The sequence below is a fragment of the Ictalurus punctatus genome, chromosome 11 (genome assembly GCF_001660625.3).
Source record: "Ictalurus punctatus breed USDA103 chromosome 11, Coco_2.0, whole genome shotgun sequence".
Classification (NCBI taxonomy): domain Eukaryota; kingdom Metazoa; phylum Chordata; class Actinopteri; order Siluriformes; family Ictaluridae; genus Ictalurus; species Ictalurus punctatus.
The window spans coordinates 7,620,309-7,742,204 of NC_030426.2; the positions used below are offsets into that span (position 1 = coordinate 7,620,309).

Here is a 121,896-nt window from a genome sequence, read left to right on the forward strand (position 1 = left end):
ATTTCAGAACAAATTTCAACACAGCTCCATAGTGCTCGTTTCCCCATGGATGGGAATCGTTATTATTTACAGTGTGCATTAGTGAATCAGTCTGCTATTCAGCGTCCAGCCAGCAGCCATTCAAAACCGAGGCCCCTGCTCACAAGGGCTCCGATTCTGTCTTTCTGCCAAGGCCAATTAGCGCAACGCCGGGCTAGCGCTCCCACTGCTTCTCACAAGCCTTTACAAAACAGCAGCTACATGAACTAGATTACAAAACATACAGTATATCTGTGATTTCATCTCTTCAAATATTGTAAATTCTCTCTTGTAGCACCTGGGATAAATGGTCTAGCAGGGCCGGCGTGTTTATCAGAGATGACAAGACATCTCGGATAAGGTTTCGTTTCTGGCATGCGCGTCAGATTACTTGCTACTAACAAATCTCTTAAGGTGAATCATGTTGGACTTTTGTGAGACCAAGCACAACAGCAGCACCGATGTTCTTTCGGAATATACGGAATTGTATGAAGAAACGAGGCTGGGACCGATTTCTTCCTAGCCCAGACTGCGGATTAATGCAGTGAGGTTAATCAGTCTCATCAGTGACAGCCGTGTCAGGTGATTACATAGACTGAAACGCCACGTAGCCTGCTTCGCTTACGCATGCATAACACGTCATCAGCCGTGATTGAGGAGGTGCTTGCGAAGTATAGTCATGGGGGTAATGAATGTGAACGAAGTGGTCATTACCATCCTTTATTCACAAATGCCTTTTTAAAAATAGACTAAGCACGTACGGTCTAGTCAAAGTACAAATCACACCAAAGATCAGATGACAAAACAGTAACTTTTTTATTTATTTAACGGTTACAACTTTTCTGTATACCATGTTTGGTATTTGGAGGAAACTCCGCATGAAGCCAGTAGGGGATTACAGACTTGCAAGAGTTAAAACAAAATTAGAAATCACGAATGCAGCTGCTTATCTTTCTCCAAGTGTGTGTGTGTGTGATAGCTTGCCTCACATCATTCTCATTATGCCACTGATGAGACCTTGTGATATAATGCGTTACTCAACCCTAATTTCATTGCTGAGCTAGTGATAGATAGTTCAGCCCTCCCCATTTTTAGGGATTTTTACCAATTATTCAAATTTTTCAAAGTATTATAAGATTTAAATATTTAGACTGCACCTACACACATACAGTATATGCCACAAAACATTAAAGTGCACCTATTATGGTTCTGAAACGTCTCTAGTTTTGTTTTAAAGGTCTCATCCAATAGATTTACATGCACCCAAGGTCAAATAACACTTTAACGTGCTCATCATTTAAACTGCAGCATTACCGTTTTCCCCCCCAGTGTCAGTGATCCGTTCTAAACACCTCCTTTCAGAGAGCATACTCTGCTCTGATTGGTCAGAAGTACAGCTGTCAGCATGTTTCAAAAAGGAAACGCCCACTACTATAACGAGTTCCGTCTGTTCTCGGGCAGCTGATGAAGAACAGAGGCGGGGCTTTTTATAACAGACCTACGTAGGTTAGTACAGGAAGTAAAGTCTGGAATCACTAACGACTCGTTTCAGCTGTTCAGAATCGCTTCCTTCGTTCGGGAGTCAATAACTCCGTTCGTCGTGCGCTTTGATTTGGTTTGAAAAACCATAATAGCTGCACTTTACGCCTTCATCCACTGAAAATTTCATTTCGCATCCTTATTTGGAGGTGAGTTCATTCAGAGCATGTCTAACTACACAAATTAACAGTATTCATACTGTACTGCCATACAGTTAGTTATGAGCTACATATTGGCTTCACAACGGTTAAACTGCTGCTTTCTACTGGAATGAGAGAGAGAGAGAGAGAGAGAGAGAGAGAACAGGAGAACAGTCCTGGCTTGGATTTTTACACCTTGCAGCTGTGATTAAAGTTTAATCAAACTTTAAACTTGACCCCATTTGCATCTCTTCTTTCAAAGTTCACCCACTGACACGTGCTGCTGTTTGTCTCAGTGTGTACAGGCATGGTGGAAAAAATCCTCTTGTTTTTGCAGCATTGAATCATTTACACATTTACTTTGAAACCGCGACATGTGTTCTTGTCTCAAACTGAGATATGTTCTTACAAGACTGCATCTGGGAAACAAACTGTGCTGCTGGAAAACTCTCAAACACAATTCTTCAGGATTACTATTAAATAATACTGATTGGCAATTTTAAACTTTCATTTAATATGGAATAGTCAAATTTGAGTGCATTTCTGATATTACAATACTATTTATTGGAAATATTTTGGTCTTTATCGCCTTTTCTCTTTCAGCCATAACATTAAAACCAAGTGGGAGGCCAAGTCAACACCTTTTTTTTTTAATTTTGCTGTGTGGCAGGGCGGATTATCCCGCTGAAAGAGGCCTCTGCCATTAGGCAATACCGTTGCCATGAAGGTGTGTACTTGGTCTGCAACAATGTTTAGGTTGTTGGTTCGTATCAAATTAACATCCACATGAATGCCAGTACCCAGGGTTTCCCAGCAGAACATCACACTGCCTCTGCCGACTTCCCATAGTGCATTCTGGTGCCATCTCTTCCCCAGGTAAGTGACACACATGCATCAGGCCGTCCACATGATGTAAAAGAAAATGTGATTCATCAGATCAGGCCACCTTCTTCCACTGCAGCTACGCAGCCCCATATGCAGCAAGTTGAGATGCACTGTGTTCTGACGCCTTTCTATCATAGTCAGCATGAACTTTTTCAACAGATGCGCTACTGTAGCTCTTCTATGGGATCGGACCAAACGGGCTAGCCTTCGCTCACCACACGCATCAGTGAGCCTTGATCGCCCATGACCCTGTCGCCAGTTCACCGGTTGTCCTTCCACAGACCACTTTTCGTAGGTTCTATCCACTACATACCAAGAACACCCCACAAGACCTGCCGTTTTGGAGACGCTCTGACCCAGTCGTCTAGACATCACAATCTGGCCCTCGTCAAAGTCGCTCAGATCCTTACGCTTGCCCATTTTCCCTGCTTCCGACACGTCAACTACGAGAACTGACTGTTCACTTGCTGCCTAATATATCCTACCGCTTAACAGGTGCCACTGTAACGAGATAATCAATGCTGTTCACTTCACCTGCCAGTGGTTGTAATTTTATGGCTGATCGATGTATACAGTACTGTTAAACTATTTTCTTTTCACTGTTAAGGCAATTATTTTTCCGAGCATTTCCTTTAACAGACATGGTCATCGCTTGCTTTGAAATAACAACAGAAAAAATGATTTTTGCTTACACTAAAAACACTAAAAGTATTATTTCATTTGCTACAGTACTTGGATACGCTTGTGCAATTTAATCGCATATTTTTGTACATATTTTCAACTTTATTTAAAAAGTAGCTTTAAAGACTTTTAAAAAAAAAAGAAAAAGAAACATTTATTCAGCTTTTCAAGTTTCAGGTGTGGTGAAGCGCACTATATCGAATTTCTTCGAAAGAGAAAATAAAACATGTTCCTCATCTTAAATGGATCATATATATCCACACTTCAAGGCGTACAGTACGTCTACTCTATAATGCTTAAGTGGCTGACAAGGTGAACAATAACGGCATAGATTTCAGGCAGCAGGTCAGCAATTAGATTACCAGCAACTGTTTCCACGCTGGCATAATGTCTGAACGTGGAATTCTTAAACTAAAACATTTCGAAAAGGTTTGTTTTAATGACTTCCAACATATTTTATGCTGACAGGGTGGAAATGTTAAGCTTGGACAGATCGATTAAGCAACTCTATACGTCTGTCAAAAGGAAACTCAGCTACACGTCTACCTCGGCAGTCGATTTCGGAGGAAAGAAGCCACATGACGGAGGGAAAACTCATGCTGCTATGATGTCACTAGAGAAGGCAGCAATTTCTTTAATACCCCTACATGGCAGGGTGGATGACCGTTTTAAAGGACGCGCACAAACTCTTCCGAAGATGTGATTTATAGAAAGAAATGATCCGAGCACTTGACATGAGTAATATCTGATTTAAATAATGATTTGAGAATAAAACTGAAAAATGAATATCACTACTAACGGTATCTTAGAAAATGAGCCAAATACAACTGTATTAAATAATCTACAGGCCCAGGTGATGTTTTTTTGTTTGTTTTTTTGTTTTGTTTTTTAAAATAAAATTCAAATGAAAAATCAATGTTGCATAAATATAAACTGTATGTTTTGACGTGTTTTGCCATTTGGGGCAACCAACAAGTTGACTGCACGCAAGTGCTGGAATATTCAGAACGTCATTAATCACACTTTGTTAGTTTAAGCCCTTCGTTTTAGGGAGAGAAAAAAAGTCGGCCGGGAATTGATGTATTAGTCAGCTGGCTGCATCAAATCGAGAAGGATCAATGATGTGGACACTTTTAGTTTCCGGGAACCATAAGGTCGGCTCATGCCCCCGCATCTCTCAGCCGAGCGGAGTAGCACACACGTACGCTCACACACTAGTGCACGGCTCTGACTCATGTAGAATGAAGGGTTCGCACCATGGGAAAAGTGTCACCAGGCGTAGGGTACGCATCGTAACATTTCACTTTTCCCCTTAACTGCACACTATGTGGTTTACTACTCCTTTCGAAGCAAAAACACCTTTATGATTTCGAGTTTTTTTATATATATATATATATACATAAGTATGAAAGGTGTAATTTGCTCAGTGCAAAATAAGTGACAACATGTAATTTGGCTTAGAGACAGAGATTTTTACAAGTATTTTTGACGTTTTATCTAACGTTCTTGAGGGCAACCAAATCATTTTCACATGCTAAGAGGACTTTGATGACTGTTATTTCAAACTCATAAATATTCCTAACAGAGCTGATCCTTTTGTTGCCCGTCTCTACCGGGTTTTTTTCTTTACCCAGTAGTGCATTCCTTGCTTTATAATATGAGTGGTTTAGCTCTTTGCATGGTGAGCATAGCAAGCTTCTCTCCAGTCAGAATGAATGAGCAACCCAAAGCAGCCTAAAATACAGTCAGTTAGTTTGTCTCTCAGTCATTTAGATGGCTTCTTTCTGCCTAATTACCCTTGCCATGTGTAAAACGGAGTGCTGTGGGCCAACACTTCATTTTCTACATGCTTGCACTGTATCTGCGTCGGGAAAAAAAGCATCTGGCAAAAGAATAAATGTAAATGCCATATCTTATATTTCCACAGTGGTTGAGTCATGGGGGGGGAAACATATTGACTGTAAACATGGTTGTAGGGAATCGGTTTAGGAAAAGAGGAACAAGCACTTGCATTGTACATGAACAACAGTTTACTTGCTGATAGCGAGTGCAACCAGCTGGATGTAGAGCAGGATGAGAGAGAGAAAAAAAACAAAAAAACAGAAGCTTGTACCGAGCAAGAACTTAACCGAATTCTGTAGAGTAAGGAAAGAAGAAGGTATCAAAATATAGAAAACTGTTTTGTGTGTGTGTGTGTGTGTGTGTGTGTTAAATCAGTACGATTGTACACCTGGGGCTTATTCCCATCGAATCATATGCTCCATAGATCTTGCCTCAGGGTGTATTATCCATGTGAGCACACACACACACACACACACACACACACACACACACACACACACACACAGAAACACACAGTAGCAGGCATTATTTTTATGATTAGTGGGCAACACAAGGTGCTTGGTACCCTTTTGTTTCCGTGAGAATTTTTCTGCCACTTAAAAAAAAAAAGTAGAAAGTAGAAAGAATCATGCTTGACTAGCCTGATGGTGGCGCTGTCGTGCAGCATCTTACATTTTAGCCCAAATCTCGAGACATGTGAGTTGTAGAAACATTTTGGTTTTAACTCGGCTTAACGGGAACAAACTTACAAGTGGGATCGTTAAGCTCCGCCTACCTCGATGCTTTGCATGAAATGCGAAACCTACTTTGGCAAGCTAGGAAAGCTAGTCCTAGGATTTTTGGTGTATCTTCATAATGTTGGTGTCAAAACACTCATCGCTGTCTGAGACTCGGCGAACAAAAACATCTCCGCAGAGGGTGCTTGGGCCCCACAGATTGCTCCTTCATAGATAGCTATATTTATTATTATTATTGTTATTATTGCTGTTGTTTTCGCTGTCACATGTGATGCGGGTGCTTTGATGTTCTTTATTGATTTTGTTGTCATTAAATTGTGTATTATGTCTTTTATGTATAAGCCCTATATTCACACTCCTAGATTCGGTGCCTTGCTACCCGTCTCCAGTAATTGCACTGCTTTGGAGTTATTTTTAGGTGGCTTAAATGGACAAGTAAAAGCTTGAGAGAAAAAGGAAGAAAAAGAGAGAGAGAGAGAGAGAGAGAGAGAGAGAGAGAGAGAGAGAGAGAGAGAGAGAGAGAGAGAGATAGGCAGAGAGAGAGAGAGAGAGAGAGAGAGGTTTGAACAATGTGCTGAGTTCACTAATGGGGCTTCAAAGTATCCTTTAAATGAATCAAGGTCTTTCACAGTCATCAGGCAGGTAACAGAGAACCTGTCGTTCCCACCCACTCACTGATTAGTGATTCAGACTGAAAATGGGGGAAAAAGAAATATATATCTGTTCTGTCATTTAAAGTTTGGTGTAACTTAATATTGATGGGTGAAACTGGGCCATATGCTTTAAGTTCAGTTTTGACAGTTGGGACACTGGTATGTAATTAAAGAGTGGATTCATAGTTTGCGGCTGTTTAATAACTTCTTCTGGTTATATCCAGCATAACATGAAACAAAAGCACATATTCTTTACATATGGTACTGTTTTCCTACACTTCATAATAGAGTGTACTATATCTCAAAATAGGCTTCAGGTTCTACTGTTTACTGTAAATGTTTGAAGAAAAAAAAAAACAACAACACTTTTTGCACTGCCACTCTGTATTCTGAATATCCTTACTAATGGCCAAAAGTGGTTCAGCATGCTCTAAGCAGCATGTATTGATATTGTTGAACTTGGCAAGGCTGATTACATTCATGCTATGTTGGCCTGATTTGTCTCATTTAATCTGAATGTTTGTATTGTAGTGCATTTCAGTCCTATACAATAAGGTCAGCAGTAGGTTGAAGTGCTTTGGGGGGTTGGAGGGGGGTTGGTCTGGTGTAGGCTGTTATTGGGAGAGGAGGGGGGGGGGGGGGGGGGGGCGCTTCTCATAAACTTTCCAACTTCATATTTTTTCTTTTTTTTTGAGAAGTGAACAAGCCTGAGGCTATACGCACAAATCATAATGCATTCAGCAAATATTCTCTGGACAAAACATGCATTTATGAAGAGATGGCCTTTACTGGAGGAATGCATAGAGAGTATGCTTAACAAACAATACACCCACACACGAGAGCGAGCGAGCGTGCGAGTGAGAGAGAGAGTGAGAGAGAGAGAGAGAGAGAGAGAGTAGATATAAAATGAATTAGTGCATTTGTGAGAGATAATAGCTTTCTATATTACCACTGTACAAAATGGTTGCCACACTGTTATAGCTGCTAGCTAATCACAGTTCCAGAAATACTGAGTTCAACATGAACGCATAGATAAACTGCAACTGAATAGATCAGAAAAAGAGAAGAGAGTGCCAGCAGTTAAACTCCGCCGGTTTAGGCCCCTCTACACAGGAAAACATGTCTTGAATGTGAAATATGTGTCAGCGCTAAAATTCCAGCACAAGTGTTAGAATCTGATGCCGGTTTTCTTCCAACATCTTACCGTTGAAGCTATCTAATGTATATAAGCATGCATATAAGCTATATATAAGCAAGCATATCACAGGATGTATGCCGTAAGTGATCAAATGATCACTTGACTACTTGTTGTCTATTCATCACTTCCTTCGTGACTGCACATTGATGTTTTGTAATGCTAACTGTGCTGGGTCTTCTACGTAACGGATGTTGGCGTGAGCTACACTACCCTCGATATATACAACGCTACAAAGAAGCATTCTGATAAGAGGCAGTTAGAAAGTTTCAGAAATAGAAGTAGGTTTAGCAGCTTGTGTGAATGAAAAAGTTGTTTCCTTATTATTATTATTATTATTATTATTATTATTGTTTTGCTAGGTGAATGCAAACATGTGTAGTGGATTCTTGTCATGGCTTCCAAGCCCGAAGTGTGTAAACCTATATCTGTTCTTTTGTATGATGACAGCAGTCGTGCCACTCCCACCCAAATGCCGCCGTTGACACGTATTTCGAATTTCCAATAGCAACAAGCAACGCATTATTTATTTCTCGACATCCAACACTTTCAGGTGAGCTAGGACAGCATGAGAGGATCCGCGTCCTTACGGTGATTCTCGGGGTTTCAGTGAGAAACCTGCGTGCTTCTTCTAGCGTTGGGTTTCCTCCATGACTGACATTTCCACTGCGAGAGCCAGTGTTCATCTGTAGATGTTACAACACGGCAGCTAGTGCATTAACATGTTAGCAACAGGAAATGAGAGCCACCCATTATGGTTGGCCTAGTTTTGCAGAACCCTTTCCAGTTCAAGGGATGCCACAGAACCCTGGTGCATGTCGCGATGCTCTTATTACGCACATGCGGGCTCCTATAGGATGCACAAACCTCCCAGCCACGTTCGAACATTTGCTTTATTAAAGCAGGCTTGCATAAAGGGACTATTGTGGCCGAGAGAGCAGTTCCCCTTCAAATTTGCTGCATAATGTCCACTTGAAAACGATCATTTCTCAGCATGTGCAGTCGGCATACTGTACCCTCTTTGGCTCGCCGGCTGATCTTTTCCATATGTTCCAACCCACAAGCTAAACTCTGCGACACACTTCTATAAACACACATCACCAAATTATGAGTTACTTACAGGGGAGACGGCGAGTTTTAAGTGCACTACCACAGGGTGAAGCGCAAAGCAATACGAGTCATGCATCAAGGCCTTCCATCCATTTTGTGTCCTATATTTCTCTCATCATGTTTCTGACTTTTATTTATCGCCACCCTTCATCTGCTGAGCTCACATTATATTTGCCGCTTAGCTCAGGGAAGTTTCAATCGCACTGCTTTGGGGCTGTGACTTTTAAGCAAACGTCCAAGTGTACGAATCAGATTCCGACTTGGATGCGACTATAGTAATCGTCTTGCGAATAACCGATTCGCCGCACATGCACCTGGTCACCAGGACGAACCAACGGGATTGGTTTGGTGGCATAGCGATCACAGGATGCCTTTCTGCTTAATGCACTCATAACGTTCTAAGGCGATTTCACCACTGTGGCAACAATTCAAATACGCGGTTGGTCTTAAAACAGTAGTGACTGCAAAACCTTACAAACAGGGCTACGACAACGGTCATGCAACGATATATTCGTTTATATTTTAGAAGACGTGTTAGAAGGCTGGTAAAGCATTCACGCCTTCATTGATACCTGCACGCAAAGAATGCATTTTTTTAAATTATTATATCGAGTTGGAAATATTTTTACAGGATTAGAAGTTATGCCAGCATCCAAAAAAATAAAAAAAAAGACACACAGAGTTCTATTGCAATCCTATCATGCAAAGACAGACAGTGAACCCAAGTGGAAGCAGAGTAAATCTGTAAACGCCAACATCACCTATAAGCGCATTATTATACACTACATACATCCTAGTTGAGCCCAAACTATCGTTCAAGTTAATGTGTTTGGGTTGGAAATGGAAGCTGGATTCACTCGAAGTTAGGTAGCAGGTGCTCAACTCCCCCCAGAACAACACACCAGCTCTGATTCTCCACTTTGCATTCAAAAGAACAACAAACTCTGGATGAGAAAAACAAAAAAAAATGCGCATCCGTGAAGTGTTTAAAAAAAAAAAAAAAAAAAAACATCCGTGGAAGCATCTAACTAACTCCCAGCTGTGTGTCTGCTCGGCTTTAAAGGCCCTGCGGCGATACACACTTCGAACACACATCTATTCTCATCTGATCCTGCTATAACGTGTATTAGCCTACGCCCTGTAACTACTACACATGGCCCTGAGGCACGTGCCAAACGACGAAATATCTATAGCTTCGATGCTGTTTTGAGTTACGCTGTTATTATTATTATTATTATTATTATTATTATTATTATTAGGGCCTTTTATTTCCTACAGGCTACAATGCCATATAAAGGTAGCAGCAGGTTACTAAAATGCAGCGAGCGCGCGCGCGCCTGTTTGCTCATACAGGATAAATATGATGATGGGATCCCGATGGGAAAAGCATGGGGTTTTTGTTTGTTTGTTTGTTTGTTTGTTTTTTATCGCGTCTCGTTTATTTCACATTACCCTCCGCTGACCAATAACAGAATCCGATTAGCAGTGAGCCCGTTAGAAAATAATTAGACTCTGCGCGGTAATTAATTGCCGGACTTCGCGAGCACGTGGAGGCTCGACTACGTCACCGCAGCGCCGTTTGCAGGGTTCGAGTGGCATCAACACCAATCTCAGGATACTGTATCAAAAACCTCAGACAAAAAGAGCACCAAACAGGACAGGTTTAAGACTTAATGTAAACTAAGACATCGAATATGGTAGGCTTTGTCCAAACACTGTAGTCTACCTACCTTGTCCTGAATGGAAAGTGGCGTACTAGTTTTTTTTGTTTTTTTTTAGGAGAGGGGGATTTTTTTTGGACTTGGCAATATTAAGCACGCTAAAACCTGCTGTACATTTCGATTGCAACAAGACTGTCCTTCTAAGCAAACTAAAGTTTCACGTTTCGAGACGTGTGGAGATCCTGTGGCTCATGCATTTCGCCTATATTCTCCTCATTTCCCCCAGAGGCGCGCCGTCAAGTTCAGCCACGCGCCCTTGTTTTTATTGTGCCACCAATTAGCCAATAGTCAGAGAGCAACTAGCGCTCGCCTTTCGCCTCCACAATTCCTCCAAAGAAACTCAAAGTTTGGATATTTAAACGCGCTTTTTTTTCCCCCTTCCCGCATATCTTCTTTTCCTCGTCCCAGACCACGCGTTTTGCTTTTTGTTTGTTTTTGCTTGCTTCTTGTTGTTTGTTTTGGGGTTTTTTTGGTCCCTACTCAGGGACTATTGACACGTCTCGCGCGCGTTTGTGCAATTCTAAAACGCGCACCTAAACAACAATAAGGAAGGACAGGAGAGCTTTCCAACTTCCGTACACAGAGTTGAGCCGCGCGGCATGGACGCACCAGCAACGCGTTTTGGGAAAACCGAGAAAGAAAGTAAGTCGGTGCTCAGGAGGAAGAAGAAGAAGAAGAAGAAGAAGAAGAAGAAGAAGAAGAAGGAGCAGAGCATGGTTGCACTTGGGTTATTACCTTGTTGCAGTGGTAATAGTCCAGAGAGGCGAGGCTGGAGTCGGTGGATAACGTGCAGGAGCCCACGCTCGAAGGGGGTGCAGGATAAAATCTCACATCCATCGCCCGCTCCGCTCCACTGAAGGCATGAAAACAGGTTCAGCGTCTACGAGTCTCTCTCTCTCTCTCTCTCTCTCTCTCTCTCTCTCCTCTCTCTCTCGGGCGCGCTTGCTCTATTGTTAACCCAAACAAAAAAGAAACAGAACGATTGAAAGAAGAAAAAAAGGGGTTGAGTCTCTCTCTCTCTCTCTCTCTCTCTCTCTCTCTCTCTCTCCAGGCGCTCTTTCCCTCACATCCGTTCGCGGTTTTTCACTTCAGCACGAAAAAAAAAACAAAACAACAACAAACAAAAAAAACACGCATCATCCGCTCAGTTCTGCCTGAGGACGGTGTGCTGACTTCTGTTTGGGTTTCACCGGACCGACCGCAAATATATCAATATAAATATAACGCTATATAAAGTTCACTTTCAGCCTACAAGCCAGGAAATAGTGCACCCTGTTATAAAAAAATAAAATAATAAAATTTAAAAAATTGTCTGCAAGAATGTATAGCTAAACTGCGACCTGACGATTCCTGCGCGTGACCTTTTCAAAAACACAGCGTTCACATCCGTTATGGTCGCGCGCCGTGTACGGGTTTGGTATTAAGTGTGTAGTAGTAGTAGGACAACGCGTCCATGCGTTCAGGAGCCATGGGAAATGCCAAGCGACCTCTGCCGTTGGGAAAAGGAACAGAGAGAGAGAAAGAGAGGGGGGGGGGGGGATTTGACAATCATCATTAGCGGAAGGTGAAACCGGAAGTGGACAGTGCACCGGATAAACAAGCTCATGACAATGTAGCTACACTGTGATGTTGTCTAATCAGTGTGATCAAGGTCCAGGATTATTATTGTTGTTGTTGTTGTTGTTATTATTAGTTATTATTTTTTAATGTATTCGTGTTTTGCGCACGTTAAATGAGTACTATAGCTGTCTATTAAGTGAATTATATGCAAGCAAATGTAATTATTTCTGTCCTAATCATAATCATAGCCGACTGGCTACTAGACTGACCCCAGTCCTATAGCCTATCAAACCACGTGCCCTATACACTTCTGAGTGGTACAGGATATTTTATTTTTTGACAATTTAAAAATCATTTGAGAGCATTTTAAGAGCATGTTGAAAGAACAATTTTAAATAAATAAATAACTTAATTAATAAGGATTAATATTTCTTTGAATATCACAGTACATGTGGCAATGATGTAGTTTGAGTTTTGGGCTGGAGTTTGAGCTAATTCATTTGAATACACGTGTATGTTCATGGTTTCAGTTCAGGATGGTAACAGTGACCTGAATAACATACGCCACAATGTCACCGGAAAGGTATTGTCAAAAGATGCCCCCCACACTTGTGCCATGCTTGTAGAATCAGGTAGCAGTAGTACAAACTTCCTGGCGTAGTATGCCTCTAAATAATGCCTGTAAAGAGGAGACAGTTCTGATATGGCATGCCAGGGTAAGGGCCTTGTAGGCACCCAGGCCACCGATAGGTCTCTGTTTTGGCAAGGGTTTGCCTTGATCCTTTCCTTTATGACAGACGAACAGCTGGTCTGAGTATCAGGTGCTCTAAATAGCACCATAGGGCATGCACTGGGCACACCGAAGAATGCTCTGGAGGTTCACTGTCATGGAACGCTTCAAGGTCATTTGATTGGTTTACAGGATTGGTTAATATTACCAGATCTGTTTGAGGCAGTACATGCCATCTACAGACAGGCCCATGTTCTGGAAGCTTTTGAGTTCAAGAGTGATTTTCACATGAACTTTAAAAAGCAAAAGGATTTTACAGTGAGTTCCAGATGGTTAATGGGTTGTGATCTCACAACGCTGGGCCACATGCACAGCAATGGTGACCACATACTGTATACATTAGTGTAGATGGGGACTTGCCAGTGTCTTAACAGTCCTGAGAAGAAAGGTTAGTGTTTTGGGAATCAGGTAGTGCACTTCATCTAGTTGATGAGGTGCCTTAGCGTGGAACAGCTTCCTGTTAAGGCCTGTGTACTAGCCAGTCCGGACAGAATTTCATATGATTTCATACGATTTTCTTGTAATCGTTATGGCCCAAAATGCTTGATTTTTCTGTGGCCTTTTTTTTTTTTTTTCAAATTTGTGAGTTTTTGTGTTTTTTTTGTGGAAAATTACTTGAACTGACGAAAACGCGATTGCACAAAATTGTCTTTTGCAGTGATGTTTGTTGGTAAATGAGACCATGCGAATCGAAGCGGGCTTTGTCTGAATGCGTGTTGTGATAACGTCACCTGACATGTCTTGGCCCTAATTTGCAGAGAATCTATTCTTTATTGTTTAATTTTGCAATTAAAAAAATTGCAAGCTCTTCTGAATATTGCAGAGTTTGCTTGATTTTGCATGAAAGTTTGCGATTGTGAAATCTTGGAGGACTGACTAGGAGCCAGTCATTGGGCTTTAAGAAGTCTTGTTGATGAACATGACCTGAGTTCCAGACTCACCAATTTTTGCTAAGCCATGTCTGCTGTCAGGTCATCCAAAAAAAACCCTTTGCTTTCTCAACTTCTTACTACGCCTATCAGTCATTGCTGGCCATTATGACTGGCAAGTTGTTTGGGTCGGATTTGACTTTGAATCAGGGTCTAAATCCGGTCGCACCGTGTAAGCATCAGCATTGCCGCACAGTCAGCACAGGGGATGTCTGAACTAAACACTGCCTCTTTAAGATGACCAATACCAAGGCCTTGAGGACATGTTGGTGTCTATCTTCAGCATCCAAAGCGTTCACTGACTTCCTGAGTGCGTGTCTTGCAGCATGGCTCGTTTAATCATGCCGTACTTGTTGTGGTGGGGGTAAAGCCACTCAAACACTCTAGCAGTACGTCGCCACAGGTCCACTAGTCAGCCAGACGATGGGGTGTAGAAATCTCTAAGCAGGAAAAAAAAAAAAAAAACTCTAGGGAAGAAACTAACCAGCTGGCAGAATGAGGGATGAAATGGAGGGAAACATGATTTGTGCCCCATGTTGATGTGTTAGCAGTCTGGCTCACATCTCCAGCACATTCGAAATGAACTTGCGTTTCAGTCCGTTTTCTCTGCGTTTGTCATTACATCATAATTATGAGCTAATAAACATCCCCATTTATTACGCAGAGAAAAACCCCTCTGTTTTCTTCTGCAGCTGCCCCGTGTCTGAAATGGTGCACCACTCCCTATACAAATGCATTACGACTATTCGGTATTGAAGATATTCTGGGGCAGAATCAAATATTTCACCTCAAGTAAACGAAGGCAAACCTTCTATTAAACATAGAAAATATCCACAAAGGTAATTTTGTGTGTGTGTGTGTGTGTGTGTGTTTGTGTTTGTGTGTACGCCGGCATGTGTGCGCTGCCATTGTCATCACAGTGGGATGCTTGTGTTCTCTCTAGGATAGTGCTTGTGTATCAAGCTTCTTTTTATGCAGCTTGGAGTGTGTGTGTGTGTGTGTGTGTGTGTGTGTGTGTGTGTGTGTGTGTGTGTGTGTGTGTGTGTGTGTGTAAAAGACAGGGTCCTGGAGTGGGAACCTGCTTAATAAGAGTCACAGATGGAATACTCCATGGGTGTGTGGAGCCAGTCAAAGCCAGAAGCAACAGCTTAGATGTGTGTGTGTGTGTGTGTGTGTGTGTGTGTGTGTGTGTGTGTGTGTGTGTGTGTGTGTGTAAGAGAGAGAGAGAGAGAAACCTTTAGTTACAGAGAGTTAAGGGGTTATGTAGGCATAGCATTATTTAGTTACAGTAATACAGAAGTCCATATAGCTACATTGCATTACAAAGGAAGTGAACTGCTGTATGTGTGTGTGTGTGTGTGTGTGTGTGTTGTCATGCAAGTCTTGCATGATTCACATGGTTTACATGTTGCATGTTTGTTCACGTTAATGGATTTAACAAGCTCTGGGGTGCTTTATCATCAGGGATTGGAATGTATGGTGCCTTCTCTCCCCGCATCCATCTGTGTTAAACCGAACGAATTAAAATCTGGCAACAGGATTCAAAAAATTAGTTTTATTTACTACAATGGATCGGCTGCTATGCAACAGCCAACCGAAACCAATTACAAGCAGGCTTTAGTCTGCCTTAATCACTCCACCACTTAGCCAATTAAAAGAACAAATGAAGCTTCGCCTTTTATAGCTTGAATGAAAGGAAACAGACCACATTAGGGGACGCAAAAATTTTCCAAAATAATGAAAATGGCAGTAATGAACTTTTTTTATTTAGATTAATGCAGTTATTGTCTCCTTCTCTCTCTCTCTCTCTCTCTCTCTCTCTCACACACACACACACACACATTCAAACATATACACACGCACACTCTCTCTCTTTCTATCTCTCTCTGCTCAAACATATAAACACAGTGCTTATTTCTGCAAATTTCTCTGCACCTCTGTGAACAGATCTGTGTCTATATGTATATATGTGTACTCCTCTCCATAGTTGTCCATCAGAAGTAATCACAAATACAAATCCATACGAAGAGGTTACACAAGTGTTATTTAACGTCAGAATGATGAGTGCATCAGGGAAGTCGTGCTTTATCTGAGCTGAGCTTGTCAACTCGAGCTTCCATCACAGCTCGCCTCAGCGAACAAAAGCATCCAGTGTTCACATTACACCCATTGTGCCTCATCATTATCTGTATTCCACTGTGAATGTGTGAATTAAATACAGTATTTGCAAGTATGGCACTGCGCAAATAGTTGAAATAGTGATAATATTTTATTTCATTTCAATATACATCAAGAGAAATGATTTTGTTAGGTAATAGCTATATGCATTAATGCATTAATTAAGCATTTACCATAAACATCAAGACAAAATGTATTTCTTTGTAAACCCAGACATCCCTGTAAAGATATATACATAATTACACACACACACACACACACACACATTGTGTAAATATCCTTACAGGGATGTCTAGGTTTACATATAATTACATACAAATACATACATTTAGATTTACGTATACATTTATTCATTTAGCAGACACTTTTATCCAAAGCGACTTACAAATGAGAAAATATAAGCAAAATGATATATCAAGCAGAGAACAATACAAGTAGTGCTACTATACAAGATTTATAATTGTGTACCAAAAGTAGCAAAGTGCGCAGAGTAGAGGTGTAGGTGCCAGAGTAGATTATTTTTTTATTATTATTATTTTTTAAATAATGGGTTGGTTAGGTGGTAGTGGAAGAGGTGGGTCTTTAGCTGTTTTTTGAAGATGGTGAGAGATTCCGCGGTCCGGAATACATGTGTGTGTATATATGTGCGTGTGTGTGTGTGTATATATATATATATATATATATATATATATATATATATATAAATATATATATATATATATATGTATATATTTTTATATATATATATATATATATATATATATATATATATATATATATACACATACATACATATATATATATGTGTATGTATATATATATATATATATATACGCACACACATTATATATATATATATATATATATATATATATATAATGTGTGTGTGTGTGTATATATAATTGCATGTATGTGTGTGTATATGTATGTATGTGTGTGTATATATATATATACACACACATGCATACATACATACATACAGACACATACATGCAATTATATATACACACACACACATTATATATATATATATATATATATATAATGTGTGTGTGTATATGTATTTATGCGTGTGTGTGTGTGTGTGTATATATATATATATATAATGTGTATATGTATTTATGCGTGTGTATATATATATATATATATATAATTACATGTATGTGTGTGTGTGTGTATATATATATATATATATATATATATACATATACATACATACACACGCATACAATTATTGTGTGTATATAGTTGTTTATGTGTATTTTCACATATATATATATATATATATATATATATATATATATATATATATATATATATATATATATATATATATATATATTTATATATATATATATATATATATATATATATATATAGATAGATAGATAGATAGATAGATAGATATATACCCTTACAGGGAAGGATTTCCTCCATCAGTGTGCAACAACTAGTTAAAAAACTAACCAGGAAAATAATTTGAGAGAAACAAACTCTTGACGATCTCCTTCCAGGAACACAGTTAAATTCAATACAAACGCCTTCGTATCTCTAAACGCTGTGCACACTTTCTTCATACAAACAGTCCGATTTCCCAGCCGTTCCTCAGAGATTCCTTAGAAGTTTGTCGAGCTGCTCTGCTTGGATACACCATGAACCGCTTAACTGTGTGGGTGCATTACAGCACTGCAGTAGATTCTGACAGTAGGGAATAACTGAGGCAGCCAGATAATGGTCTACCTTTAAACCCTTCTCATGCAATGGCGCTTTTCTAGTTCAGTTTTGTGGGTTTCCCCTAAAGTTTCCTGAAAGTTTTGTATTGTGTCAGATCACCAGAAAATGGTAGATATCACATTTCTCAGTGTTTAGGGAAACTAGTGGGTGAGAAGGTGTTTTTTTTATTAATTGTCATTAAAAACGGGTTTCGTGTGCGAGCTTCGTGTGTGTCCCATTATGTGACTCATAAATTAGAAATAGTTAAGTAGTGTCTTTTTCAGATGAAATGCTTCGATTCTGTTATGACATTGCTGGTGGGTTTCTGTTAGTCAAGTCTATAAAATACCTTTGAGTATATTTGTGTTCATTATATCGGTTCATTTTTGAACTGATGACTGGCATCTAGTTTGGAAAGGAAAAAAAAGAAAGAGACACCGCTAATAGACACATGTTCAGTTCTTTCGTCGTGCTTTTAATTATTATTCGATTTTTTTTTTCAGCATAGTAGATTGCTACGTTAAACGTATTTGATAGAGATTTTCATCATAGTGTCTTCTGTAGAATAAGAGATTATATTGTGTAATCATCGCAACACATTTTTTATCATTTGAAACAATATGTGCACAATATGAAGCAAGTGCCGAGTTAGAAATGTAGCCTTCTGCTGTTTTTTTAAATAAAGTCTGGGGTTTGTTTTTTGTTTTGTTTTTTCTATCTGCATGACTTTGATGGTTTTTTAAAAAAAATAATTTTTTTTTGCTTTTTATTTGAAATTACTGATTTGAAGACATTTCTCACTGCTCACATTTCTCAGTCTCGGTCTGTACTCTCATGTCCTCTAAATAACACTCATACTGTTTGCATTATGAATAATAATGCAGGGGCTTGCTTACTTGTAATAACTGTGACATTTAAAAATCAAAATGAGTGCTGAAGAGTCGTATTTTCCCTCAACAAAAGCTTTGACTCACAGCCAGTGAATGACTAAGATCAGCAGTTTGGTTATTGTCAGGCTTTCTGTCATTTTACATTTGCCTTTTATCTGCTCAACTCTGTCAACCTGAGAAAGAGACGGCAGACGGCTGAAAGTGAAAGTCGCCTTTGGGTAAAATGTGCATATTCTCTCTATTTCTCCCCTCTGTCTTCCCTTCCATTTACCTTTCCGTCTCTCATTTCTTCAGACATTCTCATTATTTGTAGACACTTGCCACAGTAACCCACCACCTATAAGCAGTAAGTCCATTTCTCTTAGTTGTGTAACACATAGAATGAGGGAGAATGTGGAAAAAGGAAGGAGTATCAGGTTTGAATGGCGGAGGGTTTTTTTTTTTATTATTTATTTTATTTTATGTTAAAGAATTAAAGACTGAGATATATCATTCCTTCCTTTCACAAGCGTCCTGTAATTGATTCATGTCTGCACTCTGTCGGAAAAATACGTGAGGTCAGATGGTACGCTTTTACATAAGCAGGTGTCTCGTGTCTAAACTAGGGAAGACGAGGATAGACGAGAAGAACGAAGCGTGAGAAGACACACAGTGAGCGAGGTGAATATTAGGCAACCTCGTAATATCAATCTTGCGGATTGAGTAAATGTTAGATTTTAAATTTCTACTTAGAAAGCTCTTATAAAAGAACCAAATAGGTAATTCCATGGATTAAAAAAAATAATAAAATAAAATTGATAAAACTGACAATTAGTCGTTAAATTAGGTTGTTTTTTTTTTTTTTGTAATGTCAGGACTTTTATTTCCACGTATGTATGGATTTTGTATTATTCCATTTGATCTACATGTGCGGTTTACTTTAGTGACCACTATTTTAGTGACTAATCCCATTTTCATTATTTAGAGTACGCTGGGAGATTATTCGAATATAATTGAGTATGTGTCAGTAGAGACAGAGCTTTAAATATAAATGCAACACGAAAGCACTTTTTTTTTACTTTTTCAAGGCTACATATTTTTTACATTCTCATCAAAAGTGCTTTTTCTGCTATTCAGGTGGAGTGTTATCAAAGGCAAATGGATCCTTTCATGCTCTCCTGAGGACATTTGCATTAAAATATGGCATTCAAGTTTCCTTCACATACTTATTTATCATACATTTTAATTTATGCAATTTGGCTATGCGCAATGGTTATAGAAAGTAATTACATTCTATTTAAGGTTAGTTTATTTTTTTATAACTCTATATTATGATTAAGTGTTACTAACAGATGGAACGATGTACTCTTCTCCAATCGATAGCATTGCACCTGTCATTAGAAACACACACACACACACACACACACACACACACACACACACACACACACACACACAAACAGACATCTGTGTAAAATCCTTCAGACTTTGTTGTTATATGGCACATAATATCCTGCATCGTGTAGTAACACATCATATAACAACAGCATCAATGTTAAGAGGGTTTTATAACAGGCAAACATTTTTCTAAGGTAAGAGTGGTGACACGAATGCAAGTTTACGAGTTCAGTATGACTGTAACACACATTCTACAGAGGACGGCCAATGCAAGCCGCACGGACGTTGCATTAAGTAAGCATATGTAAAAAAGTTACACTTATGAACCGACACTGTTATAATTTTAGTGTCAATTTGATGATGATGATAATAATAATAATAATAATAATAATAATAAACTTTTAATATTTTATTATTATATAATATTTTGTATAGCGCATTTAAAAGTAGCTTCTCAAGGCACTTCACATAAAAAAAAAAACAACACAATCATATATAGATACAAATCATCTGATATCAGCTGGAAGTGAATTCTATAGTTTAGGAGCATAAGAAGAGAAAGTCCTATCACCCATGGAGCGTAAAAGAGTTTGAGGGACAACTGAAAGGCCAGACTGAGAAGAGCGAAGGTTACCTTTAAGAGCTCGTATAAGAGCTCAGACCATCTTTATTTTTTAGCATAAGAATTTTAAAAATCGACTCGAAGCCAATGTAGTGATTCCAAAATAGGAGTAATATATTATATATTGATAATATATTGTGCATTTAACTCATGCGTTCATGAAAGAAGAAGCATTGTTAAAATAGGAGAGAAAAACTCCTCTAAAGCACAGTGTTCTTCCACTGCTGTGAGCTACCCTGAAAAACCTGAATTATTAATGCCATAGTTCTTGACACAAATTGTTTGGACTTATATGTCAGACTTCATGATGCACAAATGAAGGTAGTACAATCAGTGACTGTTGTGAAGCCAGCATTATAACACAGTCATTATTAAGATGAGTGAAAATATCAATATAACTTCTTATATTAAATTTACTTCAATTTAGTACATATTGGAATAATAATAATACTTATAAGAATAACAATAATGTCTTTATTATCTAATAAATACTTAAATAGATAATAAGTACTTATATTAGCACTTTGTTTTATCCATCCATCCATCCATCTTCTATACCGCTTATCCTTCCTTCAGGGTCACGGGGAACCTGGAGCCTATGCAAGGGAGCATCGGGCACAAGGCGGGGTACACGCTGGACAGGGTGCCAATGCATCGCAGGGCACAATCACATACACACTCACACACTACGGACGCATGTCTTTGGACTGGGGGAGGAAACCGGAGTACCCGGAGGAAACCCCCGCAACACGGGGAGAACATGCAAACTCCACACACACAGGGCCACGGTGGGAATCGAACCCCCGACGCTGGAGGTGTGAGGAGAACGTGCTAACCTCTATGTGTGTGTGTGTGTGTGTGTGTTGTGTGTATATATATATATATATATATATATATATATATATATATATATATATATATATATATATATATATATATGTGTTGTGTTGTGTTGTGTTGAGTGTTTTTTCATACTATATTACCTCCCCAGCAGGGTTTTTTAGACTGATGGTACTCTTAGTGAGCCATAGTACCTAGTGAACTAGTGTCAGGATGTCTTTATCAATAGAGACTTCAAATCACTTCTGTAAGTCACTCTGGATAAGGGCGTCTGCCAAATGCCATAAATGTAACTGTAAATATTCACTTGGCTGTGTGGGTGTTTGGTGTTTGTGTGTGTGCTGGGGGGGTTGTGCATGTGTTTCCTTTAAGTTCTCCTTCAAACGTCCAAAAACATGCCAGGTGGTTTGGCTATGCTAAATTCCAACTAGATGTGATTGAATGTGTGAATACGGGTGCTTGGTGTCAGTGGACTGGTGTGTATGATGTGGATGACCAGGATATAGCAGTTAAGATGAATGAAGAGATGAATAAACGAATGAGAGTTTCATTACAACAGCTTCATAACTGATGTGTTTTCAAGAATTATGTGAATGTTTTTGTTGTTTTATTGAGCATTATGTGAGACATTTTAGTTGTTTGGTAATTAGCTAGCTATCAAAAGAATTAGCAAGCTAACTTTCCCTTGTTGTGGATTTTATATCTATTGCTACCCAGGGGCGTAACCTGGCCTGGGTATTTGGGGCTGTAGCCCTGAAGATTTTTTCTTTAGTACAGAATAATTCTCCACTTGGAGCGGTTTGTCATTACGTAACTGAATGTCAGTAAAAAAGTGTTGTAATTTTATATCTTCAGTGAACGGAGTGTTGTATTTTATTTTCAGTGAAGGGAGGCGAGTCTAATCGGACATGGTTTATAGGAAAATACGTGGAAAAACTCGGGTCTTATTGGCCGACGGATCTCAATTCTACCAAACGGTAGGTCACACAGTCAGTTAGTGTGAGGGGAAAAATTCATTTTTTTAACCAATAAAGAGGTTTAACATCCTCTGATGCTGAGCAGGAAAACAAGGTGTGTAAATGTATACGAGTTCCAGTTTACGTGAACATGATATGAGCAGAGCACAAGGAAAGATAATGTACTCTGCATGGCTCTGTAGCAGCTAAACCCATACAGCGATAGCTTAGTTGTGCCTCCCCTTGCCTAGCGACACCAAACTAGCCAAGTCTTGTGTTAGATAGTCCAAAAGTTTTATATTTTATCAGTCTGGTAGTCCTGCAAACTGTGATAACACCCGAGGCAAGTTTTATGATAAACCCAACTTCACATTTTTAAACTAATTAACCCTCGCATACAAGAAAAAAAAGAAAATGCATGGAAACATTTATATGCATGGAAACATTATTTACTTCTATTTTAGAAGAACATTTTAAAAAGTTTTTGATGGAGAAGAATCTGGACCCCGCCCCAGATGATTAACAGTCCAGCTAACGCCCCTGCTGCTACCTAGCTGTGAAGTGATGTTAGCTAGTTAGCAAACAGAAAGCTAGTGCTGCTTTGACATTGCAATATTGACCTCATAAAATATTTCCCTGTAAAATATTCTTCTTTGATTCTTCTTCTGATCAGCAGGCAGTAATAACAAATCCCCAAGTCATTACAATGTGCTGTCATAGTTATATGACTTTCTTTGTAAAAGATTAGCCATTAACCATAAATAAAGCATCATAGTATAGCACAGGAAACAATGCATGCAGCAATGGGTGTTTCAACACAATCGTGAGGTTTACAGTTAGGACGAGTTATAAATATTGACCAGGTTTTTTTTTTTTTATCGTGACGCTAAAAGTAGCCTGAGAATTGATGCTTTCCCACCATAAATACAATGCACATCACAGCATAATTGCATGCTAAACATAGCACACGTTAGCATTTCTGAGCTAACCCAAAATAAGTGCAGTGGCAATCAGGTGTGGTATATTATGAGATTTGCTGTAATAAAAAAAATAAAATAAAAAATACTTGAGCATAATAAATTGTCTTGTCTTTTTTTTTTTTTTCAGAACATAGACAAACGCCTATGGATTCCTTTGTGAGAAGGGAATCAGAGATACATTTGTAGAAAGTCATAAATCTCATCATGATTATTTGGCTTTTCTGTGTTTATGACAGAATCAGGGAAATATTTATACACCAGCGTGCTTCTCCTCGCATTTTCAATTGTACATCAAAACCCACAGTGAGGAGCCACAACAAGCTTGACCTTTACCAAACATGGAGTATTAAACAGTAAAGGTCACCGGAGAAAAGAAGCCACCATCCTGCACAAATAATCCTTAAGCTTTCAGTCGTGCAATTTAGAGGCTATTTTGAAGAAAAGGAAATACAGAGGTATAAACATTGAAGGCTTAATAAGTAATCCGCAGTTTCATCAAACTGTAGGGTTTTTATTGCACAGTGTTTTATTAGGTTCCAGTCTTTTAAGTGCTCTACAAATAAAATTTGCTGACAATATACTGTAGTAGTTGAAAAAGCTGGGTGATTCAAGTGTACCTGCCAGCCTTCAGTCAAGGTGCTTTTCTCTTTTTTTTCCCCCCCTTCGAAAAGCACATTTACATCTGATTGTGTTTGTTAAAATACAAACACAGCATTTATAAGGTTTCTTTTTAGTCAACATCTCTACATTTGTCATTTGTGAACCTATTTGGAAAGCCACAGAAAATTGGAATTGTGATATTTGTAATTGTATTATGGACAAAATGGATGGGACTCACTGAAATGCAATCAAATTACCCATAGAGATCTCCGATTGGATTGCTGGTAAATTTGATTTCCAGGTCTGATCTTATTCAATCTTGAAAATGTCTTTTTTTTTAAATAAATAAATAAATACATACATACATACATACATACATACATACATACATTTTAAAAATCTTTCATGATAATATAAAGCATCAATCCTGAAGCCATATTAAAATGTTTAGATTTAAGGCCATTAACGGCACGCCTACAACACGCAGTTATTATGTCTCATAGCTTATAAATTGAATTGTCAAGCTATCATGTGGATATTTTACCTATGAGAGTTCACATTTCTACTAATGTCATTCTCTCCACAGGGGCGCTCCTGGCACGTCACCGAGCTTCAACCCGAAAACATTAAAACAACGTATTTACTCTCAGCACCACACAAACAGCAAAATCCCCAGAGTTGAGTTAACACCGAGAGTGTTGAATGAACTCTTTCAGCGTCCGTTCGTGTCCAATTGGACATGAATAAACGCCGTAGGTGTTAATTCAACACTGTGGCTTTTACTGTGCGCTGTCTAGCAAGCTCCTCTCGCTCTCACTCCCTCCCTCAGCAGTTTAGCTAATAAAAACAGAGATCTCTGGTTGCTCTTCTGTCCATTTGTCCCCAGGGGGAAGCTAAAGCATTTAGTCATGGTAAGGACACACAGAGGCAGGAACACACCACTTATCAGATGGTAGAAGCAGTGAGGCCTAACACTGGACACCTCACTAAAACTAATAAGCTAAATGTAGAGCTCGGCAAAGCATCTGCAGGGCTTGCAGACACTCACGATGATTAGCTTGATCACAAGCGCAAACACAGACACACGTACACACACACAAACATAACAGTTTCAAGAATATTTTTCATTCATGAATATTATAATTGCTTAATTGATTATTTATTCATGATTTTTTATTTATTTATTTATAGTATTTGCTTAGATTGAATTGATGAGAAAAGCTTTTCTTTCATTTGCTGGCAACAGTCACATATACTGATCAATCCTTTATTTACTAAATCCATCCATTCATTTTCTGTGCCACTTATCCTACACCGGGGAGCCTGGAGACTATCTCAGGGAACTCCTTGCACAAGGCGGGGGACACCCAGAACTGAGTTTCAACCCATCGCACAGCACAATCCCAAACACATTCACAAACTACGGACAATTCGGAAATGCCAATCAGCCTACGACGCTTGTCTTTGGACTAGGGAGGAAGCCGGAGTACCCAGAGGAAACCCCCGAAGCAAAGAAAGAACATGCAAACTCCGGGCAGAGGCAGAATTCAAACCCCCAACCCTGGAGGTGCGAGGCAAACGTGCTAACCACTAAACCACCCATTTAAGTCCCTCCAGGGTTTTGCGATCGCAAAAATGAGCACAAAATCAAGGGAACTCTGGTTTGGGGTGTATCCAGAGTCTATCCCAGCGTGAGGCGAACCCCACACAGACATTAAAGAACATGCTCAGAAACTCCACACACAGTAACCTTCAAGCTCTGAGGCAGCAACGATACCTGCTGCACCATCGTGCCACGTAAAGCAACCCTTCAGAATCAGTTATGTTATTCCTGCCCACATTTAGCCATTATTATATTTAATAAATAAATGATAATAACATTATTTTATGAATGCTAATCTGATCATATAACGGTGTGGTTTGTTATGTCACTATAGTTCACCAGGTTACGCTGTAGTAGTTGTTTTAAAAATTTGATCCATGCGAACCTTTTGAACTTTGAGCCTCTGCCCCTCTAAAGGTGTCAGTGATATTTAAGTGCCGCTGGCATCGGACGTGTGGACGTGCGGCGAATATCTAATATGAAATGAACTTTATTTGAAGAAACGTTTTGATCATTTGTCAACTACTGAGGCGCAATGGTAATTTTGTCTTCATCTGGTGAAAATGGACTTCCGCATTAATTTGTCCAGAGACCACATGTTATCACCGTTTACAAAAGGACTTCCAGGTTTAGTAAATCACACCACAGATACTAAATGGATCTATTTGCATTGAAACCACCCTGTGTCTGGCAATTTTAGGCAGAGAGCCCTGAACCTAGTCATTAAAGCAAATGTGGAAAAGCATACAGCACACACATTATTTTGTTTGTTTGAAAGACACAATCCTTAACAGGCCCTGTTAGCACATCAGCTGGAACATTTTTCTACAGGCGCTATCGAACATGCAAGCCTTTAGTACATGGGGGCCTGAGTGTTAAAAACACAGAGCGAGAAACTGACCCAGTGAGGAGAATGATGCATAAACAGAGGTATACTGGCTCTAGTCCTAGTGTGGCTGTGTTAGCAATCTACAGTAGCTAACATAGCAAGCTCAGTAGTGTGCAATGTGTTTAGTTGACCATGTTAGTGAAGTTTAGCCACAAGCCCATTAGTAATTGACGGTAGGGAGAATGGGAATAACTGAGCAGAAAAACGTAGACCCATCCCAGTGGTTGAGAAAGATTGGTGAACAGAGGTGAACAGTGAACCCAGTGTTGTGTGTTAGTGGATGTAGCTAACATAGCAGGCTCATCAGCAGACAGCACAGCAGTACAGCAAGGCAAGCTCACTCAACCATGCAGATGGTGTACATGTGTACAAGGTGAGAAGAAGAAATGAATATATGGCTGTATGACAGCGTTTGCTCATATTGTTCCATAGGTCACTTGATCATAATGAGTCTTTATTGGTCACATATACAGTAGAGCACAGTGAAATTGTTTTCTTCGCATACCCCAGCCCGTCAGGAAGTTGGGGTCAGAGCATAGGGTCAGCCGTGATACGGCGGCCCTGGAGCAGAGAGGGTTAAGGGCCTTGTTCAAGGGCCCAATTGTGGCAGCTTGGCAGTGCTGGGGCTGGAACCCCTGACCTTACAATCAGTAACACAGAGCCTTAACCGCCAATCCACCACTTCCTGACTTTGCTGAAGGTCTTGGCATGGAAGATATCAAGGCGAGTCTAGCCACCTCTGGTCGTTAGGGGGGTGAAATGTGGACACCTGACCTCTACAACCAAATGTGCTTTTTGAACATCTTAGTCCAGATGTAGTTCCACCTTTGCTGTTATAGTAACCTCAACTTCCCACTTCTCTTGAGGCACTAATGCTTCCTAAGAGCTTTAATGAGGTAAGGTAGGTAGTGATGGCAGGCAAGGAAGCCCGGGATGCAGTCAGTGTTCCCATTCATCCCAAATGTTGATCAGTAGGTTTGAAGTCAGGGCTCTGTGCAGGCACCTTGAGTTCTTCCACACCGGCCTTGCTAAACCATGTCTTCATGGACCTCGCTTTGTGCATAGAGGAATTCTAGACAATTGTGTGCCTCAAACTTTGTCGTAACAGTTTGAGGAAGGCTCAAATATGGATGTGATCAGGTGTCCACATACTTTTGGCCATATATTGTAGAACTCAGCACAGACAGTAGCCAAAGCTCAGGACTGACTCAACCCAGCCTGAATACCGCAAACCCTGTTCAATCAAATCAACAATTTTCCAAAACTCGCCTGAATTTTGCCAAAACACACACACCATGAACAAAATAAACAAACAATTGGGTGAAATTAAGGCGACATTTATTAAAATCATTTAAACATTTGACAGATGTAAGAATTGGAGTTGATACATCTTCATACAAATCCCCCTGCCATCTGGGAAGACAGGAGTCCCACTCCTTTCCATTTGAAAACCTGTACAAGAGCAAATAGAGTGTTATCTACAAAATACGGACAAATGCCTTTGGGCTTTAACTGAGAAATTGTGTTCCAGAATCCCAAATTGTGTAATTTTGGAAATGTGACCTCCACTCATCTAGTGAACAAAATGGCGCTGTAGACTCAACAGGAAAAATCTCGCTAACTTGTGAATATTTATTAACCTGCCTTTAGCACCTCACCGCCATTTTTTTTTGCACAACCTAATAAATTTAACCTACATTACAGAGATAGTGGAAAGCATTGGAACCTACTGTAACTCCCAACATCTCTTTTTGTCATGTTAACCTTGTGAAGAACCTTTGTCCTCGACATTACTGCGCTAGCTAAGTTCTGTTAGCCACTGACTGTCTGCACCTGTTACCCAGTATTAACATTCACCGAATACATGAAGAAACACGGCCCTAACCCATCCTCCTAATGCTAATTACTACAGCTTGCCTTGTCCAAAACACCTGCTAAATGTAGTTAACATTAACCCACGCTCTGTATTATATCATGGTGAATAGCTGTAATGCTAGGTCATCATTAACTTTCAAAAAGGAAATGGTAATGTCTAACATTACCGCAAGCTGTATGCTAAACTAATATTAACTCAGGTGAGCGTTTACATTAGCAGCACTCATCCCTACTGTGATTGGTAACAGCATCCAGGTAGCTATCCCTAACTCAGAGCCTCAGATAATATGCAGGTCAAAAGGATTATAAAATAACCTCAGTCCATATACATCAACACATGACACTAGTAGTGTAACACCAACAAGTGAATGATCACTCGCTGAGTTACTGTTTTCCAATGAATACATTTTCAAGAGCTCCCTAGCTAAATATCACAAACTCGGAAAGGTATTTTCAGCAGCATTAACGCTAAATAGTCATGAACGTTAACTTACCTGTGGTCTCCTCTGCTCAGGACTCCTACTCCGCTGGCACAATCAAAAGCTCAAAGCAACGAGCATTCACTTTGAGGCGAGTTCAGAGTTTGATGATGACGTCGGCCGCACAGTCGGCAACGTGATTGGACAATAATCTAGCACATGGTGTGTTGGTCGTTTGTTTGAATTTTTTTAACACATTTATTGGATAATTTAACACAGCGTGTTGAAATAGTAATAACACAAAAAAGGGTATAGGATATTAACACGTTCTTTCTGAGTGTGTACCTACGGTCAAGCATGGTGGTGGAAGTGTGATGGTGTGGGGATGCTTTGCTGCTTCAGGGCAACGTACAATAATTGAGAGAACCATGAATTCTGCTCTCTACCAGAAAATCCTAAAGGAGAATGTCCGGTCTTGAGTTGAAACTCGAGCGCAACTGGATTCTGCAGCAAGACAATGGAGTAAGTCCTAGTCCTAGAAGTAAGTGAAAGACCTCCAAGATCTCCAGTTATGGGAAGCGTTTGGTTGCAGTAATTTCTGCTAAAGGTGGCACAAACAGATTTTAAGTTCATGGGGACAATTAGTTTTTCACATGGGTGATAGGTGTTGGATAACTTTTTTTTTTTTTGCTTCAATGAGAAAAATAAATGAATAATAAATGTGTTGTGTGTTTACTCAGGTCGCCTCAGTTTTATGTTGTATTTCGTTTGAAGATCTAAAACTATTTAGTATGAGATATATACAAAAACGGAAGAAATCAGGATGGGGAAAATATTTTCTTATATAATAATAATAATAATAATAATAATAATAATAATAATAATAATAAACAACTTTAATTTTTAGGGTGCCTTTAAAAGCTTCTCAAAGCGCTGTACACAAAATAAGCAGCACTGTCATGTCACTGCAAACTAGAGACTCCATTTCCCAATGGATTCCCAATGGAACACACAGACACATCACATTCTCCTGAGAACTAATCACACTGGCATTCACCCCCACAGTATATAAGAGACTGATCATTCACAATGTCTTTGCGAAGTATTGTGTGAGTGTTATCACCGTGCCAAACCTTTATTCCTCGTGTTTTGCTTAATGGTTTTTGATCTTGTTTCTTGTGTCATGCCCGTTTGCCGATCGCCTGACCCTTTGCCTGTTCTGACCACGCCTGTGTTTCAAGATTTGGATTTGACTGCATATCCCGTCTATAACAAAGCTCTTATCTGCACTTGCATCCGTCTCAGCCTCCATTATGTGACAAGTACATAGCACAATAAATAAAAAAAATAAAAGTAAACATCACCAAGCAACTGCTAGTTTAAAAAATTAGGTCTTGAGTTGAGCTTTAAAAATGTCATAGAGCTTCCCTACGTTCGAGCGAGAGGAAGAGAGTTCCAGAGGGTAGGAGCAGAGAAAGAAAAAGCTCTATCACCCATAGATCTTAAGCGGGTTTGTGGAACAGTCAACAAATTAGACTGTGAGGAGCGCAGTCTGCGATTTGAGGTGTAAGGGATTAACAATGCAGATAAAATAATGAGGTGCGAAGCCATGTAACGCTTTGTATGTCAGGATCATAATTTTAAAATCGGCACAGAATCTGACCGGGAGCCAGTGCAAGGACTCCAGTACAGGAGAAATATGATTGCACATCCTGGTCCCAGTCTGGATCCTGGCGGCAGAGTTTTTTGTACATATCGGAGCTTATAAAGTGTGGATTTAGAAACTCTGGCCAAAAGCGCGTTATCAGCTTTTCACCTACAGGGAAATTTAGCGCAGGGCGCAATCTTGCTATATTTCTGTGGTGAAAAAAGGATACTTTAACAGTGCTCTGTAGAAAAGAATCAAATGTATGACTCCAAGGTTCCTCAGTTAGTTATAGTCTTCCAGGTTGAAGCTATTTGGAACGCTACACTTATACAGATACAGATAGTGGCACTGTGTTACACCCCTAGTGCGCATACTTATTACTACCGTCATTTAAGCCTCACAAAGCGCCACATTATGTAATTAATTTCTCCGTAATAAAACTGCAATGGTGTGTAAACAATAGTGCTGTCAGATGGACTTGTCATTTGTGTAACACTGGAAGAGCAGTAACTTTCTTTCAGCACCTCTCGAAGAGCCTCCGTTTGAAGGAATGCCATTCTGGGTTATGTAACATGCTGGCAATGTTCCAGCAGTTCATCCAGGAGAATAGAAAACAAACAAGTTTATCATATCATATCACATTGTTCTCTATAGAACATGGCAAGTGTTGGAAAAATCGTAGCCTCGAGCTCCCCTTGCTCACGCCAACCTCTTTTGGCACATTAAAAAGAAAAAAAAAAAAAAGGAGAAAAAAACAAGTATCCAGCTCACCACTCCCATTATACAAACTGTACTCAGTGCAGCTCAGGAGTGAAGTGATCCTTTCCATTTTGCAAATATGAGTGTTTTTTTTTTTTTTTTTTTTTTTTTTTTAAGCTTGTCACTTTGTTTGGCGTAAACTGATTTAAAGGCACTTAATCTGCTTGAGAATTTAGATAAATGAAAATCACAATTATCATAAAAATAAATAAATAAATAAATAAATAAGTGGAAAACCCAGTTAATTTTACATCAAGGCTGTCAGGGTCAGTCTGCCCATGAATTAAATTTTAGATCAAAAGCAATAGGAGCACGCTACTTACTTTTGCCATCTAGTAAAGTTATATAAGCTACTTTAAGCTCCTGACACACTTAAATAACCAAAGGATTACACAAAGCCCTTCACTGCACTTTGCCACTCAATAGCCCAGGCAAATTAAGTAGGTGTACAGGAATTTTTAAGAGCAGCGGAGAGAGAGAAAAAAAAGTCGGAGCCGATTCCTGCTTTTGTTCGGAGCCACACATTAAGACATGTTTTCACATCAAAAATAAGGTACAGCTGCCTGGCATTTCCTCCCTCATGTTTGAGTCACAGGAAGTAAGAGGAGGAAAGAAGTGAGAAAAAAAATAGTCTCAAACAGTCAATGCACTGTGAATAACAACAAAAATGCAAAACATGATGATAAACACTCTACAATCTTTCAGTGTGGCATACTGAGCAGTGAGACAGACAGAGGGACAGAGATAGACATGGGGTTGAGGGTTGTTTTTCAACATAATGTAGAAGGCCCCTGCTTAAGAATTTGGAGAGGATGGGGTTAAAAAGAAGTGTTCAGGGCTTTCATTGATGCATTAATATTTTAAAGGTGACATGGCCTTTTTTATTATAAGTACATTTTCTTTCACTGCTTTTTAGCTGTGTGTCAGCACATTTTACAGGATTTTCCTTTTATCTTGTGTGTTTGTTACCACATCATCTTCCCTGTACTTTTTTCTCTCTCACTATTTTTATACTCAGGTGCTCTGCTGCTGTTTTTCACTCACTCACTCACTCACTCACTCACTCACTCACTCACTCACTCTCTCTCATTTACTATCACTCACTCACTCACTCACTCACTCATTCAATCACTCAATCACTCACTCACTCAATCACTCACTCACTCACTCACTCACTCACTCACTCATTCAATCACTCAATCACTCACTCACTCACTCACTCACTCACTCACTCATTCAATCACTCACTCACTCACTCACTCTCTCTCATTTACTATCACTCACTCACTCACTCATTCAATCACTCACTCACTCACTCACTCACTCAATCACTCACTCACTCACTCACTCATTCAATCACTCACTCACTCAATCACTCACTCATTCAATCACTCACTCAATCACTCACTCACTCACTCATTCAATCACTCACTCACTCACTCATTCAATCACTCACTCACTCACTCATTCAATCACTCACTCACTCACTCACTCATTCAATCACTCACTCAATCACTCACTCACTCACTCACTCATTCAATCACTCACTCACTCACTCACTCACTCATTCAATCACTCACTCACTCACTCACTCATTCAATCACTCACTCAATCACTCACTCACTCACTCACTCATTCAATCACTCACTCACTCACTCACTCACTCATTCAATCACTCAATCACTCACTCACTCACTCACTCACTCTCTCTCATTTACTATCACTCACTCACTCACTCATTCAATCACTCAATCACTCACTCACTCACTCATTCAATCACTCACTCACTCACTCAATCACTCACTCACTCACTCACTCACTCAATCACTCATTCACTCACTCACTCACTCACTCACTCTCTCTCTCATTTACTATCACTCACTCACTCACTCACTCACTCAATCACTCATTCACTCACTCACTCACTCACTCACTCAATCACTCATTCACTCACTCACTCACTCACTCACTCAATCACTCATTCACTCACTCACTCACTCACTCTCTCTCTCATTTACTATCACTCACTCACTCACTCACTCACTCACTCAATCACTCATTCACTCACTCACTCACTCACTCTCTCTCTCATTTACTATCACTCACTCACTCACTCACTCACTCATTTACTATCACTCACTCACTCACTCACTCAATCACTCATTCACTCACTCACTCACTCACTCAATCACTCATTCACTCACTCACTCACTCACTCTCTCTCTCATTTACTATCACTCACTCACTCACTCACTCACTCATTTACTATCACTCACTCACTCACTCACTCACTCATTTACTATCACTCACTCACTCACTCACTCACTCACTCTCTCATTTACTATCATTCAGTCACTCACTTATTTACTCACTCGTTTACTCACTCACTCACTCTCTCATTTACTCTCTCTCACACACGTTCATTTATCCACTCACTTATTTACTCACTCACCCACTTACTCGTTTACTCTCATTGACTCACTTACGCACACTTTTACTCACTTCACTCACTCACTCACTCACTGACCCTCTCACTCATTTACTCACTCACTCACTCGTTCACTCACTGTTCGTTTACTCCCTTTTCCAGTGATTCCATCTGCTTCTTAATAGCATCACAGCAGATAGACAGCAATGTAGACAATTAAGTAAAGTGCAATGACAAGTCAAAGACAATACACAGTCTAAAAAATCCCAATTCATTACTCACTACAGAAAATAATAGGGATTAAAAGTGAACACACGAGTGCAATACACAATAAATATAAAAAGCAATAAGTCTGGTGTCTTTACGTATTTCTAATTCCTTAAACAGATGTCCTGCTATGGCCAGTTAAAAATCATATCTCATAGATGAATGCACTGTAGCCTGATGAAAGCAGAGTTAAGTACCTAGCTGACGGCTGTGAGCTGAATCTCTGATATTCAGTCAGTGGTAATTCAAAATAGTCTGCCCTAATTTTGGCAGCTAATGGTTAGCATGCCCCCCACCCCCGCCCCTCTCTCTCTCTCTCTCTCTCTCTCTCTCTCTTAGCTTGTGCATGCTCTGGTCTGTGCAAAGCCTGAGTCTTCAGAAACAGCTCCTATTAAATATTTATCAGAAATAGCTATATGTATCATAAATATTCATAAGATAGGGCTGTTATTTTTCAGAGCAGAGAACATAACATTCTGCAATTATGCTACAGTCAAGGTAAAGCAGGGTATTCAATCTTTCGCAGGATACAGTGTTTCGGTTCTTCAAGAATAAGACATGAGAAATTTTAGGGACAGTGGGTTATTTTTTCCCATCCACCTTGGGGCCAGTGGTCCCAGATCCACAGCGACCCTGACCAGGATAAAGCGTTTGTTTTTTTTTTGTTGTTGTTGTTCTTTTCTGTAACCCAGCTGCTGGGTTAGTAACTGGTTTAATCTCTGTGACAGTGAAGAGAAGGCAAATTTGGTTGCCCCTCCTCCTCTCCTTCATCGCTATCAGGTATTTCTGCCCAGCAGCTGGGTCACTCTATAAACCAGCTGCTGATTTATCTGTGGGATTGAAGCTCCTATTTTCTAAATGAGCCACTCCGAGTACTTCTTACTGAAATGAAAGTGTCAGGTCCAGTGTCAAAATGTTAAATTCTCCTCAAGAAATAAAGCTTGGTATCGACTAAGGCTGCATCAATCAATTATTTTGTTTTGCTTTTTGAATATTTTTCGAATATAAAAGATAACCAGCAGCAGAATACAAATCATAATAAATTCTCTTCTGTGGGACATAAAGAGCTTAAAACAGATGCTTAATCAAGCCATGAACTTGTTTTACAGCAGACTCTATAAGTAACCAATTACCCACACCAAATGATAAATGTGTCTGAGCAAAACGCTTGTTTAAATAATAAAATGACACAGAAGTAGCGCAAATTGCTTTTCTAAAGACAACCGAGTTTTCAACTACTACAACTCTTGATGCATGATTATAATCATATTTGAATCGCTCAGTACGTTTACATGGACAACAATAATCCGATATTAACCCGATTAAGACGATACCATGTAAACAGCGATTATTGATGACCTTAATCCGGCTAAAGTCATACTCGAAGTAAACACAAATTGAATTAAGACGTGTGGAGTATTCCTGTTTTAGTCGCGTTATTGAGGTGGATTACAGACATGTACACACCTTAATCACATTATTAACGTCGTGTAGGAGTTTTCGCCGCATTTTGCGACAGGACGCGTACACACAGCAGCGCTCAACCGTTTGACGGCAAACGAGCACACGACTGCGTCCGAAACCGCGTACTTACCTACTATATAGTAGGCGAAATACATGTAATTTGGCTACTATATAGATGGTAAGTACGAGGTTTGGGACGCAGCCCATGGCATAAAGCGGTCGTCTATTTGCACGCACAGGATGACAAATAATTAACCGCACTTGAAGCTTTCATGAAATGAAAAATGAAACACCCGAAACTGTATACGGTATCATAACGAAGACCAACTGTATGTCGATACGTGAAATTCTGTAGGGAACGTCGGACGGCATGGCGTGGGGATGTAATGACGTGTGCCGTTAATCGCTCTGTGTTCTATAACATGTGAAACCTGAACATGGAAGGAGTATTCTAAAAGCGACTCATGTAAACACCTTAATCACAATATTGTCTTATTCAGAATAAGGTGAACAATTAGATTACTGCTGTCCATGTAAACGTAGCCACTGTTGTGATGTCGGGTTGGAAAATGGGGCGGGAACTCCTGAGATTGACAGTGTAGAGGAGGGGCTTGCACAGGGAGGCAGACCACAGTGATCCTCCTCGCCTGTACTAGAGCAGACAGAGCGGACCGTCCTCTCTAAAATGTTTCAAAAAGAAAACTATAAATGCTACAAAACTATAAATGATATAAAGCTATAGTAAGCAATTTCTAATAAATAAAATGAATAATGAACTGAAAATATCACTAAAACAGGAATAGGCTAAATGCAATTAGAAAAATATGTGTAGAAGTATATTCCTTTCACTGGAACTAAGAGGTCCATACATATTCCGTGATGACAATGCCCCTGTGCACAAAGTGAGGCCCATGAAGACACGGTATGCCGAGGTTGGAGTGGAAAACCCCAGTGGCCTGCACAGAGCCCTGACCTTAACCCCACTCAACACCTTTGGGATGAACGTGAATGACGGCTACACCCCAGACCTCCTCAGCCGCTATATCAGTGCACAACGTCTACGCACAAAATCCTCACAGACACATTCCAAAATCTAATGGAAAGTCTTCCGGGAAGAGTGGAAGCTGTTATAGCAGTAAACAGGAAACAAACAGGGAACAAACAGGGTGTGAGTCCTAGCTACCCTTCAGGACACACACTTAGTGTCAGATTTACATCAAATCCTGCATCAATTGCTTATCAATTTCTAAAGTCAGACATACATTTTAATTTATAGACTACAGCTAAAATACAAATACAGAAAAATAATGAAATGGTTATGTTTCCAGCCATTCATTTTCTGTTCCGTTTATCCTACACAGGGTCAAGGAAGCCTGGAGCCTTTCTCAGGGAACTCAGGGCACGAGGCGTGGGACACTCTGGACGGGGTGACAACTTATCGCAGGGCACAATCACATACACCCTCACACACTACGGAGAATTAGGAAATGCCGATCTACCTACAACACATGTCTTTGGATTGGAGGAGGAAACCCCTGAAGCACAGGGAGTACATGCAAGCTCCACGCTCACAGCGCAGAGGCGGGACTCAAACCCCAACCCTGGAGGTGCAAGGCAAACGTACTAACCACTAAACCACTGTCCCCCCCCCCATAGTTACATTTATCATTTGAATTATTATCTGTCATTATTTGTCTGTAGTTACTAGAACCACATGTATCTTTTCAAACTGATGTTTATGCATCACAGGGCAGCCTAACATATTTGGAGGAGATGCTAAACTGCCCTCTTCTGTACACATGAGCAGTTGGTAAGAGTTGCCCTAATCAGCACAAGAAAGAGAAATACCAGCCTTCCATCCCTACCAGACAGACAGCAGTGCCACAACGCAAGCATCTTTCTCACATCTGGGCAGCACACCTTAGCAAAGCTTCTGATATCAAGTGATAAAGTACTCAGAAAGGGAGATCCAAATGCATTGTTTTTTTAGTAGGCGTCACAAAATTCCCTCTAATACAAAGAACGATATAAGGAGAGGGAAAACGCGTGAACATACTCATTTTAATTCAACATGCACTAGAGGTTATCCAGATGATGCTCACCACTCTTCATGGGTAGGAGGGGTGAAATAGAACGTACAGTATTTTAGTATTGTAAGTATTCAGGTTTATTTGACTTATTTTGACTACTACCAAATATGTATGCTTTCATCTTTGTGCTCCAGAATTTTAAACTAAAGATCTGTCTATAAAGGGCACGAGAAACAGAAAACAGGAACTGTTTTTTTTTTTTTATTTTTTTTTTTTTGCACATGTATTGTTGATTTGGTTCTCCTCCTTTTTCCTGTACACTTGACAACCACTCTGTTTCACCCCAGCCAGCCCCTCCACCACCGTGCCTTCTCATTTACTACCCCTCCAAAGCCCCCACCTTTTCCCTTCTATCCTCCCTCTTTCTCTTACTCATCTTTCTCCTGTTTTCTTGCTTTAGGCATCAGCATATCTAAATCATTATCATTACCCCTGACATCAAAATTCTGTCCACTTCAACTTCACTTTGCATGATATTAGAAAGATGCACAACCTTGCACCAGTCAGTGTTTCAATCTAAGGCAGAAGCTGAAGGCACACATGCTTTGGCTCATGTGTTATATAAGGAGCAGTCTTTGTCATTAGAACCATACAATGAATGCTCATATCCACTAACAAAATGTCTGACTTGGTGGAAAATAAAAATGGAAATTGAAGTGAGTGCAGACACAGCTGCCTGTCGCAGGACAGGATCACTGCACTCTCTCTCTCTCTCTCTCTCTCTCTCTCTCTCTCTCTCTCTCTCTCTCGCTATAATGTGCACAGGTGCTGCTTAATTCAATTGGAAAACGTTGCCATGGTTTTACATTAATATGTTTCCATGTTACCCGCACAACGGTTGTCATGGAGATGATGGGACTTATTTAAGCTGAAACTTTAGGCTGGTTGGAGGAGAGAGAGAGAGAGAGACAGACAGTGAGAGAGAGGGAGAGTGTGTGTGAGAGAGAGAGAGTGCTTTAGTGTGTGTTTTGATTATCTCTCATTTAATTTAGATTTGTTTTCATGCTCGGTCATGAAAATGGCATAAAACTGATGCACACTGCACAGATCTTTTGTGTTTCATTAGAGAAAGTGAAACAAGCTGGTGCTCTAATTAAATGACTTGCAGTGAGCAGTACTTCCTCTTATAACCGCTGATTGCTCTCTATTTCTCTCTGCTCTCTAAAAGGAAAAAAAAAACAAGCTGCAGGCCATTTCATTTGTTTATTAGGGACCTTCAATTTATTTTGCTGAGTTTTTGAGGCAGGCTCTCTCTCTCTCTCTTTTTTTTTTTTTTTTAACAGACAAATTAATTCCATTTTTTAAGTTGAATGACAGAGAGTGTACTCTGTAAAATGGCCCCAGTCTAGAATTTATCTCCACAAATGTTTCCCATAGATCTCATTCTGACTCTGACCAAAGACTCCATTGTATGAGCTTTTGCATCACTAAGCACTATTAAGCTAAAGAGACTGTACAGAAGCATGCTTTTATTGTAAGGATTCTGCCATATAGTGTTATAGAGTTATTGAGACAGCACATAGGAAACCTTTTAGAGTTATATTTATATCCACCTTTTAATTGAGACCATATACTGTGTCTTTATTCAGGTTGACAAGGAGAATGAAAGGATGGCTGGTACATTTTTCTGTTTGTCCAGCTAAAGATAGATAGATGGATCAATAGATGGTTAAAGACAGCGAATGGGAGCTGCTCTGACTATATAATGGTGTGCACTGGCTAAACGTAAGGAAATATAAATGTTATTCTTGGGCTTATATCATTGTGAAATTGCTAGTTCGAATCCTCACAGTAACACAGCCATCTCCGGCCAGGAATCCAAGATAGCTAAATTCATAACATAAAATGCTCCCCTGTCAATCAGAGCGACACTAACCGATCATCTGTGAGCTCGTACAGCACATCGAACTTTGAGGCAGAAAAAATTAAACCAGAATTAAAAAGAACTCTGGGCAAATATGTGAGTAAGGAAATCCGCTGTTTTTTTTTTCTTTCTGAATGAACCTGCTTCATTCTTGCTGAAAACTTTACACAAGGTTCCCTTTCTATTCATTCACCTGTTCACAATGCTGTTCCCTTGACTAATTGTCAAGATAATATAATGAGCTTCCAGGTTTTTTTCTCTTTCTTTCGTTAACTAACTATCAAACTATCGTTAGATAGTTGGAAGCACATTTACAGTACTGGAATAAAGTAGAAATAGCAAAACAATCTATAGACTGCATTGAATATATATCTAAATATATATCTAAATAGTACATTCATACATGCATACATAGTATATATCGTGATATATGCTATTGCATAAGGCATATTAGAATAGCTATAGATTACAATATTTTACTGTTAGTAGGATATATATTTGTGATGATTCCAGGTGAACTGAAGTGAGACATTTTGTTAAGGGGAACTGTAAAATATTTTTCTATTAATCCAAATGAATGCCTCATAGTCTACTGGCTTCCTCCTCATTTAAACTTTGTTTAAAAAGTGACAGTGTATTATTATGTCTGAGGGGGAAAAAAATACTTTTGTTGAAAACCTATAGTGGGCAGCACACAAAGAGAGATGAGAAAATGGCAGCAGAGTTGGTCACATCTATATGCAAGTCTGTGCTTTGTCATACTTTCCACCATCTTTATTCATTAATGAGAGAGAGAGGGAGAGGGAGAGAGACAGACAGAGAGAGAGAGAGAGAGAGAGAGAGAGAGAGAGAGAGAGAGAGAGAAGGGAGCAGACTTGGTAATCCTTATTTGAACTGAATGTGACAAGATTACTTTCTCTCTCCTCTGTGACAGTTAATTGTAGATGAGGACAAACGTCAAAAATGTTTAGCTGCGCTTGACTGGAGTTAATTACTGACCCAAGGCAGAAGTGACTAATGCATTGATTTACTGATAAAAATCCATTCTGCAAATGTTTTTGCTACTGATTTAATTTTCTTAATATTTATTATTTCAGAAAGATCTATGTTTAGGGCTATGTTTTGTCTTGTGATTCTGTGAGTGGAAATGAGCGCGTTTGTAATGTGAGTTTGTGATGGAAAGAGTACAAAACACACTGACTTGTGTAAAAGTACTCCTACTGTAGTACTGAGTAACTACATTTACTCTTATAAATAATTTTTTTTTTTTTTTCCCATGAACTTTTGCTGAAGTAAACACACTTCAGTTATGTGTATAGGCTAGCTGGCTTAATCAGATGTTGTTCAGGTTTCTTTAGCTTACTAGGTTGTTTAGCTAGCTAGCTCGTGTTAATTCATACATCTTTCTAGCTGTCTAGCAAAGATGTTCTTTACACGTTATCCTGAATGTTACCTGTAAGGGTGTAGCGGCACATAAATATACAATGGATAAAAAAGGTCTACACACCCCTGTTAATATGTCAGGTTTTTGTAAAGTGAAAGAATAACACTAAGATAAATCATATGAGATCTTTGACCAAATTTAATGTGCAAAGTATACAAAGAAAGTGAAAAACAATCAGAAACTTTTATAGAGTAAAAAAAATAAAAATCAAAAAACGTACAGTAACCTGGTTATGTAAGTATGCACACCCCGAAATTAATACCGTGTTGAAGCAGCTTCTGATACTTTTATACACCACATAAGAGTCTATCAGTATAGAAAGGTGAAATTCCTTTTCTTCAGCTTACAAGCAGACACTACATGTTTTTCCACTAAAATCGGCAGGTATTTGTAGCTATTCATGATTCCGTCCACCTTGATAAAAGCTGCAGTTCTTGCTGAAGAAAAGCAGCCCTGAAGCATGATGCTGCCACCACCATGCTTCACCATGGGTATGGAGTTCTTATGGTGTTCTTTTGGTCTCTTGGAAGCCTCCCTGGTTAATTTTTGTCTTCTCTTTTTTTGTGTGTGTAAATTTTGGTCTGACCTGTTGTACTTGGTGATGTCAAAAACAAATGTAGCGAAGTTGAATTGATCATTTTTAATAAACTCGAGTAAATTGTGATTTAATTATACAATGTACTATGTACTCGTGTACTGTAACAAGAGTACATTTAGTTTGTTATTTTCCACCCCATTCAGCCTAATTTTGGAATCTGTGCAGTAGTGTTAACACTTATGCTTTTTAACTGCTTTGCAAAGTACCACACAATTCAAACTACCTGTTTAAGACATCGTGACCAAGCAATCCAGCATAACCAGATGCCAGGTACATTTGTACGTTTGCACTGTTTTGAGGCTGCGAGCAGTAGAGCATGATGTACAGTGAACTTTAATGGTAAAAAGCAGCTCTGTGAGATGCAGTCAAGCTGCTGAGAGCTAGTCCTGCTTCTCATATGTTGTCAGCTTTGAGTGATAAGAGCCTGGCAGCCTATTTATTTCACTGGGTCTTGATCAATACTTGTGCGTTCTGGCTAAATTGCCTCCATTGCTTATAGCTCACACTGTGAATGAGGATAGAACATGCTGCTCAGAGTTTATGGGGAGAACTGAAGCCAGACTCAAATGCTAATGCAAATATAATGGTCAGTAAATCCTGTACTATAGACATGTCATACACTTTCTTATCTTCACAACTCCCGATCATTGATAAAAATATAAAATTCTATCTTTAACTGTGTCTTTCTCTGACAAGGATAAAAGTATTATATGATGTTGCAATGAGTAGCAATGGGTAGCAATGATGCCTCACAGCTCCAGATGAATGTACAAATGACGATGTCCTTATAAATCACAGCATACATTCATTTATTCATTCATTCATTTTCCATAGTGCTTATCCTACACAGGGTCATGGAGGAGCCTGGAGCCTATCCCAGGGATCTGATGGCACAAGGTGGGGGGACACCCTAGATGGAATGCCAACCCATCGTAGGGCACGATCGCACACACACTCACACACCCATTCACACAATATGGACCATTTGGAAAGGTCAGTCAGCCTACAATCCATGTCTTTGGACTGAGGGAGGAAACCGGAGTACCCAGATGAAACACCTGAAGCATTAGGAGAGCATGCAAACTGTGCGGGCACATGGCTGAGGCAGGATTAGAACCCCTGGAGTTGCGAGGCAAACGTGCTAACCACTAAGCCTCTGTGCTCCATAGAACCTGTCCATCAAAGTCGCATTAGAGTTAGTCAAATATAATGCATGGTGGTGCTGTGAGAAGCATTGTCGCCTCACAGCTCCCGGGTCCCCAGTTCAATCCTGAGCTCTGGTTACTATCTGTGTGTAGTTTTGCATGTTCTCCTTGTGTTGTTGTGGGTTTCCTCACATCTCCCAAAACATGATGGTTGTTGGACTAGTATATATAGTATAATTCAATAATTCTGCCCTTTACAGTGGTGCTTGAAAGTTGAAAGTCCTAAAAGTAAACAAAGAAAACCAAGTTAAACAAATGAGACAAATTTTTTTTATACTTGGTCATTTATTTATTGAGGAAAATGATCCGATGTTACATATCTGTAAGTGATAAAAGTATGTGAATCTCTAGGATGAGCAGTTTAATTTGAAGATGAAATTAGAGTCCGGTGTTTTCAGTCAATGGGATGACAATCAGATGTGAGTGAGTGCTCTGTTTTATTTAAAGAACAGGGATCTATCAGAGTCGGATCTTCACAACACGTTTGTGGAAGTGTATCATGACGTGAACAAAGGAGATTTTTGAGGACCTCAGAAAAAGAGTTGTTGATGCTCATCAGGCTGGAAAAGGTTACAAAACCATCTTTAAAGAGTTTGGAGTCGACCAGTCGACAGTCAGACAGATTGTGTACAAATGGAGGAAACTCAAGAGCAGTGTTACCCTCTCCAGGAGTGGTCGACCAACAAAGATCACTCCGAGAGCAAGACGTGTAATAGTCCGCGAGGTCACAAGGGAACCAGGGTAACTTCTATGCAACGAAAGGCCTCTATCACGTTGGCTAATGTGAATGTTCATATAATCATCAGGAGAAACTGAACAACAATGGTGTGCATGGCAGGGTTTTAAGGAGAAAGCCACTTTTCTCCAAAAATAACATTGCTGCCCTTCTGCAGTTTGCTAAAGATAACATGAGCAAGCCAGAAGGCTTTTGGAAAAATGTTTTGTGGATTGATCAGACCAAAATAGAACTTACTGGTTTAAATAAAAAAGCATTATGTTGGAAAAAGGAAACAACTGCATTCCAGCATAAGAACCTTATCCCATCTGTGAAACATGGTGGTGGTAGTATCATGGTTTGTGTCTGTTTTGCTGCATCTGGGCCAGGACGACTTTCCATCATTGATGGAACAATAAATTTTGAATTATACCAGTGAATTCTAAAGGAAAATGTCAGGACATCTGCATATGATCTGAATCTCAAGAGAAAATGGGTCATGCAGCAACACAACAACCCTAAGCACACGAGTCGTTCTACCAAAGAATGGTTAAAGAAGGTTAATGTTTTGGAATGGCCAAGTCAAAGTCCTGACCTTAATCCAATAGAAAGTGGGTCACACCAGACACTGAATACAAAGGTTCACGTATTTCGCCACTCACAGATTTGTAACATTGGATCATTTTCCTCAAAAAATAAATGACCAAGTAGAAAATTTTCATCTCATTTGTTTAACTAGGTTCTCTTGATCTACTTTGAGGACTTGTGTGAAAATCTGATAATGTTTAAGGTCTTATTCATGCAGAAATATAGAAAATTCTAAAGGCTTCACAAACGTTCAAGCACCACTATACGTGTGCTACACTGTGTAAGTGCTGTGGAATTGTTTTTGCTTTTCGATTGAATACATCAACTTTACAAACAAACAAACAAACAACAACAACAAAAAACTGTTCTGAGTAATCACCAGCAGTTGCTTATATGTAGTTCTTCTTAAAGTATTTCATCAATTTTGTCAGATGTTTAGAAAAGGTGCAAGCTTGTCCAACTTGCATGTAGCAGTGTTGCAACATGCTGCTTAAAATAAATGCAGAGTTAACCAGAACACTTTGAAGTGTTTTGACAGTTGCTTCTTCACTCAGTGACATTTCAACCTCTTACCACCTGTACAGAGAAAGGGGAGGGTTCAAACACTTCCTCTGACCTTGCTGTCCCTGTGCCAGAGACGCTGTTGTGGTTGCATCACATCCTCTATGAGAGAGCCCTGACTTCTTGTGCATTTCCACTAAAGCAGCATACTGTCTGATTTAATAGTTAACAGTTAGGTCTAACAATTAAAAGTACCTTAATGACGACTGGAAAACAAAACAAAAAAACAACGGCTTAAAAATAACGTCATATTTATATACACAATCAAATGCAGAATTATACACACGTACTGAATGTCTGTCCTCGGTTTTGCCCATCCTTCCGTTCTCTTCATTCTTACGCCTGCATTAGATTTCTCATTGACTCTACATCTCAGTTAATATGCCAGCAGCTTGGATGAGTATGGCTGTCATGCCCACAGACTTTGCCACATAGAAGCACAGTCATTAGTATTATGCCACAAAATGCCTGGGCTTCCTCTTACCACCATCCTTGACTAATTTTTTTTTTTTTTACTTCTATCGAGAGACGGGGAAAAGAAAAGACAAATCCCCGGCGCACCAACAAGCCTTCACATCTCATTTGACTGCGCTAATTACCTTTCACATTATTAATTGGACCAATTTGGATTAGTCTTGGAAGAAAACGATTCTTGGCAAAGTGCAAGCCATTAGTTAGTCATGAAAACATTATTAATGTAAGGATTTAATCTGGGTAAATATGACAGAATTAAAGAAATAAGGCCAATTATTATATGGCATGCTCAGTCAATCTCCAGTGTAGTGCGAGTAATATGCGTGACTGCTTCAATTAGAAATGCTGACCTGCCAGTCTCACTTTCTCTCTACTCTTTTCCACTCTTTTATACATACAGTGCCGCATTACATAACAATAAATAACTGGTGTGTTGGTGATTGATGAAGTATATCTACAGTGATTCACTATTTAGATTAAACTCATTAGACATGGACTGCAACAGTACAATAGGACACATTCCGGGAAGAGATTAGAACTGCAACTGCAGATGTCTGCTACATAATAATGAAGTTAACCATGTTCGGCACTACTTTGAAAACAGTTTGAACGTTAGATAATGTCTGCATTTAGTTTCATTTATTTTATTAGATTATAACTATTGGTAGACAGTCCATACAGGATTCCGCAGAGTTTTTTGAGATTGTTGAGGCCAAAAATGGCTTCTACTGCTGCTTTTTTTTCTTCTAAATTTGCGAACCAATTTGTAGAGTTTTGTGTGTGTTTTTTTTTTTTTTTTTTTTTTCTGGAAAACTACTTGAATTGGCGAAATCGCAATTGCACTAAATTGTTCTTCACGGTCTTTCACAGTGATGTTTGTCGGTAAAGGAGGCCTTTTAGCTGTACTAAAATTTGACTCACGTGAATCAAAGACAGCTTTAGCTGAATGCGCAATTTTTTTCTCGATGCAAATGGGTGGAAAATCTGCAGTCATTTTGAACAACTGTAAGGTCCTCCATAATATTGTGGCGTATGCTTGATGCTTGAGTAGACAGTGGTGTCTATAATGAGACAATGATGGTGCTTATTGCTGCATGAAATACTTGGTTAGTGAGGATTTTTAATGGAGAAGAACTCATGGAGGAACTTGGTGGTGTTTTTTGTGTACTGTAGGTGGAGCGATTGAGACTTTCATAATAGTCCCTTCAAACTCAGGTATGTAGTACGTGCACTCTTTGGAAGCATGCCAAAACTAAGATGCAACATATAACGGTGAAATACGTCAAAATATTATAAAGCCTCGTATCATGTTAGTGAAGTTAAACTAACATGTTTGCATTTACGTTCATGCCGTTTTTGCAGACGTCCTCATGAGGCATCTCAATTCAGTTAAGTACTATGAATACAGCTAAAGCTGTCATTTATAGTGAAAATTAACATGTCTAAAAGATGTTCTCCAGTATTTTCCCTAGCATCAGCAGATATCAGGAATTCAAATGTTGGCCAATCAGGGACATCTCTTAGCTCATGTATACAGAGGAGTGCAGTTAATGTTTTTCTCCATGTGTGTTCTGTTTTGTGACGTAGCATGAGCAGCAGTTTGAAAGGATGCGGTTGGCAGGCTTCACGTGTCTCAGAGGAAGCATGTGTTAGCCGTCACCCTCTCTGGTTGGTAACTGTTGTGCAGTAGGAGAATTAGAGCGTGGGTGAAGTTTGCCAATGACCACAATGGGAGAAAATAGTGTAAAAATAAAAATAACAGGTCAACACCCTTTTTTTTTTTTTTTTTTTTTTTAGAACTTTCATGAAAAAGGTTCCTCAACCTCACAATTATTTCTGTCTTGTGAGTTGACATATGAGTTGGGAAATAATGAATAAAAAGGCATACGTCTAATGTGATTTAAGGTACAGAATGTGTGAGGAATAAGCTGAAGAAGCCCATCTGGGGTTTCGCTTAAACTGTGTAGCCCACCGTGGGATGACAAAAAAGTGTAATTAGGTAATCTTAGTCGCACCGCCTCCATATAACCATAAACGCCTACATATTACTAAGTTCTGATTACAAGGCTGTGCTTTCCCTTTGAATCCACACGTTGCACATAATCAGATGGATGTTCAAAAACCAAAAACTTTGGTTTCCTTTTTATTTGTCAAGAAAAAAAAAATTACATAAACTTTAACATTTAACCTAACATAAGAGGATATAAATATAAGAATGTATCCCAATTATTATGGATATCTAAGAGCTATTAATGAATCAGCATTAAGGCATTGACAATCTGTAACTTTCATTTAAAATTTAATTTAATCTGAATTAAGTTTTTTTTTTTTTTTTTTTTTTTAACATAGCAAAACTATATTGTGTGTTTACCAGGATTGTTTAATTGTTTGTCACAAAGTCACATGACAAAAAGTAATTTTTAATAGTGGTTGTGGACTTCACGTGTCATAAATACAGATGGTTTAAATTTACCTTCGAGGACAATTTGTTCGTAATATAAGCTTGATAAATGAGGCATCCTGAACACTACCATATGTGAGCAGTGACGTGAAAATGTTTATGTAGCCGATGCTGTAATGACTGGATCTCTGAAAGTTAAAAGTTCAGTGCATCCTATTTTTGCCTGATCAATTTAGTGAAGCAGTTTCTGGAATTGCTAGACCGAGCGAAGGCATGACAAGGCTCATCTAACCAAGTGGAGATTGTAATTCATGTGATCTCTTTCACCTTGGGCAAAGTTAAGTGTTTGCTCCATTGTCTAAAATATTTTACTGATTTAACACAGGGCAACATGGGTAATTGAATATATTGAAGTCTGGCACACATACTCTTGAAAAATATGCAACATGATGGTGATGACAGTGAGCTGAATGCTCAAACACTGGTGTGGAAATATGAATTTTCTCCTCATCTGGCTCACAATCTGTTTCCTTTAGTGTCAAGTGACTTTTATGAAAAATCTCTCAAACAGAAAGTATCTTCAGGAGCAATAATGTCCTGCACTAATTTAATACCTTATTACCATAAGCTTAGTGCGACGCATGCATAATAAATTTGTTGTATCACACCCGACTCAGGCATAGGTTTGGAACAGGATTGTGGATCCTGAAACGCCAGTCCCATTTGCATGATATGATGTGAGAGTTGAATGAATTGGAGGATTATGTAGAACGCTGTCTTCTTTCCCAGGCCCATTGTGCTACAAAGAAGTATCACATACCCACAGATGGGTAAGAATTTGGAACCAACCAATGAGGAATTTATGGAAAAAAGAAATACGAATGGATGTTTTAAAAAAGAGCAGGAATAAGTAGGAAAAAAAAGGTGGTGGTGGTTATCAAACACTTAATTTTCATTTTAAGATTTAAACAGACTCTATATATACTTGTACAAATTTCGTACAGTGTTGGTTTTTTTTTTTTTTTTTTTGGGGGGGGGGGGGGGGGGTGAACTTTAACTTTATAGGTATATCATCACTTTGAGAGTCAAGCTGATGTCATTAGCTCATCATAGGCTTTGTAGTAAGTTCCCTCTGAGAACCAAGTATGCTAAGTTTCACAATACTAAGCACTAAAGGAACAACCCTTTTCCCAACAGTCCTGAACATCAGTTGAAACGTTGGAAGGTTGCCAGTTGAAAGCTCATACTGAAAGCATACATAAACCACACCTTATGCAACTTGTTGTCACTCAGTGGGACTGTGGTATCTCTTGCATTAATCAGTTCGCACCTTTGTAAAAATGTAGCCACACATTTCCACACAAAATATTTTTGACATTCTCAGCTCCTCAGTTGATTTTAATATGCCGATAAAAGGAACATATTGTTCTTCAGTTCTATACTGCCAGAGATAAGCGTTTTTGAAAAATGAGAAATGAGTGTATTGAGTCAGGACCTACTTTGCATTGCATAAGCCTGTAATATTTGCACAGAGTAAGAGATGTGTCTTCAGCTCTATTGGAAAGTTCATGACTAAGCAACTTTTGTCCTTCTTTTTCAATACGTATGCTCACTTAAAAGTTAGTAGGTCATAAAGAATGAGTAGGAGTTCACCAAAAGCTTCAAATTTGTGAGAAAACCCTGCCATTTGTCTATCATACCACTAACGCATAAAGGTGATGAACATACTTGCTTACCAGTGCACACTTCTTCAGAGGTAGAGCAATGCAGCTGGTGTAACAGTTCATCCGAATAGCTGTTTGAGCACTGCTATATGTTAATTCTGTCATCCCCTGGTGTCGTACAGCACAGATGTCCAAATACACTTAAATGCTGTGTTGCCTACTAAAATGCGCAATTGGTGCAGAAATAACATTCATTGATTGTGAAGCACAGGACAGGGCATGTGTTGTTTGAATATGAGCCTGTTACTGAATGTGACATGTTTAAGCGCACTTCTTTCCTTTTTTAAAGGTCACCTTGACTGTTGAAGAACCACCAGTCAAGTTTCAGTCTTACCATTTCTACATTTAACACATCTGCAGACGGGGAGACTGAGCCCTAGATTGAGCCCTAGACTAGCCCTAGAGACTGAGCCCTAGATCATAACATAAGTATTTTTATAATCATGCTCCCTATTCAAGATTCAAGATTCATGTATTTTTTATTAACATGTGCACATAAAGGATAGAAACTATCAGACATAAATAACAGGTGGTAAATGTAACAATGTAACAAAATGTAAAAATGTAAATGTAACAAAAATTATATATATATATATATATATATATATATATATATATATATATATATATATATATATATAAACACACACACACACACACACACACAGTATATGGTGGTATAAAAATATATACAGTTTATGTACAAGGTGTGAGGTAATGTACAAATTAGCTGTTGATGTGATTTGGTATAGTCACATACAGTATGTCCTGTTAAGCGGACACTTTTTTATGCATTCACAGTGTGTAAAGGGAAGACTGAAGTACTAGTATAGAGAGTACTAGCGGTGTTTGAACTAGAATTAACCATGAATGATTTTGGGCACAGAACATCAAACCAGCATGGTGATTACTCTGATGCAGAGCAAATTTGGTAGAAGTATTTGAGGACTTGAACGTAAAACTATATTAATATTTTTTTCGTTTTTGTCTTCACAGTAAGTACCCAATCTTATTTAATAAACATGTACAAATTACCCACATAATTTGTACCAAGACACACACACACACACACACAAATAATGAGCACCACAGATGGAAATGTACTCACCATCATTATGACTGATCCAAATACTGTATATGGAGACTGATGTTACAATCATGTCTCACATGAGGGGTTTTTTTTTTACTGAAAGCATTGTCAGACTAAGTAAGAGAAAGCCTGGAGTCAAAACCTATATCTTCTTCATCTAGCCTCACTTCATCTTCTGTCATATTTTATTTAAATATCTACTTCAAGGCCAATAGAGTGAGGAACAGGCCACTAAAATTAGGCAAGGATGAGTCTTGAAATACTCTAAAGGTTACCTGATTCTAAAGAGCAGTAATTGCACTAGTAAGACTATTATCTCTGATGGCAACTGTGATCACAGCAAATACAAAAGTGGAGCATTCTCATGTTTTATGTGCTTTTAGGTTCAGGGACAATACATATGATTGCTGCCCATGAACCGTTACTTCCAGTGGGGGACAGACATGTTTGTCTGCCTTTTCATGATGTGAATAAAACAATGTGTGTGTGTGTGTGTGTGTGTGTGTGTGTTGTGAAAAAGTATTTGCTGATTTCTTGTCTTTGCATATATCATAATAAATAGATCTTTAAACGAAATACAACATAAAACAAAGACAACCTGAGTAAACACACAATACAGTTTTTTTTTAAGCAAACCTATCACCCATGTAAAAAACTAATTGCCCCCTTAAACTTAAAATCTGGTTGTGCCACGTTTAGCAGCAGCAACTGCAACCAAATGCTTCTCATAACTGGAGATCAGTCTTTCACAGCGCTGTGGTGGAATTTTGGCCCACTCTTTATTGCAGAACTGCTTTAGTTCAGCCACACTGTGCATGAACTGCCTGTTTAAGGTCCTGCCACAGCATCTCACTTTGTCAAGTCTGAACATTGACTAGGCCACTTCAGAACTTTCATTTTGTTATTTTTTTTAGCCATTCAGGTGGATTTACTCCTACGCTTTGGATCATTGTCTTGCTGCAGAATCCAGTTGCGCTTGAGTTTCAACTTACGGACTGAAGACCGGACATTCTCCTTTAGGATTTTCTGATAGAGAGCCGAATTCATGTTTCCCTCTATTACTGCAAGTTGCACAGGCCCTGAAGCAGCAAAGCATCCCCACACCATCACACCTCCACCACCATGCTTGACTGTAGGTATTATGTTCTTTTTGTGGAATTCTGTGTTTGGTTTATGCCAGATGTAACGGGACCCCTGTCTTCCAAACAGTTCCATTTTCGATTCATCAGTCCACAGAACATTCTCCCAAAAGGTTTGAGTATCATCAAGGCGTGTTTTGGCAAAATTCAGATGAGCCTTAATGTTCTTCTGGGTTACTTTTATTGAAGCAAGAGAAGCCTCTAGGTACTTTGATGTTGTCCTTGGGTCTTTTGTGACTTCCTGGATGAGTCATTGCTCTTGGAGGAATATTGGAAGGTCAGCCACTTCAGGGAAGGTTCACTACTGTGCTGAGTTTTTCCATTTGGAGATAATGGCTCTCACTGTGGTTCTTTGAAGTCCCAGAGCCTTCGAAATAGCTTTGCAACCCTTCCCAGACTGATGTATTTCAATCACCTTCACCTCCTCATCATCCCTGGAATTTCCTTTAATTTTGGCATAATGTGTTACTAGGTACGACCTTTTAACCAACTTCATGCTGTTGAAAAAGTTCTATTTAAGTGTTGATTTGATTGAACAGGGTTTGCAGTAATCAGGCCTGGTTGTGTCTAGTCTGGCTGAACCCCATTATGATGCAGATTCATAGATTTGGCCATTTAGTAACTATGGGGGCAAATACATTTTCACACAGGCCCAGCTGGTATTGGATACTTTTTTTGCTTAAATAAATAACATTATCATTTAAAAACTGTATTTTGTGTTTACTCAGGTTGCTTATCTTATATTTTGTTTTAATTTATGAAACAATTTAGTATGAAATAATAACAGTGAAATAATTTAGTATGAGATAGAAAAACAGAAGAAATCAAATACATTTTCACAGCACTATATATATATATATATATATATATATATATATATATATATATATATATATATATATATATGCAAAGATGCCTTCAAAAATAATTAAATGAAATGTTTCTATATTTTAACATAAGATTAACATAAGTGATAAGCAACTGGGCGTCTAATTTTACCTTATACAGGCCTAAAAATTTATTCACTTTATATAAGTCTAATAATAGACTAATCCCAATTTTGGTAAGTTGTGATAGTCATGAATATTCAGCAGAACTGTTACAGGCCTAAAGCTGTGACAGTTCTGTTTATATGAAACAACAAACAAGAAAATTATAATTAAAGATGAAATCTGCATTTGTATCATGAAATATTTTAAACTCTGCTTCTTTCATACCAAAATCCTCTTTTTACACAATGTGCAAAACCTCTTCTTCTACAATACTACAATCGCTCTTTATCATGGGAGAGAAGAGGTGAGGGGGCTGCAAGGATATCAACAGCAATGTTATTTTTCATCAGTCTCAGCTACAGCTCACGTTCATTGTCACAGAAAATGAGAAGGTTGCTGCAACACTGCGGAGAACGGGGGAAGGCCTGAGTGGAATAAAGGTACAAAGATTCACCATGCATTATTCAGCAGCCAGGCCCTGTTTATATGTGCTGTTGATTTGTGCTGGCTGAAATGAGGGAAAAGGCAGAGGGAGAGAGAGGGGGAGAGAGAGGGGGAGAGAGAGAGAGAGAGAGAGAGAGAGAGAGAGAGAGAGAGAGAGAGAGAATATTCTCAGAATCTGTCATTTCTCTCATACTATTTATTTTTAGAGTTCCTGACTTGGCTTGTTGCTTTGCCTTCGTTTGCAGGAAAGAACAGCACATGTACTGTATATGAACTCTGATATGTAGTATTGCATGATGGGAAGGTTGAAGTGAATGTTATGGTAATGATATTTACATCCTTTCATTTTCCACTCTGCATTTATAACCTCCACTTCAATGTTTAGGCTATAATGCATAATAGTAATATTAACTAACATACACTGTATAGGTTATACAGTCCCCTCTGAAAGTATTGAAATGGCAAGGGAAATTCTTTTTTTGTTGTTACACTATGAAGACAGGAAGATTTGGGTTTGAGATCAAAAGATGATATGAATATGAGACAATAGATCAGAATTTCAGCTTTAAACCAGAATTTCAGACCAGAATTTTCTGGGTTTCCTTTTTGTTTATTCTTTTTAACAATAAATGCAGTCTTCCCAGGTGAAACCCAAGGCTCAAACAAAGAGCAGACATAAACCCAAATGTCTTCAGTGTATAGCAAAAACTGTTAAATGGGAACCCAGAGATGAGAGCACCCAAATGCAGAACACAGACACAGGGCTGACGGTTAACAGCATTTATTGTAGAAGCTTGGGTGAAATGGGAACGGAGTGCGATAATGAGTAGTTGGGGTCCAGATTAAAACTCAGGTCCACCGTGTGAAAGACAAGTGCCCAGCCGATGCCCCACTCGAGAAGAGGGAGTGGGGTCGAGTGTGAGCAGGTTAGAGAGTTGTCGAGGCTGGGGCTCAAACTTGGGTCGGTGGCATGAGAGCTGAGCCTGGAGCAGGAGATCCATGTGTTCCAGGTGATCCAGTTAACCTGGAATACAGGGGAAAACAGAACGGATAAGCACAGGGAAAGGAAAAACACTGGCCATAACAGGGAAAACAAATGCGAGGAAGACCAGAAGTGTACCGTACTGAAGCCGGAACGATCTGGCGATGAGTGGCTGAAGAACCGGGGTTTATATACACTGCTGATTGACGAGCTGATGAGAAGCATGTGAGTGACAGGCTGACGTGAACCGGCTTGAGCTGGGAGATGTGAAAGGTGGGGTGGATGTGCAGGGACATGGGGAGCTTGAGCTTAACTGCAGAGGGATTGATAATGCTGTCGATGGTGAATGGGCCTAAGTATCAGGGTGAGAGTTTTTTGGCTTGTGTCTTCAGTGGAATGTCCTTGACAGAAGGCCATACCTCCTGACCTGCTTGGTAGTTGGGTGCAGGAACTCGACGGTAGTCGGCCAGGCGTCAGCTGTGCTCAGTGGAGCGGAAAGGGTGAAACGAGTCTCTATCCATACCTTTCAGCAACGGCAGAGGTGGGCTTGCACAGAGGGCAATTCTCCTGGATGGGGAATAAGTGAGGCTGGTAACCCAGGGAACACTCAAAGGGGGACCTGCCAGTGGTGGTGCTGGTCAGGAAGTTGTGGGCATACTCCGCTGAGGGTAACTCGGAGCTCCAGGTGGAGGGGTTATCAGCCGTGATACACAGCAGCCCAACTTCCAACTCCTGTTTGAAGATGAGTTGTTCTAACCCAGATGAGGATGGGTTTCCCTTCTGAGTCTGGTTCCTCTCAAGGTTTCTTTTTCTTAACATCTTAGGGAGTTTTCCCTTGCCACCGTCGGCACTGGATAAATTCTGTGTATACCGTGTTTATATATTTCTCCAGATTTGGGAAACGAACTGTGGTCTGTGGTCAGAGACAAAATCCTATGGAATGCCATGCAGGCGGAAGATGTGGCTGATGAGGAGGTCTGCAGTTTCTTGGGCGGTAGGGAGCTTGGGAAGGGCCAAGTGTTATCTTCGGAAGGGTGCAGACCAGTGACGAAGTCCAAGGCAATGTGTGACCAGGGGCAACTGAGAAAAGGCAGGGGTTGTGTAGGGCCTTATTACGGACGCACATGGAGCTCGGGTGTCAGCATCCATCACCAGAAGTGCCGTTTCAATGAGCCTAGGGTGCGATTGGAGTCAGGGTGACAGGTGACCCGGGAACAGTGGATCCACTGGAGAACCTGGGAACGCACAGCGTCTGGGACAAACGAGTTGTGCGTTGTGCTCTCTGAACTATGGACTCAATCTCCCAAGTGACTGCCCCCACCATGCAGGCCAGAAGGATGATGGAGTCTGGGGTGTCCTCTTCTTCCGAGGAGAACTGGCGATAAAGGGCATCGGGCTTAGCATTCTTGGAGTCGGGGTTGTAGGTGATCGTGAAGTTGAACTGCCCGAAGAACAGGGCCCAGCATGCCTGACGGAGTTGAGGTGCTTGTCAGTCTGGATGTATGCCAAGTTCTTATGGTAGGTCCAGACAATAAAGGGTTGCTCAGCCCCCTCAAGCCAGTGCCTCCACTCTTCCAAGGCTAACTTAATGGCTAGCAACTCCTGATTTCCTATGTAATAGTTGCATTCTGCTGGGGAGAGATAGTGTGAGAAAAAAGCACAGAGATGCATTTTCTGGCCCGGGCCGGATCACTGTGAGATCCTGTTCTCATCCTCGTTATTTGATTCTGTTTTGCTTTGTTTATGCCCATTTGCTATCTGCACTTGCATCCATCCTAACCTCTATTTCTTGACATACAGCTGCAATCAAAATTATTTAACCCACATTGCAAATCAGGTTTAATGTCAAAATTTACAGACTTTCAGAAAAGCAAAAGCAATTGAAATAGTTAAACACAAGGAATGCTTCAAGTGGTTTCCCCAAATTCAACTGAAAATGCAACTTATAATGACTTCTCTAGTTTCAAAATTATTCAACTCCTTCATGGCAACCATCTTTAGTACATAGTACAGCACCCTTTTGCTGTTATGACCTGCTGCAAACGAGATACATAGCCAGACACCAGCTTCTGGTAGCATTCCTGAGGGATCTTAACCCATTCATCATGAGCAATGGCCTCCAGTTCAGTAATATTCTTGGGTTTGCGTGCTGCAACCGCCTTCTTCAAATCCCACCAGAGATTTTCTATGGGGTTCAAGTCAGGTGACTGTGATGGCCCTGGAGAATCTTCCAGAACTCCTTCTGCAACCAAGCCTTGGTCGAATTTGAGGTATGCTTGGGATCATTGTCCTGTTGGAAGGTCCAATGATGCCCAAGCTTCAGCTTCCTCACAGGCAGCATGATGTTTTCTCCTAGGATTTCCCGATACTTCAATGAGTCCATCTTGCCTTCCACACGCTGCAGGTTTCCAGTGCCAGAGGATGCAAAGCAGCCCCAGAGCATCACCGAGCCACCACCATGCTTGACTGTTACAGAGTGTTCTTTCTTCATTCTTCTTTCTCCAGACATACCTCTGACCTATTGTGCCGAAAAGTTCCAGTTTTGTTTCATCGCTGCACAGAACAGAATCCCAAAACTTCTCAGGCTTATTTATATGATTTTGAGCCGACTAATCTCGTGCTATTGGGCCAGTAGTGGCGTACGTCTTGGAGTTCTGGCATGGAAGCCTTCTGCGTTTAGTACACTTGTGCCTAACTGTGCTCACTGACACCTCAGTGCCTGTTGGCACCAAGACTTTTGCAGTCACCCGAGGATTTTTCACAACCTGCCTTCTCAGAAATCTGGTTGCAGCTGTTGACAACTTCCTTTTCTGCCCATCCAGGAATTTCATGTATTTTCGACCCCTAGTCAGTTCAGGTATTTCATACATTTTCTACCCCTAGTCAGTTCAGGTATTTCATGTGTTCCAGCTCAAGCACACCTGGTTGTGCTCGAGACAACACCTGTTTTGTATATTTGTGCTGTTGTGAGGGATTCTATCTAGGGGGTTGAATGATTTTGAAACTGGAGAAATCATTATAACTTGCATTTTCAGTTGAATTTGGGGAAACCACTTGAAGCATTCATTGTGTTGAACTATTTCAATTGCTTTTGTTTGATTTGTTCATAGCAAACAGCTGAAAGTCTGTACATTTTTACAATAAACCTGATTTGCAATGGGCGTTGAATAATTTTGATTGTTCAATCAAAATGTGTGTGTGTGTGTGTGTGTGTGTGTGCGTGTGTGTGTTTGTTGCAAAGTGATTACTAAACTGTTGTGTAACCCCCTGTAATATTTACCAAGAAATGATCACTTTGTAATAGCAGACAAGTTTCATTTCTGGAGAATAGGGAGAGGCACAAGCATTTGGACAGTCCATCATCACACATGGAGAGACTGAGTTTCCACTACTGCCGTGACATTTAGATGTGGTTGCAGAAGAAAAAAATTGCCTGCTGTAGTAAAAAGGAGACAAGTAAATGCAACAGATATTATGAAAAATAAGCTGGTGCTTGGTGAGAAATGGCTGGTTTAAAGACAGGTCAGAGAGAGAAAGAAAGAGAGCATGCGGTGGTGTGGGCGAAACGAAGCAGTTTCATAATGTTTCAGTGCTGAAAACCCGCGGCCTTCACGTGTGTAAGTATCTGCTGAGTAAAATGCAAACACTGCTCATGCTTCACAGTTCCCACCAAACACTTTCAGTACTGAAGCTTTCCAAAGCTCTTAATGAGAGGCTTAACACTGATTCTTCAAAATACACTTAGAGCTATTTCATAAAGTGCTTTCATACTTTATTAGCAATGCACAATAACATTAAAACATCTTATGGTAGGCCACCTTTTAAATAATGAAATTGGCTGATAAAAGCAGTTAGATGCGTATTACTAATGCAAGAGTGCATTAGTAATCAAGTAATAAGAAGAACAGCATAATGGCGACTCTGAACTAAGCTGTTTACAAATGCAGCACACATGGTTTATCTCTAAATTGGAATGCTATAAACAGCTATTTGATTTTGACTGGACTTATTCAAGTCCTATTCTACTTGATTTAGTCTCTGAGACAGCGTAGTGTTGTATTATTCATGGCTTTTGTGATCAACTATCTTAGTTCTCACTAAAAGTCGTGCCTGACCCTCTTAGCGCTTCGAAAACAACAACAGAAGCTTTGAGACAACACGGGTAATTAGAGAACGACAAGCGCCACTCCACAGGGTGGTTACTGGGAATAAATAAAGGATACTGTTGTTTCAGTGTGGGACATGGTCTGAAATCAGCACTGCAGTCTTTTATTCACCAAGCTAAGGCAGAAAGGATGAAAATCAAGTATTCTTGTGATTCTAAAGAATCCAAGTAAATCCAGTCCCCATATTATTTTGGTTATAAAGAGGCAATTGTAGAATAAACACATGCTTGAGCAATATAAGCAAACCGTTCCTCACCTCTGTGGTCAGAGGTTCTGACAGGAAAACCAAAGAATATGTTTTGCTTGATTTTTAAGAGATAGACTCATGCAAATTATTTGGAACTCGTACTGTTAATGTTGTGACACTTTTACTAATATCTACATATTTACTTCCAACTTCAAACTTGATCATTTTAGTAACATTTTACTAACTCATTCTGTGGTTAGCATAATAATTATTTAGGAAACATAATTAGCAAGTTGCTCAGGAAGAAAATACATGCTGCTGAATGTGTCTATTATTATTATTATTATTATTATTATTATTATTATTATTATTATTATTATTATTATAGCCCTCTGTTGTTTATTTTTGTCAGACTGGTAGTGCATTTGACTTCTGACTTCATAAAATGTAGAACATGTATCTAATGCAATATAACTGAGATAATTAACAATGCAATGTAGACAAATAGTAATCTTACACAAGTGATGGCAGTGGTGGAAGTGTGTGTGTGTGTGTGTGTGTGTGTGTGTGTGTGTGTGTGTTTCAGATGTTGCACCCTTAGATCTTGTAAATGAAATAAAATAAAATTATTTAGGAGACATTTGTTAAACATTCTGTTGTCAATACCAGGACGAATACATGCCGGAAACACTCATGCATGCCGCGCGCGCGCACACACACACAAACGCGCGCGCGCCGTGCACCCACGGCGCGCGCACGCACACACACGCACACACACACACATACGCCTCCTACGCATTCCTTTGGAATATGCAATCACTTTCAATCAGTATTGTGTTATTAAGCAATCAGCAACAAAGTGATACAGAGGAAAAAAAAGTTTTGGCATTGAGATAAGGTTCTTCTTTTGCACAGTAAACTGCTGTTTCTTCATTTTTTTTTTCCTTTAGTGTGTGTGTGCGTGAATGTGTGCGTGCCTGCATCTTTTTGTACTAGGCTTCAGCCTGTTCTACATAAAGCCAGAAGCTGATATCATAAAACGATTATTTTTGTCCTTAAAGACTGAGAACACAAATACAGTAGGAATGAAGATGTGAAGGTTATTAACATCTGATGACAAATGTTCCTTTGTGAGCAAAATAACAAGCTCATCATCAGATTGCAATCAAGCCTTTCTGCTCAGCATTTAAGATGTGAAGGAAGCATAATTGTTCTGCTGACAAGTACATTTATATCTGCGTAGCCTACCTGTAGACCAACTCAATCCCTATAGAGAAAACTCCTGAAATGGAGTACTTTCCTATTATAAGGATAGAGAAAGCAGCAGAGCAAGCTCTCCTAAGTTTAGAAAGGAAAGTGAAGAAGAGCAGACTCTTCTCTCTCTCTCTCTCTCTCTCTCTCTCTCTCTCTCTCTCTCTCTCTTTAATACACCATGGCATACAGTGTTGTACTTGATTGTGTTTGTGTTCTCACTGTATTCAATGTGGATGTGCTGCCATCTACTGGTTTTGGGATTCCTAACACTTTTATGCTGTCCAGATTGTAAAGCAAAGAGTCTTTTACTTTTGGTGTTTTGCATTTTGATTCAAACTGTATAATTTATCCACGGAAATGGTGTCAATTCGTGTCCAATTATGTCCAGTGAAACAGAAGGTCTCAGACAAAAGTCCTTCATCAGCTGTGTAAGCTCAGTGCTTCTGGGGCTGTGTTGAAATCAGTGAACATTCAAAATGCTAAATTTGAAGCTTTTTATTTTTATTTTTTTTATGACAGAATGTGTCTCACTAAATTATTGTAGTATTCATTATTCTGACGGGAGTTTTGTGGACCTTGGCAAAAGACATGAATGATTGACCTGATTTCGTGAACAGTAAGGCAGATCAATGTGCTTAGAAGTGGTAGAAATTTCTAAATTAAAGATATTCAAACCAATAAATATGATGGCCCTGCAGCCATATAGTTGCACTAGTTGCATCAATGATTTGCTCTGTACCTGCGTTTGTTATAGATCAGCAAACTATGGCTTTGTTTTGGGGTACTAGTACCAGTAAATACCCTCTTCAAACAATGTTTAGACATATTAATTACAGGCCAGTATTAATTACAGTATAGAATGTGGTTGGCACATTCGCCTCATACCTCCAGGGTCGGGGGTTCGAGTCGCGCCGAGGTCATATGTGTGTGGAGTTTGCATGTTCTCCCCGTGCTGCGGGGGTTTCCTCCGGATTCTCCGGTTTCCTCCCAAAGACCTGCATGATAGGCTGATTGGCGTGTCCAAAGTGTCCGTAGTGTATGAATGGGTGTGAGAGTGTGTATGTGATTGTGCCCTGCGATGGACTGGCACCCTGTCCAGTGTGTACCCCGCCTTGTGCCCGATGCTCCCTGGGATAAGCTCCAGGTTCCCCGTGACCCTGAAAAGGAGTAAGCGGTAGAAGATGGATGGATGGATGGAATTACAGGCCAAAGGCATAAATGGACGCATGTAATATCTAGCTTCTTCAGCACCTATAGGCTGTCATTTTCATACATTAGACAATAAATTGATGTAAAAGCACTACACCTTTTAAACATAAGTTCATTTCATACATTTGTTCAACAGCTAAAATACTGTATTTACTGATTTGATTAGTCTATAGTGGCAGTCTGTCAAATACAACACTTGGGAAATCTAAGCCAAAGCACAAGTTAGCATATCCTTCTGCAGATTACATCTCTGATTAATTTTAGAAGAAGCATACAGCATATGCTTGTAGAGCCCATTCTGGTATGACTGTGTTTGTATAATATAAATCAGTGAACTTCAGAAAGTGTTTCTATATTAATAATTCAATGAGCAAAGCATCCCAAGCCACAATGTCAGCCAGCAAATAAAAGACAGGAGGTAAAGATTGAGTTCACTCAGCTATTCAGTGTGATTAACTCAAATCCTCAAATTAACACCCAGTTTTTATTAGACAATCACGCAACAACTAAACTGACTTAAAGTCCAGTCAGACTCTTAGGATAGTTGAATAGGGCCACAAATGTGTTCACATGCTGAGACAGAAGAACAAGCACACTAAAGAGGATGTAGAAACCAAAGAGGAAGAAAAAGAAGAAGGAGAACAATTCTCTCTACTCTATTCATCCATGTCCTTGTCTATGGTACGTTCCTGAGTAAATCTGGGCAAAGACCTAGATTTGAGCTGCTTCACAATGCAGAGTTTCAGACAAAAACTGTTCATTGCACTACAGTACTGTAAAACTGGAGTGGACTCAGCTTTCTGCCCTGTTGTACTTCTTGTTTGTATTTTACTTACATACTGTATTATGTGAAATACAATAAAGTATTGTTATTCATGACATGCCCTTGGGTGCTATATTCTGTTTTCCTGTATGAAAGGGAAAGAAAGAAAACCAGGCTTCAAAGTCATTTATAAAAATACAGCAAAGTGATACAGCACCCCTGGAACAGAGGGTGTGTGTGCCTTGATCAAGGGCTCAACAGTGGAAGCTTGGTGGTGCTGGGTTTTGGACTCACAGTCTCTGATTAGCAGGCCAGAACATGTACCTTAACCACTGATCCACCCATGACCCTTAATGAAAATACGTCTGTGTTTTGTAGACATGAGAGACAACAACATTCTAGAGTCAGGCCATGGTCATTGTCAATTGAATGAAATCTAATTTATCTTAGATTTATCTTAGATCAGTAATACAAATGCTGACCACATTGCTTCACTGTAACAGAGTGTCAGTGAAACATGTCTATTGGGATCCACTGGAAATTAATACAGAAAATGTTACCAACCATAAGAACCACAATTTGGAAAAGTTGGAATCTGCAAGTAAGCCCGAGATAGAAACGTACAGTATAGTGTGGTACTGTGTGTTATATGATAACCTGCTAGAGTATGTATGATTTACTGCAATCCTACACAATCCTATTATACTGTATATGTAATTGCATATTTTTGGTAGGCAGATTTCAAGCTTGATGCCAGGGATACACCTTCATTGTACAGAGAGTACAACTTCATTGATGAAGCTGGGTTTACCATGACCAAAAGGAAGAAATGGGGGTAGAGCGTTATAGGCCACTGGGTCACTGTGGATGTCTCATGAATGAAATATCACAATATACTGCCATGAGCTATTGTGCCTTGTTACCCTGGACCAATACAACACTGCACATCTACTAGCTTTCCTCGGCTATCTTCATAATAATGTCCTTCAAGAGCAGAGGGAGTGAGGGCAGCCAAAGCAGTCACACTGTTATTTGGGATAATGTCAGTTTTTACTCTGCTGCCGGGGAGCATGAGTGGTTTACTGACAATCATACATTCGGCAGTCTGTTTCTGCCAGCATACTCCTCATTCCTCAAACCTACAGGAGTTATTCACCACACACTAGTGGAAGATTTTTTTTTTTTTTTACAAGAATACATGAGTGATTTCATGGCATGTCCAAAGTGTCCGTAGTGTATGAATGGGTGTGTGAGTGTGTATGTGATTGTGCCCTGCGATGGATTGGAACCCTGTCCAGGGTGTACCCCGCCTTGTGCCCAATGCTCCCTGTGATAGGCTCCAGGTTTCCCATGACCCTGAAAAGGTTAAAGCGGTATGGAAGATGGATGGATGGATGGATGGATGAGTGATTTCAGGCACATAAAACTGAACTTTATCCAGGGATGGATACATTCTAAGTTATCTCAGTTATATTGCATTAGATACATTTTCTACTTTTTTTGGAGTCAGAATTCAAATGCACTACCAGTCTGAAAAAAATAAACAACAGAGGGCTTTACTTTTTATTTTTTTTTTATTTTTTTTTATAATAGACACATTCAGTAGCATGTATTTTCTTCCTGAGCAACTTGCTAATTATGTTTCCTACATAATTATTATGCTAACCACAGAATGAGTTATTAAAATGTTACTAAAATGATCAAGTTTGAAGTTGGAAGTAAATATGTAGATATTAGTAAAAGTGTCACAACATTAACAGTACGAGTTCCAAATAATTTGCATGAGTCTATCTCTTAAAAATCAAGCAAAACATATTCTTTGGTTTTCCTGTCAGAACCTCTGACCACAGAGGTGAGGAACGGTTTGCTTATATTGCTCAAGCATGTGTTTATTCTACAATTGCCTCTTTATAACCAAAATAATATGGGGACTGGATTTACTTGGATTCTTTAAAACCACCAGAATAGTTGATTCTCAAACTAACATGCATTATTCACCAACTAAACTGTTTTGTTTTGCTAGCTGTGAAAAATAGTCCTGCCATGCAATACTTATATGAATCAAAATAGAGTTGCCATGGTAATGGTTGCAATACTGATGATGGCAGATCTGTGCAGGAACATCAGCATGAGGCCCATTAAAGACCAGTTGTAGAATAAACTTATTTGAATAGGTTCAAACATGATTCTTTGTTGATTGGTGCAATACTTTTATAGGTACTGTTTTTGATCCAACCAATGGTAGCCTTAACCAGCTATGGTATTGTGTGCAATTATGCAATTTAGTAGTATGGGAGTATATGCTTTTGACTGGAGTACTTGATTCTGGCATAAGAGTGTGAGGTTTTTGCAAGTTGTGTGTACCGTATGTGTTAAACTACCAGGGGCTGAGGGAATCACCCAGATACCTCCTTATGCATATGTGCATGCATGCTGAGGCCTTTTATTTATTTATTACAGCATTTGCAATAAACACCGCCGTCTTCCAGCAACCTTTCCTTTAGTCACAGTGGGGGAAATAAGTATTGAACGCATCAAAAAAAAAAATAAATAATAAAAAAAAAATCAGTAAATATATTTCCAATGAGGCTATTCACATGAAATTTTCACCAGACATCAATATTAACTCAAGAAATCCGGAAATATAAAGAATTCACAGCATTAAAGTCCATAAATAAATTTATGTTTAATAAAGTGGAATGACACAGGAAAAAAGTATTGAACACACTAAGAAAAATCAGTTCACCAAGGCATGGTAAGGCAAGGAACCAGCTGAAATCCATAAGTAATTATACCCTCTATCCATGCAAATTAATATCAGCTGGGTTAGTAAATTGATGGTCTATAAAAAGGATTTTTGTTACCAAGGTGTCACACAAGAAACATCTCATGATGGGTAAAAGCAAAGAGCTCTCCCGAGACCGTCACAACCGTATTGTTGCAAAACATATTAATGGAATCAAATACAGACATATTTCAAAACTTCTGAATCTTCCAGTAGACCATTGGGGCCATTATCCGCAAGTGGAAGCAACATCACTCCGTCATCAACCGGCCACGCACAGGAGCTCCTTGCAAGATTTCTGACCAGGGAGTCAGAAGAATAGTCAGAATAGAAGCCCAAGAACCAAGGACCACCTGGAAAGAGCTCCAGAAACACTTGGAGGTAGCAGGTGCCATTGCCACAGAGAAAACTATAGGCAGTGCAGACCACCGCCGTTGCCTCTATGCACACTCACCCTGCAAGACTCCATTACTAAAGAAAAGGCACATCAAAGCTCATTTAAAGTTTGCTACAACTCATTTGGACAAGCCTATGAAATACTGGGAGAGTGTAGTGTGGTCAGACGAGAGTAAAATTGAGCTTTTTGGCTGTTATACTACACACCGTGTTTGGGGAAGAAATGGCACTGCACATCACTCTAAGAACACTACACCAACATTGAAGTTTGGAGGTGGAAACATCATGGTGTGGGGTTGTTTTTCATCACATGGTACTGGCAGACTTCATATAACTGAAGGAACGATGAATGAAGCCCTTTACCGAAAGATTCTTGAGAAGAATCTGCTGCCATCCACCAGGATGATGATGAGACGTGGGTGGACTTCCAGCGGGACGATGGTTTGTTTTTTGGTTGTAACAGTTGTAGACACGACACCCCACCAGTCATTATTACATTTATTACTGAGTTCCTCGATTATTTATCTGTTATATACTGGTCAATTGACCTGAATGGGGTTAAGACAAACTTCAACAACTCAAAAACAAGCCTGTTTGTAAATAAGGTCAACTTGGACCAAACGTGTACACAGGCAGGCGCATATATGGCGCTAATAAACCGACACAATATTATTGTCCATATTTAAATAATATTCATGAAATAAGTCTGTATTGAGAGAGTCCATGGAAGGTATATTGTACTTAAAGGGCTCCCTGGCTACAAAATGGTTAAGAAACACCGTTCTTTAGCATTTCATGCATTTTCGACAGTAAAAGGTTACTACTAAATGATTAGTAATGCGCTGATAGTCGTACTAATGGACCAGGGTTGAATCCTAAACAGCATCCTATCAGACAAAAAAGTGCACTACTGAGGATGTTGATAAAATTGTGCACTATTCAGTGCGCCTTTATAGTGACTAGTAAGCTATTTGGAATGCAGCCTCGGTTCCTGTTTCTCAGGCCTCCCTCCCTAGTTGCTGAGCTCCGTGCAGCGCCCCCTGGTGTTGATCGCTCTGTGGCCAAACGTCTGCGCTGCACAGCCATGGATGTAATCTAGCTAGTGACAAAGATGCTGCAAAGTTTCTCCTCTTCGTCCTGCCCGATCCATTGAAAAGCCACGAATGCGTGCTATGACATCGGAAGCAGGTAATGATAGCTTTTCGCTCTTCTTGTTAGTTAGTTCGCCAGCAGGCTTTGTATGTATATATACACACATATATATTTCTATCCCTGCAGGATTGTCCCGCATTGCGGCCTACAATAACATAACCGATGTAGCTGGCTAAGCTAACAGTGTTGAAGATACCAATCGAGTTCACCTTGTCACCGAGCTGCTCATGTTTTCTTTCTTTTTGTAAGACGAAAAAAATGTTTCCTGCATGCCGCAAACAAACCGTTTATTCATAGAGTACAAGTCGTTTCGAAACGCGGGCTGGAGCTTGAACTGTCAGAGAATCTGAATGATCCGTCAAACAAGGCTAGGCTCTTGTGCTAGGTGCTAGCTACTAGCTAATACTGGTACCAGAAGTCCTCCTATTTGAAAGAAACTAGCTAATGTGGGGAGAAACCGGGTTTTTAATGTGCTGATAGTCATCAGGGATCCCCGAGGTTTCATTTCAGGAGTTAAAACAGCTCGATAACAATAACAACAACAACAACCACCAGTTTAGCTCAAGCTAATTTTGTTTAGATGGATTTCATCTTAACACGCTTGTGTTGTTGTTGTTTATTATTGTTATTATATAACTCACTTTCCACAGTGGAAAGTATTTAACAGGTTTGTTTGTTTGAGGGGGAACGCTTTTGGTTTGAACGCGCTGAGGAAATGAGAGATAGTGGTATTGTCGTGATTAGCTTCCTGTCTCACCGAGGCTGTGTCCCAAATCACACAGGACATTGGTAAATAGTGTGTCCAAATCAGCGTCGTAGTGTTTTAGTGTGTTATATAGTAGGACAGAGTGCTGTTTGAGACGTAGCAGCCTCTTTTCTGTTGGAGCTAGCTGAGCTGTGGCTACGGAAGTCACACCTGCAGTGACAGTGTTTTAAAGTGTCCCTTAGTGTTATGGACACCAAATACGATGGTATAACTTAGTAAATTAGTTTGAGGGATATCCTCATTTTAATTTTATGGTTCGTCACTTCCTGGAAAGCAGGTTTTTTTTTTGTTTGTTTTTTTGATGATTCATCTTGTACTAGTCTTTTATATAGCCAATGAAATGCCCTGTAGTAAGTATATGTCCCGCCCCCTGAAGTAGGTCTTGCTCTGAAGTAGTGACTGTTTGCAGAAAACATCGAAATCTCGTTGCGTCTTCGCCTGTGCGTTTTCGCCTGTGCGTCTTCCGAACTTTTCAGACTTGGGCCTTGTTAAGTGCTGGTATGTCTGCTGCATGTACAGAATAATTCCAAAATCTTCTGTGAGCTATGGACCCCTAGCATATTTTGAACAATCCACGAGGAGCCCCTCACTCCATGACAACTTTAGGACAGGGGTTCCCAAACTTTTCCAGGGCAAGGCCCCCCAAATGGCATTAACATTTGAGCGAGGCCTCCATTTTGCAAGATGTCTTTAAAACATATTAAAAATACAGACTTCTGAAAATATTCCCCCTTTTTTTTTTATTATTAATCTTACATCTTTACATTGCATTAGGAATTCATTGTGTGATTGTGTGTGTGTGTGTGTGTGTGGTTGTCTGAGAGTGAGAAAGAGAAAACATACTAGTTGGAGGGATGGGCACACCAAATTGAGGCCCCCCGGGCGCTCCCTGGTGGCCCCAATTTAAAAACCACTGTTTTAGGCTATATATTTAAACAGTTATTTCTATATGTGTTCTTTTATCTTATTAATATTTAACATGAATAATATTAACATTGGACAGTTAAAATTGACTCAAAACATTTCAAGATTTAATTTTTTACATTTTATTGTTGCTGTGACATTTAGTTTGACTCTCTGAATGATCTTTTGTTTATTTTATCCATCAATGCGACACTTGAACTTGTCTACCACTCATAGGTTTTTGCAAATTATCATTTCATTCGTAAATAAATTTAAAATAAATCCATCAACGAATCGGATCGTCAGCTCCCCTAACGGGATATTTGTGAACGCACGCGAATGACCAAATTGGTTCATTTTAAAACATATCTTACATTGTTCTGACATTTGGCATTTGATGTGTGTATGGTTTAACTATATATTTAACTATATATATATATATATATATATATATATATATATATATATATATATATATATATATATAATGTAATATTATTTAAACATTTTAAAAACTTTCCCACGGACCCTCTGCAAATAGTTCCCCTTCTGAAACAGGCCGCGGTGAAGGTGGTGCTGAGAAATCCTCTGTAGTTGACAGAAAAACATCTTGCTAAAGTCTTCTCACGGTTCTCCGTGTTTAGCTAAGCAGCTGTCAGATTTGTTTAAGTAGAACGTATGATAATTTTTAGCTAGACACAAATCAGAAGAGTACACGCGTACTGTGTGCGCAGAGCCTGATTTAATTCTTTTGCATTATTTAGTTGTTCCACAAGGTGGCAACAGTGATGCATGACCGTTGATTCTCAAGGTAGTCGAAGAAAAACAAGTGCAGGTTAGAAAGTACCCGCTTTTGTCTAATCCTAGTCTTAAAGAGTAAAAGGATTTGTATACGGGTGTTAATCGTGGTGAGATTGGCCGAGCATTGTTCTTCGTGGTGTTGTGATTCGTCTTCGTTGTCGTCCTTCACACCAGAAGACCTGCTTTTCTGCTCTGAACTGACTCTAGGCCAGAAACAGTAGTGCAAGTTGTCATAACGTGCATGCGTCGACCGCCTGTATACGTATACATGTGTATACGGAGTATACTTTGAAAGGCTACGCATACGACTGTGCGCACACGCTAGCATACACGTGGGAAAAAAATGAACAAAGTATACCAGAGGCTAGTGATAGCAAGTTCGGATCATTGAATCTCGTTCAGCAAAATGAATGAATCTTTTTTTCGAGCCATTTCGTTCATTTCAGCAGAATATAATTAAAATGTTACATGTTAAATTCCCTAACACATGTAGTACTTAACAAACTATAAAATAAACTATAGGCTAATGCAGCCGAGAAACAGCAATGATTAATTAATTGCTTAACTGGGTCTTCAAGCTATGCAGTCTGTTAGTTCACCTCACCTCCTGATCCGAGTCGTTCAGTCATTTTGTCACGTCACATTTATCACGTCTGTTCCCCGGAAACAGAAATGATTAGTTCACGTCTCGAATCTTCGGGTCCGACTGGTTCGTTCATCCCGTTTCAGATACTGCATGGAGCATTGCCTATGCGGTGGTCACCGGAAGAGCGAACGACTCGAACCCCGAAGACTCGAGAGGTGAACTAATCATTTCTGTTTCCAGTACAGAACCTATGGGGATGAAATGAACGAATCACTCTCTGAGACTACTTGCTGTTCCCGAGTCATATTGAAGATCCATTCAAAATGAGCGAATCGTTCATGAACGACACATCACTCCCAGAGGCTTGAGATTCAGCCAGGGGTGTGGCATATCTCGAACACTTTTGGCTTGAGTGATTGGGTTTGAAGATTTATCATCACGATAAATATTTGCCGGAACTAACGGTTACATGCAAAAACCCACACCGACTGCGGCGGTTGTGAAGACTCCGCTGTCATTATACAGTACGAGAGCGACATCTACAGGTGAAGTAAAAACTATCGCTGACAGATTTTCTTGTGTTATTTGGAGTGTTATGTTTTGGTTCAGTTTGGACGTATATCTTTTCTTTACTTTGATATTTATTAATAGTTAATAAATAGATTTATTTCATTTAGAAAAGCACAGTAGATCTTCATGGTACTTTTTATTTTTGGAATAAAGCTCAGCGTTATTTTACTTTGAGTGTTATGTTTTCATTCAGTATCAATCTTAAAAACTATCGGTCGATTAATCGGTTATCGGCAGGTACCGCCCGACTTCAGTTATCAGTATCGGTGAAATCTGCGATGGGTCGACCTCTAATGGCTAAGTCAGTTAGTCAAGCACTTCAACACGCCGTCAAGCTGACTTCCTGTTTCAAACGGAAACAAGTCAATATACAGAATCAAGTCACGGCTCTCTAATCGGTTCATTGGGAACTGAAGCTGGGTTAAGGAGCCAGCTGTAGCGTTTCCGTCCTTAATCCTGTTGGTTTTTTAAAATATTTTCTATATTTTACACGAGCAGCGTCGAACAGAGCTTCCTCGTTTTACCTGGACGGCCGCGGCATGTCCAAGATGAAGGAGCAGTCTACAGCTACGTGTCCCTGTAACATTCTTGTTACTTCACTTTAAACATATTATTCCATTCTGCTTAACCTCACAGCTCGTGAAGATGAGTTTTACTACAGTCTGTTTACGTTCACAGCAAGGAGAGGAGAAAAGAAAGTCTGGAAGCAGCCTGGAAAGTGTCAGTTGTGTCACTGGAGTGTTTTTATACACGCTACACCCCTCCTCCCTCCTGAACCTCACCTGTGTAGTCATGACAGAAATATGTGCAGTCAAAGAGTTTACTGTGGTATTGTTCAACGTTGAAATGTTAATGATTATTCAGCTTAGTGTGGCATCGGCAAAATGACTAAATCATGAACGGGAAAGTTCTTTTATGGCAACTCTCTGAAGAACATGGCTCTGACTGCTGTCTTACTGTGTGCCTCGATACTGTGTTTATTTAAGGATATATATATATAAAATATATATTTACTCACTGCAGTGAGTGGCTTTGCTGCTTCACAGCTCTGCAGTCCCTGGTTCAGTCCTGAACTCAGGTTTCTGTCTGTGTGGAGTTTTTACATGAGTGGGTTTCCTCTGGGTTTTCACGTTTCCTCTCACTTGGCAAAAACAAGCCAGTTGTTGGATTGGCTACATTGAATTGCTCCATATTTGTGAATGAGTGTGTGTGTGTGTGAATGAGTGTGATCGACTAATATATATATATATATATATATATATATATATATATATATATATATATATATATATATATATATATATATATATATATATATATGTATATATGTATATATGTATGTGTGTGTGTAAATATGTGTGTGTGTGTGTATATGTATGTGTGTGTGTGTGTGTGTGTGTGTGTGTGAATATATGTGTGTGTGATGTTACTTGTGATGCACTGGGATCCCATCCAGGTTGTGTTCACGCCTCACACACGGTGTTCCCAGGATTGGCTCAAGTTCCACTGCAATCCTGACCAGCAGGTACATGAACTTGGGCGGTACGAAATAAAAAACAACATGGGATTTTCATGATCCCTCTTATTTTGTTAACAGAATTAAGATTTAGCAGATTCTGCAAGGGGTACACAAACTTTTGGGCACAACTGTGTATATATATATATATATATATATATATATATATATATATGTATATATATATATATATATATATATATATATATATATATATATATATATATATATATATATTAGTGTGTGTGTGTGTATATGTATGTATATGTGTGTGTGTATAAAATATATATTTCGCATAACCACGGGAAACCCTTGGTGTAATGTACAGTGCTGCAGTTCAGATTCATGGCCTGGACTTGTCAGGTGAACAGCACAGAAACATATAGACCGTCTTGTTGTAATTCTCTGCTTGTTTTTCTCTGAATGCGGTGTTAAATGACAGAAAGGGTTCATGTCCTAGCGTCTACATCTGTCCAGGTCGAGTTCCAGTTAAACGTGGCATTTAGACCACAATTTCAGTCAGTTCCTGTTGCTAGTGAATTGGGAATTATTGTGTCATTCTGCAGCTGTTTGATGAGATGGTCACCTAATTGTGTTTTGGTGTTCTCTGTGTTCTCAGAGCTCAGCTGGATGCAGTAGAAGTCTCAGCCATGTACTCGGAATGGAGGTCTTTGCACCTGGTGGTGCAGAGCGATCAGGGTCACGTCAGCGTCCTGCACTCGTACCCGGCCACTGTGGGCCGTGACGTTGCCAATGCGGTGGTGCGCCCACTGGGTGCCACCCTGGGAGCTCCTGCCTCCGAGTGTCTCCTCAAGACAGATAAAGAGGTATGCTGGGACTGTGTGTGGGTGTGTGTATGTGTGTAAAAATACCATCTATTTAAACTGATCACAACACAACACACCCAACAACCATAGAAAAGAGTTGGCGTAAATGATTAAACACACATTTATAACTTATTAGGCTCATTGAGAACGTGCTGCTATAACTTCGAATTTTTATTTGATTATTTCTGTGAACCTGTTGACAAATAAGTGACTGATCGGATTATAAAGAGACTAACAAATATCGTTTGGTGTTTGTTTATTGTCTTGTTGCTTTTTCCCATTTCTGTGACCTCATTTCAAACTAAACCTTTCACATCTTGTTACTCTAATGACTTTCTCTACTAGGGAGAATGTAGAGATTGTTCCCAATGACAAAATAAGGAATTCCTTAAATTAAAACACAAGAAAATTGAGAATGTATTTGGATCACTATCTCTATTTTAACCAGTGGTTCTCAAACTGGGGGTGTCTGAGAATGATCTGAAGGGGTCACGAGGTGAATTCCAGTATTTTCTGATTACAATAAATATTTTTTATGGGCTGGCTGTGGATCAGGTGGTAGAGCGGGTTGTCCACTAATCGTAGGGTTGGCGGTTCGATTCCCGGCCCACATGACTCCACATACCGAAGTGTCCTTGGGCAAGACGCTGAACCCCAAGTTGCTCCCGATGGCAAGTTAGCGCCTTGCATGGCAGCTCTGCTACTATTGGTGGGTGAGTGTGTGTGTGTGTGTGTGTGTGAATGGGTGAATGAGACACAGTGTAAAGCGCTTTGGATAAAAGCGCTGTATAAGTGCAGACCATTTACCATTTTTCAAAATAAAGTTAAGATTACAAATAAATATTTTCTGATTTCTAAAGACAGAAATGATTCGAGTGTTTTTAAAATAAAATAAAAAAGTTAAAGCGCATCTATTATGGTTTTGAAACGTGCTTAGTTTTGTTTTAAAGGTCTCATACAATAGATTTACATGCACCCAAGGCCAAAAAACACTTTAATGTGCTCATAATTTAAACTGCATTACCTTTTTCCCCCCAGTGTCACAAACGACTCGTTCAATGATCCGTTCTAAAGGATTCATTACAAACTCCTCCTTTCAGAGAGCGTACTCTGATCTGATTGGCCAGTCGTCCCAGTCCGTTGTGATTGGTCGCTGTTAATTGGGCCGTCCGCGGTGCAGGAGTAGCGGTGTTGTTTCAGCCCCCAATGTTTTCACTATTGTATTACATTCTACACAGGAAGAGATATCTATACAACTCTTACACTATTGTGTTATTGTTAGTTATAGATTGTGTCGACTAATCGCTGCAGGCTTAGCTCTAGCATGAAATCATGTCTGGGTTCTTTTCATTGTTAACAGACTGTCAGCTGACATGCCTCAATTAATCAGAATTTGTCCTGTGATTTTGTCAGTTCTCTCAGGTAACATTCAAGCAGCTGGACTATAGCCCATTGTTTTGTCAAGGCAAATAGCTTCCCTCCTCACAGCTGAGGAAGTGAAACAGAACCAAGCCGACATTCAGTGTAGGTTTTATTTTGCTTAGATGATAATTGAAGTCATCTGTACAATTTGGACAAAAGCGCCAGCCGTGCCGTTATATTTCCACGTGCTGGAATTGTAACATACCTTCCACACAGTATATTAATATTGTCTTGACCGGGATAAAGATCGGCCAGCGCTGTTTGATCTTAAATGATCTACGTAGCATGTGCAGATGGGTGACAAATTTAAGAGAAACCGTTATCTGTTATATAGAGTCCTAAGGGTAAGGTCAATTCTTTTGTCGTCGAGATCACAAGATGAATGAGACGATGGATCAGAATTTCAGCTTTCATGTCCTGATATTTACATCTAGATGTGTTAAACATCTTTGTGTTTCTTGTTGCCCAGGAGTGCCCTGTTAGATCGATTGTTTACACTTGCTTCGAACTGTGCGTTTCACCTGTGAAGACTGTTGTTAAAAAGGATAAACCAGCATGAAGACTAGAGAGCTGTCTGTGGGAGAAAAGCAAGCCGTTTTGAAGCTAAGAAAAAAAATGGGAAAATCTACCACAAACATTAGGCATAGCCAGTACAACAATTTGGGTATCTTGAGTAAGAGACACCAAATGGGTCAGTCGAGGAAAACAGCAGCAGTTGATGACGGAAAGATTGTGAGAGCTGTGAAGAAAAACCTGAGAGTCAGTGACATCGCCAACAACCTCCACAGGGCAGGGTTGAAGGTATCACTCCTCAACAGTAAGAATCAGAAAACCAGATTGAAATACAAAGAGGAGACGGAAGGGAAAAACCCCCTAAAACAAGCAAAATCTTTTTCAACACTTTTGCGCATCTAAAAATTGACTGGTCTGACACAAAAGGTGTTGAACACACCGAGATGTAAATATAAACAAACGAAAGCTGAAATTCTACTAATCTAAAACTCAAACGTCTTCAGTGTATAGCGACAACAAACGAATTGAACACCCTTGCGGTTCCAATACTTTTGTAGAGGACTGCGTCTCTGTGCAAAAGTGGTGCTCATTTTTCCAGTACAGCTTCAGGAACTTGTACAATTTATACCCCGGTGCACTGGCGCTGAAGCTGTCTGGCACGTAAACACCTTACCAACGTTGTGTTACAGCTTTCCTGTAATTTGTCACTTTTTCATTTGTAGATCTTTTGTACAGCGTTGGGAATTGCTCATGACATGCAGATCATTTTAATATTTTGTTAAAGGCTGCTGTTATTATAGACCTTTAACCTTAACACATAGGACTGTCTACTGTGCAGTTTATAGTCACAAGCACTAACACTAAAGGCCACGCTGGATCTGTTTTGCTAAAGGCATTTGGCATCCAGTCTGGATGAAACCTTTGTGTGGTGTATTTACATAATTTTGCCTTGGAAATTTTCATAGGGTATGCATAAGAGACTCGTTGCCCTTGTTGAGCCTGCTGATGTTAAGCAGATTCTTTAGTCATGTATCAGTGTTAACATGAGCGCTTGAAGCACTTCCTTTTATTTCTGTGGGTTTTTTATTGTGAGGTGTGTGGTATTGCAAACTCTGACCCTTAAGTCTAGTATTGTGTGTGTGTGTGTGTGTTTCACTTCCATGTTGTGGAGTTTTAACTTCCCCATCTGTTATATTGTATTTGCGGTTCCTGCAGGCTTCTGTGCAGGCTGATAACAGTAGAAGGATATCCTGTGATTTCCCTTCGGTCTCTGTCTGGATCTGATCTTTATCGATTGTCTCCACCCCCGAGCTTCCACACGGGCCTCAGGCTATTTGGATAATGCGAGTGAGTGCCAGGAATGTACTTTTGGTGCTTTTTCTTTGTAGGCACTGTTTTTAGGTCAGGTACTTTTTGGTATTTTACCACAGATCACCTTCCGTTACGATCACGTTGACATCATATTTTCCTCATTGAAATTTGGTTAAAGAAAGCTATAGAAGTGGCGCTATAAATCCTAGGGTATAATTGTTAATATAGATTTGAGGTCCTCGACGTTTCACAGCTTGCAGCCCACACAAGCAACCGCAGAAGCTACTGGGGGCCCACGTCAGGTCTGTTAAAATACGGTTAGACAGTTGTGGACATTGGTAATCAGTGAAAACAGGAAAAAGGCCTAAACAGCTTCCACTCTAGCTGTGGAGCACAGGTTGAAAACCACTGCTGTGGACCCATTATTTGTCAAAAGAAAAGGACTTTGTATCATAAGCAAGTTTCATGATTTGTATCCAGTATAGCATGAGCATTATTTGTCCAAAAGTTGCCCAAGATCTTTACAATGGAGAACATAGAGCTAGTTTTCTTTTACTATATGATTGTTGCGGTCATTTCTCCAGTCGCGACGGTGCCACATTAAGTTCATGTATTAAAGCTCTCTGTCACTGCAATGGATGTTCATCACACTGATCTTATAGAGGGCGTTTCTGAGACAGAATTTAGTTTGAGTCGTGCACACACAAGGTCATTTGTTGGCAATGAGTAACAATGCTTTATATTATTACCCTAGGACAGTTAATTAGTTGCGATGATGTATAACCCTAGTCTCTAGTCTAATTACCGGAGTTGGGTAAATACACTGCAAAGTGAAACTCATAGTTCTTTCAGTAATTTTAGAGCGTGTCAATGTATGACATGATTAGAAGAAGTTGGATTTATAATAAAACTTGCCTCACGTGTTAACACTGTTTGTAGGACTATCAGACTGAAAAAATATTAAACTTTTCTAACTTGGCTAGTTTGGTGTCGCTAGGCAAGGGGAGACACAACTGCGCTATCACTGTATGGGTTTAGCTGCTACAGAGCCATGCAGAGTACATTATCTTTCCTTATGCTCTGCTCATATCATGTTCACGTAAACTGGAACTCGTATACATTTACACACCTTGTTTTCCTGCTCAGCATCAGAGGATGTTTCACTTTAAACCCCTTTACTGGTTTAAAAATAAATGAAAAAAATTGGCATATATCCATTTTTCCTCACACTGACTGTGCGAGTTAGCGTTTGGCAGAATTGAGAGCTGTCAGCCAATAAGACACGAGTATTTTCCTGTAAACCCAGTCTGATTGGTTTCGCCTCCGTTCACTGAAGATATAAAACTACAACCTAATCTATAATCTCTTTTGAAAGATAGATAGATAGATTTTTTTTTTTTGCTTTTGTGTTTTTGTACTTTTTTTATTTACTTTTCATAACTTTTATGATTTAAAAAAAAATTACTTTTATGACTTATAAGACTATGTAACGGACAGGTATGGAACATGAATGATGAAAAATGTTTCTGAACACTAGAACTACTTTGAACAAGAGAACTAGGCTGTAATAACGTGGACTATTTTACATGTAAAACATGTTGCATTACATTCGTCTTGCGTTTTAAAATCATTCGCATACGAATGATGTAAATCGGGACGAAGGGCGCGTCTCGTTATCCATGACGTTGTTAAATCACCGGCTCTCAGCCTCTCACTGAACAGAGCAGATGCAGAGAGAGGTGTGAGTGCAGCGGGAAAGCAAGACCTCACGCTTGCAGGACAGTACTGGAGACATTTGGGAAGTTGCTAAGGTTTGTCCAAAAAGTCGCTAGATTTGTCGCTAGGCGCTTTGTTTTTGCAAAAAAAGAAAAGTAACTAAAGGGGTCTGAAAGTGTCTAATTTGGCAACACTTGGTCTATAATTTCTCCATCTGGGGATTAATAAAGTATCATCTTATCTTAACACTGGTCTGCACTGAGAGCTAGATAAAATGCAGGCTAAGCTCCGCCTCTCCCCAGCAAAAAGAAAATACAGAGGGAGAGGGAACGTTGGGTTTTTCCATTTATGCACATTCTATTCGATGCCCTGTATGTTTTTTATTTTCTCTTCTTGAAAACAATTTGCGCCCCCCTTCCGATCACTCTGCACCCCCCAGGATGAGAACCACTGTCTTAAGGCAATGATTAGATGGTCAGGTGGGCACGATTATGGTTCGAGCTTAGCCTTGAATCCCAATTGGCATACTACTCGTACTAAATAGTATCCGAGATTAGAACCAGTATGTCCCATCACAGTATGTTGAGTATCCCAAAGGTGCCTGGGTGGTCTACCATTCCTGGTAAATTTTTTGAAGTGTGGCTCTGTGGACACTTTTTTCTTTTTAGCTAATATTTCCCACAACTCCTTGCGTCAGGGCGGAGGAGATGTGTGACGGTGTGCTTCGCCCGAATTCACGGATGCGAGGTATAAATGAAAAGTGGAAAATGAATTCAGTTGAATTCTATAGTGTAAATTATTTAAGGAATAACGATCGAAGAAAAGCAGAAATGCAGCGAGGAGTTTGTTTACAGTGACGGTGTTCTCTTCCGTTACTTCACGCGTCAGTACGTCGCATTATTTGCAATACTCTTTTAATACACACTCAAAAGTATGTACTTTTTCTTCATTTAAAAAAAAAAGTACATATTTTTGGTACATAGTAGGAGTATGCCAGTTGGGATGCAGGGAAAGTCTTCAGGAAGGTGGATCTCGGGGAACGGGGTTGGTGACCACTGATCTAAACGGTGTTTTGAAATGTCTAGAGACGTAACGAAAAGGAGGTAAACATCTTGGCTAGAAACAGTCGGCGGTGACTGTTTAGTTAGTAAGGAGAGCAGTAGTCATGTCTGTTGTTTCCTCTTTTGTTACTTTGTTGCTTCAGCAATATGTTTAAATGCCCCCCCCCCCCCCCCCAAAAAAAAAAAAAAAAAAAAAAACATTACAGTAGAAGCACTTTCATTTCACAGTTTAATTAAGCATTATTGCACGAGTGCGGATATACCGAATATGAGCAGTTTGCTTCAGCATAATCACGTTTGTGAGTGTGATATTGCTTTTATAGAAATTTGACACGATATGGTCGACTGTTATGTTTATTTTTTATAGCCCCATCGGCTGGCTAGCTAGCTAGCTCACCCTGATTTGTACGTTCCCATTAAAGGTGCTTCTGGTGAAATTGGTTTCCCTTCCTCACCTGACAAGCTTTCATATTTTAAGTCGAAATGATATGGTTTATATATAATTTTTATTTATTTATTTATTTATTTATTTATTTATTTATGTTCATAGAGTTTGTAAGGTGATTTGGGAGCCTGGTAAAATAATGGAGAAATAATGGTCTTGTAGAAGTCATCAGTCAAAGATGTTTGGTAAATTATTTTTAAAAATTTTCTTTAGACATATACTGTGTAGAACTATGATTTATATAACGGATACCTAGGTAGCTTGATCTGACTTGTCACTAGTCAGCATATGTAGACAGTAGATTAAACTACTGACGTTTTAAAAAAAAATTGATGTTTCAATTCAGTGCACCCTTTTAATAATAATAATAAATTTCTACATTGCAGAGCTGGGACACATGATGGCCATTAAACATCATTTAACGTTTAACTTGCTGTTACCATTTTTTGACGTTTGATCAATTGCTTGTGGAAACAATTGTCTCTGATCTTTCTCGTGACCTCGTGGTCGTCTTTAGGTGAAATGGACTATGGAGGTAATATGTTACGGTCTGACTCTTCCATCGGATGGAGATACAGTCAAGCTGTGCGTGGATGTCTACACGGACTGGATCATGGCACTGGTGTCACCACGAGACTCCATACCCCAACCCATCATCAAAGAGCCCAACCTTTATGTCCAAACTATCCTCAAACATCTTTACAACCTCTTCCTGCCAAGGTAATAATGTGCGTGATCGATCGAATGCAGGAATGTGCTGGACTTTATATCGAGGCTGTGTAGTTTGTATAATTGATTTCGCCTTTACTAGCAAGATCAATTATAAAAAGTTATTTCATTTTCACGTAAGCTTTTAGTACAGTTGAATGATTTGAGTATTTCCAGTGACTGGAGTCAGTTCATTTATTCATTCAGACTCGCACAGTTTTCCTAAGTCGGGTAAGTCGTTGAGTTTCTAGCACGGACATGCGGTAGCTTGCATACATGTTATCAGGTGACCTACTAATGATCAAGTGCAATTTGCGCAGTCTGTCTTGTGATTTACTGATTCAGGATTGAACTACACAAGGGACATGAACTAGAGGTCGACCGATTGATCAGTTTGATTGCTGGAACTATCGGCAAAAATCCACAACGATAGTTTTTCCAGTTGCGTCAATCACGTGATCGGCTAAGAAGGGTTCGTCGTCATTATACAGTACGAGAGCGGCCTCTAGAGGTGAAATAAAAACTGACAAATTATGTTGCGATATTTACGTAGTGTTTAGTTTTTTTCCATTCATTTTATAAGTCTCTGTTTTTATTTGTTATTTGGAATGTAACTGTTTTAGTTCCATTTGGACATATATCTTTTATTTACTTTAATAGTTATTCATATTTAATATATATTTATTCATATTTATAGATTTATTTTATTTTAAGAAGTACAGTACATTTTCATGGTACGGTCAGTACTGTATATTTTTGTTTATAAAGTTGAGCAATATTTCATTTTGAGTGTTATGTTTTCATTCAGTATCATTTTTTAAAACTATCGGTCGATTAATCGGTTATCGACAGGCACCGCACAACTTGGTTATCAGTATCGGTTTAATCCGCTGTCGGTCAACCTCTAGCATGGACCAGGTTCGACGTACACACAATATACTGGAAGGCATATACTTACACAATTCGTGGATGTTTAAACACAGACGCAAACCTACGTAAAAGCTGAACCTACTCATTCACTGTGTGAAGTTCGTGAGTTCGTATTCCAGCACCACCAAGCTGCCAGTGCTGGGGCTCTTGAGCAAGGCCCTTAACCCTCAACTGCTCATTTCTATGAGATATATGTAAGTCGCTCTGGATAAGGGTGTCTGCCAAACTCACTGACTGAATAAATAGGTATGTTTTGTTTGCAAACAAAACATATCTAAGCATTACATGCAAATAATCTGCAGAACTTTTTTTTTTTTTTGCATTTGTTGTAAGCCTGTTGTTGTTTTTCCCCAAACCAGCCATAAGTCATTCCTGCATTTTATTGCCACGTAATACTGTCTTACTTTCTCTTGTGCCTTTGACTAATGATAGTGATTAGTATTTAACGTATTTTTCCAGTCCAATCCACCGACATATATTTTGTGCTTTGAATGTATGCAAATGTAAGCCTGACAGAACACAGTCCAGTGATCAGTTTTGTATGTCAGCCAGTACTCAGCACTGTGATGCTTAATTTTAACAAACAAATAAATCCGCAAGTTATGTTGTAATCTATAACGATTTCACCCTGCTCTGTCTAATTTTCTGCACACACGCACGCACACCAATATGTGATGCAAATGTTAATCACTTCTCTGTGTGTGTGTGTCTCTCACAGGCCTGAACACTTCAGCCTGATGCACTTCAAGCTGTGTCAGCAGGTGCTGTCTGCAGTGCAGAAACTCGCCCGTGACTCCGCCTGTATGGCCAGAGAGACGTGGGAGGTGCTGCTTCTCTTCCTGCTTCGTATCAATGACACGCTGCTCGCCCCACCCACTGTAGGAGGTTTGTAGCCATGCCAACATTGTAAAACACATGCCTAGCACATTTCAGTCTTTTTTCTTTTCTTTCTCAATTCCAAATCAGTGCTGTACAACCTCTGCTCTGTGTTACTGGAAGTTTTTCCACATGACCTCTTGTCATGCTTGATCGTACTATGAACAAGTTAAATCGTTTAGTCAATACTACATGCTCATCTAGTGTTTACAAGCCCGATGTACTTGTCCCCTGTAGGTGGCACAGCTGAGAAGCTGGCTGAGAAATTGATCAGTGTACTGTTTGAAGTTTGGTTCCTGGCCTGCACACGCTGCTTCCCAACACCACCATACTGGAAGACAGCAAGAGAGATGTTAGCAAATTGGAGACACCACCCCCCTGTGGTGGAGCAGTGGAGCAAAGTCATTGCTGCTCTCACCTCCAGGTGCAGTTCTACATGACTTGATGTGAATTAGTACTAGAGATATAACAGTTCACTCAGTCGCAGCACATGTATATAATATATATATATATATATATATATATATATATATATATATATATATATATATATATATATATATATATATGTATGTATGTATGTATGTGTGTGTGTGTGTGTGTGTGTGTGTATATATTGTTTTACCAAAATTATGATTTTTTTTTTCTACTTAACTTTCACCTCTACTTTTAGAAAATCGATAGATAGATTTTAACCTGAACCAAATGGAAAATATTTTTTACCTAATTTTATTTTTAATTGAGCTTTATATCGTTTAGATGCTGCACAGCTGAAACATTTACTCAGAATTTGCATCTAGATGAACTAGATAAACTTACCGAAGTGAGTTAACTGCCTTCTATATAACTACCAGTAGTGCCGATGCTAAAAGACAAGATGAAATCAACAAAATACTGTTTAATTGCTACTTGTATTGCCGGGCAGTATCTAATAAACTGACAATCAGTACGTTTACATGGGAAACCATATTCCGATATTAACCCGATTAAGACGATACTCTGATTAAGAAGCTACCATGTAAACAGTGATTATTGGTCACTGTAATCTGACTAAAGTCATACTCGGAGTGAACACAAATGGAATTAAGACATGTGGAGTATTCCTGTTTTAGTCGCGTTATTGAGGTGCATTACAGACATGTGCACACCTTAATCACATTATTAACATCATGTGGGAGATTTCACCACATTTTGCGACAGGACACGATCACACACGGCAGCGCTCAACCGTTTTACGGCAAACAAGAGAGCACGGCTGCGTCCGAAACCGCGTATTTACCTAATATACAGTAGGCGAAATACATGTATTTCTGCTACCGTATTGTATGTAAGTACGCGGTTTAGGACGCAGCCCACGGCTTCAAGCAGTCGTCTATTTGCACGTATAGCATGACAAATATTTAACTGCACTTGAAGCTTTCGTAAAATAAAAAATGAAAGAAGACGGACTGTATGTGGATACGTGAAATCCTGGAGGGAACGTCGGACGGCGTGGCGTGGGGACGTAATGACGTGTGCCGTTAATCGATCTATCTTCTATAACATTTACATGTTATAGAAGATAGATCGGGAACATGAAAGAATATTATAAAAGCGAAAATGTGAACACCTTAATCAGAATATTGTCTTATCCAGAATAAGGTCAATAATTAGATTACTGCTGTCCATGTAAACGTAGTCAATGACAGCCCTGGATCAAAATCATTAATCATGTTCATTGTAAACATCACTAATAACTTTAGCATAAAATACGATTGCAAACGTAGGCATAGGTTGGGTGTTCGCTTGCTATAGACTGGCAGCTCAGGATAGTTAAAACAGGTTATTATAATTTTGGATAATTTCATTAAAATCCCAGTGAAGCGCCCAGAAACGTGCAGCGTTTTGACGTCTGAAATCAAGAAGTCAGGGCGGGGCATATTAAATGGCTCCGCCCTCTTTTTAATAGCCAGTAGAGTATAGTTTACCTCATAGCCCTTAACAGTTGGATTTTTATACTGTTGGAGGCGGGACACTTCGGATTCTAGAGAGCATTTGATTGGACAGAAAATGTGCTGAGGTGCAGAATGATGTCATCAAAATTGTTGATCCGTATTGGTTGTAGAGAGAGCCTTTAAGTTTTGAATGCATATCTCTTCTAAATGTGAGTTTTCTCATTATTTTGGAGCACACTAGCTTATAGATAACCTTAAGGCTGACATATTCGTACTAAAAAGCACAAAACATCCATTTTGATTTCATGGGAACTTTAAAAGCCGGTTAAGCTGAGATAATATAAAGACGATGATATAATTAAACACGGAATGACTAGTGCATGTGTGAGACCTCTGAATAGTCTGCCAGTCTATATTATATGAATGAAGATAGACGTAGACATAGTGCTAATATCGGTAATATTCAAGTATTGGTAATATTATTGCTTTTAGACAGTCAGTGTGGTGTTGTCTTATGATGGAATTTGAATGAAATCTTAAAATGCTCAAAATCTTTAAATGTAGTTTTCTCGGATCTCCCTTCTGGAGGCGCGCAGACTTTATGGTTTCGATATGTGCAAATGAGGAACATGTTTCATTACAGGAAAGAGCTGGATAATGTATGTCATTGATCTGTTTAATTTTCAGACTGCTGAGGTTCACATATGGACCATCCTTCCCTCCTTTTAAAGTGCCAGAGGAGGATGCCAATCTCATACCTACGGAAATGGACAACGACTGTGTAGCCCAGACTTGGTATCGCTTCCTGCACATGCTTAGGTATTTAGCCGCACGTTACAGATTAACACCCCTACGTTTCAATCATCCCCCCCAGGCCATTGTCAGAGTAGCATAATGGTATCAGCTTTAAACTATATGCTAGGGCAGCGTTTCCCGACCTTTATTCAGTCACGGCACCCTTTGAAAATTCGAAAAAACTTGTTGCACCCTATACAAGCACTGATGCTAGACAACGTTAGCTACGTGTGAATGAAGTTGATGGTCCAGAAGCATCTGGAGATCTTCTTTTAAGAAATCTGTCCATATTCTTTTGCACTACACACGCATAGTCACACGCTAATTATTAGGATAAAACACATACTGATATTGACGTGCTGCCGACAGGTCAGCGAGGGGGGTCGTGGGGTAGGGAATTATTGTTGTTATTATTATTTTTAAATATAATTTTTAAATATAATTTTTTTTTTTATCAGACGGCACCCCAGTTGGGAAACCCTGCGCTAGGGCATTGCCTTAAATGTGAGTCAGTGCTGGTATAGAAATAGATTAACATACAGATTACACGTTTCCGTTACTAATTTCAGTCTGTGTTTCAAGGAAATCGGTTTTTGAGCCAGGTCTCTGAACAAGCACCAGAGTGGAATTCATGTAGAGAAATGATCAAATCTGTGTGTACAGGATAAGTCTGCACGATCAGATAAAGTTTCAGCATACATTAAGCTGAGAAGAATATCTGATTGTCCAGTACTACTTCTAAGTTTTTTTTTTTTTGGATGCTGTGATTATGTGAGCATGCACTATAGCAGCTCAGTCTTGCCATCTATGATGAGATGTCTCTACCAGATATTCTGAGATACGTGTAGCAACTTCAGGGAAAGAAAGCAAAGCATGAGTTGAATGTTATTGTGTTTATGAGGAACCATGGGAAGATACTTCATAGTTTAAAGAACTAGTATGAAAGGAAAAGGGATGAGGACCGATCATTGTGCCTTGTGGAACACCAGTGCACAGGCTATATCTAATATGAGCATGTCCGTGTCAGTGATTCCAAGGTTTCCAAGATAAGTGGATATTGTTGTTAACTGGGTTAATGAGAGGCCAAGAAGGATGAGGATTGAAACGAGTTTGTCCTATATAACATATATACAGTAAGGGCAGTTTTTGGGAAGTGTGCTGATTTGATGCACATCTTTCTCACCTTAAACCAGTTTCAGGATCACGACCGGTTAGGCAAGACGACATGTTTAAGGGTTTTTGATAGGAAATCAAGACAGGCAGCTAAAGCCAGAACGGTATAATGTGGGGGTTTTCATAACAAGTACCAGGCACTCTGTCTTGTTGGGAGTTGGTACAGTCCCTGCAGTGAAGGAGCCACTGATCATCATTTGGTAAAGGTGCATGAATCGGGTGGAAGATACAGTTTATTTATAAGTACGGAATATCGTCTGGAAAACCAGGAGGAAATCATGTTACAGAGTTAGGGAATAAGGGAAATATGGACTAATATGGGAGTTGAGGTGAGGGAAAAGATTGGCAGATGCTGTTAAACCTCTCCTTCATGAAAGTGATGACTTCTTTAGGGGATTGTGGTGGAGGGAGAAGAGGCCTGCAGAGGGAATTGATGAAAAGCGTAGGTCAGACACACATGCTTCCAAAAAGGTCTTGCAGCAGTTATTTTAGAGGTTAATTTTTTTATTTATTTATTTATTTATTATTATTATGTAAAAAAAACAGTATAAGACATCTGTATTTAGTTGGGATTTCCTGCAGGGACATGCTACAGAACTGATAATGTGCCTCAAATCCTGGATATTTACCAAATTAACTCAAATTAGGGCTGCAACTAATGATTATTTTCATAATCGACTAGTTGGCTGATTATTTTTTCCATTAGCCGATTAAATCGGATGGGGAGAGCAGACTTTCAATGCCATTTTTTTTCCCAGTACCATGAAAATGTACTGTACTTAAAAAAAAAAAAAAATAAAATATATATATATATATATATATATATATATATATATATATATATATATATATATATATATATATATATATATATATATATGTGTATCTATGTATGAAAAGATATACATCCAAAAGGTAGCACTCCAAATAAATAAAAATAGATACGTCCAAAATTAATGTGAAAAACACTTCAAATAACACAACAAAATTCATGCTCTCGTACTAATGACAGCAAACCATTTTCAAAAACTTTTTTTGTATAATGACAGCAAACCCTTTTCACCCCTTCCCTCAACAGACACAACCGGGAAAAACTATTGGTGCGCATTTTTGACGTTAACCAATAGTAAAACCGATCAATCAGTCGACCTCTAATTTGTACATTTTACTCAGGAACGTTAATTTTTTTTTTTAAAATCTCAAGTTCATAATTATAATAACATTTTTTTGTCATTCTTTCCCTTCAGTAATCCAGTGGATTTGAGTAACCCTGTGATTGTGAGCTCCACTCCCAAGTTCCAGGAGCAGCTGCTAGGTGTGAGCAGTGTGCCCCAGGAGGTGATCCAGCACCCCTGTCTCAAACAGCTGCCTCAGATCTTCTTTAGATCCATGAGGGGCATCAGCTGCCTGGTGGATGCTTTCCTAGGTAAGATCGGTTGAAATTTTGCTAATCCATTTGAACTTGATAGTGAAACATGAGCATTCTTGTGCTTTTTGGTGCCTATTATTTTATGTAGTGATGCATCAATACCAATATTGATATCGGGTATCGGTCACATTCTCGGACTTGTATGATTTGAGAATACGAATATCCGATTGCAGGTGATGGTGTGACGTAAGCCTAGTGTACGTTGCACTAATAAAGAGACAACACAAATGGCGATCTGTATGTACGGTCATGTGAAAAAATAAGTACACCCCATGGAAATTATTGGCTTTTTGGACATATTTGCACAAGCAAACATTTGATCCTATTTGAAACAGTGCCTATTAATAAAGGTGACACACTCTGTTCACAATTTAAATTAACAAAAATCAGTCACATGGAAAAAGTAGGTACACCCCTACATTTATCACACTTTCAAATCCATAAAATTAGAATCAGGTGTTCAAGATTGGGTTCCAGTGATTAGAACCTGCTTAGGGAGTGCAGGTGAAACCTGTCTTATCTAGTGTCGGGTGTTCCCTTTGTTATTGAGGTGTGGGGTGTCATCATGCCAAGGTCTAAAGAGTTCTATAAGGCCTTCAGAAAAAAGGTTGTGGATGCCTATGAGTCTGGAAAGGGATTTTAAAAGATCTTCAAATTATTTGTAATACATCATTCCACTGTAAGGAAAATCATCTACAAATGGCGCAGATTTGAAATGACTGCCAATTTGTCCAGGACTGGCCATCCCAGCAAATTTATCCCAAGAGCTGACCGTCTGATGCAAAAATAAGTCTCCAAGAATCCCAAACTTTCATCACAGGATCTGCTAGTAAGTCTTGCAACTGTTGGTGTCAAAGTGCAGGCTTCTACAATCAGAAAGAGATTGCAAAAATTTGACCTGCATGGGAGGCGTGTCAGGAAAAAGCCTTTGCAAGACCACAGTTTGCAGATGAGCATATAGGCAAAGATCCGGCCTTTTGGAATAACGTGCTCTTGACAGACGAATCAAACGTTGAGTTGTTTGGCCACAGTAACAGCAGACATGTTTGGCGCAGACCAAAGACAGCTTTTCAGGTGAAGCACCTCATACCAACTGTGAAGCACGCTGGTGGAAATGTTATGGTTTGGGGTTGCTTCGCTGCATCAGGGACTGGACAGCTTTCATTCACTGATTCAACTATGAATTCTGCATCATATCAAAGAGCGCTTGAAATCTGTCCGAAAGTTGAAGTTAAACTGAAAGTGGACCTTTCAACAGGATGATGATCCTAAACACACTAGCAAATCCACCAAGGAATGACTCAAAACGAAGAAATGGATGGAGTGTTATGGAATGGCCTAGTCAAAACCCGTATTTGAATCCCATTCAAATGTTGTGGGGGGATTTGAAACAGGCAGTACATGCAAGAAAACCCTCAAACATCTTGCAACTGAAAGAATATTGCATGGAAGAGTGGTCAAAATTTCCAGCAAGCCTGTTGGACAATTATGCAAAATGCCTACAAAAAGTTATCTCTGCTAAAGGCAGCAACACTATCTTCTGAGGCCAGTGGTGTGCTTACTTTTTCCGCAGAAGAATATCACTATTGATATTTCTGTTGAATAAATGATTCAAAAACCTAATTTTCAACTTTATAAATAGGCATTGTTTCACAGATGATCAAATATTTGCTTGTCTAAAAAGCCAACCATTTCCATGGGGAGTACTTATTTTTTCACACGACTATATGCCACCGTAATGACCACAATCTAAGCAATGCACTCAGAGAAGAAACTGTCAGGCGTGAGAGTACGAGTTCTGAGAGTACTCTAGTTCTGCGAGCCTTGAGACTCATGTATTTCCAGCGACTATACTTCGCTTTCAAATCAGTGTGCCGTTCATGCCGAAGCCGTAATAAATTAAACATCAGCATGAGGAGTTCACTGCTAAGCAGCACAGAACAGCAGCCTATGCCGCCACTGACAACGAGGGATTTGGACACAATGAAGATGATGAAACGTCCTTTACTGTACAGAAGTGCGTTTCTGAAGTCGAACAAAATAGTAGCCTGACTCAATTGAATGTAAATAATATTTAGCTATCTGATGCAGTTCATTTAAAATCAGCTAACTAACGTTATAAACGATGCGCCTAGTAACCTAAAGGCCACTATGCAAACTGGGGAAACATAAACAGAGCTAAATAAAATGTTCCCTGCTTGATTAATAGTTACTAAAATTAGTACCTTATTAGTATCAGTATCTGCAAGTTCCAATAAACATGTACTCGTACTTGCTCTAACAATTGGTATTGATGCATCGGTAATATTAAACGTTATTAGTATTTATATTCATAACAGATAAATCTAATACAAAATATTTATAGTATTTATACGATGTTACGCTCCGAATGCATCACTCCAAGAAAACCACCACGTTTACCCGTTTAAGAAAATCATATTGTCTTAACAATATGAGCATTGTGATTTTTGATGATGATGATTATTATTTTTTAAAAAATGTGTAGTTCTGTCGTAGTTTACATCTTCATAATTATGATTTGTCCCAAAGTACAATTCTGTTTCCTCTTCTAGGTGTGGCAGTTTTTAAGAAAAACACCAGTCATGAAACTCTGCCCTCTTATGGTACTCAGTGAAAGCGCACCTTCTGTTCCCACTCCCTTCATGTAAATCTGGGGCAATAGGGGTTTACTAATATCACGGTTAGCTGTAAAAATGACTCTTTTCCTGCACATATATTATTCAACTTAGAACTCGGTGACTTAATTCAGTTTATTCGGTTAGGACTGGCTGGTTTGACTAACTGCAGAACAAGTAAGAATGCTGATTACCAACAGTGACGCCAGGACCCCTGTGTTCAATGTGTATAGACATAGTGTCTGTTCTTAAAGCTTGTCACTACTGCATGCTACACTTGACACGTACAATCAGACAGGGGTATATTTCAACCAGCTATCGATAGCGATCTTCTAAAAACTTTCAGGTTTACTCCACTTTCCATGCATGACTATATGCTTTAGTTTTCAGGCTAATTGCCAGTATGTGCCCTGTAGGTGTAATTACTAATTGCTTAATGCTTTGGATTAGTCACTTCATGGTCTTGTGTGTGGGGGTGCAGTGTGTATCACCGTGCATCAGTGGAACTCATGTCTTTCTTTTTCTCAGGAGCAACACAGTCTAGGAGATATATTCGAGACAGACTTCCCTCTCTAGGTATTCTAAACATGACCAACCTAATCAACTAGTGACTAACCAAGTACGGGGTTAGACATACATCACCGCTGATTTTTATTTTATTTTTTTTTGGGGGGGGGGGGTGAAGTAATGTGTTGATGGCCTTTGAGGTTGTATTGAGGCATCAATGAATGTATCCTTGCATTCCCTGGAGTCTTGGAGACTGTAGTGTTTCAGGGATTAGAAACATTGGCCTGCAATAGAGGGTATGCACTGACGTCACTTTCCCGCCGGAACACGCCCCCCCCGGCCAGGTAGAGCGGGAAAACATCCAGCAAAATGGCTGGTTTTAATGGGGGAAGCTGCGAAAACGCTAGTATAACTAATGATTATCAGCTTAAATTAAAGGCAGTTGGACTCGATAGTGACCTTTACAACTTGCCCAAGAACCTGTGGTCCGTGGACATTGGCATGTGGCCAGAAGTCGGTTTTCCCGACATTTATATGTACCTGATTTCAATGCCGGGGAAATACACTAAGCAAAGCCCAAAGGCATCCAAAAGCCTTGACACTTGGTCCTACTTCAAGGTGAGACATGTTGGAGAATTTAAAGTGATAAGAACACCAATAAACATTCTGGTTGTATGTACAAATACTTTTATTTTATTCTATAATTTTATCTGGTAAACCGTAAGCTAACTAGTCCTAGTTTGTTTGTAGCTAACACTGCTAACACTGAAGGTAAAACACAGACAGAGAATGACTGAGCCCCCATTATTCATCTATGGAAATAGGCAGCGTTTAAAGCGCACCTTAAAGCGCACCTATTATGGTCTCATACTATAGATTTACATGCATCAAAGGTCAAAAAACACTTTATAATCACATAATTTAAATTGCACCATTACTTTTTTCGCCTCCAGTGTCACAAACGACTCGTTCAGTGATCCGTTCTAAAGGATTCATTCCAAACTCCTCCTTTCAGAGAGCATACTCTGCTCTGATTGGTCCAATGTCCCAGTCTGTTGGGATTCGTCTATTGCTGTCAGCGTGTTTCAAAAAGGAAACACCCACTACTATAGCTAGTTTCAGCTCCGTCTGTTCTCGAGCAGCCGATGAAGAACAGAGGCGGGGCTTTTTATTACAAACCTACGTAGGTTAGTACAGGAAGTAAAGTCTGGAATCACTAACGACTCGTTTCAGCTGTTCAGAATCGCTTCCTTCTTTCGGGAGTCAATAACTCCGTTCGTCGTGCGCTTTGATTTTTGAAACTTTGCAGACTTTTTACATTCACAAACAGCTCTAACGCACTACATGAAAGGTAATATTTGAAAAACCATAATCGGTGCATTTTAAAAAGACCTATGAAGCAAATGATTCATCATTGTACAGAATGAATAGCACATGCCAAAAGAACTTACCCTGCTCTCTTTTGTAAAAAATAAAATAAAATAAAAAATTATTTTTTTGGGACTCGGTAAAAAGATCGCTCTGAATTCTTGTTGAATCTGTTAGCACAGTCGATCTCGCAACAGATTTTTCCCGTTTCAGATGCGTCTTTTTCTGTGTTTTCCCGGAATACACTCTGTACACTAATGCTGCCGCTCAGTCTTTTTGCACTCAGTGGGCGTGACTGTGGCGAGTTCCGCCTACCGTGATGTCACGTGCATACCCTCTATTGTGTGTGTATGTGTGCGTGTGTGTACGTATTTGTGTGGACTGTGTAAGCATATGTGCGTCCTGTCTATATGTAAGAAAACTAGGGGGAAAACCCCTGGTAACCTACCTTTTGTGATGAGCAGTATGATATTCAGATAGTCCTGACTTTATATAAAAGCTGTGTGCCTCTTGTTCCCCCCAAAACTCAAAGGGGTGTGTGTGCGCCTGCGTATATGCTCCTGTTTTGTTATGTCAGCATTTTAATCCTATTTGTCCCCAGGTGTCGCTGTGTTTCGAGACAGGCTACCAACTTATGGTATTCGTTTAAAAAAATATATATATATTTATATATTTTTTTTAACCCATGCTCCTGACAAATCACGTGGGACTTGGAGTCTGATTGGCTGGTTGAAGGAGTGCATGCAAAAAAATCATGGATGCATTACAAAATGTGGGGAAAATAAAGGGTTGGCATCAGTTCAAATGAAAGTCCTATTCCGGAAACCCGCAGCCTAGCTATATGATGGATGTTTCAGAGGGCGTAGGGAACCAAAACCAATTTTATGGCTCAGAAATGATGCTCTCCAGTCTTACTCCACTGTGTTCTTTGTAATGTTCTGTGCACGATGCTGCACTTCTTTGCAAAACGGGTAATTTTTGTACAGTTTTGCAACGTGTTCAGAAGGACATCTTTGCAGAGTGGATGCTTAATCATTGTCGAATCTGCTATACTCACCCAATCAGTACTTACCTTTCAGCATCATGGCTGTCTATAGCATCGATTTTTTTTTTTTGATTTTTTTTTTTTAGGGTTTTTTTTTTAATTGATGTATTATGTAGCACCTGCCTTTGATTACTGTGTGCTGAATGATTAATTATTTGAACTCACCAGCTGGAAACCAAGTGAGCAAATCTGGAACCACCTGGTGTTTGATCCAACCTTTATTGGCTGTTGTGTTATTACGTGCCTTTTCATAATTTTTCATAGTAAGGCACAATCGCTGAAATGGTGTCGTAACATTTGTCCTCGTCTTGGTTTACCGTATCTTTTCTTGTTTCACTTTCTGTTTTGTGTATGGATTTTATTTATTTATTTTTTTTACCCTGCAGGTATATCCAGACCCCGCTCAGACAGCGCGCCACCCACCCCTGTTAATCGTCTAAGCATGCCGCCACCCCCGACCACCACCAACACCACACCCCCTCACAGCCGCAGACACAGACCAACAACAGTAAATAAAACCACCAGCAAAGCCTCTGCGGTACGTTCCATCAAAGAAACATTGCAAATACCGTGAATCGGTGAATTGTGAATTAGACGTTTCTTAAACTTTCATTGAAGCAGCATCACGTGAGCAAGAGCGCTGTTGTACCGCATATCAACACGGCTTCGATTCGGCCGCAGGGAGCTAACGCGGTACAGCACCACGATTGCGAGTATGATCTTGCTTTTATGCGACAGTTTTATGACTATCAAGTAACTGACTTTTCAGACACGGTATGGGCAGATATTTCGTTCATTTTTGCTCCATCAATAATACTTGTTCCCAAAGAATAAAGCCACAGATATGAATATAGAGTGCTGGGTGTTGCCATGCCAACACACAGACTGACTCCCTGTCAGCCTGTAGTAAGTGTAGTGACCGTTTCAGTGTAACAAACTCTTGCTAGAACTGGAATATTATGTAGTGAACACAGTCAAAGAGTGAAATGTATCAGCGCTGTTATACTAAATATCAGCACTCTTGGAACACCTCTTGTCCAATCAGATTAGCAGACCAGAACTAACGGTTGTAAAAATGTTTAATATATGTATAATACATTCTACGTGGCTCGGTGCTTGGCTTTCCAGACTGGCCAGTCCAAAGTGTTGCACCAGCCGTCCTCCACCTCTCCTCTGTCCAGTCCCAATCAGACAAGCTCAGAGCCGCGACCGCTGCCAGCTCCCACCAGACCAAAAGTCAACAGCGTGCTGAACCTTTTTGGCCAGTGGCTGTTCGATGCTGCGCTCGTCCATTGCAAACTTCACTCCGGCCTCAGCAGAGAAAGCAGTGTGACTGGTAAGGTGTTTACTGGGATTGGACCTCTAATACTGTCAAACGCTATTGCCGTCACTTGTTTTTCCTTTCTTTTCTCATTATCCCCCTTCCTGTTTTATTTCCGTTCTTTTACTTATACAAAACAGGCTATTCCTACCTGCAAGATTGTACCGCATTTGGAGTCGATCATATGTGCCGTTAAGGTAGCGCTAATGTTATGAAGCAGTTCCAGCATTTATCAGCTCAGTGTATCCCGTAGTGAAATACTGTGCTGTAGTATCGTAATGTTATCGATGGGGAAAATGTTAGTAACTTTTACCGAACAAGGGAGGAAAATCTGACTATTTGGTTCCAGATGAGTGGTTGGGGCATTTTTTTTTTTTTAAATGTCTCCCCAAATATTTCAGATTTTTTATGTTTAAGAATTTGTATAGTGTCCTTTATGAAAACGCTTGTATTTGTATTTATTAATATTGCCCTACCGATATTTGGTGTCTCATGCGAAATGTATAGAAAAATGATGTGATTTATAACACGCCTATTTTTAGATAACGGTGTATTTGGTGGCATTCATCAGGGGGTCGCAAGTTACAATCAAGAAGATGCTTCATCCATCCCTGACCAGAAGCCCAGGATAGAAATATTGACTGGGTGGGAGGGGGGTGGCATTGCTTTCTTTGGCCTGTCAATCAAGTGTGACACTAACCAATCACAGTTTGTTCGCTCATGTATCTGGAAGAGGCAGATAACGCTTTCCTCTGAGTGTGTTACACTGCCCTGTGATGCAACATGAGCAGCAGTTTGAAAAGCTGGCTTCGCATATCTTGGAGGAAACACTTGGTGGGTGGATATTTGTGAATGACCAAATTCTGGAGGGGGGAGAAAAAAAAAAGCAAAAATACTTTATTCCTGTCTGTTAGTCAAATTCTTTAACAAAATTTTATATAGTTTTTCATCAAGTTAAAAAGTCTCTACCATGAATCACTATCATGACTGATTGATGTTTTTAGATTTCACATTATTGCTAAATGAATGGTTTCATAGGTTTTTTGCTCAAGTGCTTTTAGATATTATTATTATTATTATTATTATTATTATTATTAGTGGTAGTAGTAGAAGTAATAGTATTTACTTGATGATGTAATCTAACACCAGCATGGTCCTTAAGCACTGCATATTAAATTTAAGTGTCTCTCTTAATCATAGTGTGTTTAAATAAAAAAATGCAGCTGGATTCAGAATCAAGGTGACCATACAATGGAAAAAAGTCAAAAGTCTTGGAAACTGCTTCAGAAGTGTATCACGTGCATGTGGAACTGAAATGGGATCATTTACATTTGAAAAGTTATATATATAAAAAAAAAGTCATTTTAAAAAAGAAGAAACAACAACTACAAAAATAAATATATCAGCTAAGCTAGTATTTTCCTGGAAGTCATTAATACGGTATTCTGAGCTGAATGTAAGATTGAATTGTGGCTAACTGTCCATGTGTTTGCTTGTTTCCTTTCCGTTCCGTTTCTGTACATGCATGGTGAATAACTAACTGAAATTCAGTATCTTGTTCCAGCCTCCTTAGCTCTAGTACTATCTAAGCATACGAAGACACGAAACGAAACAAAAACCCATATTGACATTCTTCATAGTTTCTGGATCTCTATTACTGCTGTTCTTTGATTTGTTTCCATTTTTATCTCTGTTATCTTGCAGCAACATTTTTCCAAATTCTTCTTTCTTATAAATCTTGTAAGTAGGAACACAAGCTTTACCAGTTGCAATTATTTGGTTCATTTTCTTTTGACTTTGTTTCTTTTGCTTTGACATTGTCACTTTTTTTTTTTTTTTTTTTTTTTTATAAATGTTTTGTTGTTGTTGCAGTATTGTTTTCTTGGGTCAAGAGATTTGATCATACATTGCTTGAGTCTGGTATTAGGGGTCCGGGAAATTTATTGACTGCTGCCCAAATGTCATAGGCTCAAGTGCAACAAATATTCTGTAATTTCCTTGTATGAAATGATAATCAGATGGTCAAAGCACCAGCGAAGGCCTGAGAATGTTTGTTGTGATTGATCCTTTATTTATTTATTTTGTCTTACTATTATTATTTTCTTTTTGGATGTAACTAAACATACGATCGCACAACGTGTTGTTGCCCATATCATCCACCTAAAGGACCTCTACTAACCAATCTCCTCCAAAGAAACACAACAACCAGCATTGTCTTTAGTTACGCCTGGTGGTTTTTTTTTTGTTTTTGTAGCTTTTCATTTGACTCTTATATGAATTTTCAGTTACTGTTACGTTTTGTATGGACGTTCCTGCATGTTGTGGATGTGTGTGCAGTTTGTTTCTGCCATAGTGTGCCTTTTATTGTGTTATTAAGAGGTGCCTACCAACAGTGATTTGCCAGTGATTTCTTTCTTTCTTTCTTTCTTTATTTATTTATTTGCAAATTCTGAACTGCTGTGTTCAATAACAGGGAGGCTGACCAGGAGAGCTTGTCTTTTCTTTCCTTTTTGTTTTTTTTTGGTTTTGTTTTTTTTTGCATCAGATTTCCCCCCCAAAGATCCAGAACCATTATTGTACAAGAACTGTGTATGGTTTAAACAAGCCGTTGTTTGTAGATTATAATAGCATAGCATTATTTAATGTGCCAGTAAAGTAGTTCTATTCCAGAGTTGATAAAACACTAAATGAAAAATAATATCCAGTATAACTGACATTTGAACTGGGACAGGATTCATACATGGAAATATTCTGTAAAATATAGAATAGGTACATGAATATTAGTTTTAGAATATTAATACGACTATATTATAATGCAGTGTAGCCTGCATTGTAGTTGCAGGATACGATATTTTTTGGTTCTCTTTGTCTGTAATCCCTGTTAAGACCAATTTTAGTTTGTGTAAAAAAAAATTTAAAAAAAAAGCTGTCACTTAAATTTGGCCTTTCTTCCTCTCTCCCTCTTTCTCTCAGCCCTTGCTACTCAGGCTGGAGTTGAATTAAGGAGAAAAGGTTCTCAGATGTCCACCGACACCATGGTGTCGAACCCTATGTTTGATGCCAATGAGTTTCCGGATAATTATGAGTCTGGTCGAGCCGAGGCCTGCGGAACACTGTGCAGAATCTTCTGCAGCAAAAAAACTGGAGAGGAAATTCTACCTGTCTACCTATCCAGGTAGAGGAATTATGGGGTTTGCATGAGAGTGTTTTAATGGCATCAGTTTAGCTTTAAGCTTTGATGTACGTTCCCCTCTGAAACTATTGGAACAGCAAGGCCAATTCATTTGTTTTTGCTGTAGACTGAAGATATTTGGGTTTGAGATCAATATTTCAGCTTTTGTTTCCTAGTATTTGTATGTATATGTGTTAAACGACATAGAACATAGCACATTTTGTATCAGACCACCCAATTTGTAGGCCAGCAGATATTTTGGAACATGTGTCTGACAGATGTTTCTTGTTACCCAAGTGTGTCCTGTTAGATTGTTTAAGCAATGAATATCCGTGAACATCTACTCTTGGTTCATGATCCACAACATTCAAGCTCATCTGTAAAACATGGTGTTGGTAGTGTCATGGCTTGGGCTTACATGACTGCTTCTGGAGCAGGATCACTAATCTTTATTGATGAAGTGACTCATGATGGAAGCAGCAGAATAAATTCAGAAGTTTACAGAAACATTCTGTATGTCAATTTACAGAGAAATGAATCCAAATTAATCAGGAGGAGCTTTATCATGCAGCAAGATAATGATCCAAAAACACACTGCCGACTCAACAAAGGACTCCATCAGGGGGGAAAAGTGGAAGGTTTTAGACTGGCCAAGTCAATCACCTGACCTAAACCCAATTGAGCAGCATTTCACCTCCTGAAGAGGAAACTGAAGGGAGAAACCCCCTGAAACAAACAACTGAAAGAGGCTGTGGTAAAAGTCTTTTGGAACAGCGTCACAAAAGAAGAAACCAACAAGTCGCAGACTTTATGCAGTTATTATAAGCAAGGGATTTGCAACCAAATATTAAGTGTTCTTTACTTTAGTTAACTTCAAGTCTTTTCTGTTCAGATACTTTTGCTCTCCTAAAAATCAGGTGGTCTGATACAAAAGGTTCTATGCTTTATGTTGTTTAACACATCTAGATGTAAATACCAGGAAGTAAAAAGCTCAAATCCTAGACTCTCGTCCCATATCCATCTTTTGATCTTAAACCCAAATGTCTTTGGTGTACAGCACAAACAAATGAATCAGCCTTGTCGTTCCAATAGTTTCGGAGTAGACTGTAAATTACATTGCTAGTATGATAATCGGTCTATTTTCTGCACTATAGTCTACTGTTTCCTGTGATGGGGTGTTTCAGGTGTGAGCAAACAGTGCTGGACAAATCATAGTTCCTAGCCCCACCGGTTTACAGATTTTTGTCTGAAACGTCTGGTTTCTTTGGGAGCATTGTGTACTACACTGCAACTTTCCATAGATATCTGACAGACAAACTCTTATTCTTGGATCACTTCTACTTCTAAGCATGATGTAAACATTGAAAACTTTTCAAGTTTTGTTTTGGAGATCATTTGCTTATTTCTCTGAAAGGATTTCTGTTCTCTGTTCATGACAGGTTCTACATGGTCCTCATCCAAGGCCTTCAAATTTCTGACTTCATCTGTAGGCCAGTTCTGGCCAGTATTATCTTGAACTCCTCAGCTCTGTTCTGCTCTGATCTGAAAGGGATCAACGTAGTGGTTCCGTACTTTATATCTGCACTGGAAATTATTTTACCTGACCGGTGAGGAGCTACATGAGGCCTGTGTTGCAGGCCCCTTTTGTCTTTCTATTCTGTAGGGCAGCAGTTATTAAATATTTTCAAATGAATTAACGTAATATTCACATATTATCTCAATATCTAAAAAAAAAATGTTTTTAAAAAATGTTATGCATCCAAGAAGGATTTCCTATTAATGTCTTAATGAAAGAAAATCAGCAGTAGAATGCAAATCTTCATTAACATTAATGTTATTCATGTGCCCTTTAATGCTTTAGACACATTCATGGTTTTTAAGCTGCTCAAAAAACGGATTTCTACAACACACTTAAGCTGTATTTTTTTTTCCAGTACATTTTTAATACGTTTCCTAAATACTTCCATTTTCCTACATTCATTTCCAAGTTCTCTGAAGTAAGTGCACCAAACACACACTAACCGAAGCATATCCAACACCTTAATCTGGCGCACCGCAATAGCTACTCTGCTAGTTCAGGATTGTGGAGATATGCCAGTTAACAGACCCTCGTGAAAGTACTCTTAGGCCACGCCCACGTTACTCCGCATAAACCGACACGCCGTTTCTGTCCAGCGAAACTGGGCTTTTCGAAAACGGTTTCCCAAGTGGACAAATTCGAAACCGCTGTTTTCACGTCGTAGTGTTTACTGAGAAAACGGAGATATTCAAAAACGATGACGTATATTTAGTTATGTGAACTTAAAACAAACAAGATGGTGGATGACGTTGCGCCTGCTCTCCAGTTTGATATCTTTGTTAAAGATTACCCAAAGTCACTTTATACAACCCCCAGGTCGCATTTTTAAATAAACGCCTGACGTAAATGACGCAGGCCAAAGCGTCTTATCTTGTCTTTACGCACGCGCGGTATAGGGCTGTGAGCGTTTTCAGACGGTCCAGTTTGGACGAGAAACGTTTGGAAAACATTTGAAACCGCCAGTGTAGACGGAGAGCGTTTTTAAAATGAAAATGAAATCGGTGTTCTGATCTCCCTGGATCAATGAGGACGCAGCCTTAGTTTGTTTAGCATAATTATCTGTCTTTCATTTATTATAGAAGCATGCATCAATGTAAGTGTTTTGAGAGACCTGTTTTTTTTTTTTTCTTCTTCACCCCCACCTTCCATCTTGCAGCGAATTGACCAAATTTAAATCCTATGTCAACCCCACTGAACTGAGACGAGCTTCCATTAACATACTGCTATCCATGCTGCCCCTGCCTCACCATTTTGGCAACGTTAAATCGGAGGTAAACACTTCATACTTGAATCTCAGCAATTCCATAATCACTGTGACCGAAGTAACGAACTGATCAGATTTTTTTTTTTTTATTCAGGTTCTTTTGGAAGGGAAATTCAGCAACGATGACGGTTCGATTCATGACAAGCCGGTGTCCTTCCTTTCACTGAAGCTGCGATTGGTCAATATCTTGATCGGTGCCCTGCAAACAGAGACCGATCCACTCAATACACAGATGATACTAGGTTTGGTTGTTTGATCTTAAACATATATCGCACCACTTTATGCAGTGCGTCAGTTTGATGGATCTCTCGCCAGCATCTTTTGCGTCGAGGGTTGATTTTGTTATATTGCATTCTGTCCACAGCTGCAATGCTGAATATTGTTCAAGACTCTGCACTTTTGGAGTCTATAGGAGCCCAAACCGAAGTGGTACGTTGAGAATTTTTTTTTTGTTTGTTTTTCTTTTCTGTACTGTAATTTGATGAACATTCATGGCTTTGTACACTGTCTTCAGTGGCATTATAGTCAACTCCAGAATTATTGGCAATCTTTATGAAATCGAGTTATGTGTACTGACTACCGAATTATGTGTGCCAATAATTCTGGAGTTAATTATTTAAAAAAAAAAAAAAAAAAAAAATACAAAACTCAAAAACAGGAGAAATTGTTAGTGCCTTCTCTCCTCTTGCCATATTCAGGGAAGCGTGGACAGCAGTCATTCTTTGGCTAAGAGCCACAGTCGCAACAATAGTGGCATCAGTAATTCAAGTGCCGGCAGCTCTGAGGCCACTACTCCAGACAGCGAGAGACCTGCCCAGGCCCTTCTGCGAGACTATGGTAAGTCCAGAGGGGCACTCGGTGCTGATGCGTTCTAGGAAATTTGTCTGCAAATCCACACAAATGATAAAAAGATTTAGCAGTTAAAAATGGGTCTAGCATAAGGAATTTCCCATAAAGCGTCTGTCTCAGCGGCCTTGTTTTCATCCAAGTTCGTCTGTGTGTTGCAAACTGTTTCAGTTGCTGTGTGACGTTTTTTTCTTATCAAGGCATGTCGTCATCATAGACATCATAGTGCATGGTGCCAACACGTTTGTTGGTCATTATTTGGATGCTCCATGTAGCAGGATAATTAAACCTAAGAATTACAACCGTGTAATGTACAGCGTTGTGTTTCGGGGTATGTTTAGATGCATGGTTTTAGAATCGATCGAATGCACCTTGTTATTTAGAGGACGGACGTTTTTTGTGAAAGAGAAGGAATCAGTGTTTTGTAATAAGCGCAGCAGTAGTGTAAGTTAATGTGCATGCATATATGCTCGTGTGCGTTTGTGCATTTGTGTGTTTGACATTACTTTTCTTGTCCCGTGTGGCTGCTGGCTGTGTGTCAGTGCTTTGCTTTGCTTGGCTTGTGTGTGTGTGTGTGTGACTAACCCGCTCTCTGTGGCATGCTGTGTGTTTATATCCCAGCTCTCCACACAGACACGGCAGCCGGCCTGCTGATCCGAAGCATCCACCTGGTCACTCAGAGACTCAACTCACAATGGAGGCCTGACATGAGCATCTCACTTGCTGCCCTGGAGCTGCTTGCCGGCCTCGCGAAGGTACACGCAATCCTTTTGTAATAATGATAATGTGTCTTTATTGGTCACAGCACAGTGGAATTCTTTTCTTCGCATACCCCAGCATGCCTGGAAGTTGGGGTCAGAGCGAAGGTCAGCCATGATACGGCGCCCCTGGAGCAAAGAGGGTTAAGGGCCTTGCTCAAGGGCCCCACAGTGGCAGCTCGGCAGCGCCAGGGCTTTCACCCCCGGCCTTCTGATCAGTAACCCAAAGCATTAACCACTAAGCCACCTCTGCCCCCTAATATGATTGATATATGGGGATAAAATTGTTTGTGGAAGGGGATATTACTTATTGAAGATGAACTGAAAGAGGTCCATTAGTACTGTACAGTGCTGTCTTTCTTACTTACGTACTTACTTAGTGCTTAGACTTCCTTCAGCCTCAAGCTGATGGGTTTTTTTTATATACTCAAGGGTTGGCAATAAAGCCTAGGCACTGCAGGTGACCTGTCTTATTCCTTTTGTAATTAAGACTTACTTCTGCTCTTGGCTTCAATGCTGAGGCCTTGCTAAGAAGTGGAGCTCTCCAAGGTGGTGAAACACAGATGTTCAGTTAAGCAGGGCATGCCAACAGATTTCTCATCCAGCACAACACCTGGTAGACTGGTGTTTTTTAAAAAAAAAAGGGGGTTTAAAAAGGTTATGAAGAACATTGTGGTTAATTAGCGTAATCTCCGTGAAAATGTGAGAGAAATCTGACCTATAATTGAAGAAAATTTTACTCTGAGGAAATAAAAAGGATGTTCTCAAAAAGGATGTTCATTTAAGTAATCCAGATGTGTTCGTGTTTATATTTTACTTTAAGTTTGGTTGAGTGTTTAAGAACTCTTAAACACGTCTATGGCTTCCTGTTTCACTGTGGTATAAATATGAGGTGACTCAGAGGCCAATTTAGTCATACATTAACATGGGGAAAATTAGGGTGATTATGTTAGGGTGATAATTAAGAGGTTTAAAACAACCAGAGCTGTTATAAACTTACGAGTGAGGAAGACGGTTAGAGAGGCAAACATTTCTTATAAGGAACCTGGTTGGAGATTTGCTAAATTTGGGGCAACCAAAATCTACCAATTAATTAGATGCCACAGCCACACCAACAGACTATTTGGAAGGCATGCTATGATAAAGCCATTACTTTAATCTGACAAAAAGAAAAGTGCATGGAGTTCACAAAGATGCTATTTTGAACTTTGATTGGAACTGATTTCTCGGTTAGATGAACAGAAATAGAATACTAGCGGTGGGTTTGGTGTAAAAAGGACGGGTTATGCGGAAAATAACTAAATCCCCACTGTTAAGTATGGTAGAGGATGAGTGGCCTAAGAACCTTTTTGGTATACCTGGCATCATGGACTCCATAACGTACCAGAGAATTTTACATGGCTACCTCTGCCAAGAAGCTACAACTGGATTGTCATTGGATCTTCCAGCAAGACAATACAAAAGTGTTCATTGATCACAGAATCAAGTTTTTTTGACATGGCCATCCCAGTGCCCTGATCTTAAACCCCACCGAAAAAGAGTGAAACAGCTAAAGTGAACTACTTTTGATTTGCTTAAGAGAACTAACGTCATGGCTGTCTTCAAATTTCCTCCACTTGAACGAGGATAAGCCTGAGATCGCTATTTTTGGTCTGGCGTCTACAACGTCAAATCGAATACCTAACTTGGATCAATTTGCATCCTATATTAAGCCGCACGTTAAAATTTCTCGACGAGAAGATTAATGCGGGTTTTAAGATCGGGGTTTCTTTTTTTCAACTTGGGCTTTTAGCTAAGGTCAAGTCTTTTCTAACTTTTAAGACTGTTCAAAAAGTGTCCCACGCTTGTATCTCTTCTCATCTTGTTTACTGCAGTCCTCTCTACACTGGTATTATTCAGACATCTATGACCCCATTACAATTAGTCCAGGCTCCTGACATGTCCACGGAAGCGCAAACACATTACCCTTGTTCTTGCTTCACTACATTGGCGACCAGTGTGCTACAGAAATGATTTCAAAGCACCCCTACTACTTTACAAATCTCTTAACAATCTAGCTCCTTCATACCTTACAGAGCTTCTGTCCTTTTATAATCCCTCTAAAACTCTCAGGTCATGTGATCAAGCGCTACTAACAGTTCCCAGACCTAGATGGGAGGGGGGGGGGGGTTGGCATTTGACCAGCCATAAGGAGCTTTAAATGATATGATTGTTAAGTAAAAACAGTTTGAATATTACGTTTTCTATTGATATTATTTTTATTTCTATTTTCACTTTTGTAATTATTGTTGTAAAGCGCTTTTGATCAACCTATGTTGTTTTTAATGGTGCTATATAAAGAAACTTGACATTGAACTAAAAAGGAGACTTCACAAGAGAGGACTCATTCTAGAGTGCATCTGGAGAGATTCTGCATTAATGACTTGCTGTGTTATGGCATTATACAATCTCAGGCGTTATAGAAGAGGAATGAGTTCTGCTATGATGGCCAAGAGAGGTAGCACAACCTGCTTAAAAATCTTCAGACATTTCTTAAAACTGTTTCTTTCATTAGGTGAAGGCAAGTGTGGAGTCTTCGGACCGGAAACGAGCCGTGAGTTCAGTTTGTAGTTACATTGTGTACCAGTGCAGTCGACCTGCTCCACACCACTCCAGAGACCTGCACTCCATGATCGTCGCTGCCTTCCAGTGCCTCTGCGTGTGGCTCACAGAGCATCCTGACATGCTCAATGAAAAGGTACGCAGTCATAATATAGCAAGCGAAGGTTATCAGTGTGATGAGTATTGGTATGTATGTATGTGCGTTCTTTCGCTATTTACATGTTGGGTTTGTGTCTCTTTCTGTTTATTTTGCAGGATTGCTTGATAGAAGTGTTGGAGATTGTTGAACTTGGCATCTCGGGTAGCAAGTCCAAGACGGGAGAACAGGAAGTGAGGTATAAGGGCGACAAAGAACATAATCCTGCCTCCATGAGGGTGAAGGACGCAGCCGAAGCTACATTGTCATGGTTAGTTGTCATAGTGACTAACCCCTAACGCTATGTTTTTAAATTTGTTTATTTAAGCCAGTGGACCATTTATTTTTCCGCTTAATGGAAGTTTGCTGATTTAGAATGGAAAAATTACTGAACTGATTTAATCACTGTTATTACAAGAGGTGCGGCTATCGCAAATTAAACCTCTTTTAGTTTGACATGCCAGTCACTCCTGTGTTCTTCTCTTCAAGTATAATGCAGGTGTTGGGGGCATTCCCATCTCCGAGTGGCCCTTCCTCCACCTGCAGTCTGCTGAATGAGGAGACGCTGATTAAATACTCCCGGCTGACGTCCACGTCTCACAGTAACTTCAGATACTTTGTCCTTGACAATTCGGTCATACTGGCCATGCTGGAGCAGTCCCTCGGCAATGAACAGAGTGAGTTACTCGTATTTATAAAGGAATTTTGAATGACGTTATTAAACGGCTTTTCCGTAAATAAAATTTTTTTGGTGCACCAATTGAATTTCCTTGCACATCCATCTTAAGTCAATAAACAGATCCAAATACTCGCTGACGGTTTAAGACATGTACAATCAAGTGAAAAAACAAGTACACCCCATGGAATAGGGGTTTGGTTTTTCTGGACATTTGATCCTCTTTGAAACAGTGCCTATTAATAAAGGTGATGTATTCTATCAAATGGCACATAAAATGTACATTTTGTAGTAATGTTCACAAAAGAAAAATCCATGAAATTAGAATCAGGTGTTCAAGATTGGGTGCCAGTGATTAGTATAGATTTATACTCCTCATATCTAGTGTCTGCTTTTCCCTTTGTTATTGAGACGTGTGGTGTCATCATGCCAAGATCTAAAAAGTTCTATAAGGCCTTCAGAAAAATGGGTGTGCATGCCTGGCAAGGGATTTAAAAAGATCTCCAAATTATTTGAAATACTTCATTCCACTGTAAGGAAAATCACCTACAAATGGTGCAGATTTCAAACGACTGTCCAGGACTGGCCATCCCAGCAAATTCAGCCGAAGAGCTGACCGTCTGATGCAAGAATAAGTCTCCAAGAATCCCAAAATTTCATCACTGGATCTGCTAGTAAGTCTTGCAACTGTTGGTGTCAAAGTGCATGTTTGTACAATCATTAAGAGATTGCACAAAACTGACCTGCATGGGAGGCGTGCCAGGAAGAAGCCTTTGCTTTCTAAAAAGAACATTAGAGCAAGAGCACAGTTTGCAGATGAGCATATAGGCAAAGACCTGGCCTTTTGGAATAACGTGCTCTTGACAGACGAATCAAACGTTGAGTTGTTTGGCCACAGTAACAGCAGACATGTTTGGCGCAGACCGGACAGCTTTTCAGGAGAAACACCTCATACCAACTGTGAAGCACGGTGGTGGAAATGTTATGGTTTGGGGTTGCTTCACTGCCTCAGGGACTGGACAGCCTGTATTCACTGATTCAACTATGAATTCTGCATCATATGAAAGAGTTCTTGAGGATAATGTGAGGCCATCCGTCTGAAAGTTGAAGTGGACCTTTCAACAGGATGATGATCCTAAGCACACTAGCAAATCCACCAAGAAATGGAGGGTTATGGAATGGCCTAGTAAAGCCCGGATTTGAATCCTGTTGAAATGTTGTAGGGGGATATGAAATGGGCAGTACATGCAAGAAAACCCTCAAACATCTTGCAACTGAAAGAATATTGCATGGAGGAGTGGTCAAAAATTCCAGCAAGTCGATGTAAGAGACCGGTGGACGATTATGCAAAACGCCTACAAGAAGTTATTTCTGCTAAAGGGGGCAATACTAGCTTCTGAGGCCAGTGGTGTACTTACATTTTCCACTGAAGAACATCACATCTATTTTTATTTCTGTTGAATAAATTATTGAAAAGGCTAATTTTCCTTGTGGTTTAGTTCAGGTACAGTGCCCTCCATTAATATTGGCACCCTTGGTAAAAATGAGCAAAGAAGTCTGTGAAAAATCGTCTTTATTGTTGAACCTTTTGCTATTTTGTTCAAGAAATTCACAAAAATACTGTGCTCTCATGGATATCAAACAATTGCAAACAAAACACAGGTTTATAAAAAAATATCTTAGTTAAATATAGGTGTACAACAGTTATTGGCACCATTTTTGTCAATACTTTGTGCTACCTTCTATAATGCCTGATGAGGTTGGAGAATACAGGGAAAGGGGTCTGAGACCGTTCCTCCATACAGAATGTTTCCAGATCCTTCAAATTTCGAGGTCCAGGCTGGTGGACTCTCCTCTTCAGTTCACCCCACAGGTTTTCTATGGGGTTCAGGTCAGGGGACTGGGATGGTCAGGGCAAGACCTTGATTTTGTGGTCAGTAAACCATTTTTGTGTTGATTTTGATGTATGTTTTGGATCATTGTCCTGCTGGAAGATCCAACCACGGCCCATTTGAAGCTTTCTGTCAGAGGCAGTCAGGTTTCATTTAATATCTGTTGATATTTGATGTCCATGATGCCGTGTATCCTAACAAAATGTCCAGGTCCTCTGGTAGAAAAACAGCAGCAAAACATTAAAGATCCACCACCATATTTAACCGTGGGCATGAGGAACTTTTCCATACGGCTACCTCTCTGTGTGCACCAAAACCACCTCTGGTGTTTGTTGCCAAAAAGCTCTATTTTGGTTTCATCTGACCATAGACCCCGATCCCATTTGAAGTTCCAGTAGTGTCTGGCAAACTGAAGACGCTTGAGTTTGTTTTTGGATGAGAGTAGAGACTTTTTTCTTAAAACCCTTCCAAACAACTTGTGGTGAAGTGGGTGACTTCGGATTGTAGTTTCGGAGATTTTTTGACCCCAAGACGCAACTTGGATCCTTGGAGATATTTTGGTCACTCGAGCCATCCTCTTCACAGACAATATAGACACACGTCCTTTTCCACATTGATTCATAACATTTCCAGTTGACTGGAACGTCTTAATTATTGCCCTGATGGTGGAAATGGGCATTTTCAATGCTTGTGCTATTTTCTTATAGCCACTTCCCATTTTGTGAAGCTCAACAACCTTTTTCCGCACACCACAGCTATATTCCTTGGTCTTACCCATTGTTATTTGATACCTCATATTTATACCCCTATGAAACAGGAAGTCATGTTTGAACAATTTCGTCTTCCTAGTCACCCAGGTGTACAATTTTTTTTTTATTTATACATATATTATAAAACCGTGTTGTGTTTGCAATTGTTTGATATCCATGAGAGCAGAGTATTTGTGATTTTTTTTTTTTTTTTTTTTTTTTTTTTTTTTTTTTTTTTAAAGAAAAATATCAAAAATTTAAACAATAAAGACAAATTTTCACAGCCTTCTTTGCTCATATTTCCCAAGGGTGCCAATATTAGTGGAGGGCACTGTATATCAACTTTATTAATAGGTACTGTTTCAAAGATGAACAAATGTTTGCTTGTCCAAAAAAGCCAACAATTTTCATCTGGTGGTTTTTTTTCTTTCTTTTTTTTTTTCTTTTTTTCTTTCTTTTTTCACATGACTGTAAGTACCTGCAATAATGCTTACAAAATACTATATTTAAAATTAAGTTAATTCTATTCATACAATTATATTTCCGTTGTCTTTTGCATACGTATTCACTTCTTTTAACTAATACATCTTAGAAAGTTGAGTGAGTTTGATCTTGCTTTTCCTAAACCATTCCTTGGCTCACTTGGATATGTGTTTTGAATCATTTTCAAGTAACAAAATGAATTTCTTCTTTAAAGTAAACATTTTGCTAGAGGGCCGAAGGTCCTGTGCCAAAGTATATTGGTATTTCAAGCTCTGTATTTGACCTCTGCTTGAAACAGAGCCTCTCTCTCAGCTGAATAGAAGCTCCTCCATAACAAGATGCAGCCACACAATGTTTTAGGCACTGTGTCCTTTAGATGGTGAATGATGTTGACTTTATTCCAAACATATCTGTTGCAAAATACACCAATGAACCTCAGCATCCAATAAGATATTTGCATACATTGTGGTTTTCGATCATTAAGAGTGTATTCCTGTGACATTTTATTGCGCTTTGACATTTTTTTTTATTTTGTTTTTGTTTAGCATGGTTGTATGCGGTGTTCACTAGTACTCATTTGCTATTTACATATTCATTGCCCATGTGGACATTTATGCAACCAAGGCATTTTCTACACGTGTTTTTTGTCTCTTTATCCAGACCCCTGTCCATCTGTCACAATGCTGGTTCGAGGCATGTGTGGTCGCCACGCCTGGACGATGCAACTGTTCCACCAGCCTCGAGGAGCCAGGGCCAATCAGAAGGTAATCTATAGCACAAACAACCAACCAGAGCACAAACGCACTGAACGTAATGTGAGAGTTTGTATCTATGAAGACCTCAGTAGATGCATCTAGTACCAATACCCATTGTTTGATTGGTTGTTTTCCCATATTGTCTGTCTCCTACAGCAGGTTTTTGTTCCAGAGGGTCGGCCAACCCCCAAAAATGACGTCGGGATTCGGTTTAGTGTCAAACACAGGCCGTTCCCAGAAGAGGTGGACAAGATTCCTTTTGTCAAAGCTGATCTGAGCATTCCAGACCTTCATGATATAGTAGATAAGGAGGTGAGAAAGGTCTTCTTGGCTGATATGGAAGATGTTTGGTATGCATTTGTGTCTCTATAAAGTAAGGTAAACAAGTCAGGAAAGAGGTGCAATCTGTTTTCACTGACAGGAGTCCTTAATATCACGTACTTCGGCCTTGAAGCACTCGGATGCTTGTGTGAGTTTGAACTTGTATCTGTGGGTATGTGGTTCACTGTCACAGTTCAGCATACCGAGTCATGACACATGGTGCTGTGTTTGTGCACCAGTGAACATTTTGTACGTTCTACGTGCACGAGTACTTGTTTTGCTTTTATTTTGGGGACACTGACAACCAAATCTACTAAAAACTCTTAATTTTCGATTTTCAGTAAAATAAGAACTTAACTCTCATGTAAACGAACTCGTCCTTGTTTTATTCAGTTCATGGATGCTTTCATTTGTACTTATGTTTATATTATAGATGGATGGAGATGATAACAATAATTACTGTCTCGTAAAACAATTAAGTGTATGTGGCAGCTGATCCCGTTGTGTGTGTCTGTGTGGCAGCTGGAACAGCAGCACGATAAGCTGCGTGGTGTGATGGTAAAGCAGATGGAATATGAGACCAGTCTGGAGCACTACACGGAGGACCTGTGGAGGAATAAACCCTTCCCTGACCCGCTTACTGACTGCAGACCTCCGCCTCCAGCGCAGGAGTTCCAGACCGCTCGCCTCTTTCTCTCACATTTCGGCTTCCTGTCACTAGAGGCGCTCAAGGTAATAGAAAACTCCGCCCTTCTTAACTATAGATATTATTTTAGGTGGATTCCCTCAGCATGATCTCCTTTATTTGTCACCGTATTCTGTCATTTACGCATCGTCATGTGTTCCTTACAGTATACTCATACGTGTCTATTTATTCATCCTTTATGTATTTACTTATTATCTATCTATTTATTTGTATTTCTTTATCCTTTTTACCATTTTCTCATCACCCTCCTTTGCCTTTTACAGCTTTGGCCGAGTGCTAAATAGTTCATGTGTCTGGCGGAATTGTTGAATAACGTCATAGGAATTCTTAGTGAAGGAGAGAACGAGACGGATTCACGCAAAACCTAGTGATTGTAGTGCGCGTCGGACCAGCCGTAATCTCATGTGCAGCAATCAATATGTGCCTGTTTTCTTTCTCTTTCTCAGGAGCCAAGTAATAGTCGTTTGCCTCCTCACCTCATCGCTCTGGACTCGGCTACATCAGGCTTCTTTGATGACATTGGCTATCTGGACTTGTTGCCGTGCCGACCGTGTGACACAGTATTCATCTTCTATATGAGGGCAGGCCAGAAGAGTAGCCAAGAGGTATGAGCAGCCTCTGTGCACTATATATGAGGATTGTATTGGTGTGTATCGATCAAGATTGTTTTAAGGATCTGCTGTGTGTGTGTGTGTGTGTGTGTGTGTAGATCCTGAGGAATGTGGAATCCTCAGCAAGCGTGCAGCCACATTTTCTGGAGCTGCTGTTGTCTCTTGGCTGGCCAGTCGAAGTAGGGCAACACCCAGGCTGGACTGGGAGTGTGTATACCAGTTGGACTATCAACACATCCAATGGCACGGACACACCAGGTACACATGCTTCATTACACACACAGTCTGCATTAGACTGCACATTGTGTAACACTGTCAATATCTTAATGGTAGTCAGGTATCATTTTCTCTTCAGTAGTGACCATTGACTTTACACTGGTTTCATGAGACGATTCACGTGTTCAGTTTTAGGTTCAGTGGAACGTGGACGAATGAAACGGTTTCTTTTCTCTTTTCCTGCTGGTGTCACAGATGAGTTTGTAGCTGTGGGAGAGACGGGAGGAGGAATTTTTAACGGTGAAAAGAGGGTGCTCTACTACGCGGATGCTCTCACAGAAATCGCCTTTGTGGTGCCCTCACTCAGTGACTCCTCAGGTAAACCTCTCAGAAGTCTGTAGCTGACTGTAACTGCGCTTAAACAGAACGATCACCTCAAAGTTTTTGTGCAATCAAACCAATAGTCGCTAGACAAGATATGCAGTTGTATGATGGCTAATAGTAAGTCTAGTTTTTATCCATTAAACAGATGACACACTGACAAATTTGGCACTGGATTCTTTTCTTACTAGTAGGGGTGAGCGATATGACACATAAATATTATATCACGATTCTACAAGGCATTTCTGTGATACATGACATCACAATATATACAGATCGTACTCAACCAGAATCAGCGGGTACCGCTGCAGTTACGGCAGTAACATGTATTTCCTGTAAATTAAAAACAAATCATATTAACAGAACCACATTTAGTTCTCAAAAGCCCACGTAGGCGTTTCTTGTTTAGAATAAAGTCAAGCCGAGTAGTAAATGTCGAGACTGTGCTCTGTGCTTACTTTTACATGTACTGTTTAATGTAGTACTACTACCCCGTATTATATTTGATTCAACTTTAGAAAGATGTGCATTATTATTTATATCACTGTATCTTGCATTATTTTGTCCTTGCAGTGAAATAAAAATGATAGAAAAGGTGGGTTAGTCTGCATGGGATCATTAAGGGTGGAAGCCTAGTTGTCTAAGACCCTACGTTAATTACGCTGTTTAAAAAAAAAAAAAAAAGGAATATGTGGTCGGTTAGATTTAAAAAATAAATAAATAAATACTACGTATGGTTTACCTCAAAAATATTACGTTTCTCATCAAAACGTGATTTCGGTGCTTATGCGCTAAACTTAATTTAAACGTTCATTAATTAATTAAGTGATTAGATTGAATTATGTGAAGTGAACGTGATCAGTTCACATAGTATTAGCATAAACCAATTACATAATAATAATAATAATACATTTTATTTACTACACGCTTTTCTTATACCCAAAGCGCTACCTAAACAGGAACTAGAGTTAAAATACAAAACTACAGACATAATACAATACAGTATTGATTGTCTACATAAGACAATCAATATAAAACAAACAATAATTGACTCTACACCCTATTGAAAAAAGCTAGATCCAATTTATCCGTATAAGCTATTTTAAAAAGATGGGTTTTCAATATTTTCTTAAACCTGCTTAAAGCGCACCTATTATTTGGCATTCAAGGCCAAAAAACACTTTAATGTGCTCATAATTTGAATTGCAGCATTACCTTTTTCCCCCCAGTATCACAAACGACTCGTTCAGTGATCCGTTCTAAATGCCTCCTTTCAGAGAGCATAATGTGCTCTGATTGGTCAGTCGTCCCAGTCTGTTGTGATTGGTCCGCTGTCAGCGTGTTTAAAAAGGAAACGCCCACTACTATAACGAGTTTCAGCTCCGTCTGTTCTCGGGCAGCCGATGAAGAACAGAGGCGGGGCTTTTATTACAAACCTACATAGGTTAGTACAGGAAGTAAAGTCTGGAATCACTAATGACTCGTTTCAGCTGTTCAGAATCGCTTCCTTTGTTCGGGAATCAATAACTCCGTTCGTCGTGCGCTTTGATTTTTGAAACTTTGCAGACTTTTTACATTCACAAGCAGCTCTATAACACACTACATGAAAGGTAATATTTGAAAAACCATAATCGGTGCACATTAATGTCAGCTTATGTGGGGAGTAAGAGGAGGGGCTCCTTGTTATGAGGGGTACAAGGATTCTCGCCCGATTTCTCTCTGTACCTCACACACACACACACACACACACACACACACGCACACAGAAAAAGCATGTTTACATTACTGCATGACTGATAACTAAAGTAAGTAATTACACTACTTTTTTATATTTAAATGATGTTTTCTTACGTGATTTGACTCAGAGCATGCGTGATCTCGCTCTCTCTCACTCACACACACACACACACACACAAACACACACACACTTGCGCATACCCAGGTTGTTACCATGGAGATATAAACAAACCGTCGTCACATGCTGAGGTTTGAGGTTGCGAGTGACTAATCTAACTTATATTTCACATATATTTCTTAGTGAAATACTTCATATTTGTTTGAATGCAAACCTACCCACACCCCCCACTTCCCAATGTGACAGACGTTTTGTAGCAGAAATCATTACTCAGTATGCCATTTGTTATTTGGCTTTATATTCTTGTTGAAACATGTCAGTAATAAATATAAGTTCTTCCACCGTGGGAAAAAAATGCTCTATAGTATATTGTAACAAGTATTTACAATATCAATAGTATACAGTATTGTCATATTGCTCAACCTTGCTTACTGAGGCATATGTTATTCTTGCCATGCCTATGTCTGATGCTTTAAAAAAAATTGTTTCATATATTATATTTCCTAAAGATTGATGATGATAGACATTTGAATTGTTTGTGTGTTTGTGTGTGTAGCAGAGTCGCCTGAGAACAGTTTTCCCACAGCGGACTCTGATTCCCAGATGGAGCTGATGCCCAGCCTACTGAAACAACCCAACCTCACACTGGAGCTCTTTCCCAACCACTCTGACAACATGGGACCTTCACAACGGGTAAACACATCCACATAAAATCTCTCTTTCTCTCTTTGTCTCACTCTCACTTTCTTTCTCTCTCTCTCTTATTTATATATTTATTTATGTATTTATATATATATATATATACACACACACACACCTACTCAATTTTCCAGGAGAGACAATGGGTATAGGGTAAACATTAACAGAAAGAAATTTCAGAGCTGGAGACCATGTGAGTTGGAGCTAGAATTTTCTAGTGTGTCCTGCAGCGAAATGGAGATCTGATCTTGCTGATTGTATACGCCACAGCCACAATATCTTTACAGCAAACACATTCTCACTTTACATGCTTGCCCTTGACACGTCCACATAAAAAAGCCGTACTTTGAGAGCAGTATGTCAGAGTCAAACCCTGAAAAGTTTTATCATCTAAATATAACAGCTATGTTCAAATTTGTTCACTGTGGTTTTTTTGGGGGGGTTTTTTTTGGCCAGTCTCCCACAGCGAAGAGTAAGAAGCTGCCATCAGGAAGGAATATACCGCCTCTGGGTCCAGAGACTAAGGTGCTGGTGGTCTGGGTAGAGCGCTATGATGACATTGGTAATTAAAAATATATATATATATATGTGTAACAGAGCATCATTTTGACAAAATTGTATAAAACGTGATTGATTCTGATATGGGAAATCATGAATCATGTAGGAATGATCTGTTTATGACGCACTAACTGTATGTTACGTGCTTATCTATGTACTGCATGCTGTCTGATCCAACAATCACGTAATTACATGTTGTGAATTTGCTAGATGTTTTACTAAATAAGAGACTAATTGTCCAGTGAATTATTGCTTAGCAGCATAATTCAGCGATGTAATCTTTTAACAATGCCAGCTAAATTGGTAATCAAATGAAATGGAAAATATATTTCACTTCTCCGTTCACTTCAATTCCCTCTGCAGCTTCAGAGAAGTACATTTATGGCATTTGGCAGAAACCCTTATGCAGAGCGACTAGCATTGATCTCATTTATAAATCTGAGCAGTTGACAGTTAAAGGCCCGGCTCAAGGGCAGCTTGGTGGTGCTGGAATTTTGAACTCATGACCTACCGAGCAGTCCATCATCTTAACCGCTGAGCCTACCACAGAAATAAAAGCAGCTGGCTTTCTCTGAAATACTAAAAAAAAAAACCTTTATTACCACTGTCGATGTTTGTTTACATAACATTCGTAAACAAGCGTGATCCGTGTCTTTGCAGAAAACTTTCCTGTGTCCGAGTTGCTGGCCGAGACTAGCACAGGAGTGGAAAGTGCAGTCAACAGCAGTGCTTCCAGGTCCATAACTCCACATCAGATTACTTAGAATTCTTAACTATTGACAGTACGGGTCAAATATGTGCGCTGATATATAGTCTGATTTCTATACGGAACGTTTGAATTTTGTTCCTTCTCTGTCTCAGGCCCAGCTCATCCGAGAAAGACGTACCAGTCATATTCATCCACCCACTGAAGACTGGCCTGTTCCGCATCAAGCTGCATGGAGCCATGGGAAAGTTCAGCATGGTCATCCCCCTTGTAGACAACATGGTGGTCAGCAGGAGATCACTGGGTGGGTTTGGGTTTCCGCTCATGTGCGCTTTGATTTGGCTTGACATGTACACTCTCCGGCCACTTTATTAGAAACGTCCGTACGCCCGCTCATCGAGAGCTTCACATCAAACTTCAGAATGGGTTAAAAAAACTAAATGTAAAAAAAAATGTTATCTTGTAACTTTGTGAGGCATGGTTGTTGGTGCCATTTGTGCAGGTTTGAGTATTTCAGGAACTGCTACTTGGATTTTCATGCACAACATAGTCTAGGGTTGAGGAAAAAGACAGCGTTGTCCAGATTCAGAGAGCCTGTGCTCACTATACCCTTAAGTTCCTGTTCTTGGCTGACAGGAGTGGAACCTGATGTGCTCTTCTGCTGTTGTACCCCATCCGCCTCAACCAGTCTGGCCGTTCTCTGGCGTTTCCACCGCTCACTAGATGATTTTTTGCACCATACTATGTACACGCTAAAGAAAACTGCTTTGCGTGTACAATCCCGGGAGATCAGCAGTAGCGATGGGCGATATCTTATCATTTGTGATGTACCGGTAAAAATTCTCCCCACAGTAAGAATTAGTCCTCCCGTGTTAATAACGATAAAGCCCAGTTCTGTGCGTGACAGTGCGAGACCCATTCGCAGCTCACGTGCAGAGCGAACACGAGTACGGCGGAAGGTGGACGTGAAGCCGAGGAGGAGTTTATCACTAAGTGAGGAGCTACCTCTACAATGTGGACCTGGTTTAGTTACAGAAAATCACTTTTACTTTTAGATCAATGTTGGTGTTTCTGAGACTCCTAAGACTGCATGCAGCTGTCACTTGTAGCCAAAAACATTGACGCATTATATTTTATATCGTTATCACAATAAATACCAGAAAATATCGTGATATAGTTTTAACTCCATATCGCCCATGCCTAACCAGCAGTGCACTGTCTGAAATACTAAGACCAATCCACCATGCCATGGTCACCATCACTGAGTTCAAATCCATAAGCACGTGTACAGGTGTTCCTACTAAAGTGGCCATGAGTGTACAGTTACATTTGCAGCATTTACTAGAATGGCTAGAATTCTTGGCAGGACAAAGCAAACGCCGTGCCATACACTTTTTAGCATGTTCCTTTGTTATATCGGTGTCCTCTCTGTCCATCTTTGCCAGGTTTCCTAGTGAGACAGACGGTGATAAACGCATGTCGGAGGAAGAGACTGGACAGCGACTCGTACAGCCCTCCGCATGTGAGGCGAAAACAGAAAATTGCTGAAATTGTTAACCGTTACCGGAACAAACAGCTGGAGCCTGAGTTCTACACGTCACTGTTTCAGGAGGTTGGCGAGACAAGCCTAAACCCCTAAACACACACACACACACGCATACAGCACAAAGCTCTTTTTTTCCATGGTGGAGAGTTGCTGTTTTTTTTTTTTTTTTTTAATTGCCTAATGGCCATAGTCTTTCAGCTGTCAAAAGCTATGTTCATTGCCCGTGTGACGGCTTGCTAGCTGGTCCAAACGCTGACGCCTGAAAGGATGCTCTTCCGTTTTCTCATTACTGTATTTCACGCGTTTTTACTTTTTACGTCATGTGAGAGCGGAGAAGAAGAAGCATAGATGCAAAAACATTTACTCCAATATATTATTCATAATAAACACTAAAGTGAGTGTCAGCTGTGGAGTATGGAGGGTGACCGTGGCTTTTCATCTCCAGACACATTCACACGTACACACTAGTGCCAGTCTGTGTTGATGCATAACACTTCTCTTTTCTTTTCAAACTCAGGTGGTTTTACCATTTTTCAAATGCATTGACATGGTCGTGGTCATGCACTCCAACATGCTGACCTCAGCTTCATTCATATTCTCTCTCTCTCTCTCTCTCTCTCTCTCTCTCTCTCTCTCTCTCTCTCTCTCTCTCCCCTTATCCATTGACTGACTTCATAGAAGTCCTTATGCTGATACTCCGTTCAAAGAATGTTTGGCTCTTTCTATTTTATGTATTTATGTAACAGTTAGGAAAATGACTTAAAGTCACCAACAAACTACTGAACTCTCCAGTACAGCATCCCAGACATTTGACACTTGCTACCATCCTGCATAATCCTGTGATACACATTGTGACTTGTTTTTTTTTTGTTGGTTTTTTTGGTCAATTTCACACTTTTTTTTTTTTTTTTCCTTCAGCTTAATCCAGACATATTTACAATTAAAAGTCATAAGGGCTATTTTTTGGTTTCATTTTAAGTTACCTGCTAAATGCAGGTGCCATGTTTTTTTTTGTTTTGTTTTTTTTTGTTGTTGTTGTTGTTTTCTCCTTTCTTTCTTTTTTTCAATTTCTGCTGGATGTCAGAAACACTGGTCTTCTTTTTTTAGACTTTTTTTTTTTTCATTCCTTATTTTTAGATTAAAGAGATTATTTGATCCAATCGTGTTTCATCTCTTATTCACTGAGAGATGCGTGTGGCGTCATCTTGCCTTCCTTGGTGTGTTTTAACATGTAGCTTTAAAACACACGTCACTACAGACAACTTGACTGAAAGGATTGACTGTTAAAACGTTACTGTACTGGTCCATGATGCTCATTCAGGTTAGCCTGCCTTTTTTTTTTCTTCTTCTTTTTCTTTCATGTTTTATTTCAATCCATTTAAGAAAAGACAAACATCTTTATGTAATAAAGGACAAGTCTTGTGCTAGAAAATCATAAATCCCATTCTTGAACATGAAAAAATTTGACGTTAACGTACACACACGTTCAACACGATATCAGTTTTTATATCAATAGAAAAACTCCAAATTTCAGCCGATGAAACGACGAATACATGATGAATCCGTTTTACTATTAGACGACACCTACTTTACTGAGCTATGTTTCCCAACACACAGGACTTGCACCTTTATTTGGTTGGTTAGAGCCGTCCTTCTTCTCATTTCTGTAAATAATGAAGGCATCGACTTTGTATAAAGTTGGACTTTAAATGTAAATATAAGGGTGTGAAGTTTTGCTCACTCATCTTATTCTATTAGGAAAGGCACAAAAAAAAAAAAAACGCTTGTTTGTATTTATGCCTATCATATATGTGTCCTAAAGAAACACATTGGGTATTGAATGTAACACATATAATGAAATAAAGATTTTAATTAACTTCTTATCATAATTTGCTGTGCTGTTTCACATGCCCTCGGTCACATACGTGTGTGTGTGTGTGTGTGTGTGTGTGTGTGTGTGTGCATTTCTGTGAGAAAATGGTCTCCATTGTAAATTGTGCATTATTCCATTCTGTAAAAGTTTGGTCAATTAAACATTCAAATTACAAGATTTTAAATCGATCATATACCGTTTCAGAATTATAGCCAGTAGGTCTACATTGTTTACAAAATACAACACTGTTTTGTCTATGCCGTAATAACACTCCTAACATCTAGATGAGTTAGTCTGAGGGAATCAGCCATAACATTAAAACCACCTGAGTTATATTGTGTAGGACCCGAGGTTTCCCAGCAGAACATTGGACAGAGCATCACACTGCCTTCGCCGTCTTGCCATAGTGCATCCTGATGCCATCTCTTCCCAAGGTAAGCGACGCATACACACCCAGTCATCCACATGATGTAAAAAGAAAGAAAAAAAAAAAAAGGGCTTCATCAGATCAGGCCACCTTCTTCCATTGCTCCATGATCCAGTTCTGATGCTAATGTGCCCATTGTAGGCGCTTTCGGTGGTGGACGGGGGTCTGGCTACACAGCCCTATATACACAAGAAGTTGCTATGCACTGTGTGTTCTGACACTTTTCTATCATAGCCAGCATTTACCTTTTCAGCAATTTGTGCTACAGTAGCTCTTCTGTGGCATCAGACCAGAAGGGCTATCCTTCGCTCCCCATCTGCCTCAGTGAGCCTTGAATGCCGATGACCCTGTCACTGGACCGCCGGTTGTCCTTCCGTTGACCACTTTTAATAGGTACTAATCACTGCATACTGGGAACACCCCACAAGACCTTGTCAAAGTCGTTCAGATCCTTATGCTTGCCCATTTTTCTTGCTTCCGACACATCAAGTTTGAGAACTGACTGTTCACTTGCAGCCTAATATATCTTACCTCGTGACAGGTGCCACTGTAATGAGATAATTGATGTTACTCACTTCACCTGTCAGTGGTTTCAATGTTATGCCTAATCGGTGTATATTTGATGGGTATTCATAGTCTAATACTGTTGAGTGATTGATTAAATTAGCAAGATAAAACTATTAAACTAGTGTCAGTCAAGTCCCTCAAGTATTTTATTCATCCTCCAGTTGGCTGTGGTTCTGATTTTTTTTTTTTTTTTTTTTTTGGTAATAGTTGGGCAATTGAATACTCTGTGCTGGTGTCTGGTTTGGACAGCATATTTCAGGCTCTGGTTCACTAGCAGTTATGTAACACATACAGTATGTAACTGTGTTTCTATGAAACCTGGATAACTTATGAGTATATGAGTGTCTGGCCTGCCTATCGGTCATGGTGATGACGTGTACCACTTAGTGGGCCAGTCTCTGTTTTGACGATGAAGCCATTTGCATCATGTGACTTCATGCAGGAATCAGTGACCCCAGGCCACCCTACTCAAGCTAGGGCCATATCAGTCTGGAAAAACCTAAACGTGGCTGCAGACATAGTATCCTTGCACTCCTCAGATGAGGAATGGGGAGGAAGACTGATCATTGAACTTCAATCCTGCTCAGTTTTAGTGTACCTCTCAAACTTGTATATATTGGTCAATGTGTCAACTTATTTTTGGCTTCCAGGGGATTCAGAAACTGGCCACACAAGTACAGTATTGATCATTGGCTTAGCAGAATAAACCAAGAATAGCAGCAGTTACAGTGGAGGAACACCACTCAAAAACAGTAGTAGTATGTTGCTACATGTCTGTCAGACAGCAGGACACATGGAAACTCAGTGGAAAAACAGATGGAAAACCCGAGCCAGTGGCGATCCTGAGGTGTGAATGGAGAAAAGCTGACTCCAGCTCCAGTGTTATGTATTAGTTAATTTATCTAACATGGCAGGCTCAGCAGTGAACAGCACGTGGTATAGCATGGAAAACCCACTCAACCATTTTAGCGGTGCTTAGCCAAAGGCCGACTAGTCAGTAGTTGGCAGGGAGTGTGGAAAACTCAGCAGATAATACCAAGGGAAAACCCACCTAGTAGAATGAAGGGAGCCCCATCTTTTGCACTTCATTGGAGTCCAGCTAACAATCTCAGGGTGAAAGTGGTGACGGAAAAGTGCTCAACCACGACAGCAGCACATATTCACAGCTAGACTTTGAGCAATGTGAAATACTTGGAGGAGATAGTGATGAGGGAGAACTCAAATCTGTGGTTATTCACCCCTACTGAGAAACAACACAGGGTAAGTTTATAGAGCTTACTTACAAACACCATGATGAGTGATCGCTAAGGCTAAAGCTCAAAAGAAACATTTCACTAGATGATGGTGGGGGTTTATCGCCACCTATGTCCACCTTTTGGAGGACAGGTTACTTGAAGCTCTTGACTGTATTCGCATTCTGTTTAGCTGAGAGCTCCCTATTGTATATGTGGTCTGCCATATGTATGTACGTTGCAAAAAGAGGGAAGGGAAAGATGGATATGTTGAAATAATATTTATTGAAAGTACAGTATCACATCACTTTTTGACTGTTGGAAGGTCACACTATTCTATGCACATGCACACAGGTGTATGCTGGTGATTCTCACAACCCCTGGTAATTAGGAGGGCTAAATTAGAAAAGTCTTATCTGTGGAAGCTTTTTATTTATTTTAGTTTATTTATTTATTTATTTTTAAATGAGATTTTTCACTCAACTCCTTCTTTGAAAGACCAGTGCTCAGGGTCCAACGATAAAATTGCAAAATCTCCTACTGAAAGCCTAACTTAGAAAATCATTTCTATATAGATAGCAATGACAAAATATTTTTCCATAACCTAGCATTTGATCACTTTTCCCCACTAATAAAACAGTAAAATAATAGATTCCACTTCTATAAACTGATAGTTATTTATTCCTTTTCATCAAAACCATTTATATAGGCTGTTATTTACCTTATATCCTCCATAGATATTGAGACTCCTGTCATGAAAATTGTAGGCATGGAAGCGTTAGCTTTAGCATTAGTAAATTTAATGCTCAGGTCACTAATGCTGAAGTTCACTTTTTTTTCCCAGCAGGACAAGGATCCAAAACATACACAAAAAACTAAAAAAAAAATAAAATAAAAAAAAGTTCAGTGATAGCAGAATCGAACTTTTTATCCAGCCATCCCAACATGTGGGGTGAGCTGAAGAGGAGGATCCTGGAGGATCTGGAGAGATTCTGTATTGAGGCGTGATCTCTGATTCCTTTCTCTCAAGCATTATAAGAAAGGACTTAGTATTCCTGTTTAATGGACACAAAGTACTAAATGTAAGGATTCCAATAATTGTGACATATATGGTACTGTTTTGATTTTTCTTAGAATATATGTACTGGAATTGAATGTTAGATTTCGCTCATATTTTCAGTGTGAGCCTTGATTGTCACTGGATCTTTGGATGTCCTTCCTTGGACCACTTTTGGTAGGTACTGACCACTGCATACCAGGAACACCCCACAAGACCTGCCGTTTTGGAGACGCTCTGACCCAGTCGTCTAGCCATCACAATCTGGCCCTTGGAAAAGTCATTCAGATCCTTACGCTTGCCGATTTTTCCTGCTTCCGACACGTCAACTACGAGAACTGACTGTTCACTTGCTGCCGAATATATCCCACCGCTTAACAGGTGCCACTGTAACGAGATAATTAATGTTATTTACGTGACCTGTCAGTGGTTTTAATGTTATGGCTGATCAGTGTAGGTCCATAGACGGGTCATAAGAGATGACCAATGACTCATGTTTTACGTTCTAACGGGCCATCATTTATTACATTGTGACTTCCTCACATTTGCATAAACACATAGGTGTACACACCAACTTGTCCCTTCAGACCTTCTTCCATCTTCCCAGAACCTCTAATGGTTGACCTTAGATTTTCATCTTAGATTTCATGATCCCTGCTGTCTCAAGCACCTATGAGAACATTTTGCACATAAATAATTTTCTAGGTTTTGCAGTGTGTGTGGAAATGAGTTCAGGTTTCTTATAGCACATTAAACTAAATGGTTGATTTTAACAGGAGTACAGATTTTGTTGATATATTAATACACGGCTGAGACAATTCTGAGAGTGGGACACAGAGGAAAAAGGCCTGTGTCAGTAGCATGCTGTGAAGTGTGTGTTTTGGTGTGTGTGAGACTGCAGAAAGACTCTGACTCTTGGCCCCTTGACAGACTCTATGTGCCTGTGTTAGGCTCTGGAAGTCTTCCATGCCCAAGTCTTACCCTGCTGGAAGCCTCTCCAATGCCTTATGCTACCCTTTCCCAATCTCTCATTGTGGTCTGTGGACAGTTGATCTATTGCTCGAACAATAATATTAATACCAATAGAAATAATTTTCCAACCAGCTGCTCAAATCTTTCTAAAAAATCATTTTTTAAAAATCCATAGTATAGCCTGCTCTCTATTACCATACCACCAGTGTGTTGCAATATTTGATTACATCAGCTGGATGATTTTGAATAATGCCTAATGATGTCATATTGTGCGTCAGCATCCACGAACTCTTAGTGACAGAGCTTTGGGTAAAAATGAGTCATTTTTTCCCCGTTGTGATTCTTCAATTCCCCAGGGTGTTCTATCAGCGTGGGCTGACACTGTTTGACCTAAGAAAACATGTAAGCAGCATATGTTATGGACAAATTCATTTAAAAAAATAAAAAAAAAACACCATGGATTGTATATGTGCATATGAATGTGCGTTTGTGTGTCTTAGAGAAATTCAGTAGACTCCTGCTTATGTATTTCCTTAAGTTGATTTTGTTATAGAGCTATCATATAATC

The 121,896-nt window shown here is 39.6% G+C and overlaps 2 protein-coding genes across 16 annotated transcripts in view; one reads left to right on the forward strand and one right to left on the reverse strand.

The window, feature by feature from the left end:
• The window catches only part of tox2 (TOX high mobility group box family member 2), a 114,152-nt gene extending 102,230 nt beyond the window's left edge, over positions 1-11,922 (reverse strand). For 4 of the 7 annotated variants that reach the window (XM_017480054.3, XM_017480053.3, XM_017480052.3 and 1 more), the window contains exon 1: positions 11,257-11,922. In XM_017480054.3, the coding sequence (XP_017335543.1) occupies positions 11,257-11,358 (102 nt within the window). In that variant the 5' untranslated portion in view covers positions 11,359-11,922. Of the gene's footprint in view, positions 1-10,530; positions 10,741-11,256 lie in introns of those variants that run through there. The other 3 variants (XM_053683554.1, XM_017480056.3, XM_053683553.1) reach the window with 2 other exon arrangements.
• Positions 11,923-65,420: 53,498 nt separating this feature from the next.
• Positions 65,421-117,081, forward strand: ralgapb (Ral GTPase activating protein non-catalytic subunit beta). 9 transcript variants are annotated; one of them, XM_017480217.3, is made up of 33 exons: positions 65,421-65,567; positions 71,293-71,500; positions 78,486-78,688; positions 80,325-80,491; positions 80,720-80,906; positions 83,104-83,235; positions 85,632-85,810; positions 88,387-88,437; positions 88,978-89,025; positions 90,926-90,961; positions 91,756-91,907; positions 92,498-92,705; positions 95,664-95,865; positions 97,302-97,469; positions 98,598-98,712; positions 98,800-98,947; positions 99,070-99,134; positions 99,404-99,542; positions 100,173-100,306; positions 102,864-103,046; positions 103,166-103,317; positions 103,536-103,723; positions 107,507-107,610; positions 107,758-107,913; positions 108,445-108,654; positions 109,075-109,233; positions 109,338-109,497; positions 109,711-109,833; positions 112,248-112,384; positions 112,847-112,952; positions 113,609-113,684; positions 113,810-113,958; positions 115,100-117,081. In XM_017480217.3, exons 2-33 carry the CDS (start codon positions 71,324-71,326, stop codon positions 115,291-115,293), a joined length of 4,608 nt encoding a protein of 1,535 aa, XP_017335706.1. In that variant the 5' UTR covers positions 65,421-65,567; positions 71,293-71,323; the 3' UTR covers positions 115,294-117,081. The 9 variants fall into 9 exon arrangements, with proteins under 9 accessions (XP_017335706.1, XP_017335708.1, XP_017335707.1 ...); XM_017480219.3 differs by having other exon boundaries at positions 112,251-112,384; XM_017480218.3 differs by having other exon boundaries at positions 107,761-107,913.
• Positions 117,082-121,896: the final 4,815 nt, after the last annotated feature.

Excerpts from the sequence above, each read along its gene's own strand:
- ralgapb (XM_017480217.3), top strand. The coding sequence starts at position 71,324 with ATGTACTCGGAATGGAGGTCTTTGCACCTGGTGGTGCAGAGCGATCAG. Across the intron at positions 98,948-99,069 it reads CAATACACAGATGATACTAG|CTGCAATGCTGAATATTGTT; the intron begins GTTTGGTTGTTT and ends TTCTGTCCACAG. Across the intron at positions 103,724-107,506 it reads GTCCCTCGGCAATGAACAGA|ACCCCTGTCCATCTGTCACA; the intron begins GTGAGTTACTCG and ends CTCTTTATCCAG.